This window comes from Danio rerio, chromosome 16 (genome assembly GCF_049306965.1).
Source record: "Danio rerio strain Tuebingen ecotype United States chromosome 16, GRCz12tu, whole genome shotgun sequence".
NCBI lineage: Eukaryota > Metazoa > Chordata > Actinopteri > Cypriniformes > Danionidae > Danio > Danio rerio.
This window is the reverse complement of record NC_133191.1, coordinates 16,831,973-16,976,151: the sequence shown is the minus strand read 5'-3', so window position 1 is coordinate 16,976,151 and position 144,179 is coordinate 16,831,973. Positions and strand designations below refer to the sequence as shown.

The window sequence follows — 144,179 nt, the reverse complement described above, 5'->3', positions numbered from 1 at the left end:
TTAAGTAATATTAAGCCTTTAGCAGATATATTACATGAAAGACTTGCTTTGCTTAACAAATAAGTGAATCTACTTGAGTTGCATTATAAACAATTAAATAAATAATGTAAAAATATATTTTTTATTTTATACATTAAGTTTTTATATATGATACTCCCCAAATCATCCTGCATAAACCTGCAGATTTTTACTAAATTCTGCGCAGAAAAAGCAAAAAATGTCAGCAGATTTTGTCTGGCCATACCTATAACCCTTACCAAGAATAGAACAAAAGATAGCTGTCAATGAGTTCAGTCTATAATGAAAATAATTTAATAATAAAAAAATTTAAGTCAGGTCAGTATCATCAGAAGTAAATAAATGGAGGACTTTTAGGCAAATGTTACTGTAAGTAAAGTAATAAATGCTATTTTAAAATAAAAGTTAAAAGTTTTATTGAAATTGGGATAATTGGTGATTGTATGGCTGTTAATGGCCATATTGGGTAGCTATAGACCTTTTCTTGGCTGCAGCATGGAGGGTGCCATAGAGACCAGCGTTTTCCAGTAGAATGATAAGAGCTTCCATTTACAGCGTTTACAATAGGTAATTTGCGCTCCGAAAATGGGTTTCAATAACGTTATGAGTAGATTATGGAGTGTTTTTATGACACACAACTTTGAAAGGTGTGTGTTAAAGCTGTTATAATCTGTCAGATGTGGTTCAAGCGCGAGAGAAAATCATTCTCCTAGTTCACGTGTCTGCCGTCAGAAATACAGTGTGTGTGTGTTTCCCCGGCCTGTCAGCTGTTAGCTCAGCAGCTCTTCAATACACACACACACAGGCAATACTTCACTGCATTATAGAGCAAACCAGATTACTGGCATGAAACTTAACAGGTATGTAAATGATGCAATTTATAAAAATGACCAATAAAAGTCTGTTACTGATACTCTGCTTGGTGGATTTGCATGTTGATTCTAATTGGGAACTGTTTATGTTTCATGTGGTTAGTTTGTGTGTAGTATTCACCAAGGTATGTTTTTTTCACTTATTTTCACTTTGTGACACTTATTAAATCTGTGTGTTAAGTGGGACAGCACTACATGTGTTTGTCAAACATTTTGGTGAATAACATTTGTTTGGGCTGGTTAAGTGTTTTAAAGAAAGAGAAAATGTTGACTTTAGCGATGAAAAGGGTTGATGCCATCTGAAACAAGGGGAAATTGCTTCACCGCAGCTGTTTTCCATTCTATCCTATTAGACGCAATTTTTAAATTATCAGTCCAGGAGGTGGTGCTGATCAACAGCAGTATTAGTTCAAAGATGTTAATAGCAGGTAAAATAGATTAAAACTATCATTTTGAGGCTGTCTAAATGTGACGTAATGTTTATACGCATCAGCTGCAGACCAGAAGTTCTTAGCATTTTCCCAGGGCATACGCGCAAAGCATAATGGGTAATTTTGCGTTCTAAGAAAAAGGCCTCTAGATGAACAAAGAAATTCAAAATTAATTATAATTAAAAAAGAGTTAAGACCTACAACACAATATTTTAGTAGATTTAAGACTTTAAGGCCTAAAATTTTGTTTTTGAGATGTAAAACATTTTAAGACATTTTAAGACCCTGCGGATACCCTATGTTTTCCATTTTACCTGGAGTTTACCAAGACGTTCCTCTCGCTCTTCTCTTTCTCTCTCTGCCTGCGAGAGGCGTGCGTTGAGTTCTTGCAACTGTCCTTCCGCTCTTTTTCTGCCCCTTTCGCTCTCCATCTTCCCTCCTTGTAATGTCTTCAGTTCAGCACTCAGATTCAAGCGCTCCTCCTCCAGAACAGCTTTTGCCTTCTCCAGTGACTGACGGGACTGCAGACATATACACACATCAAAGGTTGGCAACATACCAGTATAAACCTGGCTTCCCAGAGTAACAACCATTTGTAAACAAGATTCATTTGGTGTAAACCCTGAGACTCACTCTTTTGGCGTTGTCGAGTTGCTCCTGAAGTGAGTCTATAGCAGCGGTGTGTTTGATGCGGAGCTCTGACAGCTGGGCTTCATGACGACGAGTTTCTTCCTCTAAACATCTCTGAAGCTCTCCTAACTCAGCCTCACGACGAGACCTTAACGTTCACAAACACACTTAATCTGTGGTAACTCTACCCTTCTGAAAAGCAAGCATGCCAAATTGTATTGAAGGTGTTCTCCTAGTGTATTCTACATTTTTTAATCTATAAAAAGTACAGCTTAAATAATTATATTGTAATAATTCTTTGTCAGGCTTTAAAGAAATATTTTGATGTACTTAACTGGTTAATTGGGGCCTTTATTTTATTTTTATTTGTAAACAAATGACAGAATTTACTTAGCAAAATGTTTTTACAAAAGCTTTAATAGACAAAAATTATTATTATTTCAGTATTTCCATATTCTAAATACGATTAATTTAGGCTTTTATTTTATTTATTTTATGACAAAAGGGTAAATAAATTACAGAATTTACATGATTAGAATATTTAATTTATTCCATTTAAATAAAAAATTGACAGAAATTTAAATCATATTTCATGCACAGTTGAAATAACTGTGAAATAGCTTGTAACGTGCTTTATTCACAAAAGAATGGTAATGCATAGGGAACCACCTTAAATTAGATAAATTTGATTTATTGTCAGCTAATTATATTAAATAATATTATATTAATATTTAATAATTAGTAATATAAATTGTAATATTTAATAATTATTTACTAAATTGAGCTATAACACATGTTCATTTATTTATATTTAAAATTATATTCAGTTTACATTTAAATATATCAATTTTAATTACTGTATTTTTTTTTAGAATGTAGTTTTCTGTAATACTGTAAGTATCCTAAAATGTACCCTTTTCTGCAAGGGTGAGTAGGTGATCTGATATTTGATGTTTAATAATAGCGGAATGTAAACATTCTTGCTAAATACTGTTAAAGACCGTACACACCTGAGTTCTTGCTGAGCAGCAGTAGTGTCCAAAGTATCTTCCAGCTCAGTCCTCAAAGCTTCTAACTCCTCTCCAAGATCTCTTCTCTGTTTTTCAGCTCTTTCCCTCATCCCTCGTTCATTCTCCACCTCCTCTTTGAGCTCAGAGACCTGAGACATGGCCTCTCTCAGGGCTCTCTGAGCTTCTGTCCGACGTGCCCCCTCTTCTTCCAGCCTTAGGGAGAGAGTATTCAAGTGAATGCATGTGATGTTTAAGTTGTATTACTCAAGGTTCCTGCTCTCACTGTGTCCTAAAAATGTGAGGAATTGCCCTGCGATGTGATAAATGATATCTTTTCCATGTTAAAAAATCTGTGATGGCAGCGCACAACATTTTCTATTTTAGAAATGCTTTTTATTTCCATGATGTTGCGGCAGAACATCAGCATATACTACTATGACTCACCTCAGGTACAGATTAAGTACTTTATTCCATGTTAAATGCTACCAACGTGAGTTTACATCCAATTTTACGTGACATTTTTAGGGATACTACTGAAAGCAGCAGCATAGTTCACCTCAGATCTTAAAAATAAAATCACTAGCAGACGCCAGTTTGAAAATAAATGTCAGACCCATGATTTAGTGCAAACCAACAACTTTAGTAGTGCAGTAGTCTAATAATAGAGCTAAAGAGGTTTAATATGTATTAATTAGATCAAAAGCCTTTACCATTTAGTTGGGAGTGCAGTGGTTGGTATTTAGATGTTCTATTTCCTGACTTTCAGTGACTTAAGAGCAGATTTTCCATGACTTGAGCTGTCATATCTTAACCATTCTGCGACAGCTGAATTTAACGGTAAATTAAGCAGGGTGCAATATTTAGAGAAGTTATATTGACATTTACTAAGGAACATGTATCCTTTTCTATCAAGAACGCTGTTTAAATTCTTTTCCATCTGCATTGTTTTATATTAAATAACATATCTGCATATAGAAAGAGCTCGTCTGTTGTGCTATACCCAGCACAATTTATCATTTAAAATTAAACATGATTTCTTTAATGCTGTTATTAAAGAGATTTTAACAGTTGTTAATTTCATAATTTAAAGTCGCTTATCTGATATGATAGAGTCAGTTTTATTATGTTAAGAGGTAAGAAAATTCTCTTTTTGTCTTATTCTCTTTATATACATTACATGGACTAATTCTTCAGATCAAAAATGTAATGAACTAAGATATGTACATTTGTGTATTTTTCCTTTCAAAACAACACAAGAAATGCTACAAATACTGCCACAAATGTTATTTCTAATTTTTTATTTTGATAAAATTTGGCACCATTTTTTTAATTTTTGGTCGCAATAATTAGAAATGTTGGTAAATAGGAATTTTAAATCCCTGATATAAATGGGATGACTTTCTGGAATGCACCTTTTAAAGTTCCCTAGTATTCAAGAAAATCCATGACTTATGGAAACCATGATTAATTAACCCAGATTTATTATTGACTTTGTGAATACCTTGTCTGTAATGTGGTGATCTCTTTTTCTCTCTGGCTCAGGCTTCCTCTCAGCTCAGTGACGAGTAAGCTCATGTCAGATAGCTGCTCTTGAGCCTCCACTGCTTCTCCTTCCATTCGCCGCTTCCATTTCTCCTGTTCCAGACGACCCTGCTCTTCCCTTTTCAGACGCTCTAAAGAAGAAAATGTTATTTTATGTTATGTTTATAAGAGTCCACCTAACAATGAAAATGTTATTTGGTGTACTTATTACATCATGTGAAAAGCAAAAGATGGACTTCATTCTTTTCCATGCTGTGATGGTTCATACAGATCATGTCCGACAAAATACAAACCCTATTAGGGTGTACTCTCTCTACGCATGGCTACCTCCCCTTAGCACTCACGACCTGTTTATATATATACCTGTATTATAACAAAAATGAATTGCCTAATTAACCTTACTAGTTAACATTATTAACTTAATTGAGCCTTATTACACTTTAAGCTAAATAGTATATTGCAAATTAAGTAGTAAAATATGGGAAAAAATTGTTATCTTAAGATAATTCATTCATTCATTTTCTTTTCAGCTTAGTTACTTTATTAATCTGGGGTCGACACAACGGATGCCCTTCCAGCTGCAACCCATCACTGGGAAACACCCATACACACTCATTCACATACATACACTGCCAATTTAGCTCACCCAATTTACCTATAGCGCATGTAGCACCTGGAGGAAACCTACACGAACATGAGAGAACATGCAAACTCCATAAAGAAACGCCAACTGACCCAGCCGAGGCTCAAACCAGCGACCTTCTTCCTGTGAGGTGATCATGCTAACCACTGCACCACCGTGCTGCACCGTTTTAAAATTAAGTTCTAAAAATTATTATGTTTAAAATTGTAAATATTTGAAAAAAGAATTCAAATTCACAGGTGGACTAATATTATCTTCAATGTCTTTCTAATCAATTATGGTAAATTCAATGTGTCTGCTGAATAAAGTGACTGATAATGCCAAACAATAATACAAATACAGAATATCAGGATTCTGAATTGTGGTCAAACACAAAGCACACGTATAAAAATACAATGAATCACAAACACACTATTCATTTAATGAATACTTAAAGAGACAGCTGTTACCTTCTATATCAGCGATGACAGCTTCCTGCTTGTTTTTCAGCTTGTTGAGACTCTTCACCTTCTCCTCTTCCTCTGTGAGCTGATCTGTCACTTCATTCAGTCTTTCTTCCAGCTGTTTCTTCTCCTGAAAAAGGGAAAATCAAAGAGATTCATGACGAGCCACAGTAAAACTGCAGCTGCATACAGTTGAAGTAAGAATTATTAGCCCCCCATTTAAATTTGTTTTTCTTCATTAAATATTTACCAAATTGTGCTTAACAGAGCAAGGAAATTTTCACAGTATGTCAGATAATATTTTTTTCTTCTGGAAAAAGTCTTATTTGTTTTATTTCAACTAGAATGGAAGCAGTTTAAAAAATTTTAAACACCATTTTAAGGTCAACATCATTAGTCCCTTTAAGCTATATATTTTTTCGACAAACCATCATTATACAATAACTTGCCTAATTACCCTTACCTGCCTAGTTAACCTAATTAACCTAGTTAAGCATTTAAATGTCATTTTAAGCTGTAGAGAAGTGTTTTGAAAACTCAAAATATTATGTACTGTCATCATGGCAAAGCTAAAATAAATGAGTTATTAGTGATGAGTTATTAAAACTTTTATGTTTAGAAATGTGTTGAAAATAATCTTCTCTTGGTTAAACAGCAATTGGGAAAAAAAATAAACAGGGGTGCTAATAATTTAGGGGGGCTCATAATTCTGACTTGTTTATTTAGGCTAACACTCTTCTCTTGCTTACCTTGCTTAATCTGTCCCTCTGCTCAGCCAAAGTCAAGGTCTCTGCTTCCAGACTCTTCACTTTGCTTTCCAGGGTAACTTTCTCCAGCTGGAGGCGCTGACGTGTCCCTTCTTCCTCCTCTAGCTGTTCTTCAAGATCCTGAGAGAAAGAAACAGTGTTGTTGACAAAACTCTTGCTGGGTTCCATTCGGTAGGGTTCATCCCTATGCCCTAAACCATTTCGAGGGTCTCAAAGAGGAGTCCTCAAGTGTGTGACCTCAAACAACTTCCCTGCAAAAAGGATTATGGACCGAAGTGTCCATTAGTTCTATCCTCCAAAATACTTCAATCCAAATGGCCCTTCATAGTGGCCAGTTTTGAGCATTTTGGTTTGGAATGACTTGTTAATATGGCAGACCTGATTTATTTATTTTTTTGTCACTCAAAAGAGCCCTTCAGAGGGTGAAATATAGCATTTGGAATGTACCAACTTAGTGCATACCTGCATACTTGTTTGTTAGTTTTCTATCCTTATGTATTGCATGGCAGTTAAGTTTGTCCTACATGCAGCATACTTTCAAAATAAATAACTGTCATGATGACTTTATTTATTATTATATATATAAACACCTCTGTGTCAGCTTTGCTTTTAACTGATTTAATGTTATGATATTATAACATATACATTTGGTTTGCCATTAACCTATTTGTGTTTACAGTATTTAAATAGTCATAAATGTACAGTTCTATATACACAACCGATAAAGAGGTTGGGGTTAGTAAACTTCTTAAATGTTTTAAAATAAGCTTATTGTCACAATCATGAGCTATCTGTAAAGATTAAACTCACAGATCACATAGAACTACAAATCTGCTTGTATATGAATTACAAGTCCTGTCATGCAACACACACACACACCTGCACCAAGTCTCCACTGTTTACACTCACACAGCTGATGCTGCTCAAGTACTGATTACACATACATATATACGGCTCACTTTAAGACACTCATTGCTGAGTCTTGTTATACGGTTTGTGAACATTTCAACGCAGTTTCCTTTCCTTGACTTCTGTGTTTGAATCTTGCCTTGTTTGTTTACGTTGTCTGCTGCTTGCCTGTAATGACCACCGCCTGTTTTTTGACAATGACTTTGTTTCACTCCGCTTGCCTCTGTGTTGACCTTTGCCTGACAATCTGTTTAATTAACCTCCATTTCGATCTGTTCTCACCTATGTTCTCAGCATCCCACTTCACATTACACTTATCCTGCTCACCAAGTCTGCATTTATTTAATCAAAAACACGAAAATAATTGTAAAATTGTGAAATGTTATTGCACTATTTAAAATTAGTTTATAATTTAATTAAATCATTGATTTTAATGATGAATTTTCAGCTTCATAACTCCAGTCTTCAGTCACATGATCCTTCATAAATCACTGTAATATTAATTATTGTTGTTATTATTATTCATATTATTATTATTATTATTATTATTATTAATAATGGTAATAGTAATAAAAACAATAATGAGTGGACTAATACATTTATTTGAAAATACATACAATAAGTAATTAATACACATTTAATATATATTTAACAATGTAACATATTTTTTACATTTAATAAATGCTGTCTTTGGGAACAGAATAATTTTCTTTAAAAAAACATGGAAAAAAAAACCTTTGACCGGTAGTGTATGTACTGAATATTATTTTTAATATCTTTAACACTTCAGTTCGAGCAGCTTTTTTAAAATAATAGCAATAGTGCTATCACAATTAGAGTAATTTATTACTGAATACATATCTTTTTTAAAGGGATATTTTACTAAAGAGAAGATATTTAAAAAAATAAAAAATTAAAAACTGTAACCATTGAAAAAAGTTTTTACATAATATTCACAAATACTATTGAAATCAATGGTTACAGGTTTCCAACATTTTACAAAATAACTTATTTTTTGTTGAACAGAAAAACTTGACTAAATCGTGAGTAAATTTTTATTTTTGTGTGAACTATCCCTTTAAAGTAAACTATGCATACCATTCAACTATGGCTGCTAATTGCTTTTCTTAAATGAATGGGGAATGAAATGTAAAAAAAGCGGCTCTAAAGCTGTACCAGATGATGCAGTTACAAAACTAGCAGCCAATACTGGAGGCTGACACTGGAAGCACAAAAAATATGCACTTTTGTGATTTTATGTCCTTTCTGCTGTAAAAAACATATCAGGCACACATTAGTTGCCAAACGTCAAGGTGTGCCATAACAATCAAGTGAATCAACAAATCTTTAAGACATGCCAGAGTATAAAGATTGGCTGTTTCGACAAGGAGGGACTTCTTTCGTTGTGGTGGCCATAACAAGTTTCGCACTTTTGCCCATTTGTAGTAATGTGAGTAAACAGTCTTTGTGTATCTATAGTCTTGGTGTAAAATTAGACAAGAAATGCGTAACTCCATTGATATAGTAGTTATTTGTCATTTGAATATAATGCCATGGCAAAGTCTGACTAATTAAAGCAGTTAAAATGTGTTGTTTTAAAGTTTTTAAGCTGTTTTCAAATGACGTCATTGATGACGCGTGAAATTCAGATGGAGGGCAAGAAGCGATTCTTCTACATAGGAATCGTTATCAGAACGTCAAAATGTTTCTGTTTATGTTGTTTATAATCATTTAAATTGGGCATAATTAGAAATGCCGAACAGCTTTTTAAGACTTCCAAAGGTTTTTGCTCATAAAGGGGGGAAAGTTCAAGAAACTGGCTGAAAAACTGAAGAAAAGATGGCATGTAATAAACATTCATTTAATGCATCCATGTATACAAACTTTTTTTAAACGCGATAATTTGTTTGACAGCAATCAAAATAAAGACTATAGACCATTTCAATGTGAAGATGTCATTGGCTCATGAACACTTCCTGCTTGTTGTTAAACAATTTCATAACCTTAACAAGAGGCAATTCAATCATATCTTAACATTATTACAGCAATCATAACATTCTTTATCAATCTGTGAATCATTTTGGATTCTTGGAAGCTATGTAAACTGAAAAATGTAATCCAGAAAATACAATAGGACCATTGTTATTGTTTACGTCCCTCAAAATGGTCTTTATGCAGGCCTAACAATGTGTATAACAATGTGCTATATAATAATCAGATACAAACACTAACACACTTATGCAAAATCGAGGAGAATATAAATAACGTACCCTGCCATGTAACCACTGCAATGAAATCTCTGTCTTGTTTTGCAATAATTCAAGTTCAAATTAAACTGTAAACATCCATAGTAAACTGATAAACGGTAATAAATACTGTAACGTTGGTGTAAACTGTGGTGCATTGTGATGGTGTATAATTTTAGCTTAGAAAACTGAAGCCTGAATAATTTGTTTATTACTACAGTTGTGTCGTACCACAGCAACAATAAAAGTATGGTATAGTATGCTTCCAAACACTATAGTATTTACGACAGTACTTTTTCATGTAACATAATAGCTTATACAGTATCTACCTCCTCGATGACAGGCAAGTATAATTTATTTCAGTAGAAAACTCTGCGGTCTTCATGATATTAGGATCATGTCCAACATATGTAGTTATTTAATATTTATATCTCCTTTGAAATTTGGTATTCCCCTTTAGACCTACATGATTGAAAACAACCCCTAAAGAGAAACTATCAAAAAAAAAAAAAAAAAAAAACTGAAATCGAACATCTGTAGTTAGACAGCAACAGAACCATCCTGCAAACCTGCACATGTTGCTGGATCCTCTTCTTCTCATTGGTCAGCTGAACAGTCCTCTCTTCTTCCTCCTCCAATCGGCTCTCAAGCTCCCCCAACACATCTTCAAGCTCCTGTTTGCGATTGGCCAGCCGTGCTCTCATTTCCTCTGCTTCCGCGAATAACTCTGCCTCGGCCTGCAGCTGGTCGGTCAAGACTGACTTCTCCTCAATCAGCTGTCAAGAGGACATCAAGATCAGTGTGGAAATCAAGCAAATAAACCAACACGCAAGGAAACACGGAAAGAAAGTTACCTGTTGGTTTTTCTTGTCCAGTTCAGTAAAGTCAAGCTCTAGTTTACTCAGCTTGTCTTTGGCTTTCTGAAGCTGTGCTTCCCGAGCTTGAATCTCTTCATCCTGACGGGTCACCTGCAACAAGGGCTTCACCTGCAGGAGGGATCACAGTTGAATTCACTCCACATCACATTAATGTACTATTTCCACCTGACATTATACTGTATTATGCAATCATTTAATATGCCACTTAATTATTTTTAAATAATATTACAAATATATTTTTGAACACTTCTTTTAGGTGAAATATTTGTGACATATTAGAACAGCTTGATAAACTATGCTTAATTAAATTAGTTAAAACAATGGACCACATATTTTATATTTTTTATTCAGGAGGCATGCATTGAGACATTTAATTTCAAATCCTTCAAAATTTAAAGAAACATAAAAAAATCTATAATAGTTTGTACAAAAATAATAATGAGAAAAAGCTGTTCAACATGGATAATAACAGATAATTGTCCCTGGGCAATAAATAAGTTTAATAGAATGATTTTGGAAAGATTATGCAAGACCAATATTGTGTTCAATAGACACCTTATAGATGTCTAAATATAGATGTCTTGGCTAATACAAGGTTCAGTTTTGTGCTGTCAGTGAAAATCTAATAGATGTTTAAACAAAGTCCAAAAACAAAAAAAATCACCAAATTAGACAGATGTGTAGTCATTCATTCCGGTAATAATTTATTTTGATGGTTCTTTTGAGTATTAGTAGACTGTCTGCTTTATATCTGTTGATACTGCTCCTTAAACAGACATTTAACTGACTATAAGAAATTTGCAAGTACATGTCAACTTAAACTAACCCTAACAATAATTCCAACCTAACAGTCTACTTATAATCTAATGAGAATTAGCTGGAATGCAGATGCAATGTAACTTAAATTCAACAAACAGACCATCAAAATAAAGTGTGACCTTCTTTCCTGTCTAGTTGTTGACTAGTCTCTTTTTGGACTACAGTTAGACATCTAATAGATTTTCACAGACAACTCAAATTTAGCCTTGTTTTAGCCAAGACCTCTATTTTTATTATCAAACACAAAAATGCAAACCCCAAATGTTTTAAACATGTAGTTCTGAATATGCAATGAGACAATAAATACACTGCAAAAAATGCCTTTCTTAGTTTTTTTTTTAGCCCTAATATCTAAAAAAGTCTTAAATCAAGAAACATTTTATTGTCTTGTTTTCATAAACATAATGTCAAAGTTAAGTTTTTTTACATTTAAATTAGTTTTTACTTAAAACAAGAAAAATAATCTGCCAATGGGGTAAGCAATATTGTTGATCATCTAAAAAATGCTTCTTGATTGAAGAATTGTTAGATATTTGGACTAAAAAACAAGACAAAACCTTTAAATACGAAAAGCATTTTTGCAATGTAAAAAATTACTGTCATATACTCTAACTAATAAAGATACATTTCTTTACTAAGCCCATTACTAATTTTATGTTTATAACCTTGTGTAGTAATTTGTGTTACCTTGGTGAAGAGTCTCCACCACTGCCAGTTTCTGAGCTTCAGATATGCAGCACAATTTCTCTGCATCACCCGCAGAGCACTAAGCTGCTGCTGCTTCTTATGGAATGCCCTGAAAAACATAATCGTTAAAATACGGTTCTCAGCATATATAAGTACACCCCTCACAAACCTTTTAAATTCATATTTTAATAGGAAGCTATACAATATTATATTTATGCATATACATTAGATTAGGCAGTACTGAAGCCAAATCTGGATCTTATCTAACAATACGATAACGGTCAAAAAACTAGTACAACCAAATTAATGTTATAGAAAAATATCAAATACAAATTTAAAACGAGGAGATATCAAGAGAAGCATACAATGTAATAATTTAGTTAAAATAGTCTTTTTTTTTTTGCAAGATTTTGCTTGAATTTAATTTTAATTTCTCAATATGTTTGGTGACTAAAATATTAGGTTAATAAGTATATCTGTTCAATAAATGTGTTTTGTTTAAATGCATCAAAATGCATTGTGTACATTCACTGAAAAATGAATAAAAAAATTTCAAGATTGGCTGTACTCAATTATGCTGAGCACTGTACACATGTACACATAATACATCCCTCATATCTACCAAACATGCATAGGAATTTACTTTCTAGCAAGGTATCCACGAGCTGCGCTCTGGAAGCGGATAATGGTGTCAGTGATCTTCAAGTCTCGTTCTTCCTCCAGATGAGCTAAAACTCCAGCCCTGAAGAACACCTTACTCTGTCCCACCCGAAAAAGATTCTTGTCCAACTCTAAAGCACTGATCTGTAGGTACAGGAAAAAATAAATAAACAACCTGTATTGGCTAAACATCAAAATCAGAGATGTGTATAAAACATTACAACACTACTGACCTTCCAAGTTTAATTACTCAAACATAAGCATATGTAATTTTGTTATTTATTGATTTAAAACTCAAATATCCTGTATCAAATCAATACTAGGTTTCTGGAGTAATAATATCACTTACCATGAGCTCAGATGCATGTTTGCCATCCATAAAGGTTCGAGGAATAGCATTTGGAGTCAGGATCTCATACCTGGAAACATAGAGTAAAAAAAAGACAATTCTTAATTACACAAGCTAAACCTACAAAGTAAAAGTGATATTGAAAGCAGTGACTTTCCTCCACATCTATTCATGCCCACACATTTACTTTTATTATAAACCGCTTCTAAATGGGACATTCCATAGACTTGTATTGTTTTTAGTATGGATTTTAAATACAGCTGCTATTTAAAGAACTAAATAACTGAAAACCCACAACTGCTATTACACTCTAAAAAACTTACCTAATTTTTATAATATATTTAAAAATAGACATTGGGTCAGATTTATTTAACTCCGAATACAAAATTGTCTCAGTTTAAGTAAAATACACAGATATGTGCACAGACACTGTAAGAAAATAGAGTATTTTTTTTCATTTCTCATTAGAGTTATCCTTTATTCTTTATTAAAATATGTTTTGTATGCTCTGCCAAATAATATGTTAACCGAAAGTCTTCTTTGAGTGAGATGTGCTTTGCATACTAATAAAGACATTAGCAGAAGGAGCTATCTTGGACAAAAAAGATGCGTGTCTCTCTTTCTTATTTCCCATGTAACAAGAAATTTAGTTATGCTTGCTGAGAGTGGAATGCGTATATGAGTTACCCTTTTTGAAAAATATATTGGGGCCTATAGAAGCCTCAAAGCATGTGCATTTAACTGTTCTTCTGTGCAGAAAAGGGGAACTACAGATGATGCAGAAAAGCTGACAGAGAGATTATATATAATCTTCTCTGATTATAAAATAGGTCTTTAGTTCTGAGGAGCATATGCAGACCGCCTAATATGTTTTTTCGGATAGCATTGTATAACTGATAGAACATATCTGACCCAGGGCCCTCATCAAATTATCCATTTGTGCTTAATAAATTATTGATACTTTTGACATTCATCTCCGCCTCCTGAGTTTGTACTGAACACGCATGGAATAACAGAAAAATATTCCAACAACACACACACACCTTTGCCTAAACTCCTGGAAAGGGATGCGGTTCGGGAAGCCCTGCCTGCAGATCCTGATCCCCTCCAGCACCCCGTTACACCTTAGCTGATCCAGAACCAAATGAGGACTCAACTTTCCAGCCTGCGAGCATTTCAATAACAGAAAATCAGGAAATCACCAAAATGTCAACAAATAAATGACCAATATAAAATATGACACCATTTGCCTAAATAAATAAATTTTCAATTTTAAAATGAGCAAGCAGAATTAAATATTCATAATCCTGTAAAAACCCTTGGGCCTAATTTTGTGCGACAGTTAAAACCTTTAGCTTGTACAAATTTCTCGGTATTTGGATTGACGAGAGATAAGCCTTTGATATACACATTGACAAGTTATTAAAAAGCTTAGGCCAAAATTAGGTTTCTTATACCGATCAAATAATGTTTTCTTTATAAGACTCGTAAGTAATTAGTAGAGAGTACATTTTCGTCTATAATTGATTATGCTGATCTTTATACATGCATGCAGCCGCTACTTATAAAACTGTATTCTGTTTATCATGCAGAACGCTTTGTCACATGTGTAGACTCACAGACACTTCATTGTATTTTGTACGATTCCTTAGAATGATTATTTCTTTATCAAAGGAGAAAATTACATTTGTACTTATTTACATTAAAATGTCTCTTAGTTAAACTACCATCCTATCGTTCTAATTTGTTAACATTTCAAATATATAACCAACACACTAGATTTGGTTCCTGTATTTGTTTAACAGTTCCGAGGGTATTGTCAGAACTTTGCAAACGTACTTTTTCCTTTTATGCTCCCAGGGCTTGGAATGACCTGCAAAATCAGCTTTATCTTGACACACTTCCGACTCTGAGTACTTTTAAACACATTCTGTACAACGTCTTAAAAGATACTTGTAATTGTTTTTTATGATCTGACTTCTTTATGAATGGTGATTTTGAAATTTTGTGGTATTTTTTTTATGTGAAACTTTAAGTGCTATAAATATGTATTCAATATATCAATTGTTTTGTATTTCATGATACATTTTCAAATGAAAATTTATTTAATTTATTATTTAAAAATATGTATTTTGTATACATCTCCAAAACAGAAATGTGTCAGAATATCTGCCCCAAATTTTTGTTTTGTTGTGTTGACTTGACATAGTAGAATTGTTTGACACAAAATATGTTAAAAATCACTCCATAAATGAGAAAATACTGCCCACTGCAGTGAAAAAAAAATAAGTTTTGAGGAATTGAATGTTATATAAACCAGGCCAATGATATGTAAATGGTTATACTGACATAATTCAATATTTTTTAATATACATTTCGTATTTATTTTTATTTCTCCATTAGGGAGATATTTTAATATATATTATATTATATTATATTTATAATATATACATATTCTTTGTTTGCTTCTTCATTCATTCATTCATTTTCTTGCCAGCTTATTCCTTTTATTAATCTGAGGTCGCCACAGCGGATTAAACCCCCAACTTATCCAGCACGTTTTTAAGCTGCAGATGTCCTTCCAGCCGCAACCCTTCTCTGGGAAACATCCACACATACATATAAACACACACAAACACTACGGACAATTTAGCCTACCCAATTCACCTGTACCGCATGTCTTTGGACTGTGAGGGAAACCGGAGCACCCGGAGGAAACCCACGTGAATGCAGGGAGAACATGCAAACTCCTCACAGAAACGCCAACTGAGCCGAGGTTTGAACCAGCGACCTTCTTGCTGTGAGGCAGCAGCACTACCTATTGCGCCACTGCTTCGCCCTTGTTTGCTTCTTCTTATAATTAAATAGAATTTTATTTATTTAATATATACATTTTTATATTCTTTGAGGCATAGAAACATGAAAATGAAAATTGCCGGCAACTGGCTCTCTGCAACTCTCACATGGTTGCCCACTGAAGCTAAGCGGGGCTGTGCACGGTCAGTACCTGGATGGGAGACCACATGAGAAAGCTAGGTTGCTGCCGGAAGTGGTGTTAGTGAGGCCAGCAGGGGGCGCCCAACCTGTGGTTTATGTGGGTCCTAATGCCCCAGTTTAACGATGGGGACTCTATACTGCTAAGTGAGCGCTGTCTTTCAGGTAACGTCTCTCTGTTGTCGTTAAAAATCCCAGGATATCCTTTGAAAAAAATAAGGTTATAACCCCAGCATTCTGGCCAAATTTGCCCACTGGCCTCTGTCCATCATGGCCTCCTAACCATCCCCATATCATAATTAGCTTCATCACTTTGACTCCTCTCCACCAATCAGCTGGTGTGTGGTGTGCAGTCTGGTATAATATGGGTGCTGTCGCATCATCCAGGTGGATGCTGCACACTGGTGGTAGATGAGGAGATTCCCCCCTATGTGTAAAGAGCTTTGAATGCCTAGAAAAGTGCTATAAAAATGTAAGGAATTAATATTATAGTTATTATTGTTGTATTGTAGTCTTTTATGCTGACCCTAATCCATCCAGTTCTCCTTAATTTCAATTTTCCCATTTCTTTTAAGACTTTGATCCTTATCTGCCTCTATTTTCCTACCCTTTTCTCATGGTTGGGAATGATGCAGCGCAGGAAGTTGGGATTGGTGTTGCGGAGGGTGGCCATCAGTTTAGTGAGGGACTCCTTGTAGAGTTGGCCCACTGTGCGGAACATGCCCTTCTTCGTCTTGAGTCCAGCAGCCCCAAAACTCACCGGTCCACTGTTCTCACCTGAGGACACCTGATCCAGACCTACAATCCTCTCCACTGACAAGCACAAAACATGGATGTTATTTTCTACATAGACATGTTCATGTTTAGAAAAGATTATGGCTATGTAGAGTATTAGTGCTATTGAAAGCATACAAATTAAGATTTATTTCTGTTTGGGTTGAAGCCATTTAAAGCCTGGAACACAGCAAGCTGAATGTCAACTGTCAAGAATTCTTTGATCTTTAGCTGGCTTTTAGTTTTTGGTGTGTTTTGCAACTTTAGCCCAAATTCAGCTAAGTCTACATATGAGATCAGAATGAATTGTACAGATAAATATAGTTTTCCGTGTTCTAGTGCATCTTTAGTTTTTGCACCAACACAGCTTGCCTCAGCTCTAACTGCTTGCAACTAGGCATGAGATGGTATGATAAATATTGGATAAATATATCACAATATATCCTTGGATAAATATATCACGATTTCACAAATTTGTGATTACTTCTCTAAAATATATTCTTTTTAAATGTCTGGGTAAAAAAGAAAAAAAAAAAAAACTTTTTCCCTTTTGAACACAATATATTTTATTTTGAGAAACATTTAAAATATTTTGGAGCAGTCAACATGTCAGGCTAAAAGGATCATTGACTCCTGCTGTCTTCATTAGTGTCAAAAACAGAATTCTGTACAATGTAAATGGCATCTTTGGATATCTTTTCTGATAGAGATACTGTTGTCCTAAAAAACAAACAAACAAAAAATATTATATATACTGTAGGAACGTACAACAGAAAACTTTTGGTTTTAAAACCTTGATTTTTCCAAACTGCGGTATACCTTAGAAACGGTTATCATCCCATGCCTATTTGCAACCCAGGTTCATTCATAATGAGTGTTTCTGCTGACATTTCTGCAAAACCAGCAGAAGTTGCTCCTGGTAAAATTCTCTGCACTCACATAAGTTATTGTTTTCTGTATATCTCACCTACTGTATGTTTAATCATATTTACAAACCTAAAAAAGTGCTAACAAAAGCAAACCTGATACAAAACCACACCTCATGAAGCTAACTTGTGAAGCAGAGCACTTAAGTCCAATTGTGGTAAAACACGATTCAACAAAAGAGATCATAGCAATGCAAAAACAAAACAATGAGGTCATGGTGCATCTTTCTCCTACATTTGCTTTTAAAAGCACTATTGTTTAGGCATAGTTTTATGGCCCGTTTCCACTGAGTGGTACAATATGGTATGATACGGGTTGTCTTTATCAGCCTTGCGTTCCACTGCCAAAAAGGTACCAATGGTGGGCGTGGTGTACGACGTAAAATTTCAGTCAACATCATTCTTGCTCAAGGAAATGTCAAAGTAAAGCTGTACGGGTCGTTCACATATATGAGAAACACTTCTCACAAAACAGACGCTGTAACACATAAATACTCGTCTATAAATGTTCATTACTCACATTTCTATGAACATGTTTTGATTATAACTGCAGATCAATGATATCATAAATAGGCGAAATAGCCTACTGTAACGTCTGCAATTATATACAATAAATACATAAATGCAACATACATGAACACATACAGCCCCTTATAAGTCAGTAATTTGGACAACTGGAACTGGAATTGTTCTGTCTCTTTAGTATAAAATCCAGCAAAAAAATTCAACTGAAATGTGTATACAAGTACATTTTTGTCTAAATTGGTTGTTTGGCATTTGTTTGGTTTGTCTCAACCGTAAAAAAGGTTCACATGGTCCAAACAGAAAGAAATCTGTGCATTTCTACATTACTGACACCTTGATAATAAGCTACAGCCAGGTAGATCACAACCAACTACTCTTAAACCAAAGTGAGTTCTACAGCAAACCATGAAAAACAAACTACACATTCTACTAAACTACAGCACAGAACAGCAACACCCACACATCACATCACAACCTGATGCAAAGAAAAAGAGAAATGAAAGAAAGTGTGAAGAACAAATCAATGGTTAGATGAAGTGATGGAGAGGTTAAAAGAGGAAAAGCAGAAAAACCTACTGCTGTCACAGCCATTCGTTTGCAGTGTGGCATAAGAGTCAAAAAAGTACACGCGAGGAAGAGTTTGAATATCTGAGAGAAGAGAAGAGAAGAGAAGAGAAGAGAAGAGAAGAGAAGAGAAGAGAAGAGAAGAGAAGAGAAGAGGGTTAGTCAGTAGTAGATTACATGGGTTAAATATTAGCAATAGCAAAATAAATATTTTATGTTGCATTATTAAAAAATTATTAATTAATACAGTTATACAGTTTGTATTGTTGCATAAAGTTGTTTGTTTGTTTGTTTGTTTGTTTTGCTGATTTTGAACCGGACACTATTATAATTAATAGCTGTAGTATTAAAATTACTATAATTTATTTTTTCTGCTTCTAATTCTAATATTTTGGGAAATTATGCTAAATAATAATATGTAAATGTAAAAATATGATGCAAATGTTGCATTAATAAACATTTATTAACTAATAATTCATAACATCAATATTGTAAACAGGCTTTTTGTCATCTGTATTGTTTAAACAAGTAGGTAATTATATAAAACAATAAACTTATGTTCATTTTTTTTTCAATTATTAAAATATTATATTCATTTTTTTAATTAATAAATACCTAATTGTGAACCAAAATTATTGGGAATTATTACTATTATTATTTTATTTATTTTTATTATTATATATAGTCATTTATTATATTATATTTATTATATAGATATAGTCATGAAAATAAATATTATAAATAATATTTTATTTCATATATATATATATATATATATATATATATATATATATATATATATATATATATATATATATGAAATAAAATATTAATATTAATTATTTTCATTTATTTTAGGTTTATTTTGTCATCCTTTCACTGAACTTGAACTTTTGCTAAATATTTATAATCACAGCACACTGTAGTGTAAATTAAGCATCTATAAGTGTAAGATTCAGCAAACAGACATACACACACACAATTGCTCACCCTCCCTCCAGAGCTCAGAGATGAAGGGGTCAGATGACTGATGCAGGAGAGATGCAACATTATCATTCAAGGGATCCATGTTCTTCACCAGCCACTCGTTTGCTTTATAGTCCACCTGACAGAGTAATAAAAAATACACATTGTTTATTTTGACTGTACTTTGACTAAATAGCAGAAATAGAGAGTATAGGAGCATAAAACTGACCTTGCCAGCATAGTGTATAATAGAGAAGTCTGCCTCTTCTTTCAGCTGCCGGGGCCGCATGAACTTTGAATGTGAACCCTGCTCAGCTGACAGCTTGTCCACAAATGAGCGATCAGTTGCTCTTGGAAACCAACACTCCTCGTCCAACAATGCCAACACACCAGGAGGATGAGCCTACGGAGCAAACCAGTCACAAACACTGTCAAGCACCACATGTCAAATCTGGTGGTGTAATGTTTTTAATTGTTTGCTTAGAGGTGAAAAAAAAAACTTTTCTCTGCCTATAGAGAGTGTACATTAGCCATGCCCACACCAACAGGGAAAATAATCCAAGCAGCTTCATTGACTATCTATTGCAGAGGTGCTCAATCCTGTTCCTGAAGGTCTACTGTCGGGCAGAGTTCAGCTTCAACTCGTATATAATACAACTAAACCAACTATGTAGGACTGTTTCTTAATGGATCCTTTTCACAAGTCTGTTATGATGCATTTAACGGTCATCATAATCTTAAATCCTAGAAATATTTTAATATTTCGATAAAAAAAAAATCTGAAACATCACCTCCAGTAAGCTATGATGACACTCACAACTCAAATGTTTTAAAATCAATTTTTTTTTTTTGTAAATTGATCAAATGTGTGTTTTACCAAATGACAACCCTGTACAATAGTGGAACATGCAATATTGCAATGGCTTAGCTAGCTAGCAAGCTTAGCTGTGAAATTTGAAGTTGTAACAATAACAACATGAATGCTAGTAATATAATGTTGATTAGTCATATGGTAATGACATTTGCATTATGGATACAATCTAGTTTTAATGGCAATACAACTTTTGCATAGATATCAATAAAGGGAACAGTGTATTAGCGAGCACCACCATGTTATATGGTAATTTAAAGAAAGAACTGGCTCTTCCTGCAGATGAAAGTGAGGGTGAGATGGGTTTTAGTGACCATAAGAAGGATGCAGACTGGATATATAATAGAGATAGTTCAGGTAAGTTAGCTCAGATGCAGATAAGAAAGGCATAGTCTAGTATATATTTTAATATAAACATATTTAGCTAGTAGCAACATTATTCTGATGCATCTGGATATACTAGATTTGTTATTTATTTGTTATAATATTTACTGGAGAAAATATTTATATTTACTGTATGTTGTATATATGATAATACAATACTATTATTGTTTTTAATAATATTCAGCAAAAAAGAATAGAATAAATGAAAGCTGTTGGAATATGAGTTGTGGTAAAGTATGTATAAGGTGTCATTTATAAGTTCTGTGTTAAAGCTCATAATACTGCTACAACAATTAAAATATTTCAAACAAAAATAAAATTTAATTATAAGGAAAGTTTTAAATTTGAAATTTCTCAGGTAGATCCACTGTTGGACGTTGTTGCCATATGGCAACATTTCATAAAGTACCTTAAAAAAAAGATTTTTTTCCAAATTTTTTACAGCACTTAAGCCAAGTTAAGCCATTTTAAGAAAAGAAAAAACAGTCAAATATTTTTTTACAGGTTTATCATAATGCGTGCGGTGGAGGGATATGTGAAAAGGTCTATAAGCAGTCTTAAGCGATTCTGCGTCCTTGTGTTCTCATCTAAAATCCTCATCAACCACCAAAGTTCAGTTCCAAAACTCAAGACGACGTTCTTGATATTAAGGACACATCAAAAGCAAACTCATGAGCGCAGCAGTCTTTTCAAGTCCCAGAAGTCATTAACTATGTTTACATAGACAGTAACCAAATCAGTGAAAAACCACAGACACCTGCATCACAAAATGCAGAGGGTTTTTTCCAATAGAGCGTGCGGTATCAGATTCTACTAACACTCTTCCAGTAGTTCATACCCACATCCAATATCTCGTTTGTCATAGACGCCATGCATAAAATGAAAGTTAAAGTGTCACACCACAGTTAAAGTCGACAGATTAAGAATGAAACACCCAAAATTATATGAAACTCCAGAGGAAATGTGGATAGTGTGGTGATGCAATGACGTTAATCGAATTATGTGTTATAGCATGTAAAACGGGATCTTGAAAGGAACATTTAAAAAGCAACTCATGTAAACATCTTAATCATGTTATTGTCTTATTCAGATTAAAGCAAATAATTAGATTACTAATGTCGATGTAAACATAGTCATTGAGGCTAAATAAAAGATTTTTAAATCCATTTATTATTAAATATCAGAGATATAACTTATTTATCTCAGGAGTTTCCCTAAATGAGACAGCGAAAGTAAACATTCAAGCTTAATAAAGGCATAAACCCATTAAGGGTATTTATTTGCTGAAATGCATATTAAAATCTCTTTTATTTGTTTTGTGTAAAGTATCTTTGTAAGACTTCTGTGCATGTTATTAAAAAAAGCTGTAATCTTTTAATAATATTATGCTAAAATGAGTGAAGCACATTCTTGGAATTGAGAAACAGCCTAGGATCTGAAGGAACACAGCTAAACTCTGCAGGAAATTACATCTCTAGAAACAGGATTGAGCACCCCTGATCTATTGTTTACAACAAACATGTGCCCAAAAGCTGCTATGTAACATGGTGTAAAGCAAATAAGCTAAAAAGAAAACAGAAGCAAGCTTTTATAAGCTACAGAACTGTAAAAAAAACGTCCTTTAAGGCATAAGTGTCAAACTCAGTTCTTAGAGGGACACAGCACAGCTCTAAGCTGCAGTCACACTGGACTTTTCTCCCCATAAACTTCCATTTTTACGTCTGCGAATGCGTCAGACCCGAAACGCAAGATCATGCATCAAGTTTTGCAGGTCGCTGCGGTGCAAAGTTCAAGCTTGGTGAACTCTGACCTGCGAAATCGCATCACTAGACTGCGTGAGACCAATTGAGGATCAAAACATGACCTCTCTGGACAGAAATTTAAAATATAGACCAATCGCTCGCTTTTTAAATGTCTAGTCATCTTGTTTAATCCCGATCCATTCCACAGAGCCAAACGACAGAATTTCGCATTATCAAACTCTAGTGTGACCACAGCTTTAGTTTTAACCCTAATTAGACATATCTGAACGTACTAATTGATTTATTTGGGCTTGTTTGAAACCTCCAGGTAAGTGTGTTGAAGCAGGGTTGGAGCTAAACTGTTTAGGGCTGAGTAGAAGTTTGACACACCTGCTTTAAGGTAACAAATGTCAAGTTGGGTCAAGTCAATTTATATCTCTAGCACATTTTACAATGTAGATTGTGTCAAAGCAGCTTATCATAGCTAGCTGAGGAAAAGAGAATAAAAAGCCACATTATTTCAGATTGTGGAACAATCTAGCATTTCAGGCAGGCAGAAGAGTAGTTGTAAAATAGGGGTGCTCAACCCTTTTCCTGGAGATTTACTTTCCTGTAGAGTTCAGCTACCACCCTGACCAAACACACCTAAACCAATTAAAAAGGACCTACACAGTGCATGCTAATTACAGGCAGGTGTGTTTGATATGAGTTGCAACTGCGTGAATCTTTAAAAAAAAAAAATTTAAATGACTTGTGCCTCAGAAAACGATGCCAACATGCAATAAACGCATGGTGGCGTTTGAAGGCGTCAAACGTGGAGCACAGACACTCTTGACAGTTCTGGAGGTCATTAATAATGTAAAAACACTAATACTGAAACGGTTAAGGCGTTTTAGAATGATCAAAACAACATTTCAGATGTTTTACAGTGTGCTCAGCCTGCTGGTTTGTCCATCCACAAACATTTTCATCATCACATGATCTCTTAAAACAAAATCACATGACCTTTTTGTAATGCGCATACTGGAATTGGTTCGGTAAAAGTGTTTCCATCGCAGTTTATGCGCATCATAACTTATCGTACAAAAACGTTTATCCTACTCAGTTATGTGCATATGTATTTTATTTGCATTTTATAAATGTATGCGCATCTTGGCGTTTCCATCAACTGATTTTTGTTGCCCATATTGTGAGCGTGATCTTATTATTTATCAGTAAAAAACATTCTAACCATTTTGACAGAATGCAACATAGAATGTGAATAAAACAGAAAACTGTGCAGTAATGTTTTATGCGAGTGCCGTATCAAATATAGCAAACAGTTTATTCCACCATCAATTTAGTTAAAAAAAAAAAAAATGTTGTAATTATTAAGTGCCATTCAGTTGTATCACTTCTCCAACAAAAGGCCTAGCTGAGGAAATGTACAATTACATAGAATAATACAGTTTAGTTTCACTATATACCTCCTCCTCTCATGTTTACCCCTTTGGCTTGATTTTCTACAAAACTACATCGGCTGTGCAATTAATCAAAAGTCTGGTTTTGTTTTCGATTTTGGCTTCTAACGATTTTGAAAAAACATTAATCGATATAAACAATTATTCTATCATATACTGCCCCTTTCAAGTTGTGTCCATTTGTTGCTCTGCAAAGCTCAGTTCCATGTGAAAATGACACAGCATGTACTGTAATGTAACTTTGCAGCATGGGATGCGCATCATTCATGTTTTTAAATGCGCGAAAGAGCGCATACTGTTGTGTGTGTGCACGCTTAGCCTCAGAGACAAGCAGAGCACACACATCTAAAGCCATCTAAATGCCAGCGCTTTAATCTTCAAATACATCCACATCTGTGTCAGAGCGCGGTGTTTAGTGATTATTTATATTGACCCTCATTTGTGTAATTAACAAACAAGTTGAGAATCAAAAGACATGTGAAAGAGAAACCATATCTAAACTGCACTATTCTTAAAGTGATAGCGCGCAATATTCCTGTATTATCATTATAATATTATCATTATCAAACAACAAATGGAGAAAATCCCTCACTGCTCTTGACTGAAAGACTTTTGTAGCTAAAGCTTTTTCTTACACTGAAGATGCTTAAAGCGCAGTTTGTTTCGTATTTTTATTCCATTGTTTTTTTTTTTTACCTTTCCTTATTTACAGGGAGAAAAATAACTGTGCATATATACAGTTAAAGTCACAATTATTAGCCCTTCTAAATTATTAGCAACCCTTTCCCCCCAACTTCTGTTTCATGTAAAGACTTTTTTTCAACACATTTTTAAACATAATAGTTTTGATTACTCATTTTTAATAACTGATTTATTTTATCTTTGCTATGATGACATTACATTATTGTCACCGACTCAGTCCCAGTCATTCCCCTCGCTGGCCAGCAGAGGTCATCATCGCCGGACTTCTAACATTACATCATCCTCAAACACTGATAGCTACACACCTGCAGCACATCTCACTGATTACCCGCATGCACACATATAAGCAGCCCAAACACTCCAGTGCGAAGTCTTGTTCTGCCCTTGCTGACATTTTTTAGCGTTCATATCCTTGCCGGATCTCCCCGTTATTACCTGGACTGTCCCTTGACCATGCCTTGCCTGCCGCCTGCCTTGAACCCTGCCTAGCTTATCACCTTTGATCCACCCGCCTGCCACTGACCCATGCCTGCTATCACGATCCTTGACAGCCAGCCGCCAGCCTATCGACCCAGTATTACTACGTTTGATGTAAGTTTGCACAGAGTTTGTCAGGGTCCTCGTTACAATTATATTTGACTAGATATTTTTCAAAATACTAGTATTCAACTTAAAGTGACATTTAAGGGCTTAATTAGTGTAATTAGGCAAGTCATTGTATAACAGTTGTTTCTTCTGCAGACAATCAAAAATATATATTGCTTAAGGGGGCTAATAATGTTGAGCTATTAAAAATAATAGGTTTCAAAATATTTAAACCTGCTTTTATTCTAGCCAAAATAAAATAAATAAGCCTTTCTCCAGAAGAAAAAATATTATAGGAAATACTGTGAAAAATTCCTCTGTTGGGAAATATGTATATGTATATATAAAAAAAAAAAAAAATCACAGGATGGTAAATAATTTTGACTTCAACTAATAATCGTTTTGAATAATTGTGATTACAATTCTGACCAAAAAATAGTAATTATGATTTTTCCCATAATTGTGCAGCCCTTACTTCAACACTCTTTAACTAATCTTTAAAAGAATTGGGGCCTTTACGATCTACACAAATAAAAACATACACACACTTACCGGTCTTTCAATGAGGTCGATACAGGGTTGAAGATCCAGACCAAAGTCGATGAAGTTCCACTCAATGCCCTCTCGTTGATACTCTTCTTGCTCCAGCACAAACATGGTGTGATTAAAGAGTTGCTGCAGTTTCTCATTAGTGTAGTTGATGCACAACTGTTCGAATGAGTTCAGCTGTTGAGGGGAAACAAAGAGGACAATTAATGTTTATTGACAGGATAACGAAGACAATAATTAAGATCACTGCATTTCCCTCACCTGGAAGATCTCAAATCCAGCAATGTCCAGAATGCCGATGAACGAGGCTCCTTGACGTTGTCTGCGGTCTAGAGCTCTATTGATCCGATGCACAAGCCAGCGAAAAAGACGCTCATATGTGGCCTTTGCTAAAGCTTCCACGGCAAAATCAGCCTGAACACATATAGAAAATGAATTAAACAAGAAAAATTGTTATTTCTGTTAAGTCATAGGGCTCTATTTTAACAATCTAGGCGCAAAGTCTAAAGTGCATGGTGCAAAAGCATTAAGGACGTGTCCAAATCCACTTTTGCAATTTAAGGACAGAAAAATACAATTTGTGTATGTGGGGCAGGGTCTAACAGAGTTATGCTTATTATCTTGATGAGTTATGGGTGTGTTTTGAGCAGAACCTGCATTAAACCAAACAGAGTCTCATCTCCCATTCCCTTTAAAAGTCATGGCAGACTTTGTAAGTGAAAAAACTGAAGATAAAGAATGAGGCTACTCTATTCGGCCTTTTACTCTTTACTTTATTCTTTTACTTTTGTGGATAAGGAAACTGTGTTGTACGCACTCCACTGAAGACATCCATCAGCATACATATTTAATTTTGTTTGTTGAGTACAAATATTTGTTTCAAAACTATTTCTAAATTCAGTTCTAATTTCTAGCAAATGAATAAATGAACAATAATAACAAAGTGTGGTCAAAAAACTGAATTATATCCAAACACATGTCCTTTTCTTATGACACATATAGTCCAAAATCTGACAGGTGGACAAATCTAAGCTTGTTTTAATTAAAACAAATATGCATATGCATATAATAAATAACACTTATAATAATAGCATTACACAAAAGCAAATTGTCATGAATAAACTGAAAAAAAGCCCCAAGATGAAGAAGGCATGGAGGTAGTGTTTTTTATATTTATGTAGGAAATAATAATTTTTGTATTATTTTTGCTGTACATCCTGTGTGTATTAAGCATAACTAACACCCTCTGCACTGGACTTTAAAGCAGCGTTTAGCTGATCAATTGCGCAGACTATTTTAGTTCCTCAAAATAGCACCCCGCCAACATTGCGCCATAACACACCTCTTTTATAGACCAGAACACGCATGAGTCCACAAAGCAGCACAAATGAATTTGTTATTTAAACAACGTGGCGCACAACATAACAAATTAGGGTTGCGCTGAAAATAGCAACAAACTTTATGCAACTCATTCTTATTTTAATGTGACTTATTTCAGAATATAGCAGAAGATTTAATTAATTCAATAAAGACAAAATAGAAAGTGGTTTGACAAGTGGCGCAGGTACAAGAATGCTGCAAGTCATTAGTTTATTTGTAAAATGTCTCTCCGTTCATTATATACTTGTTCTTTTATTCGAAAAAGACAGTAATATTTTTCAATAATATTAAAAATAATCTAAAATAATATATACCAAATATTTTTTTTTTCTATTTTAATATAGTTTAAATGTACTTTATTGACATGAATGATTTATTTTAGTTAAAATTGTAATAAGCTAATTAAGTGGTCATTTAACATATCTATTATTATTATTAAAAATACATATAATTATTAAATAAATTACACAAAGAGATTAAAATTCATTAAAATCTTTTGGATAAATTTAGAGCTTTTTTGCAAAAAAAAAACAAAAAAAAACATACATAAACAAATATTACTTTATTAAGTAAAACATGTTAAATAATAGGTCAATGAATAAAAATACTGACCCCAAACTTTGGATTGTAGTGCAGTGAATAGAAAAATTCTTATTTCTACATTATGATCAGAATAGAACCAGAAATGTATATTAGAATGGAGTACATTTTTAAAAACATTCCTTCTAAAATACAGTCATGGAGAACAAATTTAGACTAATAAAATTCCATTGTATACTTAGCTGAAAATATAAAGTGGTTCAATTCAGGTGCAAATGAGTCTCTTTGTGAAGCATGCACTTTACATCTGTTCTGTCGCATTTTAAAGAGCCCCTATTATGGGCTTTTGAAAATGACCTTCCATGCAGTGTGTAAAACAGCTCTAAGTGAAGTAAAATATCCAGCTAAAGGCCTGTGAACACCAGGGCGATTTTTGCTCGCATTTTCCAATGACGTTTAACGATTTGTGACTAAATAAAGGCCGCCAATGTGATTGTGCACACCAACAAAAAGATGAGTATGCCTGCACAGGAACAACACTAGGAGAAGGCTATGCTGAAGAATGACTGATTGTGTAAAATAACTGAATATGTAAAGCACTGATTATATATTTTGAACATTCATGCGAAGCTATATGTGTCAGAAGCTAGAGTGAGTAACATATTATCAAGTTATTATGCTATCATGACAAAGTATGTAAACACTTAGTTCTTTTGCATCTATGCTCTAGTTTCAAAACAGTTGCTATAATAGACCTGTGACATCTCTGCTGACCGTAGCAAGCTGGCAGAGAGCCAAGAATAACAGGACAACCTAGAGTAAAAACTTATCCAAAATTTGTCAAGAGTTTAAACGAGACAACTAGGTGTGTTCAACAATCTGTAGAAAGATTGTGGAAAACACAGAGACCTTAGAAAGAGAAAAGAGGTAGGAAAGAAAGAAAGGAATTTACCAGGAGAGACTTTAGAATACTCTGAGGTCTGCTCTGCTCTTTTTCGGCTTTATTATGGAGAATAAAATCTATTTTCTGATATTCAAAACCTCTACGTCTGATAATTTCTAATTGATAAGAAGTCTGAATACAACAGCAGGTGTCAGAAGTTTAAAGTTTAGTAGCGCCATCTAACGTCAAGGAGTGATTTTGAATACTCTTCTGCTTGACGCCAGTGAAAAATCGCATGGGTTTGAATCCTGAAAATCGTCTCATAAAACGCTCACAATAAAAGCAAATGAAAAGCATCCCAATGTGTAGGAGCCTTAAGACTTAAATTTGAAAGTGTACTATGTTTAAAACTATTGATTTATCTATAAAAGAGTCGACTCAGTGGTTCGAATTAATTGCAGCAGTAGCGAGTCTTTAGTCATGCCGACGTGATGTTGATACAGAACTCAAGCCCCACCCATTTGTTGCGCGCACAGACCCTGGAAGATTGAAACCCCCCGGCCCCGCCAACAAACACTGTTGCAGATCCCGGTTGAATCATGTCGTGTAGACGCTGTGCTCTGAAGTGTGAGGGAGAGTTAATGTTATTTTCCCTACCCAAAGATGAGGCTGTGAAGAGTCAGTGGTTGAAGTTTATTTTTACAAAAATACCTCAGCATTATAGCCACAGCTTTGTGCTGTGTTCCCGTCATTTTTCCGAAGAGTGCTTCAGTAATCTACACGCTTACAACAGGGGATTCATCTGATGTTTGTTAAAGGAAGGATCAGAACAGACTATTGATGTATGAGACTTTGTCAAAGCTTGCCAGTACACAATTCATAGATCCTCCGTTTCACAAGAGTAAGTAACTTAAGTGTGATTAAAGTGGTTGCCTCCTTATTTTCTCTACCTTGCAAATTATATATTTAATTGTGTTTTGTTACTTGTAACTGCTTGTGCAATGTCTGGTTAACTCTTTCTATTCTCATATCACGTCTAAAGCCTCCTTGAAAACATGACGTTTGCTGCTTTGTTTACAGATTTAAAAGCGTTTGTGAGCTCGCGATCTATTGCCGTTTGTCATTGCTATGGCCACCATCAGCTGTTCCTACACACGTGCGGCAGTCAAGTTTTTAAAATGGTCCAGCTTTTGCCACTATTATTTGCTATTAATCGCTATTATTTAGCGTTTAATACCGAATGTGTGTCACTTTTTTTCTTATGTGCACTCCTGTATTGGGCTCACACATACACTGCACTCTGACAACTTGTTGATAAGCCATGCTGAGCATTTCTCTCTCTCATGCTGAACGTAGTCGACCAATCACAACAGACTGGGTCATCGGACCAATCAGCGTAGATTACCATCATGCTAAGAAAAGGTTTGGAAACAAATGAATCCCTGAACGAATCATATGGGAGTCAATGGGATAATAAGGTAAAGATAAATGCATATTATAAGACAATGAAAGAGTTTTTTGACCTTGCATGCATATCAGCCTGTTGTTGGAGACCCCCAAAACCAAAATATGACCTTTTTTTAATGCATAATAGGGGCTCTTTAAAACACACACCCTCACACACACACACACACACCTGCTGCTTGGTCTGGGCCTTCTGGACATATTCGCGGCCTACTTTGATGCGAGGAGTGAGAATGGCCCGGCTGAACTCCAGCACACTGATGCCCAGCAGGTGGCAGAGTTTCTGTGCTGCGGTGTCATCTGGCATTGAGGCCTGATCTGTGTTCTTCTCTTTGTGAAATGTGATGTTCCCAAACTGCAGCACTGAAGAGATCACCTTTAGCATGGCTAAAAAGAAAGACAGTATGAGGAAGAGACAGAGACACCACTGGTGTAAAACACTTGAATACTGTACCTAAGTATTACTTTACTGTACTTTACTCGATTATAATTCAAACTGACTACCTGTACTTGAATACAGCTCTGAACACTGTTGCCATCTATTTTCGATATAAAATAAAGAAAATCTGCCTAAAAAGGGCACTAGATGACGTCATCTGTAAATTTGCACATCACATTTGCATATCTGTTTGTATTTATTTTCATAAAAGTAAAAAAGGAATTTATACAGAGCTCAGTATATTCAGTTGAAGTCAGAATTATTAGCCACCCTAATAGTTTTTTCACAGTAGGTCTGATAATATTTTTTTCTTCTGGAGAAAGTCTTATTTTTTTATTTCGGCAAGAATAAAAGCAGTTTTAATTTTTTTTTTAATCCATTTTAAAGGTTCACGAAAACCTTGAGTACTTTTTTTGAGATTTTAGCAGATTTGTGTGTGTTGAGCATCAGTTAAGACAATGTTAGCACCTGTCAGCTTTAATTGTGGGAAAAACTGGATAATTTTGAGCTTTTGTCAGCTAATTTTAGCTATCGGGTTTAAAATGATTTTTGGGGCGGGATCAAAATTGGCGACGTGGCGCAAAACTGCAAGTGCAAAGATGACACGTTGGTTTCTTATTATTATTCATAGCTGAGTCTTTTTATTCTATGAGAAGAGGGTTCTGCAGTCATCTTTAAGGTGCGCGTGGCTCCTGTTTCAGGAGGCGTGGCTCTGGACGGCAGGGGAGGCACTGTGATTCAAAGATTTATGCTAAGCTGCTAGCATTGTGGAAGATCACCTACTGCACTTTTAAGCATTTACATATCACTTTAAACTGTATAAAGTATCTTGAAAAATATCAAGTCAAATATTATTTACTGTCATCATGGCAAAGATAAAAATTAAAACTATTATGTTTAGAAATGTGTTGGAAAAACATGAAAAATGATATTTTAATAGGAAGCTATACAATATTATATGTGTGCATATACATTAGATTAAACACTACTGAAGCCAAATCTGGAGTCTATCCAACAAAATAGCTGACAATAATAATCCAAAAACTACTAAACCCAAATTAACATGTTATAGAAAATATAAAATATAAAATTTTTTTTTTTTTTAAAAATAAGAAAAAATCAAGAGAAGCAAAAAAATCTAAAAAATGTGTTGCAATTTTGTAGGTTGTAGTACTTTTTGCAATATTTGCTTGAATTTAATTTTTTTGTCTTTCTATTTCTTAATATGTTTGGTCACTAAAATATTATTTTAATAAATTTATCTGTTTTTTTTTTCAAAAATATACCTAGTAAACCCAGAGCATCCAGAAAAAAAAGACAAATTAAAGTTTTATTTTTCTCTTTAGCTGCATATGCATTAGCTGTCTTTTTAGTATATTGGCAGAATAAACAATATTGTATGAGTGCAAATATCATCAAGTGATGAAAATGTGTGATGAGTTATCATTTTACTTTTAATAATAATTTACTATAATACTTTTCATTTAATGCATTAGTGGATGAGTCGATATGATGTATGAATAATTTTATATCTCATTTTTGTTCTTGCTACTGTACTTTTACTTTTACAAGTACAACTAAAAGCTGAACTTTTTAATTTAACTCAAATTTATTTTTGCCCAGATGCTTTTAATAGAGCAAAACTTTTATTTGGAATATGTACATTTACTTGAGGATAATTTCTGACCCCTTCTAGAGACCCTCTTCTCTCTTACATGTAGATTCTTCCTGGGTGAAGCCCATGATGGTCATCGAGTCCATTGTCTGAGTGAAGTTTTCTGAATCACTTTGACCCGGAACAGGAAGTGACCCTCCACAGAGGAAACGATATTGATCTGCACCTCCCAGCAAAAGCTCCTCTGTAGAAACAGAGCAGATATTGGATCACAACAGCAGTGTTGCATTAAAGATATTACAAACGTATTGTGAAGCATGCATGTTTTTTGTGTGGACTACTGACTTCTCATGGCCTCAGTTGCACCAGAGAGAAGCTGGTAGAAGATATGGAAGGTTCGCTCGTCTTTAGCCTGACGAATGGCTCGAGACTTCTCTAGCAGATCTAATACACTCACAGGTTAATGAAAAATGTGCCAATAAACACAGTAGGGATGATAAATAAATAAAATATAATATAATAGTAATAATATAGGCGGTTCATTCCGCTGTGGCAACCCTAGATTAATAAAGGGACTAAGCTGAGAAGAAAATTAATGAATAGATAATAATAATATAATATAATAATAAAACTATTCACATTATATAATTCATTAAATGAGGTATACACAGTTAAAGTCAAAATTATTATTTTTTATTCTTTTTCAACTATTCAAAGTGACTTTCAACAGATCATGGTCATTTTCACAGTATTTTTCCTTCTGAGGAAAACCTTTTTCTTTTAGTTTAGTTTGAATAACAAAATTATGAGGTGATAAAGAAAAACATTCTACAGCTTTTCTCTCACCTAGTAATATCTTTTCTGGTCACGCTTTACAAAAAGGCTTCATTAGTTAACGTTAGTTGATGTATTTACTAACAGGAACACACAAAATACAATACTGTGCATGTACTGCATTTATCAATCCTAGTTCAACATTTAATTATGCATTATTGAAATTGCAAACATTTTACAATTTTTACATTTCAATATTAAAAGCAGTGCTTATTTTGAACATGAATGTACAGGTATGAAATGACATAGGCGGGTATAAAAATTTAAGCGGTTTTGCAACAAACAGCTCACCCAATTCACCTGTCTTTGGACTGTGGGGGAAACTGGAGCACCCATAGGAAACCCACATGAACACAGGCAGTTTAGTTCGCTGTTTAAATTATTATACATTTGTCATTCATTCATTCATGTTCTTTTCGGCTTAGTCCCTTTGTTAATCAGGGGTATCTGGGGAAAACCTACCCAAACCTAGACAAACACGGGGAAAACATGCAAACTTCACACAGAAATGCCAACTGACCCAGCTGAGGCTCAAACCAGTGACCTTCTTGCTGAGGCGAACGTGCTACCCACTGCGCCACCAAAATGCCCAGCTTTTCTCATAACTAACAATATTTTTTTATTTAATTCTTCAATTATACAAAACAAACAGTGGTATCTACTGTAAAAAAAAAAAAGATGTTTTCTCTCAACTAAAATTGGCCTGAGCAGAAATTATAAATTAGCATCTGCAAATAAGCATGATGGAAACTAAAACTAAAGCTTTTCATAAAACTAATTTTTAGCAAAATACTAATAATTTACATTAAAAATACAGCAGAATGGCCTTAAATTCTTTCTTAGCATTTTGGTATTTTATCAAAAAATATAAAGTAACATCTGTAAACAAACATAGTACGGGCAAAATAATTATAGCAGTACCTGCAACTAAAATGCCAGTACTTTTCTCACAACTACATTATTTTGCAACATTTCTGCAATTATCAGCTATTTAAATGTATTTTAGGAGATATGAAGGATACAAGTCTCAATATTAGCACCAACAATATATCCAGCAACATCAAAATTGATTCTGATGAATTTGCCCTGTAACAAATAAAAAATACATGACAGGTCAGAGCAAATCACAAACTCAAGATCTAACTCTGTGTGTTAGCTGTGGCGATTCAGGGCTTACAAATCTGGAAGAGTTATCGTTTTTGACAGTCTTGGCATTGCCGAAGGCCTCAAGAATGGGGTTTGCTTGCAGTAACTGTCTTTCCAGCTCCCCCTAGGCACAACAAAAGAAGAATAGCCCTTCAGTGCAAGAATATAACTCACATTCAGCTAAAAGCCCAGCATCAGCCCAGCATCAGCATACTGTATGACTGCAGCCAAGCAGACCCTCACACTCTTTCACAAACACACACACACTCTAACTAGAGACTTATTACTTCTGTTAATATGAGATTACTCTACACTAATCATAACCCAAATATTAACTCAGTGCTTTTTAAAGTGTGGGATGAATCTCCTAAAAGAGTGCAGATGCATTGTGGGTGGATAAACTAGTTCTGAGATCTAGATGTTTTTTTAGAGGAATTTCCACCTCCAAAAAAAAAAATAATATATATATATATATATATATATATATATATATATATATATATATATATATATATATATATATATATATATATATATATATATATATATATAGATATAGATATATATATAGATATATATATATATATATATAGCCAAACATCAGCAATCAATTAAGTAGAAGAAAATCTCTTGTTTACCAGTTTCTTTCTGTGCCTGCGAGACCTACTCGTCTGGCCCGGTTTCTAAATCTCTTATAATGTCCTAAATTTCACTTCCTAAAGCTTGAATATGCATTTTTGCATTAATCTTTTATTAAAGAGTTTATTTAGAGAGAGAAAAAGCAAATAATAGATTCGTTGATCTAAACCAAAAATTTACTATATACTCAGAGAACATGAAATGAATCTAAACTGGCTGCAAAATATATGTAGACCATTAGTAATGGGAAATCAACGCATTTGCCTTATTTAAAAAAAACTCTACTCGTTTTAATCTTGCAATTATGATAATATAAGCAATAATGTCTGTTTTTCTGTCATTTATTTCTCATTTGCTTATTATTTTATTCATTTGATAATGTTAATATATTACATAGGCTATTTTATATACATATCTAAAATGCTTTGGCATTCAAGTTTACTTTGAACTTGAAAGAGAGATGGCGCCTGAATAACATAAAAGTATTTCTTTTATTTTTAAGTATATCTTTTTTTTTACTTTATTCCATTGAAAAGAAAAAGTGTCAAAATAAACACAATTATTATTAAACATGAAATTATTTTATGATTGTCGCATATATTTATTTTTTTGCTGATTTGAGTTCTTTTTAAAAACGCTTAATTATATTATATATATTAATTTTATATATATATATATATATATATATATATATATATATATATATATATATATATATATATATATATATATATATATATATAATTAATATAATATAAATATATAAATATATAATATATATTCATAAATAATATGAATTTCTCTGTACATTTATTTATCAACTTCTAATACTTTTTAAGATCCTGCAGACACCCTGTGATATTACGCTGGGAGATTTCTGAAGACTTTTTGAGAAGAAATCTATAAAAGTCAAAGTGTAAAAAGCTTTTTTAACTGATATAAAAAGGTTAACAAAATATTTGATTTAAAGATAAAAGTAAAAATTCTTTTTCATGCCAATTATTATTTTGCATCTTATAAACGTTTAACCACAAATTTAGTGATGAAAATATGGACCACATTCTAAATTAGCTGATGCCTGGAAAGATTTGTCCTTAAATTAAAGATCAGTCATAAACACACACACACACACACACACACACACACACACACACACACACACACACACACACACACACACACACACACACTTGAAAGTGCAAACTCATAAAATTGCAGCTCAGCAAAAGCCTTTACCTAAAAAAAAAAACCACTGATAAAAAGGCTAAACAATCTTGATCTAATCTTCGAGGCTTCGCTCTCACCCATATAGAGTTAAATGATCTATTTAGGTCATAAAAACAACATAGCAAGCTTTAATATGCATACAGCGCCCCCTATAGACCCACATAGGAAGCATTAGAGCTCAACCATACTCACATACTGCACGGTCTGTTAGAATCCACAAAAAAGAGAGATGGAGTGGTTGAACAGGACACACAGGGGACAAAAACAGAATACTGATGAACAAAATCATAAAAACATGGCTCAAAAAAAAACAACACAGTGAATATATCCACACACAATAATTAGACACATCACATTATGTGGTTAAAGTGGCAGGACATGAATTAGAACTGCTGTAGTCTGAGCTCCGGATGTTGACAGTCATGAAGAGAAAAGCGCCCACTCACCCTGTTCACAGCGCTACTGCCACGACCCAGAGAGCGAGTACCATCCATCTTCAACACACAGCAGAGGACAAAGAGGAAGACGAAAGAAGAGCGGAAAGAAACAGCAGGGCCCAGGAAAAACAGGAGACACGGAGAGAAGAACAACCCAGACGAGTGGAAATTAAAATAAAATATTAGAGACAGGAGGCAAATGAAAAGATTTTGTGAGGGTGGGGGGCAACATTTATGGTTTTGTAACTTAAGAAACAACGTCAGGCATGGCCCACGTCCAGAAATGTGGTGTATAGACAACACATAAAAGCAGTGTTTCTCAACCATGTTCCTGGAGGACCACCAGCTCCACTCATTTTCCATGTCTCCTTAATTAAACACACCTGATTAAGATCAACAGCCCGTTAGCTGAGAATGAAAGACTTGTAATGAGTGTGGCAGGCAAAGGAAAAATCGGCCCTTAAGTGTGGTGGTATGCTCTGATTCATATTCAGCACTAAACAGTTTGAATAGCGGGACCTCTGGATCACGACAGGATTTATTATATAAAATATTACAAAACATTTATGAAATAAATTACAGGGGAATAAAGCCAGAAATGTGATGGATTCCTTCCCATGTAGGAGTAGAAGGGAACGAAGTCGTAGATAAGATGGCTAAGACAGTATTGGAGAAAGATGAGTTGGAAATTGAGATCCCGCTTTGTAAAACAGAAATAAAACATATTATAAATAATTCAGTTATTAACCTTTGGCAAGAGGACTGGGAATCTGAATCAAAGGGAAGACATCTGTATAAAATACAAGCTAAAGAGGGGAAAGAAAGGAAAGTATATGGAAACGGGAAGAAAGACTCAGAATATGTCACTTCCATTTAAATAGCTCACTGTACAAGATAGGGAAAAGTGAAACAGAATGTTGTAGCCATTGCAGAAAAATTTAAACCATTGAACAAGTATTAATTAGGTGTACAAATATAGAAGAGACAGGAACCAGTTTACAAAAAAAATAAAGAGATCTTGACATGACAGACATCTCAATCACAGTAACTTTTCAAAAATGTATTGAACCAGCCAAAGGTATACAATTTTTTTTTAAATATATAATTTTTGAGAAGTACAGGTTTAATTAACAGGATTTAATTGGACTTTTATTTTACAATAGAGAATATGTAGAGTTATCCTTCCACTCATTGAGGTCTCACATACTCCAACACAGTAGCTGGCGGTAATGCACCTCAAGCTGGTTTGCTATCCACCATTAAACCAAAAAGAAGAAGAAGACAGGCAGAGGAGACATCTGAAACATGCCGTGCTGGTGGTCCATCAGGAATGTGTTTGAGAAACGCTGCATAAAAGGACCACTTGAGTTTTTAAGTAAAAATTTTTTATTTATTTTTTCTTTTTTATGACTTTTTTTTGTTGAGTTTTTTAACCTTTAACTGGAAAGGACAGTGGAGGTTACATACAGGAAATTATTGGGAGCAGAGAGAGGGGTAGGGCTGGCAAAAGACCTCAAGCCAGGAATCGAACTTAGGTTGCCGTGAGCCCCATGATGATATATGTCAGCGCACTTAACCACTAGGCTATTGGCGGTGACTTTTTGTTTAATTCTGTAAACTTTTAATTCTATTTCTTGCCTATTTTAAGTTAGAATTCCGTCTTTTATAGCATTAGCTTTTATTGTTGCTTCAAAAAAAAAACACACACACATTTAAATTAATTTGTTGATATCACAATACCAACGATTAACTAACTTGTTATTTCTTTCATTTTTAGCTTAATTTAAAAAATCTTATTAATATTTGGTGATAAAAACCTGATTTGTAACCAGGGGCGAATTTACCAAATTAGGAAGATAAGCGGTTGCGTTTGAGAACCACTAGGCTAACAAATACAATGTTAATGTAGTTATTACAACTACACATGTTTGTCCCCATCCTGAATCATAGAAGGAGCAGTCCAGCAGTCAAATAAGGTACAATTTTTATTTTAAAAACAAAATAGTTTATTTGTTATTTTTAGTTGTAAAATAATTTTAAGGAAATTTTAAGGAAAATAAATCATTTAAAATGTAGAGATTGCAAAACAATAAACATAGAAAAGGAGAGAATAAAAAAACATCAATGCAAATAAATAGAAAATAAATAAAAGTACAAAGGGTGCATAATAGACTGTTTGGTTCCTTAGTTGGGATTGCTTAGGGTCCCCAAATTAATAAATCTGCCTCTGTTTGTAACCAAAACAAAGAAAAGATTATGACCAGCTGTCATCTTTTTGAAGAAAAAAAAAAAAGAAAAAAAAAGAAATATATATATATATATATATATATATATATATATATATATATATATATATATATATATATATATATATATATATATTAAGAAATATATCAGACCTTAATAGGGAACTTAAAAAATAATAGCAAATATAGTACAGAATAAATATAGCAAATAAAGACACAACGAGTTTAAGTACACTGTAAAATCCAATAAGCCATGGTAACTCTATCCATTTGAGAAAACCCAATAAGTTAAGGCAACTCAAACCATTTGAGGAAACCGATTGCTACTAGTTAAAAATAAATCTGAATGAGTACTGTGAACTTACTCCATTTAAGTTGAAGTTATTAGGTATTTAATTAACTCATTACCTTCACCACTTGCTTTTATGCACCCAAAAGTTTAGTCCCAAGAGTTTTGCTCCCAAAAGACGGCAGTCCTCACCTGTACAACAGTGTCTTTGGGTCGCCCCAGAGTACCAGACTTGTGTGAAGATGCCACATGTGCCAAATACTGAATCACTTTTTTGGTGTTTTCTGTTTTTCCTGCACCGGATTCCCCTCTGCACACACATATACACAAACAGAACAAATAAATGACCTTCTGCTGTAAAACCTGATCGGACTATTTTCAGAGTTCTTAAAACAAATACTGGCAGGTGACTTAAAAGAAAAAATTTGGAACAAAATTAGACATGTGCTAATAAAAGTCAGTAAATGTATACAATGGGCACAGGCAGTGGAAACTCACGTGCAGAGGATAGACTGATCTTCTCGGTCTGAGTGAAAAAAAAAACAGAAAGAGGAAGGACATTAGCATGACCAATGAACAATTACAGTGATTGATCTGAACTATTGAATGAATAGAAGATTGAATGCGATTGATTTGCAATTTCTGAATATAAAACACTGGAGATAAAACAAACTAAACGCAATACACAAGCTCTGACAATAATCATTTCATTGCAGCATTTTATTGTATTTATTTATACTGGGTACAGCTGAATTCAGAATTATTAGACCCCCTGGTAATTTTTTCCCCCCAATTACTGTTTAAGGGAGAAAAGATTTTTTCAACACATTTCTAAACATAATAGTTTTAATAACTCATTTCTAATAACTGATTTATTTTATCTTTGCCATGATGACAGTAAATAATATTTGACTAGTTATTTTTCAAAACACTTCTATACAGCTTAAAGTGACATTTAAAGGCTTAACTAGGTTAATTAGGTTAACTAGGCAGGTTAGGGTAATTAGGCAAGTCATTGTATAACAATGGTTTGTTCAGTAGACTATTGAAAAAAAAGCTTAAAGGGGCTAATAATTTTGTCCTTAAAATGGTGTTTAAAAAAATGCTTTCATTCTAGCCCAAAATAAAACAAATAAGACTTTCTCCAGAAGAACAAATATTATCAGACATACTGTGAATTTTTTCTCTAAGTATAATTTAGCTTTGGTTTAAACTCTAAACCAAACTAAGTTTTAATCTAAATTAAAAATATTTATTGTGGTCAAGAAAGTGGTCACTAAAAGTTTACTATAAAGACACTATTTTGTTTTCTTTCTTTTTTGTCTTTACTTTGGAACAACATAGATTTTTGTTATAAAAAATAATATTTTATACCCTTAGTGCAAAGTTTAAATTTGCTTTGGACCAGGCAAATATATAAAAAAAATAATAATAATAAAAAATAAAATATATATATATATATAATATTTGTTACAGCTAAATTGATACATTTCCCTCAAATTAGAGTTTTGACTGAAAAATGAAATTTAATATTAATCAAAATATTTATTTTGCTCAGGGGAAAAAATTCAATTACTTAAAGGTAAAATATTGTTTTTATAGACCATGATCTTATTGAATTACTGCGGTTATATTAAAAGTTGTCAAGTTAAATCATACTTTGGACTACATAATAATACATGCATATCGTGTTAGGCTGTGCTATTGCTAGTTATTTTATTTTTAATAATGAGGTAAACTATCTACTGTTGTTTTCAGTAAATGTCATGCAAGAGAGTGATCGAACTCACATCATAAATACATAAAAACCAAATAGCACATAAACAGCAAATTTTTCATGTGGTCACATGATATGAAAACTGCAGGTTTAAAGTAAAAATACTACACAGAAAATAAGATTCATTGGATTAACTAGAGTTATTAAGGAAATTGTTTGTAAAGAATTTATATTGGCTGAATCAAAGATAAACACTTTAAGTTAAACTTTACTACATTTTATCTGTTTGTTTCAATCTAGTCCATATAAATTGTTTGCCACCACTTACCTTAAAAAAGGTAGTAAATCCAATCAATTATTTCTTTTTCTGTTTGCTTTTTCCTAGGGGGTTTGTTTAAATTTGTTCTCTTTAGGGCAAGTTGAATGAAATAGGTTAAAATCAAAAACCATTTTTTAAAATAAAAATGTCATTTGAATGAAAGACACAGTAGTTTCACTTTTTTCAGTGAAGTGCTGACAAATCACCATTCTGTTATATGTTATATGTTACAAACATGCAAGTTACATAACATAAGTCAACTTAAATGGTTAAAATTCTAAATCAGGCATCAACAAACTTGGTTCTGGAGGGCCGACATAATGCAGAGTTTAGCTCCAACTTGCCTCAACACACCTGTATGGAGGCTACAAATATACTTAGTTTAATTAGGGTTGGAGCTAAAATCTACAGGAACTGGCCCTCCAGGTCCAGGTTTGTTGACGCCTGCTCTAAATAATATAATAATGTGGTAAAGTAAATAACACTGACTGACTGCAGTTTCAAATAAGTTAAAGGAATAGATTACCCATAAATTTTAATTACTCCATTATTTAATCTTCCTTTTGTGGTTTGACCTTTATGATTTTCTTTCTTCTGTTGAACACAAAAAAAAAAAGATATTTTGAAGAATGCTGGTTGTTGTGACCCACAAACTTCCATTTTAGAAAAAACATTATTGTGGAAGTTAATGGATCTTAGCAATCAGCAATTCACAAAAATTTTTCTTTTGTCTTCAGCAGATGAAAGAAACTTAAATAATGTAAATGATGAGAGATTTCTTTTGGGGGGGGGTGTATTTTTTCCCATTAATTGACAGAAAATACTCGGGCAAATTTTATTAAAGAGATAAATCACCCATAAATGATAATGTGCTGTTAATTTACTTACCCTTTTTTTATTTAGCTAATACTAGTGGTGACTTAAAAATACAAGTCAATAGTGATCATCTCTCATGGCCAAAAAAGAAACACAAATAAAAAGCATATACAAGTAAAACATTGAAGTTGTATAATGTGAAACGATTGGTCTGTGAAACGATTGGTCCAGAAACCGACCACCATATTGCAAGCAGTACAAATTACACTCTGGAGCATCAGCAAACTAGAGGGAGGATATGTGTTATACTGCACATTAAAATGATCTTTTATTTTAATTAATTTCATCAAAATGAATCCTGAACCCTATTTAAAATAATCTGATCACAATCATGTGCACAATATTACTCAGAAAGATAAATGCTACATCTGAAATAATAATTGGGTTCTTGAGTAGTATTGTTTCACTTCTTATGATCTCAATGTATCACCAAGGAGCAAGAGTATTGCCTTTGATTTGCTTGTATGTTAAACTTTTTTTATTTAATCTTAAAGGGATACTCACAGTTGACTTGCATTATAAATATTGTATAAATTACAAAAGGGTTCCGGCTAGAAGTTGTATTTAATGTTCTACAGAAGAAAAAAGTCACAGACTTGCACCTTGAATGGCCTGAGAGTATTTAAATTAACAGAAAATGTAAATTGGTGGGTGAACTACCCCTTGTGACACATGATATGTAGCAAATAGGGATGCTCTGATTGTTATCGTCTGATAATCACATTTAATGACTCAATTGGTACTCGCTGATGTGGCCGGTCTTATAAACCAATCCTAAGTGTTTGTGTTTGTTGGAAATGAATAAAAATATATATATATTTGAATGATCTTGAATGTATTTTGGCCTATTTACAAAAAAAAAACTTTACTTCTTGCAATAAACAGCAGTTTGTAGACCTATTAACTTTTAGTAAAGAAGTAATGGATTTATAGGTTTTCATTTTAACTTCCTACCCATCAAATATGCGCTCCTAACTTTTTCTTGATTGAGATTTGTTGAATTTTGCATCATTTGCAATTTTTCTAAATTGCAGTGTTAGTAATTTTTTTATACCAATTTTATTTTTATCTCTGCTATCTATTATTTTCTTTAAAGCTACTTCTGACCATGACATGTTCACACCTAAATGGTTATAAGACGTGTTTAAGGGATTATATACAACATCCTTCATTTATTCTCTTAGGTAAGGTAAGCTCTTCACTTAAGACTGCATGATTTTAGCCCTGATTTTGACTCGCCGACAGGTTTTGAGAAATCACCGACAAATGCCTGAAATAACAGGCAAATCGGTGCTCGTGTATGTGAGTGACAGTCACACAGTATGAACTATCAAAGATGCAATCTGAGAGAATCGCTGATGAGTCGCCGATACGATTCAAATCATGTCGTGTGAAACGAGTTTTGACTGAAAACAACATCCGCGATCGACTACAGCCAATGACAGAGCAGCATTCACTTTTGTGAGTGTACCTGCAGGCCAGCGGGAGGCTGGGGGAGAAGTTAAAAGCACTCTTTTTCAGTTTATCTAGACCCAAGAAATGGAGGAAAAACTAGTGGAGGATTGACAGGAGCACCCGTGTCTATTTGACGTTTCACACAGAAAGTTAAAAAAGAAAATTGAGGAGAAATTGCTAATTCCCTTCATGAGCAAATATGTACATTTTCTACCCCATTAAAAGGCTTCTTTCTTATTGTGTAGTTAATAACAAAAGATATACTACATGTTTTTGGCTGTGAGATGTAGTTTGGAAGAAGTTGTCAGCGATTCTTATTATTGTAATGTCATGCAATGTAAAAGCACCTGTCGTCGATCCATCTTGCAGTGTAAACAGAACAGCGACAAAACGCTAGCCCAGATAGTCATGCTGTGTGAAAACATCTGTGACAAGACTACTTTGAAAATCATGCAGTCTGAACTCGTCTTTAGAGGAAAATATGCTTTATGCATTATAAAGCTTAAAGCATCAGAATCGGTAATCAATACTCTGAATACCCTAGCAGCAAATCACAGTATTATGATACTAGCCATACAGTCACTATTGTCAACAACAAAAGGTATGTGTGCTTTGTCCTCCATAATAGACAGTAAGCCTTTTAATTTAGCTATTTTAAGTATGCTTGTTTATATGATTGGCTGCACTTCAGTTATTTACATTAAGTTTACTGCTCACAACCAAACAAAGACACACCTACAGTACACCATTTCTACAGTCGTCATCAAACCCACTTGTCTAAATCATCAAATTAATTAAAGTGTTGAAATATTTACATGTCTATCTGCTATTGTGTAGCATTTGCTGCTGTTTACTTTTGATAAATGACTGAGTGGAACAGGTATAGCTGGTAAAAATGGGATCTAACTAACTAACTAGCATATTTATGGTTCATGTACATGTAATGAAATAAGGTGTGAAGAGTTACATTTAAGCAGTGTAAGGACACAAAACATATTTGTGTTAAAAAATGTCATGCTTCAATGAATGACTTTAATGGGGGACTTTAAATGAATATTAAATTTACCATATTTGATATAAACTGTCAACCATCTGTGTGTGCTGTATACTTGTGTTGAAAAATAAAAATATAAAATATAAATAAAATAAAATAAAATAAAATAAAATAAAATGAAATAAAATAAAAGCCTAGTGGTAGAGTGTGCTGACATATAACACTGACGTGCGACCCAAGTTCGATTCCCGGCTCCATGTCCTTTGCCAATCCTTCCTCCCTCTTTCTGCTCCCCATATATTCCTGTCTCATCTCTACTGTACTATAAAATGAAGGTGAAAAAACCCTAAAAAATAAATAAAAATTAATAAAACTTTAACTGAACAAAATGAAAAACACTTACTTATTCAAATGATTAATACAACAAAAACAAAACTAAATTAAATACCAGAACTTAAAAAAATATATTTATATATACATGATGTCATTTTCTGTAAATGACTAAAGGCCTATGACAAATCTACATGGCTCTTTTTACCTGAAAAAAACATACACCGGTTGGGCCAGTTTATTAACCACAGACACACCCTGAAGAGCGCAATCCAGGGTTAAAATGCCAAATCTCAGTGTCTCAGTCATGCCTGGGGTTTCAGACTGAAACTAAGCGTGTGAAACACCTCAGTCGTCATGCAGCAACATGAAACTGGCTCCTTCTTTTTTAAATATGTTAATAGTGTATGTGTAAATTCACACAAACTGAATCAGCCTACAGCAAGTTGTTTGGTTGCCATGGTACCTTGCAGCATGCTCCTGTACGCCGCCTCCGATATGGCATAGATATGAGGAGGCATCTCATGTCGTTTCTTGCCACGGTACATCTCTATAATGGATTCTGTGTAGATGGGCAGGTTCTTATAGGGGTTGATCACCACGCAAAACAGGCCAGAGTATGTCTGTGGGACAACGAACACAAACACAACAGTTCAGACAAATAGAAATGATGATGTTGTTTATGTAAAAACTATTCTTGGAGGAGTTTCCCAGACAGACAGACCACCCACAGACTGCCCACAGTCTGTTCAATGACTGCCTGATGGATAATGCACATGAAACTAACTAATTGCCTGCACTGACATGGCTTGCATTGCTAGCAAACTGGTAAATAAAACAAGAAATTTTATGAGAAAATCAAGACTGCAAGATTCTTGCAAGGCTGCAGAGTTTATAAATGATTAATAATAATAATAATAATAATAATAATAATAATAATTCAATGTTCATTATTTTTATAGTAATAACAACAATAACAATAATTATTACTATTTTTATTATTACTATTATTATTATTAGTCATCTAAAATAATAATAATTATTTTTATTAATATTATAAAAATAATGATTATTGAATTATTATTATAAATAATGATCATTATTATTATTAATAATATTAATAAGAAAAAGTTTAATTGTTTTTATAATTATAAGTATAATAATAAAAGTACCAATAAGGGCAAAGCAGTGCAAAGCAGGTTCGAGCCTCAGCTCAGTTGGTATTTTTGTGTGGAGTTTGCATGTTCTCCCTGCGTTAGCATGGGTTTTCTCCGGGTGCTCCGGTTTCCCTCACAGTCCAAAGACATGTGGTACAGGTAAATTTGGTAGGTTAAATCGTCCGTAGTGTTTGAGTGTGTGTGTGAATGAGTGTGTGTGGATGTTTCCCAGGGATGGGTTGCAGCTGGAAGGGCATCTGCTGCGTAAAAACGTGCTGGATAAGTTGGCGGTTCATTCTGCTGTGGTGACCTCAGATTAATAAAGGGACTAAGCCGACAAAAAAATTAATGAATGAATACTACTACTACTACTACTGCTACAACTACTACTACTACTACTACTAATAATAATAATAATAATAATTATTATTATTATTTCTGAATATTATCACATGATTTATTATTATTATTATTATTATTAATATTATTATTATTATTATTATAAAATAGACAGAATATCAAATATCAAATAAATATATATCTGCACTGAGGGTTGTTGGAAAACACCCACCCACTTTCTCATTCACACACTACCACCAATTTAGTTTATCCAATTCACCTATAGCGCATGTCTTTGGACTGTGGGGGAAACCGAAGCACCTAGACAAAACCCAAACAAACATGGGGAATAAAAAATAACCTATAATACTATAATAAAAGGTAGGTGAACCCAATAGGTTAATTGGGTAAGCTAAATCGGCTGTTATGTTTGTGTGTGAATGCAAGAGTGTATGGGTGTTTTATTAGTGTTGGGTTGCGGCTGCGTAAAACATACGCTGGATAGGTTGGCGGTTCATTCTGCTGTGGCAACCCCTGATTAATTAAGAGACTAAGCTGAAAATGAATGAATAAACAATAATAAAAGCAAACAAATTTAGAATTTACAATTGCAATATATATATATATATATATATATATATATATATATATATATATATATATATATATATATATATATATATATATATATATACATATATATATATATATATATTTATATATATATATATATATATATATATATATATATATATATATATATATATGTATATATATATATATATATATATATATGTATATATATATATATATATATATATATATATATATATATATATATATATATATATATATATATATTTAATCTACTGAGCTCTTATTTTGGTGTGAAACCACAGGATATTATCCATTCCTTTAAATTTGATCTCTGAATCAAGTAGGATAAAATAAACTAGGCTCAGGTGGCACTACTGACAGATGTGTCATGAATAAAGTACCTTCATCTTGTGTGTATGTGTTTGTATGTGCATGTGTGCTTAGACTTTCTTGGCTACGTTCTGCATGTAACCTGAGCAGAAATTTGAACCGTGAGCCTGTGATGAACAAACACACGTGTGTGCATCTGTGTGTGTGTAACACTATCCTTCTCGCTTACTCAGAGAAAACCCATGCACACATGCTCACTCACACTCAAGTGATGGCAGTGCATATTCTCAGGCACATGTCAGGACTTAATGATCACTGAAAACACCGCTTTGACTTGAGGGAAACACTCACATATATAAGTCCTGAATAGTATCTCTCTCGTAGGTTGTGTAAGACGGAGGCTTCATTGAGGCATGTGAGATCGGCCATGTCTTCAACTTTACTGAATCGGGGAGGGTTCATCCGCTGAAGCTCCTCCCTCAGAAGTGTTAGTTTCCGCCCACTGTCTGTAAGCTCCACCTCCACCTCATCGCCCCGCTCCTCGCGAATGCTGGCAGACTGACCAAAAGAAACACAGGCAGAAGAATAAAGCATCATGACAGGACAAATGAATGTGCTCTTTGTAAAATGTTGTTGTTTGAACATGACGTCAACCCCACATTTGTAGCAGATGTGTCACTGTCTTTGGTTAAAGTAATTATTGTAAGGAGAAAAGTTCAGTTTTGGCTGTAAATGAATTACCAATTTAAATAAAACTAAAATAAAGTACAAAAACTACATGCATTTATTTGCATTTGTGTGTATGTGTGTGTGTGTGTATGTGTATGTGTGTGTGTGTGTGTGTGTGTGTGTGTGTGTGTGTGTGTGTGTGTGTGTGTGTGTGTGTGTATATATATGGGCTGTCAAATGATTAAAAAAAATTACGTAATTAATCACACTATTAGGTAATTAATCATGATTAATCATGATTAATCACGAAACGGCATATTTATTACAGAAATAAAAACACAGGAATTTAAGTGCCATTTGAATTTCAAAACAATCAATGCCAATAGCAAACAAAAATTATTTCCATGTTGGATTCTAAGGTGACCACGCACACACACACACAGACAACATGCGCAGTACAGCGGACTCGGTGAGCGGGGGAGGGATCCCTTCAGATTTATCAACATGCACGATCGCATTCATCAAATTTGCTTAAACTAAGCGTTCTAAAGTATGGCTGTATTTTACAAGCAAGCTGTCTGACACAGCAACGTGAAACTTATGAAATGTGAGGGCTCATGGAAGCAGAGAATAGGGCTCTCTTTGACAGCTTGCAAGTTCATCTGCCACTTTCACAACAGTACATTTACATGGACACCAATACTCCGCTTTTATGATTAAGATAATACTGATTAAGAGTCTACCATGTCAGCAGTGATTTTTGATTATCTTAAAGGATCACGCAAGTCCCGAAATGCGGAGGTTTTCTTTCCATTCGCCATTATATTTCAAATCTAAAAAATAACCCAATGCATTGGGTTAAAATAACCCATAGTTGGGAAGGTGCTATAATAACCTATAGTTGGGTTATACTGTATGTTTGGGTATTTTTAACCCAACTACTTAACTGAGTGATAATAGAATAAGGTTTTGCAAATGCAAAATAACCAAGGCACTCAAACAAAAATGCTTTCATATGAAGCATTACAAATACATTTTTAGAAGGTTACAGAAGTCAAATATTAGTAGGAAGTGTAGAGCCCTTGCTTTGAACAACACATTTACAGTGTATGACCATATATATGTAGTCTCTTACAGACATCACTAGCTTGTCACAGACATCACATGCCTCTCACAGGACACCACTAGTCTCTCCCATGCTTTGCTTGGATCTTGAATCCATTCCAGATCTTTTTCCAGTCTCTTCCACAGTTCTATGATTTTAGTGAGTTTCTTAACTTTAACTTTGTCAGCATGGATTTCAAAAAGGTTTAGATCAGGACTCAGGGCTGCCATTGTATTATTTTACTGTTTTCAGCTTAAATAGATGGTAGAGGTTTAGCAATACATCATATCATAATAATAAAAATTGCTAAATAAAAATGTGTGCATCTTTTAAATGAGCATATTGCATTTAGAAATATGATTACTACAAGCATTTTAGATATTTATTCTTTCATAGCAAACACAGAGACTTGTGCGTGCTGCTGTTTTGTAGATCCAATGAATGCCTGTATTCATAGTGTAAGTGTTCTGCATGAGAATAAATATTTAGAGTGTCAGCAGCATTATAACTAACTCTGAATATAATGCAACATGAAATCTGACAATGGCAAATATTTGATTTTATCAGTGAAATTGTCTATTTTGGGGTATGTCTAGCATAATAATTTTGTCATCACTGTTCTGTGCATTGAAGAGCAATTTAAAGTGTATTCAAGTCCAAAACCCCAAGTCTACACAAAATGTAGCATTTTAACCAATAGTATAAATAGTACAAATAGTATAATTGTTTTCAACGATATGTTTGAGAAATAATAATATTTTAATAATAATATTATTAAACTCTCTATTATCATTTGAGATAAGCGACGTAAATGGCGAGCTAACTGAACAAACTAGTAACAGCGAGAAAGCCGTCCATAGGGAGGTTAAGTGGTAAGCTGGTAAGGGTGAAAAGGAATGGCGTCATACAACCCTGTAGCGTTCGTTTTACAGACGAAATGCAGTCACTCGTACTTCTGGCTACATAATACTTCTAATCTCCAGAAAAGTATATAGGGCGACATTTTCAGAATGAACCTATGTTAGAAGATGAACTAAACTAATGTTTTCTATAGGACCTAAATAAATTAAACTTGCTTTCATCATTAAAGTGAACTTATAACCATTTCTCTGTCCACACAACATGCTCCTCTGCAAAAGTTAGTATTGACCTTTGGTTCTTTCTACTGATAAGAGGTTTGATCATGGCAAAGTGGGATTTCAGTCCAAATACGTTTAAACATAGATAGTTTATGCTGAGACACATCCTTACATTGTTGAGTGGTGATCAATTACAGCTACAATGTTGAAGCAAATGCCCACTGGATCCTTCTAAATATGATCCTCTGTCCTCTCCTGTACAACAAGTCTTCTAGTGGGACTTGAATGAGTTAATGACATTCAGTAGTAAAGATGCATCCAGATTCTCCCGCTATGTCTAAATCCCAGCAAGAATACTTTGGTGTTTAAAAACGTTGTTTTCAAACAACACTGTGAGATAAACGCACAGTTTCTGCATTTCAGAGATTTAAAATGATGGGTAATGTTCTTCTACAGAGCACTGACTCTCACACACACGCATACTCACTTTGTAGGAAACAGAGAATACATTCATGTTTGATGGAGACGGACAGTCTGAGGGGGAGTGTGTCAGTAGTTGAGAAACAGAAATAGATATACTGAGACACAGAGAGAGAGAGAGAGAGAGAGAGAGAGAGAGAATATAAAGTGCCGCCTTCATGACCTCCAACAGGAAGTGCTGAGATCTCCGTCTCTGTTCTTTCTGGCAGTTGGTCACATTCTCTATGTGGGACACTATGACGAGGCCTCATTTTGCAGAGCAGTGATGTCTAGCATTGAGCAACCACTGGTTCAACAAGTGTGTTATGCTATTCATAGAGCATCATATCAAAGCACTAAAGCCCTCAAACACGTGCTTGTTTGAGGGCCAGGCTGCACCAAAGTTTCCGAAGTAGCTGTTTAGATCTAACACTTTAACTAGAAGAACAACAACATAAGCAAGGTCAAAAGTTGAGCAGCAGATTACAGTCTGATGTCAAGGGTTTTTATATAGCTGTTTTTTAAGAATCTTGGCTAATGGCTAATGGCTAATGGCTAACAACTAACGCCTAACTGTGTTAAGTTACTTTTCTGTTATTTTTTTCATTGCTTTTTCTAAACTGGCTAAGGTTTGATCTCTTTTAATACTTGCTATGTTTTTTTCTTCTTTTTTTAATAGAGGAGCTCTGCAATTAGCAATACAATGTATTACCTTAACCTTACTTTATTTTAAAAAAAGTAATGCATTAATTTACTGACAAAAGTAATATTATTATGTGACTCGCGTTACTTGTAATGTGATAGATTCAACTCTGTCTTTACAGTATTTCACATAGCTGAAAGAATAGCTAATTCCATGGTCAAAAAAGAAGCAAGAAGCAAATTTGATTTTAAAAGACTTTTTGCTTAATATTAATAACATTACTTTGGGTCTGGATCTCATAAAAATTAATCCAGTTGCTTATTGAATAATGATCACAAGAGATATCAAGGCTCAAAATGAACCTTTTTTCTTGGTAACACCGGTGTTCAAAATTTAGTCGTACCCACCAAAAATGATGAGCATCGTTACTACACTTTTTATATTAACAGATTATATTATATATTACACTCTAATCACAACTAACAAATAAACAAAAATCTGCATGAACTCACCGGCCCTGCATGCACTGCTTGACATGAATGAAATAAACTGAATTAACAATAATAACTGTGCTGTTCTCATAAGTTCTGTCTGATATTGCACAGTTGATATTGACATATAACTTGTTATTTGCATACGACATCTTAATAGCAGTAACGTTCTTTTCATGAGCTGCAATATTAGTTTCATCTCAGTGAATGCATGCTCTTTGAACGCGGTGTCAGTCACACGACTGACAGCATCATGATAATTTAATAAAGGATTAAATAACGTTAGAACATCTCGTGCTTAAAATGTGTAGATTCAGTGGCAAACACTGTTACCTGAAAACTATGTCCCACCAGCTTTACGGTGAATGCTTTAGTCCTTTTCATAGCGAACTTTAAACACTGGAAGTCTTTTATCCACTCTTCGAAAAGTGTAAATGCTGGATTGATATTTAGCACATGACCACTAATCAGATGTACCATTATTTGTAACTTTAGGTTTCTAAACTTAAATCTGTCAGTGTTGTTTTCATTCTCTCGCATCCAGACTAATGACTGCGACTGTAGCACCCAGTCATCGGAACTGAGTGATTGACAGCTGATATTAACCAATCCATTCACGTTCTGTTCTAGTGCAGTGGGCCAATATGAAGGCTTAAGGGCGGGGCAAGCATTGCGGGCTTTGTTTACTGCAGCATTCCTGAGTGCTGCGTTTGGTGTTTGAATGCGTGAATGCCTCCTAATTCTGCGCATGTGGTGAACATTTTGCTGTGAAAACTGGTCGCACGACATCAATTTTATGCACTCGCACAAATGCTCCCAAATATATTTTGAGGTCGCATAAATAAAATTTCGGGCACATATGAGACCAAAACGATCGCAATTTCGAACCCTGTTAATGAATGCAGCTCATAAGTCACATGGAAAATATTTTTGGAACTTTCACAGTAAGTTTTTGTCCTCTTTGATTCCTCTTTGTTATCCCTTGAAAAAGAAAAACAATATCCTAAAATATTTCTTTTAAATTGTTTTGCACAGAGATTAAAAGTCATACAGGTCTGAATGAAAGCAGAGCTGTTATCCTACATTTAAAATTTAAAAGACTATTGGATGTCATGTAAATAGCAGAGCAGAAACCCATTTTTAGGTCTTTGTGGCCAACCGATAAACTGTCAAGGCTGACATACTGGCCGATGTTTAGCCATTGTTAATAATTATAATCAATTCAATTTTAGTCAATTTCAAAATAGTTCAACTTTAGCCAGTGTGTCTATAATACTGAATGTACTGCAGTGTTTCCTCTAGGATTTTTTCCAGCTGTGGCGGCAGGCCTGGTTTACTCAGATCTACCAACTACCTGTGGCGTTATTTCAATGACAAATGTCGTGAGCGCAGTATTACAATTCAAGATCGCATTTATGAAATAGCCTACGAGCATGCAAATCTCTTTGTTTGCTTGCCCCCTCAAATATACGTTGCTCTCAAGCGCAGATCTTCTTGTGCGCTCTAAGATATACTCTGCTGAAGTGTGATTTAATGCGTTTATGTAACAAGTATGTCTCCAACATTTATTAGATTTGCGAGGAATGAATGTCTTTAATAGTCCTGAAGTAAAGTGAAACGTCATGTTTGCTGGCCTCACACATCACGCACCTGTCAGTCAGTCAGCACGTAACCTTAAAGAGTTAAACAAATAGCGCACAGCACTCCTTACAGAAACATTTGTGCTGTTATAATTTATTTACCTTTTAATACGTTTTGGTGCGCTATTATCACCCGCTTAAAAAAAAAAAGCACAACAACGTTTTGAATGAGAAGCTGTAATGTAGCCGTGGCGGGATCAATTTTGGTGTGGCACCCCGCCATGGAAGAATGAATGTAGCGGAAACCATGGTCTGTATGTTATTCTTACTACTTGGGGTTTTGGTTAAGAATAGAGCTATAAACTGGTGTTTAACTGCATTGCTTTAATGATTACTGCATTGGGCTCACACATATACTCTGCACCATGATTGGGTGCTTGTTGGTTGTTTCTTTCTGTTTCGCACTGAATGCAACCAATTGGGTCATCGGACCATTCATAACAAACGAGCATCATGTAAAGGAGGGGTTCGGAAAATAAAATCTTATATCAGTAATTAAATGATATGAGAGTCATTGGGATTATCAGGTAAAAATAAATGCATGTTATAAGACAATAAATGTGTTCACCTTGCATGCATATTAGCCTGTTGTTAAAACCAACACCCAACACCCAAAACCAAAATATGAACTTTTATAATGCATGATAGAGGCTCTTCAAATGAAAATTGTGCCACATAACTATTGGTAACTTATTGGAGAATGTCTGACACATTACATTTTAATAAACAGCATTGTATCATATGCATTTATAAACATGTCTAAAAGCCATACATTAGCCATCAAAAAAATCTTGATCAGCTACAATCTTACCTCAAACCCATGTTTCTCTGAAGGCACCCATACAAGTCTCTTAGCCGCCCAATCAGCTTGGCTGGAGGCGGAGAACACTGAGGTTGGTGACCCAGGCCCCGCCCCCGTAGACAGGAAGCAGGCGACATCATTAATACTGCCCCCCGCTGGCCTGGACATGGTTGTAGCGCTGTGTAGGCAAAAGAGAGAAAGATGTTTTTTTTTTTTTCTTTTGTTGCATGTTCCAGCATTACAAACATAGTTCGTGGCTTGGCGTTTTCCAAATCCGTCATTCCAACAAACATTCGCAAACAGCATCCCAAACTTGTACACTTGCAACTACACCTCTAGAGCTATAGTTAGAAGCATAGTTCCTGGTTGTGTTCTACTCCCCGTTATCCCCCTAACATTTAAACTTGAAATGATTAAAATAAATAAGCATTAAAGTCTCTCTTAGGTGTAATTTGCTTACAAAGTATTTTTACAGTTCACTTTTAGCGATTTTCAAATTGACAATTGCGTTCCCTACAACTTTTCACAGTTTTTATGATTTATATAGGCTATGAGATTAGAATACGTGTTAGCTAAATTATTTTTTTTATGTAATATTCACAAAAATATTTGTAAAGGAAACATATATAGGTAATATATGTGTCGTTTACATGGCCTATATATATATATATATATATATATATATGTATATATATATGTATGTATATATATTTATTTATTTATATGCGAGTGTGTCATTTGCTCAAACAATTATGTGTTTTTTCTCTAAAAAGTTGTTAATCCACCACGTTTACAGCATCAGTATAGATGTTTTATGTTATAACTAACGTGGTTCAAACTATGGACCTGCAACAGAGAAACTATGGTTTTGGGAAACACTCCTCACTACATTGTTCTTATTCCAATGATAGTTAATCTGCGAGTTATGTTGTTTTTTGGGAAACTCACCCCTAATCATCAAACAAATTTAAATATTAGATAAATAAAACAAGAGTAAACACATCATGCAGTTTTGAAATGAAGATTGTTAATATTAAGGGCAAACAAAACAAAACTACATAGCCCTGTGTTTCCCACCACTCTTAACTGTTCATGAAAGGCACAGCAGACAGACTGGTCATTACCCTTAATAGAATTATAAACATTATCATTATGATGCCACAGAGGCAATCTTTCAGTCCATCAATCATAACGTACAGATAGGGCAACACAAAGGGACGGAGAGACAAACCAACAGACAGAGAGCATTGCAGAGAGAAAATGGGAGCGGATTACAGTTTTGTGACATTTTAAACTGCAGTTATAATGAAGGATGGCTTTGACTGAGGGCCTCAGCAACAATATGCAAATGAGAAAATATGTGTGACCCTGTATAGGCTGTACAAACCTGAATGCAAAAACATACACTGACATATACAGTACTTTTTTTGAGCTTATAGCTGAATTTCTGCACCACAGTATCAACAAAAACAGGTTAATATTTCCCATCTTCCCATCTAAAAAGCTCAATACTTTTGAGCCAAAACTGCTTGTCAGGCAGATCAAGAATTGATAGCCAATCATCTCACAAGTTAGGTTTTTATAAATATAGTTCAACATTTGGTGTTTCCTGAATCCTAGTTTTAACAGGCATTCACAAACAGAAATGTAAACTTCCAGAAGTATCATCGTTTAAATCACAGATGTCAGTTAGATCATGAAGGAGAGCAAAATAAGCAAGCTTCCATTTGTTCCATGGAAAAAGAATCTATTGTCCATCTGTTTTGTGATTGTATATACACAAGGATTTTTAGGGGGATATGGACAATTTTCCTAGAAGGAAAACCAATAACATATTAAAGTTACAAAATTACAAAATTTTGATATTTGCATTTATTATGTTCATATATGTAACAAATTTACATTCCTTGTACAACTTTTTATTGTTTTGGAAAAACTTCAAATGCATAAAAAAATGGACCGGATCAATGCCAAATTTTGTTCACTTGTTCTTCTACTGCACAAGTTTGAAGAACATTGTTTATAAAAAAAAGATTTTTAATTATTGAATGTTTTGTATGTACACTCTGACATATATATTTTTGTATATTACTGTATAATTCTGTAATTTTTGTTAATAATATAAAAAAGTTCAAGCTTGTTGAACTCTGACCTGCAAAATCACTTCACTTGACTGCGTGAGGGCAATCGAATATCAAAACATGACCTCTTTGGACTGAAATTTAAAATATGGACCAATTGCTCATTTTTCGCAGCAGAATGTCGGAAACTAAATATTAAATGGGCAGTGGGTGTGGCTTGTTAATTTTCTACTGCAAGATGACTGGATGTAGTAAAGTATGCATTTCATTCAGAAAGATCGGGAAAAGGGATTGGGGAGAGTTATTATAACCTAACAGACTCCTCCTGCTCACCATTTCTGTTAGTTGTCATAGCTGACAGTTGAACCAGCGTAGATAAGCCACGCCCATTATCTCAAAATCATGTAATCTTATCATTTAATCTAAAACAAACAGAATGTGCATTTTCAGATTTCAATTAATAAATAGAAGGATAAACATTTTTTTTTTCTTAATGACATGCACAGATAAAACTACAAAAAACTATTAATGTGAGCTAACAAAGTCATATGGTTAGTTTTGATTTCTTGGGGACTTTAAGGCTTTAGATACCAGAAAAAAACAGAATTGCACTTAGAAAATGACAAAGGTGTCTGGTCTCCTACAAATGGGAATCAGACTAAAAGGCGTCAGACAAACAAACAACGAAATGGAATCAGATGGAGTGCTGTGGTGCCTGGCCGCATGTGACATCAGATGCGCATGGTTGTAGTTCAGAACAAGTGATATGGAACACTGATGGCAAAAGCAGGTTCACCACACCGGATATAGTTTATTTCAACTGTTTGAATTAAAAAGTTAAATTAAGTAAGTTTCAGAGTAGACCATTTTAAAGAACATAAGCGAGGCTGCGGTGGAAAGAAACCTGGAAGTATAGGATCAGCACTGTAAACATTGCAATGTTACAACATGCTGTGTAATACAAACCTCCAGCTGTTGCCACAATTTCAATATGCAGAAATGGTGTAAACATCACTTTAATATCATTCAGTTAAGTTTAATTCAAACAATTAAAAGCATAATAGGAATAAAATTTCTAACCCAGGCTCATTCTGGAAACGTAGCCCTGCAAACATTTCCGAAGACCGCAAAAAATGTCCCGGGAGATTTGTATTTGTGCATTTTTTTTTTCACAAATGCGCGAGAGGCTGCTAGACGTGCTTTTTCGCATATCGAACGCGATTTAAAAAATTAAATGCAGCCATACGTACTTCCGGCCACATAAATCGTGGTCTCCAGAAACGTCCGCGGGGCTTTCAGAATGAGCTTGGGTTGAAAGTTTAAGAGTAATATATCCTCCTAGGCTTCAGTTCATGGCACCAGGTAAACACTGTGAGAACGCTTCCCTGCTTAACTATTGCTATTGAAAAAATTATTGCACGATTCATCAATATAAGTCAACACTGATAATTTGTACAAATATTTGTAAAAATTAATTGTACATATATTAATCTATTGTAAATCTCTGTTCATAGCTTATAAAACCTGTATATAATGCTCATAGTACATCCATCTGTAAATATTACAAATAGTTTTTTCTTTATAACTTAAACCTATATCCTGCACTTGCTGCTATTACACTCCTGGTTAGACCTAAACTGCAATTTGTTGCCCTGTTCTTGTACTTGTGTAATGACAATAAAGTTGAATCTAATCTATCTAATCTAATCTAATGTCTTGACATCAATATTTTGAATTGACTTATCATTCACTAGAATCACCTCTAAGGATATAGATTTATGATATCACAGAAGCAATCAAACATGATGCATAAACACCTGAAGAGGAAACATCCAATATATGGGCTAAAATGGATGAACACCATAAGTGTTTCTATTAAATTAGCTCAGTATTTGTACAGTAGGCAGAATTCTTAAAATCTTTTCAAGTGAACGAGTGTTTAAGGAAACAAATTTTGCACATTTGGAATGCTTCTCTTCTAACATTTGTTCAATTTTGATCACAAGTGCCCTGAGAAATGGACAGTAAAATATTTCAATTTAATTCAAATTTATTTACAGGAGTGTTTTAATTCAAACTTCTTTAAAGAGTTTTGTCTGTATATGAAGATGTTGTGATCTGTAGTGTAGTGCAAATCCCTGAATGGACATGCTGAGGTGAAGTAAAGGTTTTCCATGCTGAGGGAGCAACAAACGGGACCCTGTTAATCTGAACATAGTTCATGTATGAAGCTCTAATATGATGAGCTGGTTATCTCAATCGGCTGGATTAAACACTGACTTTCTATGATTCTATGAATTCTTTGGCAGACATTTTACATGAATGAAAAACGATTTTCTTCCTTACTGTGTGTATGAGCTTGAGTTCATGTGTGTAGGATGTGGATAGAGGGACAATGTGCATGTTGTGAATTTGATGGATGCTTGAAGTGACAACCAGGCCAGAAAGCAAAGAGTGGAAATGAGGTCTACACATATAACCTAACAGGGAAAACAGGCCATTCAGACTGAATATTTCAATCCATGATGCACATGCTGTCAAACAGGCCATTCTACATCACTTCACTTGTACCCTTGTGCCTTGAGTAACACTTTAACATGCAGATCTAACACATAAAGTTCCCTACTTACTCAACACCATGACATTTTTATTGAAAGTGAACTGGGATGAAAAGCATTATCAAAGTGATCTATCTGAAGGCACTATTGTTTAAGTCTAAATCCATATCCTACCTAAAGTATACAGTATATGAGAAAAAAACAGACCAGCATTTAATCTAGTTCTCAAATGTCATTCAAACAATGCTTTTATTGACAAATATGTTATAAAGACTAAAGCTGTTAATTGATTATTTTGGAAAAAGTATTTAGCAAATTAATTAAGGAAGCCTTATATAGTAACCCGTAAAACACCCAAGTGAACAAAGGTGTCCTTGTTACCGTGTAATTATGCAATTAAATACTGACTAATGTTAATTGACCTATACTTGCTATATGATTAGGATGAGAGTTTGGTTTAGGGTTAGCCTGTAATTTGGCTGCTGGTAATTATGCATCATTTACTTGTACTTTCATTTAATAAGTACCTGCAAAATGTAAAAAGGAATCTGTAAAACAAATTTGTACTAAAAGCTTTTAAGACAGCATCAATACATAAAATAATAACAATAATGCAATAATAGTTGAATCAACAAAGTATTACTAGTAATCTTATAATACATATTGTCATTTAATAAGCAATTTAATTGTCATTTAAATTTTATTTAATCTTATAAAGCCAGATATGCATAAAGTCATTGTTTTAATGGTACAATATTGTGTCACCACTTTATAATAAGAATTAGTTTACATGACCTAACACATGTCTATTGCATTGAATAATCTAAAGATTAGTTCAACCAAAGATGGTGAACTATTACTGATCAACCAAAGATACTTACTATTTACTCACCATTCACACTCCTGAGTGGCTCTAAACTTTTAATTTCTCTTTGTTTCCTATTTATCAACAGTAGGAAAATTATATAAGTCTATAATATAAACAATTCTGCCAAATATCTTTAATTAAGAAGAATAAAGTTCATGATGACCAAATTTTATTTTCAGGGAAACTATCCCTTTAATGTCAACATATTTTAAAATGTATTTATTAAAAATCAAAAGGTGTATATGTTAACGTTAGTTGTTGCACTGTGAACTACCATAAACAAACAAATAACAAAAAAAAAAAAACTAATTATAACTAGGGATGCTCTGATCGATCGGCTTGAGATCGGTATTGGTCGATAATTACATTTTATGACTCAATACTTGCCAATCTGGCCGATCTCATAAACCAATCAAAGATGTTTGAATTGGATGAAATGCCCTAAAAATCATGGAGATGAGAGTGAATTAACAAGAGAATAGATTGTGAGAGGCACAGTGATGTGCTAAGCTTCACATTTGTTAGATTAGATTAATACCACAGTAAATATATCTCAAGTGCACATCCCTGTCTCTCTCCACGGGCGATTGAGTTGCTGTGAGACTGTTAGGAGCATAGGAGCTGTGGTCACAGATGTGCTAGTTGAAAAGCAAAATATTGGAATGGCCTAGTATGTATTTAGGCATTTTACATACAGATGAAGTCAGAATTATTAGCCCCCCTATGTTTTTTTTTTCTTTTTTAAATATTTCCCAAATGATGTTTAACAGAGCAAGGGAATTTTCACAGTATGTCTGATAGTATTTTTTCTTCTGAGAGGCAAATAACTCTGAATTCAACTGTAAGTGTTAAAATTTGCTTTATGCATTCGAAAAATTAAAGAATCAGAATCAGTACTCGGTATCGGCTGATCGCTATTACTATAAATCGGTACTTAGTATCAGCTGCGAAAATCCTGATCGAAGTATCCCTAATTATTACTTATAACTAACTAGTTAGCATTAACCTAGGATATTTTATAAAGTGTTATAAACAATGATCCTACAGTGTAAAGTTAAATCAGTATACAACAGTAAGACACTCTTATTTCAGTGGCACTCTTAAGATTTACTGTAATTTTAATGCATGAAAAAAGCAGATAAATATTCTGCAAAATATACTTTTCTGTGCTCGTACAGAGAAAAAAAAGAGTTGTAGAGGTTTCTTAAAACATTATGTCGAGCAAATAACACATCCCAGCAAACAATTTTGTGCTTAATTGATGTCTACTAGACATCTAAATGTAGACAGCTTGCCTAAAACAAGGCTAAACTTATGGGCTGTCAGTGAAAATCTAATAGACATCTAAGAATAACCCAAAACTGTCAAAACAGTCAAATAGACGAATTTATATGTATAGTCATTCATTTCTGTTGATTTGATGTCAATATCAATATCATGTTTTGGCCTATTCTTAGATGTCTATTAGATTTTTACTGACAGCCCAAATTTAGCCTTGTTTTAGCCAAGACGACTATGTTTAAACGTCTATTAGACATCTTTTAGAAATAAAAATAGCTTGCTGGGTTACCTGTAGGTTTCAAAAAGCCTAAAGGACCTAATTAATTTGATCAGGTGTGTTTAATTAGAGTTGGAACTAAACTAAAGCCCAGGTTTAGCTAAGACAAGGTTAAACTTGAGCTGTCAGTAAAAATGTAATAGACATCTAAGAATAACCCAAAACTAGACTAGTCATCAAATAGACAGATTAGACAGACTTTATATATGTAGTCATTCATTTCTGTCTATTTGACAGTTTTGGCCTGTTCTTAAGACGTCTATTAGATTTTCACAGACAGCCCAAATTTTGCCGTGTTTTAGCCAAGGCAACTATTTCCCCAATTTCTATTAGACATCTATTAGACATATTTTTAAAACAAAAAAGCTTGCTAGGATTTTTGATTTTGTGGTAAAGGCCCAGACACACCCATCTTCATGTGTTCCTCCACCTTTCCACTTTGTGTGAGTAAAGCAAGGAAGAAATGATTCCCATAAGCCATACTCAAATTCTGTATCGTTTAGATAAACAAGGCTCCTTGATTAAAAGAGCACTGTGTAGTATACTGTAAATCTATATTCAGATCAATTACCTCTATAATAAAGTACTCTGTTGTCACATCCAGGCTGGAAGCCTGTGGGAGCCTGCTTGACCAGAAGCAACAGTGACCTGACACATCGGTGTTTCAAGACTTTTCATTTCATTTCGAAAGCAGGAACTTGTTAAACCAATTAAAGTCATCCAAGTTTCCTGATTGTGCAACTCTAAGGGAATGTGTTTGAACTAGCCAAACTCTTGTTTTTTTGTCATCAGCCCTTTGTCCCAGTCCTCAAAATTCCCCAGAGGGCTTCGCAGCTCTTTTCCACAGAACACTGAGTGATCGATTTAAAACTCTATTCACCTGGGTGTGTTTCCCTTAAAGTGTGTTGGCACTGGCAGAAGGTAACAGTTAAACCAATCTGACAATTTGGCCTCTTTGATGATTTATAAATGACTTACAATTAGTAATCACACTGCATGATGTTTAAGAAGCTAAGCCACATCCAGCGCATGCACTTCCATATTCAGACTGGTCCATGATTTTTTAAATGTTGTCCATAAAAATGTGATGCTTGTGAGTTTGTTTCACTATAATGAAAAGTCAAAAGACCCGAGTTGCACACTCATCAATACAATCCTTCTCAAATGAGATCACTTAAATGTACAAGAGGTGAACCTGTCTAAATGCATGTGCTTGCGCATGACAAATATGGGAGGAATGAGGGTGTATCTCTTTCGTTCTGTCTGTCTCACTCTCTTTCTCAATCTATTCCATTTCACATGTACATTCATTTATTCATTTTCTTGTTGGCTTAGTCCCTCTATTAATCCGGGGTCGCCACAGCGGAATGAACCACCAACTTATCCAGCACATTTTTACGCAGCGGATGTCCTTCCAGCCGCAACTCATCTCTGGGAAATCCATTTCTCATATATTTTATTATAATGATGGTTTGCTTTAAATATCACTAGCACATTCTACCAGAAACATACATTATCTGTCTATGAAATAAAAACATAACTATAGTGAATAAAAAGTATTTCATGCCAAAAATTTCTAAAATGGACTGATGGTTGATTTTCTGTGACTTGTTCTGTAAAGGAATATGTCATTAATTTGGTTCTCAGATTTTTTTTCTTTATTAAAAACAGTTTCATGTTAAAAACTGTCGTTAAGAAAAAAAAAAACTTAAAAAATAAAAGTGTAAGTAGTTATCATTCACATCAATTGATTAAAAACATGAAATTATAAATAATTTCTACAAATAAATGCTACAAATATATAATACAAATAAATGTATGATTGTCCCCATGTTTCTGTCAGTCCTGTTACATTTGCATTCAATTTAACATACAATGATTGCAATACACATTTAAGGCTACTTAGAAGTGACATCATTTGACGGAGAAGAAACTGACAGTGAACAAGGATGCGCTCTATTATTGAATTATAACATTTTATGCTTGTTTTTGTTTGATTTTTTTGAGGACAAGAAGCTTATACCAGGCCATGTCATGTTTTTATAAGTAAAAATTACATTTCTGCTAGAATGTCCCCATACATCTCCCATGCAGCAGGCACACAACATCATGAGACGTTAATATTAGGTTAGATTTAGGTCATGACGTCAGGTGACCAAAATGCAATGTCTAGCCAGTGTTTAAGGACAAAGTTATTTTGATGTCCAATAACGATGTCAAGTTACGTTGATATTTGATTGATTTTAGGTTTTGTTGGAAAGTTACCAAAATCCAACATCTGATAGATGTCATAGTGGTAACGTCCACAAAACGTCAAGGTGTAACATGATTAGACGTTGATATTTGGTTGATTTTAGGTTCATTTAAGGTTGGATGTAGCTATCGGCTTGACGTTGTGTTCTGACGTCAACCCAATTTTTATTTCCAAACCAAATCCAACGTCCCCACAACCTTGGAGTATGTTGACATCCTGTGTCTACAGGGTTATTTCAGACATTTCCTGGAATTGGTGTTATTCCCACAATTTTCACGACAAAAATGCATTTTATGGAACATTTATGATATTAGAATTGGAAATAAATCTATATTTCTATCCACATAGTTGAACAGAAAAATAATTGGAATTCTCTCAATTTTTGATATGTCTGGCAACTTCTTGTCCTATGAACAATTTATGTCTAATTATAATTTTCCATTCCATTTTGAAGAATTTAATGCTGTGCAAAAAGCTATTCCTTTAGGTCTAACTTATAAAAGCTCATTTAATTTTTAATAAAAATGTTATTAAAGAACTAGAGCTGAACTTGGAATTAGTGCATTTGCTAGAAAAATGTAACAATAAATATATTCAACAAATTTTCCCAACTAAAAAATATAATGTTCCTAAAGGCACGTTTTACTGGGCATCCTTCATTGAACTAATAAACTGGAAAAAAGTCTGGCCTTTACCTCATAAGTACTGCATTTCCACAAAAACAAAAGAGGTTAATTTTAAAATTCTTCATAAAATATATCCAGTGAATAGTACTTTGGCAAAGTATATGGAGGTTGATAGTTCAAGCTCATTTTGTAAAACTGAAGATGAAACCCTGATTCGCATATTTTTTCAGTGTGAAAACACAAAAAGCTTTTCGAAAAACTTATTTCTTCATATAGGTAATTACTTAGCTTCTTCCAGCCTCTTTCCACTACAGATACAGTATTAATTGTAACTATAAAGGTAAAACTGATACACCAGAGAACTACATTATTAACATTTTATTTTTCTATGGAAAATATTTTATTCACAAACAAAACTTCGTTTTCACATTTTTTATTGAAATTTATGTTTTTATTAAATGTATTTGACTGGCTTAAAACAAAAAAAAGTGATAGACTCTTAGATTATTATGATAATTGTTTTGAAAATATCACAGATACACAAGCCCTTTTCTCTTGCTGTATTTGTGTTATGTATCTCTGCTTAATTTATTTTGTGTGTGTGTGTGTGTGTGTGTGTGTGTGTGTGTGTGTGTGTGTGTGTGTGTGTGTGTGTGTGTGTGTTTATAATACTATTTAACCTGATCTATTAAGTTATTATCATTGTTACTTTTATTGTCGTTTTTGTATAAGATTGGATTTTGTATGTTTGTTATTTAAGTCATTCAAAAAAGGTTGTTTCAGAAAAAGAAAATAAGGTCATAGTACACTGCAAAATAGAATAAATATTAAAATAAATAAAAACTAATTCACACAAATAGATAAAATAAAGATTACTCTGTGCTACAGAGATGGAATTAAGTCACTGTAAATTTTAGAGCCTGCTGTCTGCAGTTCATATATAAATGTGGCTGTGACAGATGTGTGACTCTTTCTTGCTTAAATACTGTACAAAGTTTATTATCATTCACTTCTAACTAGTGAGATATATATAAGCAGATGACAGTGGTTCTGATTCTCAATGACGTATCCTCCTCGACACCTGACGCGGCAAAAAAGCAACATCACACGCTATCTTCTGTTTTAGTAGATATTGCAATATCGCTAGTAACTTACGGTTACCATGGTAACATAATTACGATACGGCATTTTTGGGGTATATAACCGGCGCGTTCCAGTCAGAATGCGCCTCTATGCTGCCTGTCAGTGCACAGCATCAAGCCGGTAGTCGGGCTGGGTCCGTGTCTGTTCTGTCTATGACTAGCAAAGCTCATTTATTCCCATAATAGAAGACCAACAATGAGGAGAAACCACACCTCGGGCATTAGGCTATAAATACGTGACAAATAAATAGAGCACCTCTTATGGTTTAATGCAGCATGGAGAAACGGCATGAACAAACCCTTCATACTTTCTTAAGATGGCTATGGGAAACACCCTTTAACGGTGATTATTGTATCTAGACATGAAGATGATATAAAGATAGGTCTCTGAATTATTTAACACAAATGTATTTGTCTGCATCACAAAGAGCCTGTTATTAGAAATCACTCAATGCATATTTTATGAAGCGTTTTGATACATTAATACATTAATTTGTTAATGTGTCCGCGGTGTGGCTGTTTTTTATATAATGTATTTAACGTTAAATGCCGGGGTCTTGCTGGATCTCTATAGGGGACTCTCCCTCTACGGTGTCATTATTTCGAGGCCCTATAACCCACTGAAACATGATCACGCGCACGCCACAGAATAAGGAGATACAGACATAATACAAGACAACGCGTGTCTTACCTTAAATGTGTTAATCCACTCTCGGGATAAGACTAGAGCTGTGAGGAGAATTTAAACGGCCCTCGTGTTTTTCCTTCCAGTGTTGGGATACTAATAGTGCAAATGCGGCTTTTCACATTACAGCGCTCCCGTGAAGCCGCAAACTCATTCACACTGAGAATAAAATAGACGGTAAAGCAAACTGATGGCAAACCGACTTCACCAAGACGCAGAAGCTTCCTCACTACTAACCAATAGCGTTTAGGGTTTCGACTCATAGTCCCGCCTTCCTGAGAAAAGAAGCTAATTAAAGCCCTTAGCATCCCTTTAAACCCGCCTTGTGAATAGGACAGAGCGGTCACGCCTCTGTACTGGCAGCTTCTCGCTGGACAGCCAATTGTATTCGTCATGAGACGATTGATAGAACAAAGGAACCAATGAGTAGAGCGTAATGAGTGAGGTTTGTCCAGATTGATGTGGCTGGTGACCAATAGCAGAAGAGCAGCAGGTGCCGCTGCAGGACTGTCGCGCGGTGGGGTAGAGATTTGCGCGCTCTTTGTTGACAGCAGCGCAGTGTCTGTGTCTGACGCGAGAATGATCCCTTGAAGCCGGACGCCCCAGATTCCGCATTAATGCCGAGGAATCTAAACATCGAGGTCTGGATGACCGCGCCTAACAATTACACAAGTCAGAAATAAAACAAAATTCAAGATGCTGATAGCTATTTAAACTGTGCATAGACTAATGCATGTGTATTAGCGAATAATAATGTATTATTATTATTATTATTATTATTATTATTATTATTATTATTATTATTATTATTAATTATATAGTTTTTGTACATAGAAATTTGACAATTAACAAATTTAACCATTATGCTTAATGATGCTGAAGAATGATGATGCTTGTGTGATGGTGGCTATTACTGAAACTATTACCACTGGGTCATTACTACTATTCGGAGCCATTTCAGGGTAGTAATTGTCCTTGAAAAAAAATTCCAGGATTTTATCATTTCAGTTGAATGAGTACTTATAAAACTATACTATAAGAAAAATATACTGGTCCAGGATATTACGGTTTAGCTATTTTTTATTTATTTATTTTTTTTGTATAGAGTTCTCACATGTAACAAACTAAGTGCCCCCCCTGTTACCAAACATTCTTGTATCTTTTAAAAGGTGATTAAAATAAATAGTTACCGTAATATTTACATTTTCTAAGTGTTCCTCACTTTACCCTGCATACAATAGTATTTTATAAAAGGTATTACCAAACAAGTATATATTACCAAAAAATATATTTTTTATGATTTATGGCATGTTTTAAATTGAATGTATTAAAAAGAGACTGCACTCTTAGAAATAAAGGTATGCGAGTTGTCACTGGGGTGGTACCTTTTCAAACACATCCATTTTGGTACCTCAAAATATACCTAAAAATTTTAAGAGGAATATTTTTGTTCTTTTAAGGTACTAATTTGTACCCTTGAGGTATTAATATGGACATTTTGGGTACAAATGTGTACCTTTTGAAAAGGTACCACCCCAGAGACAAGTGTGCAATGCAATTGAACCCTGTTTTTAAGTGACTTAATTTTGTCAGTTTTTAGGGTGCAAATAACCAGAAAAACATGTGTAATATATGTTGATTTTATTTGATTAATAAGAAAAATTACACCGTTAACAGGGTGGAGAGAGGAGTAAAAGGGTGGACACTGTGTGAAAGGGGCTAAAGTAACAGGGTGGACATTACAATAAGAACTAATGCAACTTGTTTGCCACACCCTCTCTCAATTTTCGATGACAAAATGATGGTTACTGACCTATCAAAAGAAAAAAACAGCATCATTGTTCAATGTCACTTCAAGACATCACATCAATTGTCAAAAAAGACAAATGAAAGACAAGGAACATGTTAAATTTTATAGATAGTACAGTAAAAATTGTGAAATACTGAAAATTGCAAATAAAACTATTATTTTAAATGTAAATCTTTATTTTGGTTTGCACCATGACATGCCCTATATCATCTGTTTTTCTGCAGCAGACAAGGGTGCTATTCCCTGACAAAATCATGCACCTGGTTTGAACTGATCTTCTTTGATTATATAAAATAAGTTAATAATAATGAATAGCAATACCATGGACAGTGCAATATTTAAGCAAAACAGTAACAGGGTGGGCAGTAACAGGAGTAACATTTTTTTGCAAAACCCAGGCATTACTACTTTAAATGTGAACATGAGGCTAGCACGTGATGACATGAGGAGTTTTGTTTATTAACTCCATTTCTCAAAATTATATATATATAAAAATAAATAGTTTCCTCTATAAAAATGTGTAACAGGGTGGATGTTTTTTTTTTTTTACCACAACAGAAAACTATTCTGAAAAGTTAAAAAATAAAAGAAGATAAAAGAGTGAGACTAACTCTGCTTCTTGAAGACAATTTCTCTCCATAATTGTGAGAATTCCTGAGAATCATGTGACTTGACGTGAAATTAGTGGGCATTTTTATTGGGCTTACAATTAAATTAACAGGGGGACATTCCTTAGCAGGCACACAACATCATAAGACATTAATATTAGGTTAGATTTAGGTTATGAGGTCAGGTGACCAAAATTTTATGTCTAGTCAGCGTCTAAGGACAACTTTATTTTTACATCAAATAACGACATCAAATTACGCTGATATTTGGTTAATTTTAGGTTGTGTTGGTAAGTGACGAAAATCCAACATCTGATAGATGTCACAGTGGTAACGTCCACACAACGTCAAGGTGTACCATGATTAGATGTTGATATTTGGTTGATTTTAGGATGGACATTGACATCGGCCTGACATTTGGGTTCTGACGTCAACCCAATGTTCACTTCCAAACAAAATCCAATGTCCCCACAACGTTGGGGTACAACATCAATATGACGTCATGTTGACTTCCTGTGCCTGCAGGGTCGTTTCAGGGCCACACATTTATTTAAATATTTTATTAATATATTTACATTATTAAAAAAAATATTATATTTGGTGAAATGTATATATTATGTGTGTGTGTGTGTATATATATATATATATATATATATATATATATATATATATATATATATATATATATATATATATATATATATATATATACATATATATATATATATACACATATATATATATATATATATACATATATATATATATATATATATATATATATATATATATATATATATATATATATATATATATATATATATATATATATATATATATGACAATACAAAGTCAATAAAAAGTAAGTATAGCATTTATTAGATTTTTCTAACTTGTATTTGTAACTGAATATGGGCATACAGTACATTACCTGGACATGGTAATTCAGCTACTTGCACTGAAACCAGAGTAAATATTTAAAATTTTATCTAATTTTGAGCACTTATCATCATGTCCTATTGTGTAAATGGAATACAAGCTTTAAGGATTTTTTTTTATTGCATTTTTAAATATTCTGTACCATATAATGCCTTGGGGACACACATGGCACAGAATAACCCCACTAATAAGAATGATAATTGATAATAATAATAATCAACAAAAAATAATAGCAATAATTAGTACTAAACTGACATATTTAGAAGCTCTACCTTTTTATAGCACAGCTAAGAAAATGATTTTTATCAAAAAATTTGTAATGCAAATAAAAATAAAAATGTAAGAGACAGGTCGAGTCAAGAAAACAGGTTTGTTTATTCTACACATGTCTGTGAAGCATTCTTTCTTATAAAGAAATGTGAACAGTATCAAAGAAACAGCACAGAGACCTGGAAACTGACTGACTAATAACTGAACCGGATTTAGAAAATCAAATAAAAATAGTACATGAGCCTCTGGATGCTGTGGTGGACTGAATTGTGGAGTGACGATGGAAGCATCAGATCATTAGTTAGGGTAATGGCTTTATTTAGTATGTAGAACACAAAGCTGAGGTCAAAGTGCAAGTGATAGGTCCAGTTATGGCCAAGATGTCAAACTAGGATAACACTCACAGACACACACACAGGCCTATAAATAGAAGTATGTGGTCATGAAGAGTAATGATAAACAAGCAAGCTTCCACACAGAGAAATAGGACAAGGGAAAGTATACAGTAGATGGCAGTTGTAAATATGCATAAGTGGATCACTTTAAGCAACAGTTGTCTATTAAAATAGAAGGGCTACATATCTAAGATTGTCCTAATATAGTAACTGTACATAGCCCTAAGTTTAGCCTGCTATATCTGAATTGGGTTCAGTACAGTGCAAGTACCAATGACCAAGCAATAAAAAAGGTCTTTGATGATAATATGGTATGCAACATATGTAATTTACATTAAAATAAGTTCATATTAATGATGCATTAAACCGATCAAAAGTATCATCAAATAAAGTTACAGTTTTACAAAATGTCTTTCAAATTAATAAAATTTACTTGACTTTTTTGGTTTCAATTCATCAAAAATTTAAGTTTTGACTGTTATAATAAAGAAATACAAGCAGTTTCTTGTAATAACTTTAAATATTTTAAAATTCGTATTAATATTACTGTTTTTACTGTGTTTTGATCAAATAAATACAACTATGGTGAGCATAAGAGACTTTTTTCAAATTGTTTCTTGGAATAACTTTAAATATTGTAATATTTGTATTAGTACTGTTTTAACTGTGTTTTTAATCAAATAAATACAACTTTGGTGAGCTTCAGAGACATTTTTCAAAAACATTGCTGGCACACATAACCCCTTTTTCCTATTTATGGAACACAAAAAGAACATATTTTGAATGTCAATTGGCTTCAATTAACGTTTACAGTATAAACAAAAATACATTTTCAAAATATTTTCTTTTTTTTTTTTACATTTAGAAAAACATACTGTGCTCAGCATAATTGAGTACACTCCATTTTGAAAATGAACATGTTTATCCATTTCTTAGTAAATATAGGCAATGTATTTTGTTGCATTTAAACAAAACAGATTCATTAAACAGAAATATTTATTCAAATTATATTTTAGTCACCAAACATATTTAGAAATTGAAAGATAATGCAAATAAATTCAAGCAAAACATAGCTAAATTTTCTTTAAATTTTTCAAAATTGTTTGCTTCTCTTGATTTTTCCTCTTTATTAAATTTGTATTTAATATTTTTTGTAACATAAATTTGGGTGCACTGTACTAGTTTTTTTGACCGTTAATCGTGAGTTATTTTGTTAGTTAAGCTTCAGATTTGGCTTCAGTTCTGACAAATCTAACGTATATGTACAAATGTAATATTGTATTGCTTCTGATTAAAACATGAATTTAAAAGATGGATTTGCATGGGGTGTACTTATATATGCTGAGCATGTTAGGTTTAGAACAGCAAGTACATGATGACAGAACTCTCATTTCTATGGTAAAATATTGCTTTAAGTGACATAAGCTGTAACTAGGCCAGATTTCGCCTCCACATAACTAAAAACAGCATGCATAAATATTCAAATATTTTTATGGAACTGAAAAATCCACAATTCACAAAGTTCCACATATCTACTGTGCTTTATATCATTTAATACATATCTTGCAGAATGACAGTACACTGGAAAAAAAAGAAAGATTTCTGCAAAATTGCAGGAAACAATTTATATGGCTTGAATTTAAACATTGTAAAACCCAACAGTCAACTTTATCAAATGACATGAATGTAGTTAACTCAAAATTGATTGAAAGTTAATTCTACTCATTTGAAAAGAGTTTTGGACTCAGTGTTGAAGGTACTGAGTTATTTAAATACCTCATAACTTCAACCTAAATGGAGTAAGTTCATAGTACTCATATACAGCAGATTAATTTTTTTTTATCTCAAACGGTTTGAGTTGCCTTAACTTATTAGGTTTTACAGTACTCATTTGGTTTGAGTTCTCTTCATTTATTGGCTTTTACTGTGCTAAAATTGCTTCATTTACTCAAATGAATTAAGTTCACAGTACTCATTAGAATTAGATTTTGAACTCATATAGTTTGTTGCAATCGGTTTTCTCAAATGGTTTGAGTTACCTTAACTTTTGGGGTTTTACAGTGAACAAATTAAACTTATGTTCAACCTAAATGTGTTTGTTTAAATTCAGCCCAAATAAATTGTTTACAACCACTTAAGAAAATTAAGTAAATCCAAGGACTACATAAGGGTGTATAAATGTATCAACCAATTACACTGGCCAATTTTCCATCCACTTTTCAATGAAAATGTGCAAATTGCTTTATCTTATTGTCCTTTTTCTGATAGAATTGTACATAAATATGGCATCTTTAAAACAAAGCATCTTGAAATTTTAAAAATATCACTTTTATTAGCATTTCAAAAGCCTTCTAGTATTTCTAATGTAGTTTTTCTCAACATATGAAAAGTTGACAGAAAATATGAGATTAATAACTTTTATTAGATTTTTATTTAATGATTTTTTTTTGCACTTTTTAACATTTACTGCCCTAAATTAGTTTGCAAAAATCTAAATGAATGGATGAAAAATGGCAAGTGTTTCAACTCAATTAAAATATTCAATTTAGAATTTAAAAAAAAATCACAGAATTCTATAGAAAATGTGTTGGAAAATATTTTCACATTCCATCTGTGCCTGTAAAATAACACCAGCATAGATTTCTTCATTACTCCCCAAAACCCACAAAACAAGCAAACTCGCTTTCAAAGGCACACCACAGGCAAACTAATGACATAAAAAACCTGTCCAGCAACATGCTTTAGGTTAGAATGTGTGGTCGTTTGAAAATGAATAAAAGACAAAAAGACAGATGCCTCAGTCATGACAACAACACTACAGAGTATACATAAACCCTTTTACCTTAGTTACTACTACATGATTCTAAAAGAGTGATGAAACACACGGACAAAAACAGTCCAAAATGTGGCTGATGTCAAATTCATGTGCAATTCAATAAGCCAAACCAGCTGAATACAGAGTTTCACCATGCTGTACAGTATATACAACTTTCTGCTTCAGTCAAAAAATAAATTAATTCTTTAAAATCTTAATATGTTATTCCACAATCATACAACTAGCTAATTTTTGGTCTGTGCATTTGTGACAAATGTGGTTTGTTACATTAACATGAATAACTCTGAAAGTGCTTCGCGTAATCTTCTGTGAACCATGATAAAAAAGAAAACAGTGCTTTAACTTGAATAAATATAACATAAAAAATACAGTACATAAAAGAAACAACTTGAAAATGCTGCAGATTTTCAGTAGTTTCAGTAGATTTGCAGTGGCTCTAGCAGGCTTTCTGACATTAAATTCAAGACCCAAAAGTTTTTGCAACAACTTGAACAAAAAACTACTTTTTAAAAATAATTTGTAAGATTTTGCATTGTGCAATTGCTATTTCTTTCCCATTTTTAAATTTAAAACTGGTTGCAGCCACTAGGAGCCACTGTTGTGTCTCTATCAGGTACATGCTGGAGCCACTGCAGCCTGCGTTTGATTTCAAAAGATCGCCAGGTTCAATCAGCCCACTGGGTCGGTGCTACAGCTCTCCTCATGTCAAAAGGACCTCCTCTCTCAGTCCCTCTATATTCCCTCTCACTCTTTAATTTCCCACCAGTTCGATCTGTTTTTGGTCATTCAGTCTTTGACCTCATTTCAATGTGAATGACCTGAATCTCCTGTGTTACTACATTCCCCTACATTCTGGCTAAACCTTTTAACTTCCCCCTCTGTCTAACCATCTCTACAATGCTCCGACGTATGGAGGATTTCACTAAGATTGAGTTGCAAGTAGCAGCCATGATGAGTTTATTTTATATGTGATACAGTGTAAACTAGCTACTGTATTATGGAGCTAATACTATGCCAAAACAATTTGAATTGCGTTCATTTAAATTATTAACTATTTTAATTTAATAAAACATAATATTGTGTTTCGCTAAAATTTTTATATTTTTAATTTCTTAAATTGATTTTAACTAAACTTACCTCATTTCTGCATGATCTGAATTTCACAATCTGAATTTCTGGATCTGAGTTTTAGAATATTGAATTTGATGTTCCGAATTTCTTCATCTGTAAAACTTGAAACTGTATTTTTACAAACCCTGTATCTGCAATATATGAATTTTAAAGTTAAAAAAAAAAAAGTAAAAAAAATCTGACTTTAAAAATCAGTTGTCTTAAATTTCAGATGTTCACTATTCCAGTTATGAAGTTCAAATTCAAGTTAAGAAATTCCAATTCAAAACATTTTTAATGGCATATAGTTTTATTAAATTCCAACAGTTAATAATTCAAATGAACACAATTTAAATTCAGATTGTTTTGGCATGTTAATAGCTCCATACTGTTTCAGTAAATACTTTGATTAAGAAAGCGTAAAATGTCCAAGATCTTGGCTGTAGTAAAGGACATCTCGCTTAGCCAACTTGGCCAACTTTTATGCATCTGAAATCACATAAGTAGACCTAGGTAATGCATTTTAAATTATTTTGAACGTACTTTACAAATGCTAAAAAAAGCCCTTTAGAACATTGCAATGTGGTCATGTCATTTCCTACCAAATACCTCCAATTTAGGTATATTAAAATAAACTACAAAGTACAGCAGCCACAAATGTATCAAAATAAAATACTGTATTTTTGTATTTAAAAATTCTACAAAATACTTTTACAAGTTCAGCATCAACCTTCTTTGCAAACCTTGCATAGGCCTATTCGATCAATTCCTTCTCTGTTAAAAGTGAAGTAAAATATATTTGATAGCAACAGCTTTTCTCTGAGCGTTTTAACAGATTCTCTGTTCACCTCTTCTGTACCTGAATAGCTAAATATCTATACATTTTTTACAGTTGAAGTTAGAATTATTCGCATTATTAGCATTTCTTAACATAATAGTTTTTAAAAATGTATTTCTAATAACTGATTTATTTTATCTTTGCCATGATAACAGTATAATATTTGACTAATTATTTTTCAAGACATTTCTATACAGCTTAAAGTGACATTTAAAGGCTTAACTAGGTTAATTAGGTTAATTAGGCAAGTAAGGGTAGTTAGATAAGTTATTGTATAATGATGGTTTGTTCTGTAGACAATTAAAAAATATTGCTTAAAGGGGCTGATAATTCTGACCTTAAAATGTTTTTTTATTATTAAAAACTGCTTTTATTCTAGCCGAAATAAAACAATTAAGACTTTCTCCAGAAGAAAAAATATTATCAGACATACTGTTAAAATTTAATTTCCTTGCTCTGTTAACATTATCTTAAAAAATATTTTAAAAAGAAAAACGGGGGGCTAATAATTCTGACTTCAACTGTATGTCCTGCTGATACTGTATAACATTTGTCGGGTGTTTTTGACTAGTCTGTATACACTTAATTGCTTTATTATTAAATATTTGTGTTTCATAAATTGTCCCACTTAGACATCTTTAGGCAGACATATTTCCTCTTCATTAACTATACTAATGGCTATTTAAACAGCCAGTGAATTATTGTAGATATCACCACTCTGTGATGAATAATTTCCTTCCATGTTCCAAGCTATCCACCTTCTTAATTCATTCATTTTCTTTTCAGCTTAGTCCCTTTATTAATCAGGGGTTGCCACAGTGGAATGAACCGCCAACTTATCCAGCATATGTTTTTATGCAGCGGATGCCTTTCCATCTGCAACCCATTTCTGGGAAACATCCACACACACACTAATACACTACAGACAATTTAGCTTACCCAATTCACCTGTACCGCATATCTTTGGACTGTGGGGGAAATCGGAGCACCCGGAGGAAACCCACACGAACGCAGGGAGAACATGCAAACTCCACACAGAAACGCCAACTGACCCAGCCAAGGCTCGAACCAGCATCCTTCTTGCTGTGAGGCGACAGCACTACCTACTGTGCAACTGGTTTGCCCCCAGCTTATACAGTAAATCAATTTTCTGTTCTGATCTCAAGCCTAGGCAAATAACTGAGAAAGCGCCAATCAGAGGCCTCATTTTCATGATGTCATCATGTAGACTCCTTACAATGTATTTTACCGTATTTTCAAATACAAAAATACAAGACATTGAAGTATTTTGATACAAATTATTAACTCATTTTCATAAACCCTATCAAATACAAATTACAAAATTTTATTTTGTATTTGAAATACATATAAATAATTGCATAATAAATACTGCCCATTCCTGACATAGCTAAATTATTTTGAGAAGTTGTGAAGTTGCTATAAATTTTGTTGTTTTTGATGAGATTTTTAAAAATGCTACTGTGTGTTTAATTTTGGTAACGCAATGTTGAATTTTTTACAAACTTGCAAATTTGTACTATGACTCTCGGCAGTTTGAGAAATTTGACATCATAATTGTATTGCAAGTTTTAAGTACTTTTTACTTCAAACATTACTAATTAACACTTTTAAAGCATTTATGTCACTATAAAAGAGCAGTTTCAATTTAAACTTTTCAACATTTTTAGAAGCTTATTATGACGATATTTTAGCTACTTTAATTTTTAAGTAGTTTCAGAGTAACTTCCCTTACACTGACAATTCGTTTAAATGGGTGTGAAGAAGTTGTTTACACAAAAAATTAGTAAAGTTTAAATCATCCACTCAGATTTTTATCTTAGATTTAGTAATTTCCTTGCTCAGTTAGACTAGCAAAGTAAGTCTCGAGGGACAGACTAGCATCTAGCTAAGCATGAGTAAAAAATACTGCCCTGTCGCAACCATTTAGTGAATTCACCCCACTGTCTAACTATCTTGCTCTTCCATTCTCTTCTTCCGGGTGGACCCCTTACCCTTTTCTATTCTCCATCTTTTGTACATTCTGTTTTTTCTCACCCCATCTTAAGCATGACCCATTGTCATTAATCAGTCCTACAATGTCCCATTATGGTCCCTCTTTCACTTAGTCCCGTCCAAGTCAGTCTTTCCAGCCCTTTGTCCACTCGCTGGTTCTCTCACTCTATCTCTCCCTTCCCCCAGCTGCACCTTCTGCCTCCATCCTGACCCCTTTCCTTTCTTTCTCTATCTATTTCCATTTCTTTCTTTTCCCTCTGCCCTTTTATCCTAGCCACATGGCTCAGTGTTTGTGTGGGTGTTCACTGCAGGAGTCTTGTCGAGGTGGTGGTGTGGGTGACTGAGGGGGGGACGAACAGGGGGATGGAGAGAACTGGTCAGCGCAGGGTGGGACAGAGGAGGAGAGCTGCAGAGCCACCTCATTCTCGTAGCAGAAGGAGGAACGGGAGCCTGCAATGTACTTTTTCTCTGCTAACTCCTTAGCGCTGCAGGTGGGAGTGTCCGTGACCTCATAAGTCCTGTTGAAGTATGAGTAGTCCACCTAGAGTTGAGGAGGACACATGTCATGACTAGTACAAAGCACAAAGCATGGCTAGATGTGAGTTTCTAGATTTGAACAGAGCAGGAAACAAATACTGTTGATTTTTAGGTAACACTAGTTTTAGTTTTGGACTGTATGAAAAAGGAAACACATTACTGCATTTGTAAATGTATAATGTAATGTAATGTGTCATGGGATTTTAAATGACCACAGGGAGCCAGGGCTTCGGTTTACGTTTCATCTATGGAGTAGGATAGTATATGGAGAGTCAATCTAGGGCAGGGCTCAACAATAAGGACTGCCCGATGGCCCGGGGCCAGTGTGCGAGGCTCTCAAGACAGTAGACAGGATTGTTACTGGCCTGATCTGTGCTGCCTTGTCGCAATAGTTCAATTTGCCCGCGACTTTTTGTCAAATGCATATGAATACAGTCTTAGAGTCGAGAAACAGTTTGTGCTTTTAAGACTTTAAATGCTACCTTCTCTATGATGTCGTAAACACCATTTTGCTTTTCGGTTCCTCTTATCTGATTTCATGTTGAGAGCATGTCGTTTTTTTGTAATACCAGTACAGCGAAGTGACAGCAACATCAAATTATGAGGCTAAAAGAATGTCTTGGAAGCAGACATTTACATTGGTACAGCGCGTCAATTTGCTCATTATATTTTTTATAAACTTTTTAAAAATATTTAAATTCTAGAACATATTTTGACACAATATTTAAAACATGTGACTAAGAAATAGCTATTGACTTTTCCTTTTTTTTTTGTTTTTTTTTATTTTTCTTTTGTGGGGCAAGCAAAAATATTGGCAGGGCAAGTAGAAATCTGAAACCCTGGCCCATTTGGGCCAGTAGAAAAAAATCCTTAGCGTTGAAGGGCCATATATACTTGCAAAAAAAAAGAGAAAGTTTTGCAAACAAAAAATAAAGTATTGAGCTAAAAAAAAAAAATAATAATAATATATTTTTTTTTTTGAGAAATAAACAAAAACATTGCTAATAAAAGTAAAGAACGGAAAAGGAAACTTAATTTTTAAAAATAAAAATGACATTTGCAAACAACAAAAAGAACTAAATATGTTTGCAATACATTTTTATAGCATTGCCTCCTGCTGGCCTCACTAACACTTCTTTCAACAGTAACACAGTTTTCCCATGTAGTCCCCCATCCAGTGAGTAAACCAGTCTTGTTGTTCATGTGTCTAGAAAAGTGTTCATGTGTCCAAAAATGTGAAGACAAAATATTTTTAGTTAATATTTAGATACGTTTTAGCAGCTGTGAAAGGGGTCTGTGGAAGTATTGGTGGGAACACAAAACAAATAATCTTTAAAGCATAAATGTGAACATAGTTAATGTAATTCTAGTATATGCATCTATTTGTTCAGAAAAAAAAAAAAACTGACAATCATAATTAAACTGATGTATTTAAATTAATAAATAGATGGCAAAGTCAGCTTACGGAATTAAAAATTCTATATATTTTTCCACAGGGCAACAGATTTTTCGCAATAACTTTTATTCATTTATAGCTTTATCTTATAGCTGTATTTTAAAAAACAATCATATAGAAAAAATGAAAATTTATACTGTAACAACTTTATGGTGGCCTATCATGCTTAAAAATAAGTGCCAACAGAGATATTTGGCTCCTGCCACTCTCATGAAGCACAGTGAAACAGCTATATCTTCCTACACTACTGATCTACAGAAGTATTTGTATTTATGCATATCTTGTAATAAACTTGAAATACGATTTTTTTACACAAATATTCAAAATATTTAAATATTTATATAGTAAAAATGAATAGGAAGAATACTTCCTAAACAAGCACTGCTGAAAAAATGGGCACAGACATAAACGGGAACTGATTTAAAGGTAGTTCATCTAAAATTAAAAATTCTGTGACTATTTGCTCACCCTTAACTTGTTCCAAACCTGTTTAAGTTGTTTAATTTTTTGAACTTTGATATGGTGAGCATATTTTTATTTTAGGGTGAATTTTTCCTATTAGGGAAATTAGATTTTTTTAATTAGAATGTTTTACAGGCCTTACAGGTCAACATATTATTACATTATTATTATTATTATTATTATTATTAAACATATCTGTTAAAAACAATGTAGACTTATGCTTTTTATTGGGTACTTCTGGATTTACAACCACTACAGTTTCCCCTCAATAATCTCCTTATTTCTTCCACCTTCATCACTTTCCACCTTATTTTCTCAGTCTCTCACCTGGTAGCAGTTCTTCCTTTCAAAGAGCACAGGCTCAAATCGGTGACCCCAGAGAATCTCAGAAGCCAGGAAAGAGGACCGACATTGAGTGGTCATGGCAGTGGCCTCCACCATACCTTCCAGAATTACCACCACTTCCAAATCTTTGTCTCCCTCTAGTGCACCTTTGTCCATTTCAAAGAAGGGGCTCTCCTCATTAATTTCATGTACAATGGTCACAGGTGACACCAAAAAGATGCGATCTGTTCCCGTGTCAAAGCCGACATTGAGGTCTGAGTTGTCCAAAGGCAGGAACTCGCCCTCAGGGGTCACCCGTGGCTGCAGCAAAGGTTAAAACAATGGTTACTAAAGTCCTCACAAAATCAACACCAACACCATGTCCTCTTCTAAAACATTGTTTATTTATACCTTAAAGCAGTGGTTCCCAAAGTGGGGGTAGCTAGACAATGATGGGCAATTGCTTGCGTATTACAAAAATTTTATGTATTTTACTAAATTTTTAATAGTTACATAAATAGTTTTTTTAATAGTTACATAAAAAAAACATGCAATTAAAAAGTCATCAGCTTTTCAATTATTTTTTTTCCACATAGATTGCTTTCCCTATAGCGTTAGCTGCAGCAGATTGATTTTACGGCACAATGTTAAGCTTTGACAACTTTACAGCATTTACGTACATTAAAAATAAAGGCCACAACTAAACATGGAGGATGATCTCCAAGACATAGAGTATAAATTAAACTAAGAAATGTCTTGTGCTGTAAACATTGTGCCGACCAGTAAGGTTTATATTAAAAAAAAAAAAAAGAATAATGACTGAAAAATTATATGGTTTGATTGTTGCATTTGTTGTAAATATCCTTGTGTTTTTTTTAGTATCCTATTGGTGTGTGTGAGCTGTTGTCTGCAATGTTTGTATTACCACCTCCGAGAATAGTATGGTTTACGAGTCACTCCAATTATTATTTTGGGGGTCACAGTCTGAAAAGTTTGGGAACCCCTGCCTTAAAGTATCACTTTTTTATGCTAACAATTCCAAATGAATTGGTTTTAATTTTTGCTATAGATTACATCTGTTGTCAAAATGACAAAACCATTCAGGGGTGCGTTTCTCAAACAACGACGTAACTCAAGGCTGAACTATCATAGTATGATGCATCATTTGTGAAAAGAACGATGTAGTGACGAGTGTTTCCCAGAGCCCTATAGTTTCTCTGTCGCAGATCCATCGCTTGAACCACATTAGTTATAGCATAAAACGTCCATTATGATGCTCTAAATAAGGTAGAGTAACTACTTCTTTACGGAAGAACCACATCATTTCTTTGTGCAAATTATATGGTTTTACACAAACACGGATTTAAAATAAAATCCAATATTAGTTTAGAAAAAAAAACATGCACTCTCTTTTATATTTCAACAGAAATGCTATTAGTGGATTTGAACTATATAAATCCACGAATGGGAGGTTTCGGTTCAGAAAGCTAATTGTCTGAAAGAGTATGGAACGGGCCAATGAAATGCCAATGAATTGGCAGCATAAGCTTGCGCACGTGTGCTTCATTGCCAATTATCTCCGCATATAAGCACAGGTGGAGCAAGCACACACCATCCTTTTAAGCTGAAGAGACTTGAACTTACAGCTAAGGGACAGTCATTATGGCGATGGTAAGTAGCATTTCCATTCCCCTCCTCGGGGAACGAGGGTTACTTTAGTAACCAGAGCGTTCCCCTTCGGATGGGGAACTTCAATGCTATTAGTGTATTTGAACTATATAAATCCACGAATGGGAGAAGCTATGGAAAACGCCATAATGACTGCACCTTACTAACGCCTCCAATGAGAGGATAGTCAAGCAAGCGTGAACGCTCCTACATCATGAGAGGCGCGGTCCTCTAACGTGGTCAACTGAAGTTTTACAGATTTAGATATATTTTTTGGGAAGTCGTAAGCATCTAGATAATTCTAGGAATAATATGACAGTACGTTGGGAAGCGTGCAGTCCCGATAGGGAGGACGCTGCGGGGGCCAACAGCACCCAATAGGGGAGATATGTTGGCAAAAAATACATATGGACAAACCCTGAAAGGGGGAGTACGCATATAATAGGATGGTTAGCGGGGAGGGAAGACACGGGTCCGCCCGTGAGGGGGGACTGCACCTGTGGCTGAAAAAGCATATGGGATCGCCAAACGGGGATCACGCATAGAGGGCACCTATACCCAAAACGCGAGCTGACCAGCGGGCAGACCTACAACGTAGTGGGCCATCAAGTGACTCCTCCGCTGAGTCAGTGCTGGGGGCCTTGGAGGAATCTGCAGGGCTCACCTGACGGGGAACTTTACTGGCAGATAAAAAGGCGCACGTATCTCCATATTAGGGAGAAAGGCGCAGCAAGCGTGTTTCAACACCAAACCGAATTGTTTCCTCAATCACCAAGGGTTACCTAATACCCTTGAGGAAACCGGCTCCACTAGCAGATTGTAAAACCTTGCAAATGTACTAGGTGTCGCCCAGCCCGCAGCTCTACAGATGTCTGTTAGAAAGCGGCTGCGTGCACGCGCCCAAGAGGATGCGAAGCTCCAAGTGGAGTGCGCACGCACTCTCGGGAGACATGGCTCACTTTGGCTTGATAAGCCAGAGAGATGGTAAGCACTAACCAGTGGGCCAACTTTGTTTCGATACGGCACTTCCCTGCTGCCGACCGCATAACAGACGAAGAGCTGCTCAGATGATCTAAAGCTCTGAGTACGGTCCAGATAAATATGCAAAGCGCAAACTGGATAAGTAAGGCTGGGTCTGCCTCCTCCTTTGGAGGCAGCGCTTGCAGGCTCACTACCTGGTATTAAAACGGAGTGGTAGGAACCTTGGCACATATCCCGTGCGGGGTCTCAGGAACGTGAGAGTAAGCCAGCCTGAATTACAGGCACGAGTCACTGACCGAAAATGTCTCCAGGTCCCAGACCCTCTAATCGATAACAACTCGACCAGCAGAGCTATCTTCAGGAACAGAAATCTTAAAGATACTGAGTCGAGGATCGAAGGCATCTGACGCAGGCTCATGTGAATGAGGGCGAGATCCTAAGAGGGCATGAGAGGGGGGCATAGATTAATTCGCCTAGCGCCTCTGAGGGACCGGATGATGAGGTTATGCGTTCCCAAGGTGCTGCCAGCCACCGCGTCATGAGAGCGGAGATGGCAGCCACGTAACCTTGAGTGTGGAGGGTGACAGCCAGCTCTCCAGCTTCTCTTGGCGTAAGAAAGCACAACGCTGATCTGGCAAATTTCGGGGGTCTTCTCAGCGAGAGACGCAACATTCAGTGAATATACTCCACTCCAGGGCATAGGCGCGCTCGAGGAGAGGGCTCTAGCCCGAGTGACGGTATTAACCACCGCAATTAGTAGGTTACCTAAGTCTTCCTCGCGTCTAAGGACCACCCGTGGAGGTTCCAAAGATTGGGGCGAGGGTGCCAGATGGTGCCTGTCCCTGAGAGAGTAGGTGCTCTCTCAAAGGGATTTGCCAGGGGAGGGCCATCGCGAGGAGGGATAGCTCAGACATCCAGGTCTGGTTTGGCCAGGGAGCGCAACCAGCGACCTGTTCCTCGTCCACCCTGACCTTGCACAGTAACTGCGCGAGCAGGCTCACTGGGGAAAAGCGTATTGCGCATGCCCCGAGGCCAGCTGAGAGCCAGTGCATCCGTGCTGAGAGAGCCCTCGGTCAGGGAAAAGTACAACTGGCAATGAGCCTTCTCGGGGGAAACAACTGAACGATCTGGGCTTCCCCGAATCGCGCCCATATCAGCTGAACAGACTCTAGAAGTAAGGCTGCCGTGAGAGCGCATCGGCTGCACGGTTGAGCTTGCCTGAAATGTGAATGGCGTGCAGCGATTTCAGCCGCGGATGACTCCAGAGGAGCAGACGGCGGGCAAGCTGAGACATGCGGCGAGAGCGAAAACCTCCATACGGTTGATATATGCCACCGCCGCAATGCTGTCCGTCCTGACCAGCACGTGTTACTGCTCCAGCACCGGAAAAAAAACAGTGGAGAGCGAGGAACACTGCCAACAGCTCCAGGCGATATGCCAATGCAACTGGGTTCCTTTCCACAGGCCCGCAGCTGCATGCCCGCAACGCACAGCCCCCCAACCCGTGCTGGAAGCATTTGTTGAAACGACAACAAGACTGGACGCCTGTCCTAGAGGCACTCCGGCCTGTAGGAATGAGGGGTCGTTCCAAGGGCTGAGGGCGTGGCGACACAGCGCAGTAACAGTGACTCGGTGTGCACGCGCGTGCCATGCGCGTCTGGGGACTCGATTGTAAAGCCAGTGCTGGAGTGGTCTCATATAGAGTAATCCGAGCGGCGTGAAGCGGCTGCGGATGCCATATGCCCCAGGAGCCTCTGAAATAATTTCAGTGGGACCACTATTTTGTTTGCTCTTTTCTCGGTTGACCTGAAACCCCAACAGGTGGAAGTGCCAGAGCACTTTGTCTCTGTGCATAATCAATTGCTCCGAGAGTGGGCTAAAAATCAGCCAGTCATCGAGATAATTGAGTATGCGGATGCCCGCGAGCCAAAGGGGCGCTAAGGCACCCTCCGCGGGCTTGGTGAGGACCCGCGGAGACAGAAAGAGCTCGAAGGGGAGGACTTTGTATTGCCAAGCTCGACCTTCAAACGCAAACCGCAGAAACTGACGGTGCTCAGGGATGAGATACATGTATTGTATTTTCAAATAAAATACTAAATATTTCAAATTGACATGTATCAAAATAAACTACAAAATACAGCACCCACAACATGTATCAAAATAAAATACTGTATTTTGTATTTTGAAAATTCTAAAAAGTACTTTTACAAGGGAGCATGATTTTTCCCCCGCAAACCTTCTATTAATGGGCCTATTGGATCAATCCCTTCATCATTAAACTGATTTAGTGAAGTAAACAATGATTGATAACAACAGCGTTTCTCTGAGCATGTTTAAGTCTGCTTCTCTGCACCTCATTCACCTCTACTGTACACGAGGAGCTATTCATTAAAAAATGTAACTTAAGTTTTATTCATTAAACTTGTTATTGCTCTTGGATTTTAGTTTAGATTTTGTACAAATTTCATCTCGAAGATGATCTTTTTAATCACTGTAAAAAAACATTTAATGCGGATAATGAACTGGAATATAATAAGATATATCTTAATTGGGAAAATTACTAAATCTTAAAAGTTTTATTTTTCAATATTTTTGCAACTGAAATCTTCAATACTAATTTCTAGTTTTAGTCATTTCCATGATTTTTCTTTTTTTTTTTTTGCAATTGTACTCTTCAAAAACAATATAAAACACGATATGTCAAAAAAAGGGAGTTTTTGATCAGTAGATTGTAAAATTATTTAATATTTTTCCTTTACTGATTAACTGTGTCAAAGTTTGTAATTACCTATAAAGAGCATCTGCAGATCAGCTATTGACATTTGAAACAGCCAATTTATTTTTTGCAGGTATTGCCACTGTAGGACTTCATGTTGTTTGTCTTATTTTCCTGTCTGATTTTGACCTGCTCGCGAAATTACCCCTCCTATTTGTCTGTTACTTTCTTTATATGTGAAGCATAATTTCCATCCATACTTGAAGCTTTGATTAACTTCTTCAATATGAATCAATTTTCTATTCGGATCTCAAGCCTTACCAAATAACTCAGAAAGCACCAATCCGAGGCTACATTTTTTTGATGTCATCATGTGAATTTCTTATAAAGTATACAAAATACAAGACACTAAAGTATTTTGATACAACATAATTATCCATTTTCATAAACCCTATCAAATACAAATTACAAAATATTATTTTGTATTTGAAATACGTATTTGAATTACAGGTATCATGTCCATCCCTGAGTGGGTGTTCCCTTCAGTTATTTTAAAATCAAGTAATGGACCCTTCATTCAAAAATCTTTCACTTGTAATATGTGAGCATATTTACTGCACAAAACTTGTCAGTGAACTACGAGGGCAAAAAAATAAAAAATAAATAAAAAAATGTGCCTATTAACCTAAATCCAGTTGAACTGTTTAATTAATCGAGATTTTGATTTTAGGTCAGTTTCCTAAGCCCTATTAAAAGGTCTAAAATGGCACCTCAAAAGTACATTTTATGTACATAATTTGGGTATTAATATATACATCTGAGGAATCAATTGGGCATTTGGTTACAAATGTCCCAGTGACAGCTCCTGTACCTTTGTTTCTGACAGTGTACTGTGCTCAGTATTTTATGCTAGTCTATTTTCATTCAGATTAGTCAGCAACAGAAATATATATATATATATATTGTTGGGTTTTACTGTCTTATCCCCGGGTTCATAAATCTGACCTTCTAAACTCAAAATATCATGTCTTGTTAGAAACATCACAGTTTTTACACGTAGACATGAACTCAATAAAAGACAAACATAAATGTCATTAGATGTGCTCATATCTTCATCTTTAAGACATCAAGATTTCATATATTAAACAAAAGCATACTGAAACAAATCATTTTAATCAGGCCATTAAATTATGTCACAAACACACAGACACACACACACAGACACACACACACACACACACGCACACACACACACACACACACACACACACACACACACACACACACACTGTAGGCAGATAAATGAGACAATGGTTTGCTCTGGTTAAGTTAATCCCCTCTGCAAATCTTATAAACCTCCGGTATGAGGTTGATAAAACAAGCCATCATTAACCACACCAACTGTCCAGATGTCATTCTGTCTATTTCTTTTCTCTTTCATTCGCTCAATCTCTTATCTTGCCATGTATCATACCATGCTTTTTTGCATGCTATTTCTTTCTTGTGTACAGTAGTCTTACAATTTTTGGCATTGGTAGCATTTTCAAAAGAACTATAATGTGAAATATTTTTTGGAATTCATTTTTTTTTTCAAACAGACAAGGCAATTTTTTTGTATTTATTCTTATCATGCAGAAAGCTGGAACAGTAATGCTGCTAAATACTATATGTGTACATATAAAAGGATACACTACCTGACAAGTCTTGTTGCCTATCCAAGTTTTAGGAACAACAAATAACAACTTGGCTTAGTTGATCATTTGGTATCAGAAGTGGCTAATATGAAATGCAAAGACATCTAAATTATGCTTATTTTACCAAAATAAAATTTGATCATGCCTTGATTTTTAAGGATTTAATTAGGACAGTAAGGTCTGACTTTGTTGAGACAAAAGTCTTGTCGCTTTAGTATGAAGTATAAAGTAAAAATGAACTTTAATAGTTACATTTTATATAGTTATATTTTATTTATGAAATTATAGTTATATTTTATATATACAGTATATAGTATAAAGCCATAGTATAGTGGAAAAAGAATTGATATTGTGTATGACTCCCAGGAGCTTGGAGGACTGCATTCATACATCTCTGCAATGACTCAAATAACTTGATTCAAATATGATTTTTTTTTTTAATTTTGCCACAAATTTCAGAACCTTGGTGTCAGTTTTCAAAACTCTAAACATTCGCTTGTAACGGGGAGACTGACACGGAGGGATCCATTTTGCAGTATTTATTAAGTCACACTTAAACATCAACACCTCGCACGGCTGTGCGAACATACAACATACAACTCAACGATGATTAGCAGATAACAGAGGCAGAGTGATTACCAGGCTTGAGTCAAGGGCAGGCAGCGTGGTTCAGAGTCCGTGATACAGGCTTTAGTCAGGGGCAGGCAGCGAGAATCAGAGTCCGTGTAATCAGGCTTTAGGTCAAGGGCAGGCAGAAGACAGAACAGAGTCGAGGAACGGGCTGAAGTGGTAAACGGGAGATCAGGCAGGATAGAACGCTCAGAAATGCTGGCCGGGGCTAAACAAGACTTCGCAATGGAGTGTGTGTGTGAGCTGCTTATATGTGGTACGTGGGTCATTAGTGAGATGGAGAACAGGTGTGCTGGGATCTGAGCGAGAAGGATGACGTAATGGTTAGAAGTCCGGAGATGGTGACCTCTGCTGGTCAGCGAGGGGAATGACTGGGACCGAGTCGGTGACAGAGCCCCCCCCCAACGAACGGCTCCTGAAGTGAGGCAATTCTCGACGCCGGGTCTTCCACGGGGGCGAGGGGCCGGCATCTCCGGATGTTGTGAGTGGAACTCTTCCAGTAGTGTGGTGTCGAGGATGTCCTTGCGGTTAATCCAAGATCTCTCTTCCGGACCGTACCCCTCCCAATCAACGAGATATTGGAGTTGTCCGCCCCGGCGTCTGGATCTCAGGATCTCGTGGATCTGGTAAGCCTCTTCGCCATCGATCATGAGAGGCGGGGGACCCTGTTCACCGGCTGCCACCTCCCTATCCGTCTCGGCTGGACCAGCAGCAGGCTTGAGCAGAGAGACATGGAAAGTTGGGGAAATACGAAAATGATTAGGGAGTGTCAGTCTGAACGAAACAGGAGATATTTGTCTTTCTATCTGGAAAGGACCCACGTACCTGGGGCTGAGTTTCTTGCAGGGCAGCTTGAGGCGTAAGTCGCGGGTGGAAAGCCATACCCATTGTCCTGGGGAATACATGGGACCAGGACGTCGGTGCCGATCGGCTTGTTCCTTGAAACGCCTTACGGCGTGAGAGAGGTGAGTATGAGCTGCGTTCCAGACCTCTTCGCAGGTTTTAAACCAGGTATCCACCGCAGGGAGTTCAGTGGTCTCGCCGGACCAGGGAAAGAGCGGAGGTTGGAAGCCCAGCACGCATTGAAATGGGGTTAGTCCTGTAGATGCCTTTCTGAGGGAGTTCTGAGCATATTCTGCCCACATCAAAAATTTGGCCCATTCGTTCTGGGTCGAGTGACAATACGTGCGGAATCGACCGATCTCTTGGTTCAAGCGCTCTGTCTGCCCGTTGGATTGGGGATGATAGCCGGATGTTAGGCTGACGTTGATCTGGAGATTTTTGAAGAATGCTGACCAGAGTCGGGATGTAAACTGGGGACCTCTATCCGATACGATGTCTTCGGGGAGACCATAGTACCGAAACACACACTCGCAGAGTAACTCAGCCGTTTCCATGGCTGTGGGCAGTTTGGAAATGGGAATAAGGCGGCAGGATTTCGAGAATCGGTCCACTACTGTGAGGATGGTGGTTTTGCCCTGAGATATGGGTAAATCGGTGATGAAATCTATAGCGATGTGTGACCAAGGACGATGTGGCACCTCCAGGGGTTGGAGTAATCCAGATGGACGGTGACGGGAGTGTTTGGACATCTGACAGGGTGAGCATTTGTTAATGAAGTTGATTACATCCTTGTGTATGGATGACCACCAGTAGCGGGATTGAATCATTTGCACAGTGGCTGTGCTGCCTGGGTGACCGGAACTGGGGTGGTCATGTACCTCGGAGATGAGCCTTTCTCGAAGCGACGGGGGAACAAAGATTTTATTCTCCGGACAGGGCTGCTGAGAAGGATTATTTTCGGCGGCTTGGAGGATCTCCTGATCTATATCCCACTGGATGGGGGCGACAATTAGAGGACTTTTAATTATGGGCTCGTCAGTGATTTCAGAGGTCTCATCGTCTGAGAGGCGGGACAGAGCATCTGCTTTGATGTTTTTCGAACCAGGGATATAGGTGACTTGGAAGTCAAATCGGGTGAAAAACAGCGCCCATCTTGCCTGTCTAGGATTCAGACGTTTACAAGACCGGATGTATTCTAGGTTCTTGTGATCAGTGATGACGATGAAAGGGTGTTTTGCGCCCTCAAGCCAGTGTCTCCATTCCTCTAGCGCAGCTTTCATGGCGAGGAGTTCTCGGTTTCCCACATCGTAGTTCCGTTCAGCGGAGTTAAGCTTGCGAGAATAGAAGGCACAGGGATGGAGCTTCTTATTCACTAGGGATCGTTGGGACAGGATGGCTCCAATTCCAGTGTTTGACGCGTCAATTTCGACGACAAAGGGTTGTTCGGGATCAGGATGACGCAGAATAGGTGCACTGGAGAAGCGAGTCTTTAACTGGGTAAATGCTCGGACAGCGTCGGGGTTCCATTTAAGGCGAGCATTATTAGCTTTGACCATGGCGGTCAGTGGGGCAGCGACTGAACTGAAGTTCCTTATGAAGCGTCTGTAGAAGTTAGCAAAGCCCAGGAATCGTTGTAGTTGCCTGATGGTTTCGGGTTGTGGCCATTGTGTCACAGAGTCAACCTTTTGTTGGTCCATGGCCACGCCTTCTGGACTGATAATATAGCCAAGAAATGAGATGCAGGTCTGGTGGAATTCGCACTTGGAGCTCTTCGCATACAACTGGTTTTCAATGAGACGTTTGAGCACTGCCCGAACGTGCTGGATATGCTCAGATAGCGAATTGGAATAGATCAAGATGTCGTCAATATATACTATTACCCATTTGTTGAGCATGTCTCTAAATATCTCATTTACGAATGCCTGGAACACGGAAGGACTGTTTGCTAGGCCGAAGGGCATAACGAGATATTCGTAGTGGCCGTCAATTGTAGAGAACCCGGTTTTCCACTCGTCTCCCTGTCGTATGCGGATGAGGTTATATGCACTACGGAGGTCCAACTTAGTGAAATACTGGGCGGATCGGAGTTGTTCCAGGGCGGCAGGAACCAATGGCAATGGGTAGCGGTATTTGACCGTGATCTCATTCAAGCCTCGGTAATCGATGCAAGGGCGTAAGCTGCCATCCTTCTTCTTGACGAAGAAAAACCCCGCTGAAGCGGGAGAAGTAGATGGTCGAATAAATCCTTTTTTTAGCTCCTCAGAGATGTACTTCTTCATAGCCTCAGTTTCAGGTTGTGAAAGAGGGAATATGCGACCACGAGGGGGCGTGGTGCCGGGTAGCAGCTCAATGGCACAGTCATTATCACGATGAGGAGGGAGCTTAGTAGCCTTCTGCTTATTGAATGCTTCAATTAGATCGTGATAAGCATCAGGAACATGATGGAGTTCAGAGTCTTCGGTTTTGTTGATTGTGTTGATCTGGATAGGGGAAACAGGATGCAGACATTGGGTAAAGCATTGATCGCTCCATTTTATGATCTCACCAGTTCTCCAAGAGACTTGAGGGTCATGCTGTTGTAGCCATGGTAACCCAAGAATCACAGAGTGTTTAGGGGAGTTGATGGCAAGAAGGGAAATTTCTTCTTCATGAAGAGAGCCTGTTTGAAGCAAGACTGGCGAGGTCTGGAATTTTATACGTCCTTCTCCCAAAGGGCGCCCATCTACAGCAGTGATGGCTATGGAGGAATCACAGGGGGTTAGAGGAATGGAGTGAGTGGTGGCAAACGTGTAATCAATAAAGTTACCAGCGGCTCCTGAATCGATCATGGCCATAGTCTCAATCTCGTTTCCATCATTTCTCAAAGTGACAGGCAGATTCACAACATTATTAGTGGTAGTGAACATAGTGGTTGCACTCACCGAGAGGGTTTTAGGGAGAGGCTTGTTGGGACATAAAACCTTCGTATGACCTGGAAGTCCGCAGTAAATGCACAGGTGATTTCTTCTCCGTCGTTCTCGCTCTTCTGGGTTCAGACGGGTTCTACCCAATTGCATGGGTTCAGCGGAGGTTTCAGGGGATACAGGACTGGAAGCAATTGAGCAGAGCGGATTGCGAGTGCGGAGGAGAGTGTCTAACCTTATGGAAAGCTCGATTAGTTGATCCAATGTTTTCCCATCGTCACGACATGCCATCTCTCGCTGCAATTCTGGCTTTAGAGCTCTTATGTAGAGCGTGACAAGCGGATCATCAGCCCAGCCAGTTTGCGCTGCCAAGGTGCGGAACTGCAGGGCGAACTCAGCTGCGGAGCGATCTCCCTGTTGGATACACAATAGCTCCTCGCCAGCGTTACGACCACCCTCCGGATGATCGAACACAGTGCAGAAACATTTGAGAAAGTCATTAAACGAGGGAAATATCGGGGTACTGTCTGGCCAAACTGCAGTAGCCCAGTCTAGCGCTTTCCCAGTGAGCAGTGAGCACACAAAAGCAATTTTCCCGTTTGTCCTTAAACAGATGGGGTTGTTGGGCGATAAACAGTTTGCATTGCAATAGAAAGCCTTTACATTTTGCTGGGTTACCTGAGAACTTGTCAGGAAAAGCCAATCGAACTCCGGAAGTCATCGGGGGTTGTGCAACAACAAGTGGACTTGGAGAGTAGTTGGCGGTGGGTTGCGCAGTGGCAGCAGCTTGCAGGTTTTGGAGGGATTTCACCAGTTCATCTGTTAACTGAGTTAGGTGTGTTAGTTGTTGTTGGTGTGTTGACAATACCTGAGCTTGTATTGTGACTTCGTGAGACAAAACCTGGATGGCTGCGGGATCCGTGTTGGGCGAAGTCTTCTGTAACGGGGAGACTGACACGGAGGGATCCATTTTGCAGTATTTATTAAGTCACACTTAAACATCAACACCTCGCACGGCTGTGCGAACATACAACATACAACTCAACGATGATTAGCAGATAACAGAGGCAGAGTGATTACCAGGCTTGAGTCAAGGGCAGGCAGCGTGGTTCAGAGTCCGTGATACAGGCTTTAGTCAGGGGCAGGCAGCGAGAATCAGAGTCCGTGTAATCAGGCTTTAGGTCAAGGGCAGGCAGAAGACAGAACAGAGTCGAGGAACGGGCTGAAGTGGTAAACGGGAGATCAGGCAGGATAGAACGCTCAGAAATGCTGGCCGGGGCTAAACAAGACTTCGCAATGGAGTGTGTGTGTGAGCTGCTTATATGTGGTACGTGGGTCATTAGTGAGATGGAGAACAGGTGTGCTGGGATCTGAGCGAGAAGGATGACGTAATGGTTAGAAGTCCGGAGATGGTGACCTCTGCTGGTCAGCGAGGGGAATGACTGGGACCGAGTCGGTGACATCGCTACTTTTAACTCAGGCTCTCCAATGTTCAAACCTCTGCATGCTGCATTCATTTCCTTAAAAGTCTTGCATTTGCAGGATCATTGGTTCACATAATTCTTTTATCATACAAATACTACAGGAACAAAACTTTAGATCACCAGCACACAAGATGCACATGGATTCAATAATCAATCTTTAACAATCATAAAATATTATTGTTTAAAATATATGATACAGGTTTCATTATGGTTTAAGTGTAGAGGGAACAGTACAGCCCGTGGATACACTAAACTAGTTTTATTCATTCCATCATAATGTAGGTTTACTGTAATTGTTTTTCTCACTTTACGTCCCCATATAGAAAGCTGATATATGGCATATGATATGTGGCAACATAAGCAAATTACAATTGGATTACACATACTGTATATAAAACGTCATAATGGTCAATAATTTATCAAAATAATGCAAAAATCACTGTTTATATTTATTTTCAACCATATATATATATATATATATATATATATATATATATATATATATATATATATATATATATATATATATATATATGTGTGTGTGTGTGTGTGTGTGTGTGTGTGTGTTCATATACAGCCATATGGACACATATACAAATTATAGGTAATATATTTGTAAGGGTAACAAATATAGCATTTATTTACGTAATATATGTGTACATATTTGTAATTCTAAAAGTTGTCAAAAAATGACAATATTTGACTTGTACAGTATGTATATTTTATACATGTAAAATTCTTATGAACTATTATGTCACATGTAATTTGTATTTATTTCTATATATAAGATTTCTATTTTGAGATCTGTTTCCATCAGTCTGGTCTTGTGGATTTGGTTCTCCTCTACATCATAGTAATGTTTTCATTACTCAAAAATCTTGGAAAGACCCTTCTGTCAATGTGAATCCAGGCCTGACTTTGGTCTGCTGTGAAACAATTTTACTCAATATTAGACATGAGTGGATGGTTGTTTAAAGGAGTCTTATATGGATATATGTTTGTTTTAGAGTATATGAAAGTTTATTACTTGGTAATTGAGTTTCAGTGAATGATGTAAAACTTTCTTTGAAAGATAACGTAGCCAATTACATTATATCAGGCAGCAGCTAAATAACAAACCACATGTCAACAGTTTCATATATGAATTCATCATATATGAATTTTATATGGATATTTATAAAGTGAGAGTTGTTAATACTGTTTCTTGCAGATGACTGAATATATGACAAAACTATGGTCCTCATGGAAGACATTAAATACTATTAAAAACCCTTTTCATGATTCCTTAATAGACATAACAATAAAAGTAATAAATTGAAAAAGACTCACTAACCTTGAGTAGCTGTGCTCGAACATGAGCCTCCACCAGGTGGCTCTTACGCAAGTTTCCCACTCGCCACATCATGCAGAGTTTCCCGTCCCTCACGGCCACCACAGCCACATCCGAGAACACCAGTGTCTCATTGCGCTTCTTGGGCTTGGCGATCTTAGCCATTACCGCCCCAATGATGAAAGCGTCGATGATGCAGCCCACAATGCACTGCAAAACGACAGCCAACACCGCCAGGGGGCAGGCCTCGGTAACACTCCGGAAGCCATAACCTATAGATGTCTGTGTCTCTAGAGAGAAGAGGAACGCCGCCATGAAGCTGTTCACCTGCTGAAAGCAGGGTTCCTCTGTCTCTGCTACCATTTCCACTCGACTGGAACCTTCGGTGGCATCCAGTGGAGCCAGAGAGGATGAAAGAGATGAGGGAGAAGAGGAAGATGATGCTAAGGGATTCAAATCCCCATGAGCTGCAGCAATGAGCCAGAACGTGAAACCAAAGAGAAGCCAGGTGAGCAAGAAGGAGAGGGTGAACACCACGAGCATCCAGCGCCAGCGGATGTCAACGCAGGTGGTGAAGAGGTCAGTTAGGTAGCGCTGGCCCCTTTCGCTCATGTTGACGAAGGTGACGTTGCAGCGCCCGTCCTTGCCTACAAAGCGCCTTCGGGGCCGGCGGGACTGGCGGCGGCGATCACGGAGCGGTGTGGGGGAAAGGGAAGGTAAGGATGCTCTTTTGTTCCTTTCCCACCTCCCTTCAACCCCAGACTCCCCACTGAGTGCCGACCCACGTCCTCCCCCTCCCCTCCTTCCTCCCCCTTCCTCCTCATCATCATCATCCTTGTCCGCATCATCATCATCATCCTCATCCTCATCTCTCTCTCCGCTCCTTCCTCCATTGCTGTGGAGAATGCTGAGCACTTTGCCATTGCAGTTGGGAGATGGAAGTGTGCCCGAATGGGAGGAAGTGCCATCATCACTTTGTGCCAGCCTCATGACTTCTTCCTCATCCAGAGGGGTGTCCACAACCGCACTGAAGCGCCGCTTCACTCGAGCGGCCCCCATTACAGACCCCCACAGAGTGACTGAAAAAATATCTGAAAAATGAAGTGTTCACGATAAATCCAGTGTAGATGGAAATCCTTGATTTTGTTTGATACTGATATAGATAGATTAATCCAAAATATGAAAAGTAGATTGTATTCCACAATGAGGCTTACGGCCTGGATGAGTCCTTATTGTCATTCAAATCCCGGCAGCCAATCACTGCCCAGAGACGGAACACAATTGCATTTGAGATCATCTCTGACATCATCAGTGTCCCTCTTGTGAAGATTCAAGTAGAGTCTTTGCTTAAAGGACACACCAATAAACTGGATTTCCAATTGAATTTCACTGAACTCAAAAAGTTCCAAAGTGTCTAGATCAAGTAAATAAAAGAATCCAGTTTCGCAGCATTAGCAACAGTTCTGACAAGGTCAGATGGCAGGCAGAGACCAGACAGAGGAAAACAATGGAGCATTAGATCTAACATACAGCTACTAAATAAGAAAGCGAGGAACTAAAAGGCACAAACAAACAAGGAAGAGTACAAGGATGCACAAGGAAATTCAAACTTACATAACATGAAAGGAAAAATATAAATAAGCCTCAGTCTCAATCTTTAGAACATATAGGGTAGGTTGAAAAGAACTAATATTTTTCGTGCATTAAAAAGTCTAGAACATATTTAAGCAATTAATAATAAAAGACACCAAAGTAACAGCATGCATATACAGACCAGTCTTTCCTTTTAGGACCTCTCCACATTTCCTTATTTAAATGGACAGATGTTTAAAGAGACAGAGAGACATGGAATTAATATGAAAAATTCCAAACATTTCTGAAAACTCTTTAGTTGTGACCACTTTTTCTTCAAGATTGAGTATTTTTAACTATTTTACAAAGAATAGGTCCCATTCCCAATCAAGTTAGACATTAAAACTATTCAAATAGTCATTCTCTCAAAGTCAAGGTCCCATCTCCAGTCTGGTCCCAACTGATTTTACAGTCTCACAGCAACAGCCCAGTTCTCCAAAAGAAACTGACATTTTGAGCTAGTAAAAACCTCTTCATTGAAGCTCAGTAAGTAAATTACAGGGGAACATCTGATAATGCGCACAAAAATAATGAAAAGAGATTTGGAGAGAGATGAATTATGACCTGTTGATGAACTTTGTCCTTTCCAAAAGCTTAAAAAAGCTAGGTTATGCTTTTAGATCTTCCTCAGAGACCAAGTCCAGTTTGTTCGACAAAACAAACAAAAAAACACTGTGCAGTTGTTGAAATATCCCCTAAAAGTAAACAGCAGGCCACACAAGTGTAAGCTTAAGCATAAAGTATTAAAAATAAAGTGACAGAGAAAAAAAATCAGACCTGATAAGTGATGTTGTCTTTTTTCAAATTCCTCCTTTGAGAAACATGTAGATCAAGGCTTAATGAACGTAATAGAAAAGAGAATCCTTTAAAAGGTGTCTAGTCATGACAAGTCCACTTGAACTAAAACATGTCACAATAGAGTTGAGAAAAATGTAACACTCAAAACAGAATCAATAAGTGACAGTATAGAAAAAGAACATTTCCAGAGTAAGAGGTGACAGAATCTGCTGCTCTCACACTGATATTGATGCTAGAAAAAAGTTTTTCAGGTCGCGTAATGTTCCTTAATCTTTCTGTAGGTGGTTTTGCGTTGCGGACATCACTGTCTCCTGGGTAGAAAACAGGATATGAAAGTTATGCAATTTAAAAGGCAAGATCAAAATACTCAAATATGACAACAAAACATATTTAATTTATGTAGAGTATGTCAGATTGTTTTCAAGACATTGTCACAATTCACTATTCTTTAAGACTCAACTACAAAATATGGATATTTACCGCTTCTGGAATTTACCAAAGGTCATAGATCCTGTATATTCTTTGATGCCCTTTCAGTCAGCAGGATTTAGCTTCAAAATATAAAATTGAGAAAAAATTAGTACCTTTTAATGATTTATATATTTATAAAAAACAGGTCAGTCATTATATAGCTCCCAGTTATTGGAGCTAATCTTGCACATGGTGACTATTTTTCATAATTATCTGACAAACCCATTAACTGGCAGCCTAACTTTCCAGATTAACTGACTTTGAAAAACGGTGAGCCGTTCTAAAATGACTCAAACCCTCTGACAGCGTTAAAGTGAGAATGTTTGAGCCACAGGGGAATGAACCACCTACTTATCCAGCATATGTTATTATGCAGTGGATGCCCTTCCGTGTCGCCATATGTCAGCTGTTTTTTTCCTGTAATTTTTTAACAATGTTGCTAACTCTTGGAAGTCCCCCAAATATCTGGTTGTAGAGGAACAAATGAATCAAAGAACAAGATATTGTGGAGAATCTTATTGGATATTCAAGATTGTTCATAGGGTTAAACACTGAAGAGACTATAAGAGTGGAGGAAGATCACAATAAAAAGACGTCTGATGTCTTTTAGAGACTAGTGACACTTCCTTCTCACTTTGATTATGTAACCTTGGATATTTATTAGGTGTATTACTTCTTCAGGCTATAATAACAGCTATGAATAATTTTTAATCACTTTGTCACATATTTGCCTTGATTATTTACTAGAATCATGGCATAGCCAACTAAAATACATACAAATATTCAAAATTAAGTGCTCACAAATTTCTGTTTTACATTACTAGGGCAAACAATTTTAATTGTCAAAACAAAAAGGTAGCACGTTCGCCTTACAGCAAGAAGGTCGCTGGTTCGAGCCTCAGCTCAGTTGGCGTTTCTGTGTGGAAATGTTCTCCCTGCGTTCGCGTGGGTTTCCTCTGGGTGCTCTGGTTTCCCCCACAGTCCAAAGACATGCAGTACAGGTGAATTGGGTAGGATAAATTGTCCGTAGTGTGTGTGTGTGTGTGTGAATGACAATGTGTGGATGTTTCCCAGAGATGGGTTGTGGCTGGAAGGGCATCCACTGCGTAAAAACTTGCTGGATAAGTTGGTGGTTCATTCCGCTGTGGTGACCCCAGATTAATAAAAGGACTAAGCTGACAAGAAAATGAATGAATGTTTTTATAATAAAATTAACATACTGTAAGTGTTATTTTAAGAAGTGTGTTTAATAGTAAAGTGCAAATACTGAACAATCAAAGCAAACTTTAAGGTGTGAATAATAATGATACAGTAAACCTCAAACTCTGTAAACAAAACAAATTATGATGATCAAATCTGAGCTTTCAAGTAAAGGAACCAGTCATCATTATTCCAGTACATATTGCAACATTACAAATTGTAAAGTTAAATGACTACATTACCCCCTATGCAATAAAAAAAATAAATAAAAAAAAATATTTTAGATGTGGTGCTAGTGGCTGGGATGAAGACTTTAAAGAAAAGTAAAAAGCACTGCAGTTTTTGAATGTGCTGTGTTTGTCTGAGGTCATTAGTCTGCCGTTATTACTGAAATGTGTATATTCAATACAAAGTGTGAAGCAGGGGTGCGTTTCCCAAAAAACAACATAACTCGTGGCTGAACTATTATAGTTTGATGCATCGTTTGGGAAAAGAACGTAGGAACGAGTGTTCCCCAAAACCAGTAGTTTCTTTGTCGCAGATCTATCGCTTGAACCACATTAGTTATGACGTAAAACGCCCATAATGATGCGCTAAACGGAGTGGAGTAACTTCTTCTTTATAGAGCAACCCCCGTCATTTCTTTGTGCAAATTATATTGTTTTACAGAAACACGCATTTAAATAAAATCCAATATTAGTTTTGGTAAAAACATGCACTCGCTTTCCATATTAATTAAAATATATGTAAATGGCACATATAGGGCCGATGTTTGCTTTAATAATATTATTGAGAAGTTGAAAATTACATATTCTGTTCTAAAACATAAAATTACTTACAAAAGCTAACACTATTCTAATATCATATTTAAATAATATAAATAAATAAATAATGAGGCTATTAATTATAAAATTAAATTTAATATTTATGAGTAAATTTTAATAATCCTACAATAATAATAATAATATAAATAATATTAATGATGATGATGATGATTATTATTATTATTATTATTACTATTATTATTATTATTATTATTAGTCTTCAAGTGCACAAGTTTGCGACACAGTTTGCGAATGTTTGTTGGAGCAATAGACTTGGCAAATGGTAAATCCACAAACTATGTTTTGGTTAGTTGTACTTGTTCTACTTGCTCACAGCATTGAAAAGTTGTTTTCAATTAGGTCTGAAAATATAACACACTGCTGCTGCAAAAATAATATAAATGTAACCCTTGAAGCAAATCTAAACACAGGTGGAGCTGGGGTGGAGGGGGGTCTCCGAAAGATGATCTTTTATATCTAAATTAGTGGAAAGTACTTCTGCTGCCCAACTCCAGTCTTTTCTAGTTTCTAGTTGATAATAATCTCTCTGACCCTTTTCAATCTGATATTCGCCCCCTCCATAGTACCGAAACGGCACTTGTAAAGGTAGTGAATGATCTATTGCTTTCTGGTGATTCTGGCTCAGTGGTTAGCACTGTCATTACACAGCAAGAAGGTCGCTAGTTTGAGTCCCAGCTGGGCCAGTTGACCTTATGGAGTGTGCATGTGGGAGTTTGCATATTCTCTCTGTGTTTGTTTGAGTTTCCTCTGGGTGCTACAGTTTCCGCCACAGTCCAAATACATGCGCTATAGGAGAATAGGATTAACTAAATTGCAAGCATGTCTGGGTGTTTCCCAAGTACTGGGTTGTGACTTGAAGCGCATCTGCTGCCTGAGACATATGTCAGAATAGTTGGTGGTTCATTCCACTGTGCTGACCCCTGATAAATCAGAGACTAAGCCGAAGTAAAATCAATTAATGAATAAACTATTAGGTCTATTCATTCAATGCCATTCTGTGACAAAGTACACACTTTACTCCAACAGAGCATTATCAAGCCATATTTTCCAAAAGCTGAAAGTATTTTTTATTAATACATTTTAAGAACATTTGTATTACATTTGGTAAATTGCTTTGGTCTTGACTTTAAATATAAATCTAAAAGCTAGAACATCAAGAAAACATTCAGGTCTCACAGGGCTTTTTATGTTTTGCTCAGTGCAATCGCCTTGCTTTCTGTAAAATTAATGACATTCACAACAGAAACTGAAGAGTGCTTATGCATGTCACACCTTATTTCATCACAAGTCAGTGACCTCTGACTGAAACCTCTATATGTTATATTTTAACCCAGGGCTGTTTATCTATGAATATTCTGTTTCAGATCTCATTAGAGTGCTACATCTATTGATTAACTCTGCTAAAAAAACACCACTGCCGGAGAGCTATTCTGCTCATTAGTATCTAATAAGACCAACTTCAACAATTAGTTACACATTTTAGGTTTTGAATATGTTTAACTTTTCTATGCTTTGCATTTAGCATGAAACTGTCATAATTATACATGCATGCTATTTTTAGTTTAGTTTCATGCATGTTGTAGTTATCTCCAAAAACAAAGAACTATAGTAAATGAATAACAAGAAAAAAGGTAACTTTTGGAAAAATATATATTTTAATTGATATGATTTTTTTTACAAAGCAAAGATGTTTTCATTTGCAGCAATAATGACAGTTTTGCTGGAGACAATAATGATTTGTTTATACCGAGAGGATTAACATTTTTTAAAAGTATGATAAATATAAAAAAATGACAACAAAAAGAACAAAATCTAACAATAACAATAGCAAATATAGCTACAAACAGCAATTATTAGGGTCAAGCGACCCAGCGGCCACATCATAAACAAGCACAGCAACAAGCTACAGAGCAAAGGGAAAATTCTATACCTTTTGGCAGCATGGTCTGAGCCAAATTTGGTGGAAATTGGGCTAACAATCTATGGAGAGTTCAAAACAACAGATTATCAAACTAATTCAAGAAGGTGGACAGGAAGTCGTGTCATTTAGGGATTAAATAATATCAATGAGCTCTGTATGATACAGGGAATCTAACAAGACCAGTCTCATGCCATTAGAAAAAACTATTCAAAATCATTCAATAAATTTTGCATGATTGCTATTGATAGAATTTTAATGTTTGTCAGTTTTACACAGAAGGTGGTGAAGGCTGACGTAGTTTGGTCAATGTCAGGTCTAGATCACACACATTAAGTTTGGTTTGAATACTTCAAGCCATTGCAGTGATTCAGCCTGTAATGTCATCTGACAGCATTACATCAAGTTTGCACATTTGCTAAATTACAACAGTTTTGTCTATCAATATGAATTTCATAACTTTTGGTCTAGATAGTCTGAAGATGATTACATTTGGTGAAGATTGGACCAACAGTCTAAGAGGAGTTAAAAAAGAATGGTTTCAACAAAATCAAAAAGGCAGGGAGAAAGTTTGGCAGATTATGGCATAATTAGTATCTGTGTTCAAAATAAGCATATGTAGACAAAAGTTTAGATAGATCTAAAATTTGGTGTCATTATCTTTAACTATGACAGAGATACAGAGCCTCAGATGTAGTTTGATGTAGTTTGGCATCATGCCATTACATTTATCGGTGCAGTAAACCAAAACCGTTACACTTATCGAAACAAATTCAATAACCTTTCGTCAGCATGGTCTGAAGATGATCTGAGTCAATTTTGGAGCAAATCAGCCAAACAATGTAGGTGGACTTTGAAAAAGAAGGTTTTTGACTTAAGACTAGATGGCTGACAGGAAGATCAGTTAATTAAGGCATAATTGGTATTTCTCTGGACAACCCAATGAATGGATCAAGTTTCATACCAATAGGCAAAATTAGTCAAAAGCATTTTAGAAATATTATTATAACGTTTGACCAAAAGGTCCCGAATACACAAACCGAGTTTCATAACAATTGGCTGTAAATTATAGAAATTTTTGACAATTCAAACTTGGCGAAGACCAAAATGACTGACCTGGGAAAATCAGAAATCATACTCTGGTTATCATGAATTTGCACACATATTAAAAGTCAGGATCTCTCTCACATTCTCTCTCCTTATCTTTCTCTTCCTCTTGTTGGAGGTGTCTAGTGAAATCTCCAATGCTGCTTATGAGAGTGGAGTGCTACTCAGACAGACCTGATCCATTCCAGCATGTGCAGCATTCAGAGGTGTGAGATACGGGACCAAGGTCAGCGTGATATGCAGACATTTTAGAATAATTACAGGCGGAGAGCCAGGGCAGCAGTGCCACGCTTGTATCAGGGGGCACAGCAATTAACAGGAAATCTTCCAAATCTATGCAAAATCAAATCAGCTCAAAGGTTACACAACTATCAACTTCTGACTACATAACAATGTTAACAGCTTTTTTTTTTTTTAATGGATGGGAACGATGTCATACTGAATAAGCACTGGAAGCATATGCTAGCTTCTATAATCGGAGGTACATTGTGCATTTAAAAAAAGTTAAGGAAAAAAACTTACTTCACAGGAGAGAATTCTTTCCATTTTCTTGTTGGAAATATTTAACATATTTATTCATTAATGATAAACATACAAAAATCAGTTCTTTTTAAAGCGTATTTTTTTAATGTAACAAAAAATCCCACTTGCACTAATGCAAGCATGATTAATTAAAAAGCCCACCACGTAACAGGGATTCTGATGTTTTACAAACTTAATTCGTGGTTTAGGAACTTTTCAGATCTAAATATTTTTAAATATTAATGTTACGTCCCGACCAGTCTAGGGTTGGTGGGAACAATAACAAGTGTAAAAAATAAATAAATAAAGAGAAACTCAAATACTCAATTTAGGGTTTTCCCCTTCTCCTGTCCCAACTCACAATAATCACAACGCTGATCAAGTAGTAACAATATTTATTTACTTAGAAAACAAAGATAGAAGCATCTCTTCGGAAGGGAATCCAGGCCAAAATAATAAACAAAAAGACAGCTAACTTGCGGGGAAATAATTCTAACTTACCTGCTCAAATAAAAGTACCCCAAATAAAATTACAGCAAGCTTCCCTTTCTCCCTTGCTACCACAAACCAGGAGAAAACGTTTTAAAGTAAATGGCGATTCCCAACCTACCGCTTCTGTTTCTCCAAAACTAATATATATAAATAGGTATCTAATCAGAAAAGCCAATAGATTCACATTTAACAGAGAGTCGTTTAAGAAAATAATTAGTAACAGAAATCAATCTATTCACACCAAGTCAACCAACAATTTGGGGCAGGAGATAGGAGACGCTCGGAACAACAGCAGCGACGACGACGGAGATTTGCGACCTGCACCGAGCAGAAAGATCTCCCCATTGTTCCTCTCCTCCAGCTTATATACGCTCCCACACGCAACACGGCTGGACCGCAATCAAGCGCAGCTCTAGAGGGAGGGGGAGAGAGAGAGAGAAAGCTGCGCATGCTCCACAGCGCACAACACAACATCAGCTCCAAATGCATAACAAAACACAAATCTGTATATATATAATATTTATATATATAAAATTAGCAAACAAATAATTAATACGTTCTATAACGTAACAATTAAAAGTAAACCTTTTAGTACTTTAAACTTGATCAGTAAGGTCAAGTGACATCATTCCTGAATCTTTCATAAATGTGGGACATAATTCCATCTGTTCAATGGTAAAGAATGATGACCTTTGGATTTTTGGACACATTTTATATAGCAAAAGTTATTTTACACAATTTAATGTTGTAGTATCAGAAAAATGACTAGGATTTTATAAAATGAATGAAATATTGCCATACTAAAAGTAAAAAAAAAACTACAAAGACAACAAATAAGAACAGAAAATACAGAAAAACAATTATATTGTTATGATGTGTAACATATGATCCATGACAATATTTGATCAACCAATAAAGTAATTTTTACCAATTTTTTTGTGGTTTACATGTTAAGTCAATGCAAACGCACGAATAGAGATCCTGCGGTGCGATACGCGCAAATGGCGTGGCGCGAATGACACAAATTGCGCGAATGGGGCAGGGCGAATTGAGCGTTTTAACGAGCGTTTCGCGCGAATCTCTCGAATTCGAAAATCTGAACTTAAGCGTACATTTGCCATGTACCAATCAGAAGCTTGCTCTTGTGGGGGCGTGATTGTGACGTAGAACGTGTTGTCGGTGTTCCGAGGGAAATCCTCCAGCCTTCACCGACAGTGAATCAAACTCGGCTTGGCTCAGTCAGAAGCACGGCTGAAAGCCTCCGTCATCAAGGTTAAGTTTCTGGAGGAGTTTATGAGCTCACAAAGCTGGATGCACCTCTGAAAGGATGTAGTGGACTCAGACACGACCCTAAATGTATCGACGCTGTTTTTCAATCTTCATAAAGCACATAAACACGATTATTTTCTTCATAAAATCCAGTTAGCCATTTAGCTATGAAGCTAGAGTCACCGGGCAGACAAAAGCCCTGCCCATCACGCGAATCTGTTCAGACTTCAGAAGTCTGTTCTGAAGTGAATTTGACACGCGAATGAAGTGGGGTTTGACGCGCGAATGAAACGAGTAAACTCAAATGTTCACGCGGCTATTTACGCGCAAATAGCGCGATTTATCCGCCTGATCCACGTGTGGTGTGAACACAGCATAACAGTTAAGGGACAGTCATTACGGCGATGGAGTATAGCACTTCCGTTCCCCTCCACGGGGAACGAAGGTTTACTTCTGTAACCTCAAACGTTCCCCTTCGGTTGGGGAACTTCAGTGCTATAAGTGGATTTGATCTTGGAAAATCCACGTATGGGAGAACTATGGAAAACGTCATAATGACTGCACCTTACCAACGCCCCCGATGAGGGGATAGTCAAGCAAGCGTGACGCACCCCCATCATGGGAGGCGAGGTCCTCCAACGTGTCCCTGGCCCTAACTTATCCCACTTCAACAGACTTTCTATTTTGCAGAGACAGAAAATAAACAACTTAAAAACAAATGTTTTGTTGGAATAATGCTTCTCGGATGTTTTCACTATAGAGATGTCTAGCAGAGTAATTAAACCGCGAACATATTTCCTGCCTTTTTGATGATCTACATACACGTTTCGCTCTCCGACAGCCAGTCGACTCGCCTCTGACCTGTCACTCCTCTAAAAACATTCTAAATGGCGGCGCGGGAATGGAAGTATTGCGCAATAACTCATTTCTGCAAATGTGGCGAGGGCTTTATTTTAACACGAGAGCTCATTCATGTACGGAAATCGCTAAAACATATATGCTAGCTCTTAAATAGGCTTTTTTTCCAAATGAACTGCAAGTCCTCTCATGATCGCCTGTGTGCTCAGATTGAATACAATCGCGATCTCTCAACTATTAAAGTAGACATTATTTATTTTTGCTCCTTTACTAAATTTAGTCAAAAGTATTCAAAGTTATCAAGTATTTAGAAATAGATTGATGCATTATCGATGAAAATGCTAATGGTCTTCTTATTTGGCTGTATTGTGAAGTGAAACTTACTTTTAGCAAAGGTGGAACATTTTTTATTTCTTTACGGCAAAAGAATTATGCTGGAAATGTTTCTGGATGAGGTATTTGTGTGATTTATACATTTAGCTTTATTCTGATCTGTCTTAAAGCATTACAGTCTTAAAACAATCCATTGTTACTTATTGTTTATTTATCAAAATTAACAATAAGGGTCTTAAAGCACTGCTTTGATAAATGTTTTGTTGTCATATTTCAAATACCTGAAGTAAAATGAAGTCATTTGTTTTATTTTTTTTACTGAAAGTGTACTTGTGTTATTTAAGTTTCTATTTTAGATTAAGATCAAGTGTAAAATAAAATCTACATGTAATGTACAGCTTTTTAAGAAACAAATTTGTCATATTGTAAAGAAAAATATTGTAAAATATGTAAATAAAAGGCTACATTTAAAACTTTTTTTCCATATACTTTAATTAAACCTTTCAAAGCTTGAAAAAATAGTTTTAAAAAATGGGCAAAAAGTGTCTCTATGGCCTTAAAGTTTATGTGGTAGTTTTACCAGTGCTATTGAAAAAAGATTAATTGTCATGAACGGAAAAATCGGTCACACTTCCTTTGTTAGTGCAGATTCCTATACATGCAGCTTTGGGATTTAAGCAATTAAACCATTCAATCAGGTTTACACTTAAAAAAGTGATTTCATAATGAAAATCAGATTTTTTTTTTTCAAAAGTAACCAACTAGTACTCTTTAAAAGAGTACTTTGTACTTTTACCTAATATTAGTATTATTTACTAAAATTTGTGTTATTTTTGCAGTGTAATAATATTTTTACTTGAGTACAAAAAACATTTCACAAGCATTTCGTGCAGGTTTATTATATTATTAATATATGTTAAATAAATTTTATTATTAATGGTTTTTATTTGTATCTATTCCTATGCAATGTTTTATGGGTTGCTGAGAATACATTTCAGGTCTTCAATACAAACGTTTTTTTTTTTTTTTTTTACCTGCAAGCACAGTTAATGTTCAGACTATTTAACATGTTTAAAGTTACTGACAATAATACATATTCTTAATAATACGAATTAATCTGCATCGTTTTTAAACTGTGCACACCTGTAGCTGCTTAATTAGGCCTACAACGCTATTTTTTAATACTGGTTAAAAAATAGCGTCGTAAGGTGGTACTTGGAGAGACAATTTTTTTCTAAGGTGGTACTTGGTGAAAAAAGTTTGAGAACCACTGGTCTAGATAATACGACAGTACGTTGGGAAGCTTGCAATCCCGATAGGGAGGACGCTGCAGAGGCCATCCGCTACCCAAGGGGGGAATGGATGGCAGAATTTACATATGGACTAGCCCTAAGAAGGGGGAGTACGCATAGAAAAAAGTGGTAAGCGGAGAGGGAAGACACGGGTCCACCCAGGGAGGGGACTTAACCGTGGCGGAATAAGCATATGGGATCACCTAGTGGGGATCACGCATAGCAGGCACCTATACCCAAGACGCGGGCTGACCATCGGGCAGACCTACAACGTAGTGGGCCAGCAAGTGACTCCTCCGCTGAGTCAGTGCTGGGGGCCACGGAGGAATCTGCAGGGCTCACCTGATGGGGAACTTTACTGACAGATAAAAAGACACACGTATCTCTGTGCTAGGGAGAATGGTGCAGCAAGCGTGTTTCAACACCCTACCGAATTGTTTCCTCAATCACCAAGGTGTTACCTAATACCCTTGAGGAAACCGGCTCCACTCGCAGATTGTAAAACCTTGCAACTGAGTTGGGTCTCGCCCAGCCCGCAGCTCAACAGATGTCTGTTAGATGTCTCTTGCGCCCAAGAGGATGCGATGCTCCGAGTGGAGTGCGCAAGCACTCTCGGGGGATGCGGCTCACCTCGGCTCTGATAAGCGAGAGAATGGCATCCACAATCCAGTGGGAAAACTTAATTTCAATACGGCACTTCCCTGCTGCCGACCGTCATAACAGACAAAGAGCTGCTAAACTCTGAGTGCGGTCCGGATAATACGCAAGGCGCGAACTGGACAATAAAGAAAGAGCTGGGTCTGCCTCCTCCAGGGGAAGCGCTTGCAGGCTCACTACCTGGAATTAAAAAGGAGTGGTAGGAACCTTGGGCACATATTGCGGGCGGGGTCTCAAGACGTGAGAGAAAGCCAGCCCAATTACAGGCACGAGTCACTGACCGAAAAAATGCCTCCGGGTCTCCGACCCTCTAATCGATATCAACGCGACCAGCAGAGCTGTCTTCAGGGACAGAAAGATACTGAGAATACTAAAGAGTCGAGAATCGAAGGGATCTGACGTGGCTCGTGTAACGAGGGCGAGATCCTAAGAGGGCATGAGAGGGGGCGGGGTGGATTAATTCGCCTAGCACCTCTGAGGAACCGGATGATGAGGTTATGCGTTCCCACGGTGCTGCCAGCCACCACATCATGAGAGCGAAGATGGCAGCCACGTAACCTTGAGTGTGGAGGGCGACAGCCTGCTCTCCAGCTTCTCTCTGCGTAAAGAAAGCACAACACTGATCTGGCATATTACGGGGGTCATCTCTGCGAGAGACGCACCATTCAGTGAATAGACTCTACTTCAGGGCATAGGCGCGCTCGGGGAGGAGGCTCTAGCCTGAGTGTCAGTATTAGCCACCGCAATCGGAGGTTACCTAAGTCTTCCTCGCATTTAAGGACCTCCAAAGATTGGCAAAGGTGCCAGATGGTGCCCTGTCCCTGAGAGAGTAGGTGCTCTCTCGAAGGGAACTGCCAGGGGAGGGCTATCGCGAGGAGGGAGAGCTCTGACATCCAGGTCCGGTTGAGCCAGAGGGGCGCAACCAGCAGCCTGTTCCTCGTTCTCCCTGACCTTGCACAATAACTGCGCGAGCAGGCTCACTGGGGAAACGCGTATTCGCGCATGCCCCGAGGCCAGCTGTAAGCCAGTGCATCCGTGCAGAGAGCACTCGGTCAGGGAAAAGAACAACTGGCAATGAGCGATCTCGGGGGAAGCAACAGATTGATCTGGGCTTCCCCGAATCGCACCCATATCAGCTGAACAAACTCGGGGTGGAGTCTCCATTCTCCAGGACGTAAGGCTGCCGTGAGAGTGCATCGGCTGCACGGTTGAGCTTGCCTGAATATAAATAGCGTGCAGCGATTTCAGCCGCGGATGACTCCAGAGGAGCAGACGGCGGGCGAGCTGAGACATGCGGCGAGAGTGCATACCCCCTATTTGGTTGATATAAGCCGCCGCCGCCGTACTTTCCATCCTGACCAGCATGTGTTGCCGCTCTAGCACCGGAAAAAAAACGGTGGAGAGCGAGGAACACTGCCAACAGCTCCAGGCGATATGCCAATGCATGCAACTGGGTACCTTTTCACAGGTATGCAGGCGCATGCCCGCAACGCACAGCCCCCGAGCACGTGTTGGAAGCGTCTGTTGAAATGACAACAAGACTGGACGCCTGTCCTAGAGGCGCTCAGGCCTGTAGGAACGAGGGGTCACTCCAAGGGCTTAGGGCGTGGCAACACAGCGCAGTAACAGAGACTCTGTGTGCGCGCGCGTGCCATGGGCGTCTGGGGACTCGATCGTGAAGCCAGTGCTGAAGTGGTCTCATATAGAGTAATCCGAGCAGCGTGAAGCGGCTGCGGATGCCATATGCCCCAGAAGCCTCTAAAATAGTTTCAGTGGGACCACTATTTTACTGTCGAGCTCTCTCAGACAGTACAGCATCAGCTGAGCGCGCTCTCTAGAGAGGCGCGCTGCCATGGTGACTGAGTCCAGCTCCAGCCCTAGAGAAGAGATCCTCTGCACGGGGGCGAGTTTGCTCTTTTCTCGGTTGACCTGAAACCCCAACAGGTGGAAGTGCCGGAGCACTTTGTCTCTGTGCATAATCAATTGCTCTGAGAGTGGGTAAAAATCAGCCAGTCGTCAAGAAAATTGAGTATGCGGATACCCGCGAGCCGAAGAGGCGCTAAGGCACCCTCCGCGGGCTTGGTGAGGACCCGCGGAGACAGAGAGAGCCCGAAGGGGAGGACTTTGTATTGCCAAGCTCGACCTTCAAACGCAAACCGCAGAAACTGACGGTGGCGAGGAAGAGTGCAGACATGGAAATACGCATCCTTCAGGTCTAATGCTGCAGACCAACCTAGATGACGAACGCACCAAAAGATGTGCTTCTGCGTGAGCATTCTGAACAGCAGCTTGTCCAGACAGCGGTTCAAAACGCGCAGATCTAGTATTGGCCGTGACCCACCGCTCTTTTGGGCACGATGAAGTGTGGGCTGTAAAACCTGCTCTCCATCTCGGCTGGAGAGAGCGGCTCGGTTGCATCCTTCGCCAGGAGGACAGCAATCTCCTCTCGCAAGACAGGGGTGGACAGGGGGCTGACCCTGGTGAATACACACCCGTGACCTGGGGGGCCGTTTCGCGAACTAAATCGCATAGCCGAGTCTGATTGTGCGAAGAGCTGGCCCACGCTAACCAGGCAGGCAGAGCTCTTGCTAATGGACTCATCGCTACAATCGCTGACGTACCAGCAGTGGGGCAGCGCGGAGTGGGTGTGCCGATCCGGGAAGTGCGCGGGTCCCACGGAAGAGCTGGAGGTAAGAGATTTACTCTCACTCCGCACCCGAGCTCCGGAGGGGAGGCTCGAGGGGTGGGAGAAAGGATACCGTCCTCCCAGCGCTCGTGAGCTACTGGCGAAAAGCACCGAACCTGCAAGCTAGAAAGCATAGCATCCCAGACTGGCAGATTTCGGGCTGTCACATCTGGGGAAGTGGAAAAGTGCTCTTTCATGATGTTTTCATGGCAGTAAAAAGTGCCGTTGTAAATGGGGCCCCGCCCTCCGCCCTCCTGCTGGGAAAGAGCAAGTTCCCTCTTCTCCAGATGGCCTGTCCCAGGGATGCTTTGCGGTCCGTTGCTGGACTTAGCAGCGTTCTGGGCAGGGCAGGGGGGCTGCCTGCTTCCGAGGTGCTCGACGCGCTCGCTTCGTCAGAGGCGTGTGCGGGTGCGGTGCAGCTCTCGTAGGCTGGCACCTTCGGCGAGGAGCAGGTATGGATGACACGGCTGGCCAAGCGGGCTTACGGACCCGCTGATAAGACATCACCCATCAGACTGCTCTCTCACCGCCTCGAATTCCTGGGTGAATTCACAGACAGTGTCGCCGAACATGCCAGCTTGGGATATGGGGAAGTCATGAAAGCGGACTTTGTCGACTTTGCGCATATCAGCCAGGAGTGGCGCTCCTGGATCACTAGTGTGGACATCGTCTTCCCCAACGCACACGCAGCGGACTTAGTAGTCTGAAGAGCATAGTCGGCTGCAGTGCAAGGCTCATAAGCCTGGGTTGGACCCACCCTCGTGCAGCTCGGCCAGCACCTGGGCTTGGTAGCGCTGGTAGGTGGCTACCGCATGCAAGGCGGAAGCAGCCTGGCCCGCAGCCTTGTAAGCTCTAGCTCCGAGGGAGACCGATAACTTACAGGCTTTGGATGGGAGACGAGGCAGACCCTGCCAAGAAGAGGCACCACGCGGATTGACCGCCATCGTGCACTCAACTTGAGGAATCGCCGCATACCTCCTGGCCGTTTCACTGTCAAGAGTGGTGAGGGTGGAGGGATACGCAGCACGAGCAGAAATACGTGCCCTTCAAGACCGCGTGAGCCTACTGTGCACCTCCGGGAAGAAGGGGACGCCCCTCTAGTTGGTCCGGCCGCGGAGCTGGGGGATAAACCATCTCCAACCCACGACCGAAGCAGCCCGGGAAAGCACGGCTAACATGCCCGTTTCAGGATCCGTTTTGACAGCGCTCACCTGCCAGGAGGGGGCGAGCGGGTCTGGATTATCTCTCACTAAACCCTCAGATCTGCCCGAGTGCCCACTGCAGAGCAGGGGACAACTGGGTTGGTTTGCCCTTTTGCAAAGGCTAGCCACGATCTTTACTGCACAACAGTCATGGCGTCGCAATGATGACATGAACTGCCCGCGAGCAGCGCATTAACATGCTGGACCCCCAGGCATGCAAAGCAGTGCCCGTGCTCATCATCCGAGGACAGGAAACCACCGCATCCAGAAACGCACAGTCGGAGCGCCGTCCTGAAAAGGACGTGCTGCACGACTGTGTTGCTATCTTTGTGAAGTTGCAACTTTATACGCACCGCTCAGGAGGACCGGACCCAAAGAACGCCAGGCAAGGCAGAAACCCAGCTCGACCATCTGCCGCTGCATGTACATACTCTGGACCGGGAGAATGCTCTCGTTCGCTCGGAATCGCTGGATCACAGCAGGAGGAACCCTCATCGGCTCGATCAGAAAGTCTCTGAAGCGAAAAGGATGGCGTTTGCTCGCTCCAGGTGTGCTTATATGCTGGGATAATTGGCAATGAGGCATACCTGCGCAAACTTACGCTGCCAATTCATTGCTTCATTGGCCCGTTCAATATTCTTTCAGACAAGCGGCTTCTGAACCGAATCCTCCCATACGTGGATTTTCCAAGACCAAATCCACTTATAGCACTGACGTTCCCCAACCGAAGGGGAACCATTGTTAGCCAACTAACATCGCAAGCACCTTTAGAGCTGTAGTTCGAAGCATAGTTCCTGGTTGTGTTCTTTTCCCAGTTACCCCCCTACACCCTATTGATTTAAAATGCTCCAACATTTAAACTTGGAATTAAAAAAAAAAAACAAAAACATAATCTCTTTAAGGTGTAATTTTCTTTCAAAGTATTTTTACAGTTGCGTTCCCTTCATAGTGCACTTTTAAAAAATGGCATTTTGAACACAGCCTTAACTCTTGACAAAAGCTATAGGTGACCTATTATTTATAAGCAGAATTTACGCTGTCTTGAAAGCAATAATAATAATAATGATAAAAATAATAATAATTCTTATTATTATTAAGTAGGATTTTTTTTCATTTCTTAATAAATAGCCTACTGTAAATTAGGCCTACAACCATTAACTGTTGTTAGGATTTATATATGAGATTAGAATATGTAGCTTAGTGATTTTATATGGACTATTCTTAATAATATTTGTAAAGGAAACATATATGGGTGCTATATGTGCCGTTCACTTTTATTTAAATTAATATGAAAAATAAGTGCTTGAGTTTACTAAAACTAATATTGGATTTTTTTTTAATGCGTGTGCATGTAAAACAATATAATTTGCACCAAAAAATATGGGCTTTTTCTCAAAAGAATTTGTTACTCCACCCTGTTTAGAGCGTCATTACTTTTAGACGTTTTATGTTTAACTAGGGCCAGATGGAATCTAAGTACGTTTTTTGCTATTTCTGCTGAGAATTTTTTTTTAAATCTGTGGATTTCTGCTGATTTATTTTGGGAGAATCAGAACTAAAACCTTAATATATGTAATAAAAAGTAATACATTTGTAACTTTTATTTAATGTTTAAAATGCAAATCCAATTAGATTCACTTTATTTGGTAAACAAAGCAAGTCTCTCATATAATATCTTTACTAAAAGACAGAAAATATTACGGCACAAACTGCATAGTACATAAATCAGATGAACATTTTTTTGTTAGTCAATAATATTACTGTAATTAATTTAAAAAACAAATAAATATAGATTTACAGAATTAATGATGGGCTAAAAATCTGCAGAAATCTGCGGAATACTGTGTGCGCAGATTCCGTGTGGACCTGGTTATAATTAACGTGGTTCAAACGATGGATCTGCAACAGAGAAACTATTGTTTTCTCTCTTGTCTCTACATCGCACTTTTCCCAAACGATCCATCGTACTATGATAGTTCAGCTGCAAGTTATGTCCTTGCTTGAGAAACGCACCCTTGGACAGCAAATGCCCCTGCAATTACAGCACAAGCATTTTTCACCACTGTTTCTAAATATAAAAACATCCCACAAGTCAATAAATATCACAGTTTTTAACAGCACAATATTATTTTCACTCATATATCTCTGACCCTCCTGTTCTTAGATTGCATTCGTGACTCTATATCCTGCCTGTATTCTCTTTCTTTGTCTTTCTATCTCTCTTTCAGATTACATGTCCATGTTCAAGTGTTATGAAGGAGATTAAGGTCTCTGTGAAAATCATTTCAATAACATTACGTACAGTGAATAACCTTTCGAACTCTTCTCCCTCACATAGTCTCTGTTTCAGTTTTTCAGAAGTCAGATATAATCTTATCGAGAAACAAAAGATGAACGCTATCATTACATCACATGGCATTACCGTATGTGAAAATAAAAATGTACTTAGCCAGGGACTGAAAACAGACTCACATTTTGTAAACTGCAATTTAGATAACTATTACTGATGAGTTACTGTTGTACAATTTAATGGAAATCATTTGTTAGTAATTATATATATATATATATATATATATATATATATATATATATATATATATATATATATATATATATATATATATATATTAGGGGTGTTGTGGTTCACAAAAAACACAGTTCGATTAGATACAGTGGTGTCACGGTTTGGTATGTTTTCTATACAGCAAAAAAAGAAAAAAGCCATAGGATTTCTCTGATTTTATTATTTTTAATGTATTAATACTAACATAATAAAACTATGATCTTGTTTTTTTTCCCTTTACTTTAAACAGTAATAGAGCTATACTTCCGGGGTTTCTGCTTAGCAGCAAATAAAACAAATCCTTCCTTATACTCAAAACTAAAAAGCTTCCTATAAAAAAAATCTATGTAATATTGTAGTAGTTAAAAAAAAATGAGTTTTTATATGGAATTTCAATCTATTTTTAGGTATTTTTTTTATTTTCAGAAAATTAAGTGTCCACCTTTTTTAGTGTGTAGGCCAGATCTGCTTGATTTGACTGTCACCTGCCATTTTAGTGGATCTGAGAGCAGGAATTATATGACTGAAATGGGTTTATGAAGGAATAATTAACGGGGCTCTATTAACTATTATCTATTTAACATTTAAAAAATTTAGTCTAATCACAATTAACAAATAAACTAATGAACAAAACTCTGTCTGCGCTCCCGGCCCAGCACGCACTGCTTGACGTGAATGAGATGAACTGTATTAACAATAATAACTGTGCTGTGAAGAAAGTAGTTCCTAATACAAAGGGGCATACAATACCTAACCATTCAAAGCAGAAATGCAATGTTTATTTCTCTGAGCAGCTTAGAGAACTTAAGGCGTCATAAAAATATCAGAGAAGTAATCTGAAAAGAAAATTTCAGGAAGTTAGTTTTAGTTTATATATATTTTAAACAGTGTGCGCATTAAAGTATTTGTTTAAATCTGATAATGCTTCTGTAACCAACTCATTGATCGGACACATTTAGTATTGGTATATGCTGTAAATGCATGCTATGCCACCTGCTGCAGAACACATGTGGTATTACAACAGCCCACATACTGCACAACTAATCCATAGCATCATCGATTCCCCTCTGCAGCAAAATGGGGTCACAAAATGTCCATGCATTCACATGGCTGATCTGTTTCTCTCTTTGCATTTCCCTCTCTGGCTCAATGTTCTGCTCTCTCGCTCACTTTCAATCTCTGATCTGCTGTTTTTTCTGTCTCTCTCAGTCTAGGTTTGCCAGAGGCATGCAATGAGATTACAGTGATCCAACCTGACTGCTGAAGCATGGCTGGAAACTAACTTATGTTAATCTGAGTGCAGTAATGAGAAAGTATTAACTACAGATAACTTCAGCACTCATCTCATCTCTATACAATAGACTTCAAAACAATTTCTGTATCATTGAACCCTGATGTGTGTGGAATGGCTGGGTTGGTTATGGTGAGGTTATCTTATGATGTAGATGGGGTGGTAATTCTGGCGAAGACATAACTGAAGAGCAGGGAGGGTGGATAAGTGTCCCAAAATTGCAACCCAGACTTAGGCCCAATCCCAATTCTACCCCTCGTTTTGCACATGCACGCCAAGGGGTAGGGGTGTCCCAATTCTTTTTAGCTTGAAGGCATAGGGCTAAGGGCAAGGGGTGAATAGCCCTTCGAATGAAGACTTTTCAGGCCCACACTTAAAACCAAGGGGTAAGAAAATTTCCCAGAATGCACCTGCCACAACAGCAGTATTGCCGAACCCGGAATTATGGAAATCCACAAATTAGTATTTTTTGTCATTATTATGAATTTTTACGAGAAACAAACACATGTTTTAATATATTCATAACCACGTTCGCAAAAAAAAAAAAAAAAAAAACGCAAAAAAAAAATGAAAAAGCTAAATTTCACGATCTATAATTCCTAATAATATCTCCTGTACAGCAGTCCCACAACATTCTGACACTGGAATACCCTGTCAGTAATGCGTAGTAGCTGGGAATGAGCTTTTTACAGTGTCTGCTATAACGTTAAAGTTGTTTTTGGTGTTTTTACATTGATGAATATGGCCACTGTGTGTCACGGTTTATGGATCTGTGTGATCCTCCTGTATGTTATGTATCATGCCTTGTGTGTTGTCATGTGTGAGGGTGTGTGTTTGTTTAACTTTTGTGTTGACAGCGTGCTAGGATCAGCTGATGTCATCAGCTGACTCATTATCCTCCAGCTGAACCTCATTTGGCTGGCTATATATTTCTTCCTTTGGTATGTCCTGGTTATCAGTCCGTTGTTTGTCCTTGTTCCTGACTGTTGTCTCCCAGTATCCGCCGCTGTCCGTTGTTATCTTCGTCGTGGCACGTGGCTCTCTTTTGTTTTGAACTTTCATGTGTCCTTGTTCATTAAATACTTGGGTCCCACTTTATATTAAGTGGCCTTAACTAATAAGTACTTACACGGGAATTAATAGTTTGTTGCAATGTACTTGTTGTGTAAATACATGTATTTACTGTGTATTTATGCTTGATTAAATACCCGTATGTAATTACATCTATTATTAACTATTGTAATTACATTTGTAAATACACTGTTGACCATCCCTTACACCTTAACCCACCCTTAAACCTACCCATGCCACCAAACCTGTTCATAACCCAACCTCTATCCCAACTCAAAAGCACCACAAGTGTTCTCAAAGACATTATGAACACAGTAAGTACACGGTATTTATTTTTTGATGCAAGTACATAGTAGTTAAGGACACTTAATATAAAGTGGGACCAATACTTGCAATTGGATCCTCCTTGTCTAAGTTTCTTGACAGAACGGACTGATCGAACATGGATCCAAGTATCTCCGGCCTGGCTGAAATCGTTGCACATGCTACCACATGCATGAACAGACATGATGATCAGATGATCGCCATCAGTCATGCTGTCCAGGCGCTTGTCACTCAGATCTCAGATCTCACAAGATGCTTGCAACATCTTCATGCTGTCGATCTTCAGCTCCCTGTTGCAACTAACATTAGTCCAGCTGTTATGCTATTATCGCCTTCCACCTCCAGCATTCTACTCCGGGGAGCTCGAGTTGTGTCGAGCCTTTTTAGCGAAGTGCTCGTTGTACTTTTCCTTGCAGCCTTCCTCGTTTTCCACGGATGAATTGAAAGTGGCATTTGTCATCATGCTTCTCACCGGGAGAGCAGCGCAGTGGGGAATTGCTGTGTGGGAGAGAAAACTCCCATGTTGCTCTTCGTTTGATACCTTTTCGACAGAGCTAAAAAGGTATTCGATCGAGGCTTGGCGGGCAGAGAGGTGGCATTGGTGCTTACGGAGTTGCAGCAGGGGCAACAAAGTGTCACTGATTTCTCCATTGAGTTCCGCACCCTGGCGGCCGAGAGCGAATGGAACACGCAGGCGTAGTAAGACGTCTTTCTTCACGGGCTAGCAGACCACATAAAGGATAAGATTTTCACCCTGGTTCTTCCTAAGACCCTGGACGAACTCATTGATTTGGCCATTCGGGTGGACTCTCGTCTTCAGCTCAGGGAGAGAAACGCGCAACGCACGCACACTCTGGTGAGATCACCTTTTCCGGCTGTCACTGTAGTTCCGTGGCAGGAGGACACGCCCCTCACAGACCCGAAGGCATGCAGATGGGCCGCTCTAGGCTGTCGGAGGAAAATCGCAGACGCCGCAGCGAGGACCTGGTGTTGCACAGCGGTGATGCTGATCACATCGCGATTCAGGGTTAAAGCCAGAGCCCGCCAGTAGAAAAGAGTTTACTGACGGGTAGAGTATCTTTGAAAAAATCTTCTCTTGCAGCTACTTTTTGAATGTTAAGTTGGAGTGGTCATCTGGCAATTTTAGTACTCAAGCGATTATTGACTCTGGAGCGGAGGGAAATTTTATTGACTCTGCTTCAGCTAAAAGACTCAGACTTCCTGTGATTTCTCTCTCCCAACCTATATCTGTTCATGCTCTCAATGGTTCTTCTCTTCCTTTCATTACTCGTTCCACTGGTCCTATAAGACTGATCACCTCTGGTAACCACTCTGAAATTATTATTATTTTTTTTAACAGAAGCCACTGTCACTCCAGTAGTCCTTGGACATCCTTGGCTGGTAATACACAATCCACATATTAACTGGAGACAGGAATCTATAATTTCTTGGAGAGCTGTCATGCTGCGTGTTTGTTGTCTGCCTGTTCTTCTGTGTCTCGTTCTGTTTTTTTAGGAAGAACACATGGATCTGTCAAACGTGCCCAATGAGTACCTCGACCTGAAGAGAGTGTTCAGTAAGTCTCAAGCTGCTTCTCTGCCTCCACATCGTCCCTATGACTGTGTTATAGAGTTATTGCCAGGTAAGTCTCCACCTAAAGGCAAACTTTATTCGCTCTCTGTTCCAGAAATATATTTCTGATTCTCTAGCAGCTAAGATCATCCGCCCTTCTTCATCACCAGCTGGGGCTGGGTTTTTTTCATGAAAAAGAAAGATGGCTCCCTCCGTCATTGTCTTGACTACCGAGGGCTGAATGCTATCATGGTAAAGAATACTTATCCTTTGCCGCTGATGTCTTCTGCCTTCGAACGTCTGCAGGGGACATCCTTTTTCACGAAATTAGACCTCCGCAACGCTTACCATTTGGTCCGCATTCTAGAAGGTGATGAATGGAAGACCGAATTTAATACCCCCAGGGGGCACTTCGAATATTGTGTTCTTCCTTTCGGTCTGTCCAACGCCCCTGCAGTCTTCCAAGCACTCGTGAATGATGTGTTGAGAGTTATACTAGATCAGTTCATTTATGTTTACCTGGATGACATACTGATATTTTCTCATTCTCTCCAGGCACATATTCAACACGTCAGGCGAGTGCTTCAGAGGCTGCTAGAGAATGGGCTTTATGTCAAGGCAGAGAAATGCGTTTTTCATGCACAGTCTGTTCCTTTTCTGGGACATATTGTGTCAGTCGAGGGGATGCGCATGGATCCAGAGAAAGTTCAGGCTGTGGTAGATTGGCCAACCCCAGATTCTCGCAAGGCCCTGCAGAGGTTTCTTGGTTTTGCCAATTTTTACCGCCGTTTCATTCGCAACTTAAGCCAGCTCGCCGCACCTCTGACTGCCTTATCCTCCATCAAGACTGCGTTCAGGTGGTCCAATGCAGCGCAAGTTGCGTTTGATCGTCTGAAGAACTGCTTTGTTTCAGCACCTATCCTTATTGTCCCTGATCCATCACGGCAATTTGTGGTGGAGGTTGACGCATCAGAGTTGGGGGTTGGTGCTATCCTGTCCCAGCGCTCTTCCTCGGATGGCAAGATGCATCCTTGCGCATATTTTTCTCATTGTCTCAACAATGCGGAAGGAAATTATGATATTGGTAATCGAGAGCTGTTGGCTGTCAAGCTTGCATTGGAAGAGTGGCATCATTGGCTAGAGGATTCAGGGGTTCCCTTTATCGTTTGGACCGATCATAAAAATCTGGAGTACATTCAGTCTGCCAGAAGATTGAACTCTAGGCAGGTGCGGTGGGCCTTATTTTTTGGTCGTTTCGATTTTTCCATCTCGTACCGACCAGGTTCCAAGAGTGTTAAACCTGATGCACTTTCTCAAATTTTTGATCACTTCGAGCGTGCATCATCTCCTGAAGCCATCGTGCCATGCAGAGTTTTTATCTCTGCTGTCACCTGGGAGATCGATTCGAGGGTCCGCCTGGCCTTAGAAGGGGTAACGCCTCCGCCTGGATGCCCACCGGGTCATTTATTTGTTTCAGAGAAATTACGGTCTGACGTCATCCGTTGGGATCAGCCAGAGAGACAGCGGGTGCTGTCATTGACCATGTCTTTCGTATTCATGGCCTCCCGATGGATGTGGTTTCATTCATCCCGTTTTTCATGTCTCTAAATTGAAGCTCGTTTTTCATACGGCCATTACGTCATTACATCTCGTAGAGGGGGAGACGGTTTATTCGGTTAAGCGCATTCTGGACTCGAGACGGAGGGAACGAGGATTCCAGTACTTGGTGGACTGGGAGGGTTACGGTCCAGAGGAGAGGAGTTGGGCTCCTGCAAAGGACATATTGGATCATTCTCTCATTGATGATTACAATCGCCAGGTAAACTCTTCTGGGAGCGCCAAGAGGCGCTCTTAGAAGAGAGGGTACTGTCACGGTTTATGGATCTGTGTGTTCCTCCTGTATGTTATGTACCATGCCTTGTGTGTTGTCATGTGTGAGGGTGTTTGTTTGTTTACCTTTTGTTTTGACAGCGTGCTAGGATCAGCTGATGTCATCAGCTGACTCATTATCCTCCAGCTGAACCTCATTTGGCTGGCTATATATTTTCTCCTGTGGTATGTCCTGGTTATCAGTCCGTTGTTTGTCCTTGTTCCTGACTGTTGTCTCCCAGTATCCATCGCTGTCCGCTGTTGTCTTCATCGTGGCTTGTAGCTCTCTTTTGTTTTGAACTTTCATGTGTCCTTGTTCATTAAATACTTGCAATTGGATCCTCCTTGTCTAAGTTTCATGACACTGTGTAAATACACAGTACAGTTACGATCTTATTGCCACGTTATATCGTTATGATAACATAATATATGCCTTCAGTAATTTCCTGAAGATAAATACCAATAAATACCACAACTGGGATAACTAAAGCAGTTGCAATCGTCTGATCTCATAAGAAGCAGGAGATCGTGAGGACATATGTGTGCAGGTGCTGTAGTGCTGTCCCAATTCTTAGGGGTAAGTTTTGAAACCCTTCCCCTTAACCCTCAGTTAAAAGGGCCAAGGGGAAGGGGAAGTGGTAGGGGTACAAAAATAGAACTGGGATTGGGCCCTATTCTGATTACATATCCCTATATGCATTTCTGTTTAGAGCAAAATATGTCTTTTTTTGCAGTTTTTGTTTTAGCGAATCCACCAGATGACGATGTACGCTTTTTCAGATCTCAAATTTCTCTCTTGAGTACCATCCTCACATGCTGTTATCATGTAAATCCACCAGAGGCTGCTGTTGACTGACTGATTTACTGACAGACCAAACAACCAATCCCCCACCCTCTCCCTTTCCTAAACCCAACTAGTGTTTTAAAAAGCACAGATTGACCTGCCCATCCCCTTCCTTACACCCAACCTCAGTGTTTTAAAAAGCAATCGAGAAAAAGAAAAGCCCCCTGGTTTTTTCCACATTCTCACCCTGTTATTTACTTGTTTATTTTATTTATTAGCTTTTATTTTTGTCTTACCTGCTTTCTGGAATCATTCTTTACCCGGCTAAAATTCCATTGCTATGCGTCTCAAATCTGCCGACGTACAAGTCAAGCTAGCTGACAAACTGTTAACAGCAGAAAAGTCCTCCATGAAGAGGTATGAGGTATATGGTCAACTAGTATGTAAGAAAAGAAATGGCATCATACCGCCCTGTATCATTTGTTTTAAAAATTAAATCCAGCCATATGTAGATCTGGTTGCATGATTTGTGTTCTCCAGAAATGTATATAGGGCTACATTTTCAGAATGAGCCTATGTTGCTAAATTGCCAGGGCCCTATGCAATTGGTCACTCTTCCGGAATGGAAGAGACTTGGTAAAACTTCCGGAATGTGTACTTGGTATCGAAGATGCATCGATGCAGACTTGAGCACCGATCTCACTCTAGAAGTCCCAGAAGTCATTGCGACTGAAGGTGGGAAATGAAGCATTTTATTTAGATTCATTATTAAAGTTCAGAGATATCACTGATATTCCTTAGGAGTTTCCCTAAATGAAAGAGTGAATATAAACATTACCACTGACATCTTAATGAAGGAATAAACACGTTAAGGGTGTTTGATTGCTGAAATTCGTATTAAAATCTGTTTTATTTATATTGTGAAATGTATATTTATAATGTTTTATGCATAATATATATTTTTAAAAAAGGGGAAAAAGAATAAATCGTTATATGAATGCTGTAATGTTTAAATGTAGCTTGCAATGAATGACATGACATTTGGAGGCACCGACACAGATGTTCACCCACCATCCTTCCCACCACCACCAGGTTGGCCCTGTCCAGGGGACTCCTGTCGGGGCGGACACTGGTGCAGCATAATTTAGTATAGATTCAGCTCCTATTGGAGCGGACACTGCTGCAGCAGTGGTGATTTATATGTGGGCTCTAGTGAGTAGTTTAATTGACCCTTTGCTAAGCCACACCCAAAAACCGTCACCCACTAATCGGGGCTTAGCAACTGTTTTGATTGTGCAAATCTGATACCCGGTATCCTTAAAGTTTGGACGGGATGGTGAATTTTTTTTCCCTTTTCAAAACCAAAAACCCAAGAGCAGAAATGCCAGCGTGGATCAAGCTCTTTTACGGGTGCCAAAGGAGCAAAGCTAAGTTGGTTTTGTTTTTGATATTCCTGACACATTCAGCAATTGACCAACAGCAATAACTCACACACCTCTTACCCTAAACAGATCTAAATTGTGTTTCCTACAAAAATACAATGCTGGTTATGTTTCACAGCTGTCTTATTCCTTTTTTTTTCGCTCGATATTGTAAGTAATGCTCCATTTAAGACTTCGACATAGTAAATTTAGTCATACTTATTGAAAATAGGTCATAAAGACATAAGTCATTGATCTGGAAAATACGAATCTGCGAATCTGTTGCTAACTTAACTGAACTTCAAATTTCCATCTATTTCAAGCTACGAATATTTGAAATTACAAGTCAACAGAACAAAACCGAGATATAATCACAAACTGAGCACTTACAATCAATATACTTTACCCCCAGCAGTTTTTCAGTAATTTGTAAAGAGCACACAAACATACTGACAGTAATAGGTAAATAACTGTACATTGTTATGGGTCAATGATGCTAATATTCAGCACAAATCCATCAGTTTCCCCTTTCTGGCTGTTCTTTCTATGAATGAATTATGTAGAGGCACTGTCCATGCCTGTTTCCTCATCGATTAGTAATGCAATATTTCATTGCACAACAATTAATCTATCAGGCTTTTTAATTAAAAACAGAGAACTCATGGTTTCATTTGTTATTATTCGATTATTTTTAAATTTTTCCTCTCCTGCTGAGCATGAGCTAAGCTGTTGAATGGTCAGCGTATGAGGCAGCTAGGCTAAGCTAGCTTCAATTTTGGATCAATTATTCTCTAATAGGTTGCCTATTAGGTCTCGAATATGCCCCTGTATTGCATACAGCAGTCCTTTTTTGTCTGGCTTTCTCGGAAATCTCAGATATGTTTGGCATTTTTAGGTGCAAAGATGCAGTCTGCATAAATGTCTCCTAAACCCGCACATGGATTGAGGATTTTGCAGTAAAAAACAGTGAAAATGTATGCACTCGCCCAAATGCTTGCAAATTTATTTTACGGTCACCTAGATAAAATTTCGGGCGCATATGTGCCCAAAACTCCAAACGAAGTCTCCTCCAACAGCTGTGGGAAAAGCTATTAGAACAACACAGATCACTGTGCCTATTCATGCCAGAGTCCTGGGGAATGTGACAGGTGGTAATTTGTGTGTAACTTTTATGGTTTAGTTATGGGTAAAGCAAAGACTATGTGGGTCAGGTAGTAAAAACGGTACGCTACAATCATTATGAATTAATTAATAATTAACAATGACCCCCACCTCCCGCCTACGACGATAATGCCATCGTCTATCGCGATGTTTCACATTAGACATCGTACGATGCCAAATTGGTCAACATCGCTCAACCATATAAGGGAGTTCACGCAAGTGTGCAATTTAAACAAAAGAGCCGTCAGAGCCGGCCCAAGGCATAAGCGAACTAAGCGGCTGCTTAGGGCCCCGTGGCCACCAGGGGGCCCCCAAGAGTGCTTGAAATTATTGTGTGACTTTTGTTTTAGTTTGTTGAGTTGTGGATTAGTAATGGGACAAAATATATGCCCATTTATAGTGTTATTTCTGACCGCAATACATACTCAGGCGTATTAATCAGTTTTCCACACTGACTGCTGCAGATAACCGCTTTAGCTACAGTACACCCAGCCGCCACCAGGTGGCGCTTCCCGTAATGGTGGTCGGCGGATCATGGGACATACATCAGATCATCAATCATTTCTTTCTAACAGACGCGCTTTCACTTTGCTAAATCGCTCGCGCGTGCCTGCGGCCAGTGCAACTTGTGTTCAAACTTTTTAACTCCGCCAAAATATATAAAGATATCAATAGGACATGAACATTTAATTAGAAGGGCCTTGCATTTATCTGACTCTTACAGACCTTGTCAAAGTCTTGTAGAAGGTATTTTGGCAAAAAAATATTAGGGAAATTAAAAAACTTAAATAGATGAGTAAATAACTGAAGTTCCCCAACCAAAGGGGAACATTCGAGGTTACAGAAGTAACCCTTCGTTCCCCGAGGAGGGGAACGGAAGTGCTATAGAGTGGATTTGATTTGAAATCCACGAAATGGAAGGATTCGGATCAGAAGCCGCTTGTCTGGAAAGTATTGAACGGGCAAATGAATGAAATAAATTGGCAGCGTAAGCTTACTCAGGTGTGCTGCATCGCTAATTATCCCAGCATATAAGCACACCTGGAGCGAGCAAACGCCATCCTTTTAAGCTGAAGAGACTTTCTGATCGAGCCGATGAGGGTTCCTCCTGGACAGGGACAGTCATTATGGCGATGGAGTATAGCACTTCCGTTCCCCTCCTCTGGGAACGAAGGGTTACTTCTGTAACCTCGAACGTTCCCCTTCGGTTGGGGAACTTCAGTGCTATAGAGTGGATTTGATTTGAAATCCACGAAATGGAAGAACTATGGAAAGCGCTATAATGACTGCACCTTACCAACACCCCCGATGAGGGGATAGTCAAGCAAGCGTGACGCACCCACATCATGGGAGGCGCGGTCCTCCAACGTGTCCCTGGCCCTAATTTATCCTACTTCAACAGAAGTCTTACGGATTTAGATATATTTTTGGGAAGTCGTGAGCATCTAGATAATTCTAGGAAAATACGACAGTACGTTGGGAAGCGTGCAATCCCGATAGGGAGGACACTGCGGAGGCCATCCGTTACCGTAGGGGGGATAGATTTACATATAGACTAGCCCTAAAAAGGGGGAGTACGCATAGCAAAAGAGTGGTTAGCGGAGAGGAAAGACACGGGTCCGCCCAGTGGGGGACTTAACCGTGGCGGAATAAGCATATGGGATCGCCTAGTGGGGATCACGCATAGCGGGCAGCGGGCAGACCTACAACGTAGTGGGCCAGCAAGTGACCCCTCCGCTGAGTCAGTGCTGGGGGCCACGGAGGAATCTGCAGGGCTCACCTGCAAGGCAACTTTACTGACAGATAAAAAGGCGCACGTATCTCCGTGTGGAAAATGGCGCAGCAAGCGTGTCTCAACACCCTACCGAGTTGTTTCCTCAATCACCAAAGGGTTACCTAATACCCTTGAGGAAATCGGCTCCACTCGCAGATTGTGAAACCTTGCAAATGTGTTGGGTGTTGCCCAGCCCGCAGCTCTACAGATGTCTGTTAGAGAGGCGCCGCGTGCACGCGCCCAAGAGGATGCAATGCTCCGAGTGGAGTGTGCATGCACTTCCGGGGGACACGGCTGACCTCGACTCGAATAAGCGAGTGAAATGGCATCCACAAGCCAGTGGGATAATCTTTGTTTCGATACGGCACTTCCCTGCTGCCGACCGCCATAACAGACAAAGAGCTGCTCAGATGATCTAAAATTCTGAGTACGGTCCACATAAATGCGCAGAGCGCGAACTGGACAAAGTAAAGAAAGGGCTGGGTCTGCCTCCTCCGGGGGCAGCGCTTGCAGGTTCACGACCTGATCTCTAAAGGGGGTGGTAGGAACCTTGGGCACATAACCCGGGCGGGGTCTCGGGATGACGTGAGAGTAATCCGGCCCGAATTCCAGGCACGAGTCACTGACCGAAAATGCCTCCAGGTCCCCGACCCTCTTGATGGAGGCTAACGCAACCAGCAGAGCTGTCTTCAGGGACAGAAATCTTAGAGATACTGATTCGAGTGGCTCAAAGGGATCGGCTCACAAACTCGTGAGAACGAGGGCGAGATCCCTAGAGGGCATGAGAGGGGGGCGAGATGGATTAATTCGCCTAGCACCCCTAAGGAACCGGATGATGAGGTTAGGCTTTCCCACGGTGCCGCCAGCTACCGTGTTATGATAAGCGAAAATGGCGGCCACGTAAACCTTGAGAGAGGAGGGCGACAGCCTGCTGTCCAACTTCTCTTGAAGGAAAGAGAGCACAACACTAATCTGGCAGTTTCAGGGGTCTTCACTGCGAGAGACACACCATTCAGTAATTATACTCCACTTCAGGGTGTAGGTGCGCCTCGTGGAGGGGGCTCTAGCCTGAGCGATGGTATTAACCACCGCTGTCGGTAGGTTACCTAAGTCTTCCTCGCGTCTAAGGACCACACGTGGAGGTTCCAAAGATCGGGGCGAGGGTGCCAGATGGTGCCCTGTCGCTGAGAGAGTAGGTCCTCGCTCAAAGGGATCCGCCAGGGGAGGGCCGTCGCGAGGAGTGAGAGCTCTGATATCCAGGTCCGGTTGGGCCAAAGGGGAGCAACTAGCAGAACCTGTTCCTGGTCCTCCCTGACCTTGCACAGTAACTGTGCGAGCAGGCTCACTGGGGGAAACGCATACTTGCGCATGCCCCGAGGCCAGCTGTGGGCCAGTGCATCCGTGCCGAGAGAGCCCTCGGTCAGGGAAAAAAACAACTGGCAATGAGCGTTCTCGGGGGAAGCAAACAGATCGATCTGGGCCTCCCCGAATCGTGCCCATATCAGCTGAACAGACTCGGAGTGGAGTCTCCATTCTCCAGGGTGTAACAGCTGTCGTGAGAGCGCATCGGCTGCATGATTGAGCGTGCCTGGAACGTGAATGGCGCGCAGCGATTTCAGCCGCGGGTGACTCCAGAGGAGCAGACGGCGGGCGAGCTGAGACATGCGGCGAGAGCGCATACCCCCCATGCGGTTGATATACGCCGCCGCCGCCGCCGTACTGTCTGTCCTGACCAGCACGTGTTGCCGCTCCAGCACCGGTAAAAAGCACTGCCAACAGCTGGAACACTGCCAACAGCTCTAGGCGATTGATATGCCAATGCAACTGGGCACCCTTCCACAGGCCCGCAGCCGCATGCCCGTGACACACGGCTCCCCAACCCGTGTTGGAAGCATCTGTTGAAACAACAATATGGCTGGAGGAACGAGGGGTCGTTCCAAGGACTGAGGGCGCGGCGACACAGCGCAGTAACAGAGACCCAGTGTGTGCCGGCGTGCCATGCGCATCTTGGGACCCATCGTGAAGCCAGTGCTGAAGTGGTCTCATATGGAGCAATCCGAGCGGCGTGACGGCTGTGTTTTAAGTTTACAGAAAATTAGAAAGCAATAAAATACTATTTTGGCAGTTTTTTTCTTATATGCACATTGCACTAAATTGAGATTCTGCTGCTGTGATAGAGATGTGCTCTCTTTAGTCATAAACTCCTCTCTGCACATCAGCATTTTTAAGCTGGTTTGACAGATGTGCACTTGTTTTACATTGTTGCAATTCTATAAATGCGTGTTTATAAAAGAAATTTATCATAAATTTTTGATGCATTTTCCCCCTTCATTTACCAAAATTGTGATTTATTGTGGCTGGTTTTCTTGTGATCTATCAATATATTGCAGAATCATTGATTTCTTGATTGAAGCAGCAGTGCCTGGAACAGCAGCAAAATGCTTTTTCTATGAACTTGGAGATAAAAAATAAGCTTCTGATTTATACAATTAACGGTAAATACACTGCAAAAATGATTTTCTTTCCTATAGATTTTGTGTGATTTTTAGTCCAAATATCTAAAAATTCTTAAACCAATAAGCATTTTCTAGAAGGATATTTAGTCAAAATAATGTGAATTTTTCATTAAAAAAATCTCAATAATCTGCCAATAATAAAAATATTGTTTTAGGTTTTAAATAAGATTATTTTACTTATCTCATTGGCAGATTAATTTGTTTTACAAAAAAAATTCACTTAATTTAGAATTATTTCTGAAGACTGAACAATTTTTGTACATATTTACTAATTTGATTTATATGCGAGTATGTCTAGAAAATGCTTCCTGATTTAGTTTGATTTTAATTTAAATAGATGTTTTAAGTTATTTGAACTACAAAATACAATATGAATTTTTTTCAGTATTAACATTTATATCCATTTAAAAAAATGTATCTTTATTGTCACTATGTTTGACTGTTTGGCAGCGTCTTGTGCCTGAATAATAATAAAAATAAGTATGATATTGGCTACTTCCAGCTACTTTTGTTTCTGCCAGCCCATATTAATGTTTTGTGTCTAATTATTTAGATTTGTGGCAAGTAGTCATATAAAAAGTTGGATCAATAGGAAGCTGTTTCTGCAGAATAATATTTAGAATTGTCTTAAAACATATATTTTATGACGTAAGCAACACAGCTACAGCGAACGTGTGTTTTAAATTTATTCTGTGCGAATTATCAAGGATTGACGATAATTTGTCATATTGTTTGCACCAAGGGGGCCCCAAATAAAATCCTGCTTAGGGCCCCCTTAAGGCTTGGGCCGGCCCTGAGCTCTGTACAGCAAGAGCATTACAAAAGCTCAAAGCATTTTTCAGGTTCACCAAAATAGGTAATAGGTGGAGAGAGAAACAGAGAAACAGATTGTGGACTGCACACGGGGGAGTAAAAAGAAAAGCAAAAGTTTTGAATTTGGGTTTATTTTTATCATGGACAGCCCATTTGTCAAAAAAAATTGCTCAGCTGTATTACTGCATGTAAGATGGACCTACTGCAGCAAGTGAATGAAATTACAGACCAAGATGATGTTTATGGAGACATTTGCTTGCTTAATTGTGAACCATTGAACTTCTATTGATAAAAGTTGAAACGAAGCTCGAATGTATGCAGTCCTTAGGGACCATTTCTGAAGTTACAGAATCAACTGAATTATTGTCACGGTTGATGATGCACTCTCTCTGTCATGTTGTCACGTGGGCTTGGTTTGCATTCTTCCACATGCTTCTGTAGTGTTTTGTGTTGTGATCACATGATTCATTAACCAGGATGAGGTGTTGGTACTCAGCTCCACCTATTTAAGAAGCGATAGTTATGCGCTTCATTTGTCAGTTTGTTACTTTTGTTTATGATTTCTCTGTGTCTGATCAGGATCCTCGTTGGTCTGGTGCACTTTAGGACTCTGTCTCAAAACAATCATGCTAGAATCTGTTGCTCACGGAGCATTCTTGACTATATATATTTAATATCACTTGCATTTGAATTAATCTGACTAGTGTGTTATTTCCTGAATGTTACAATTATGTGCCCCAATAGTGCCCGTAGTGTAAAAGAATAGTTCAGTCAGGATTTGTGTAGACCTGAAACAGCTGAACCAGGATGTAAAATATAAGCATTATATTCTTCTAAGATTGGAGGACCTTGCTTTCTGTTAAATTCAGTGTTCCTCTTGCAGGCTGCTGGACAAGACACATTTAACTGTACTACAAATGCCATCATGCACTTCCCTCTCACACCTGGCCTTGATACCGCATGATTGCAAACAGACACAGTTGCAGCTGTTTGGGACTAAATTACACAGACTATTTATATATCTATCTAACACACACATTACTGAGTCTTGTTAATCTGCATGTCCGTGAAGGCTTTCCTTGTTTTTTACATTTTACCTGGAACCTGGGCGTTCCAGGTTTGACGCAGTTGAACCAGAGCCTGAAGACTTACAGGTTCAAAATGCTCACTCTACTATCATTTCTCAAATTCAGGAATTAGAAAAATTAGGAATTTACTAAGATTTGCTTTCAGGAGTAAAGCACACGTTTACAAAGTTTTTCTATTTCGCCCAGTAAAGTCACCCCACACGTGCCCCCCTTGTCACAATGTCACACCACACAACCCACAACCAGTGGGTTCTTCCTGAGGGGAAATCATTTTTTCATGATAAAGGTGTCTGTGGGCCCTATACAGGAAGAATACCTGGCTTTTGTCTCAAGGCTCACTGCTGTGAACTAGATACTCCTTGTCAGTTAAAAATCTTGGAAATTAATGCTTCATGCATTGGTTAAGGAGTAGTTCTCAATGGACACTCTGCTTTGGACACAAATCATTCCCTCTCAATGAACTTGGGTATGTAACCTGAGATGTTATTAGTCTGCATTTTATATTATTGTACGTATTCTTTTAATATACTGTATGTTTGTTTGTTTTGAAGTTTCCAAATATGTGTGTCTTTTCAATTTCTGTTTTGATCATTAATGATTCTAGACATAATGTGAACATCAAAGACCCATTACAGTTTTTGAGGAGGGTCAAAGTAGACATTGTTTACAGCATCCAATGAAAAGTATAGGCTGGATTTTTTTAACCGGTTATGAAAAAGAAACTGTTTATTTCAGTTCACATAAATTGTGAATGTAAAACTTTAAATCTTACATTCATGAAGAGAAAAACTCTGCATGGAAGGTAATATTTGTGTTTGTATATATGTATGTGTGTAAAGCAATATTACAGTATGTCAACATACTGTTAACTGACCCTGAAAACCTGAAGTACTCTTAGATTATAATAAAGGTATTTAAACATCATTTTAAGTTCTGTGTTTTTTTTATTTTGTGATATAGCACATCCTTCATCCTCCCAAACTCTCTTTGGCACAATATCATGCTCCTCGTTCACTTCGCTTCTCCATGATTTCCACACTGTAGTCGGTTGCTGCTGAGGCAGCAACACTTGAATCCCAAGAGCTTCTAAAGTGTTGTATTACCTTAGATATACGTGGGAGTGCTGAATTTGTTTGAAACTGCCCGTTGTTGCTGTAGATTGGCCAGCACTAGCACTTACATCAACTGATTTATTAGTACAAGATTTTTTCTAAGTAAACCAATTTCTATCCTATTCACCTTTTCCTTTGCATAGCTATTGCATTTCAATGTATAGGTTGCAAATTGTAGATTAATATATGCCTGGGGAATTTACATAAAAAAAAAAAACTGAAACAAATCATATCATATCAAACAATAGAGTGGAGGAACTATGACGTCACTTTGTAGGCTAAACGGCTGCTAGCATAAAACGGGTTCCCTTGATAAAATTCCTATAGGATTTTCCCATAGACTTTTTGAAGATTGCAATTAATAAGGTTCTGTGTTCAAACACAGTTCATTACACTTACACGTTTTGTCCAGCCGGATAATCCTCACACGAAAATAAAACTTTGAGCACTTTTGGATCTTAAATGCACACGCAAGAATTGAAAAGCTAACATTAGGCTAAAAACGGACTACAGTGCCTTCATGGCGCTCGCCTGTGACGTCAGCACCACCCTGCTACAGACAACTTTTTTAGCTTAGTTTTCGAAAAATAGTCCATGACAAAAAGTTAATCTCTCTATTTATTACATTATAATCCACGCTATAAAATATAAACAAATAAATACGCAAATACACATAGACCTACGTGCATTTTGGATCATTTTTACGTGGGAAATACATCTGTTTTGCTTTACGGTTGTTCTAAAAGTTTTAAAACTGTATGTACAGTTTAAATGTGCCTACATAGTATTATCATAAGACATATTTAAATAAGTGTATCGCTCGAGTGCACACAGTGAGTGCTTACCTTAACAGACAACAGAAATGAGGCATGAGGGACAAGTCTTTTAAATGCCTGCAAGTTCCATCATGGACACAGAGCAACATTCAGTATTCTTTTTATGTTATGAAATCACATAAATGTCACTTATGCTAAACATTTTATGTACTGTAGGAGTGTAAATATTGCAGTTATGACAGTTAAAGATGTTCAGATGAAGAAGAAAAAACTACGAAAAATCACTTGATAACGTTAAAATGACAGTTAACATGCATGTATTTTTACACATTTATTAACACGTTTGCATTACTGAGAGCAGGAAAGAGACAGGCAACACTGGTATCTTCATAATATTGTTTAATTAAAATAAATGATCAACAAATTTATCTGTCTCGATTGCCTTTACAATTGAAGGCATTATCTACACACAATATGAATTGCCAATTAGAAAAACACTAAAAACTATAAAATACTATTGATGAAAACACTTAAATAACAGACGAATCCAAATGCCCAACGCAAGCGAGCTGCTCTCTAGACCAGATCAGTTCAATGACATTTATTGTCTCCGTCACTGACTGTAGTGCCATTTAGCAACTTGACAGCAACCGTCTTTTAAAGAAGCTTAACCAATTTAAAAAATCAAGAGCGTGATTTAACTGATGTGTTTTATGTTGTAGAACAAAACGCGAAAATGTTTTGAGTTTGTGTTCACCAAATTTTACTGAAACCCCATTAAAAAACCCATTGACTTTGGGACGAGGGAACCGGAACTGCTAAAATGCTAACTTGCTTCCAGGTTTTTGCATACAAATTGACGTCATAGTTCCTCCACTCTATAAGGCTGAGAAAAAAAGAATCCACATACATTGTAAAATCTAAGTGAAAGATGTGTTTGACTTTATTTTTATCCATCATGAAAATAACATTACTCTTGTTTACAGTTTTTCTCATTCGCTTTAATGCATTTCTCACAAAACTTTTTACATTTGCCCCACAGTTAATACATTTATCAAAACAATTAGTCAATTGTGCACATCATAGTGGCAGTTTATCATTCCTTCCAACAAACTGCAAATGCTTTTGGACTTGCATCAATTGCTTTCATACAACTCTCTGCTGTTTTATAATATTATCATTTGCTTACAGCATGTCATGTCAGTCAAAATAAACTAAACTTGTGAATTCTGAATAGTTATTTCATATAAAACTAATAGTCATCATTTCATTACTTGTGTCATTACATAAAATTTTTTTTTTCCTGAAAATGTCTTCTAAATTGAACAATTTCATGAATGATTTACAGACCTATTTATGAGTTAGATTCAGTTCCAATATGTACTGCAATATTGTTTATAATTGTACACAGCTCTACCCAAAGGGAGTTTATGTTTGTTGTACATAAATGTGTATTTATTTATTTGCACAAAGCTGTGAATAAATTAAAATTGCAAAGAGTAAATGCAGTAAAAATGTTAAACATACATATTCAGTGTCTTGTACTCAGATACCTCACTAAATGCAGTGATGTCTAACTTTACTGTAGTTTTTAAATGGCTGTGCAAATAGTTTATAGTTTATAGTCTTGAGCATTTTCAGGAAGTGTCACCAAATCTGACTTTTTTTGCATTGGAAAAAATGAACAGAGTAAACTGTCATAATGAAAACACGACAAAGCCATTTGACTATCTTGTTCATAAATAATGGTGGCAGGATTTTTTACAGTTTCCCCCACAGTCTAAAGACATGCGGTATAGGTGAATTGGGTAGGCTAAATTGTCCCTAGTGTATGTGTGTGAATGAATCTGTATGGATGTTTAAAAAGATGGGTTGCAGCTAGAAGGCCATCCGCTGCGTAAAAGATATGCTGAATAAGTTGGGGGTTCATTCTGCTGTGGTGATCCCAGATTAACATATGAAAAAATAAATGGCACATGTGTGTTGAATTGTGTCTTTTTCTGACTGCCTTGTGATTTAATAAACAGCCCAATATTCTCACTATTGTGCAGCGCACAATTAAAATAAAAGAAATATAAATTTTCTATTTAAATATAATCTATATACAGTATGTGTAGTCATTATACAACCCCAAATCAGAAAAGGTTGGGACAGTATGGAAAACACAAATTAATAAAAGAAACTTTGTAAGTATGTCAACTAAGTACATGTCAACTTACACTAACCCTATCCCCAACAGTCTACTTGTAATCTAATGAGAATTAGTTGAGATGTAGATGCAATGTAACTTATATACAACAAACGATCCATCAAAATAAGGTTTAACCACTACATTAAGGAGGAGGGTGTTTTTTATTTTGTTTTTGTTTTTTTAACAGTATACCACATTCATATTCTAGTCTTTTACAGTTTTCTAATCAAAACATTTCAAATCATGATTACAACTAGATTTCTATTAATTGGACTGCACAGATCTATTGCCAACTATGTTTAAAGTTATCTTTCCACAAAGAATGAGATAACTATAAAGGCTCTATTTTAACAATCTATGCATAAAGTCTAAAGCGCATGGTCCAAAGCATTAAGGGTGTGTCCGAATCCACTTCTGCTATTTTAAGGATGGAAAGATACAGTTTGCACCTCGGCACATGGTCTAACAGAGTTGTGCTTATTAATGAGTTATGAGTGTGTTTTGAGCTTAACATGCTTTAAACCAAGAGTCTCATCTCATATTGCATTTAAGAGTCAGTTGCGTCGCGCCATGGCACATTTGCTATTTACATGGTGCACTTGAGTGGAAAAAACTGAATGTTTCACTAGCAAGAAAACAGTTGAACAGACAATCAGTGTGAGGATAAAGAATGAGCCTTCTTCATTCAGCCTCTTTACTTTACTTTTACTTTTTACTTTACTCTTTTAAAGTAATAAGGGAATGGTCTCCACCGAAAACATGCATTAGCCTACATATTTAATTTTGTTTGTTAAGCACAAAGATTTGTTTCAAAAATATTTCTAAATTCAGTTCTAATTCCCAGCAAACAAATAAATGAACAATAATAACAAAGTGTGGTCAAAAAGTTATATCCAAACACACGTCCTATTCCTATGCCCTATATAGGGACACATACGTCTCTTAAACCCAACAGGTGGATAAACCTAAACTTATTTTTATTAAAATAAATGTAAATATGCATATAATAAATAATGCTACTAATAATTAAATAACAATAAAAATAAATGTTACACGAATAAACTCAAAAAAGCCCCCCAAACATGAAGAAGACATGGAGATTTTTTTTTTTTAATCTATGTAGTAAATAATAATAATAGTAAATAATTTTTTTTCACATGTAAAGATATTTGTGCATTGCTGTATATTGCTTATTAGCATGCATATTATTGAGATATTGGCTGCTAATTAGTCCTTAAAAAGCACATTCTGTGATCTTATTCTACATCCATAATCCAACTTAATACCTAAACTACCTTAATAACTATTAGGAGTTTATTGAAGCAAAAGTCAAAATGGTTTGCTAAGAGCGAGAACTGAACCTTAAAATAAAATGTAACCAAAAAGTCTTTCCAAGTATAACATTGTATATCACAATATACACACTAGTATATTTACTAGTACCGGGTTTGACCCCCTTTTGCCTTCAGAACTGCCTTAATCCTTTGTGGCATAGATTCAACAAGGTACTGGAAATATTCCTCAGAGATTTTGGTCCATAATGACATGATAGCATAACGCAGTTGCTACAATTTTGTCGGCTGCACATCCAAGATGTAAATTTCCCTTTCCACCCCATCCCAAAGGTGCTCTATTGGACTGAGATCTGATGACTGTGGAGGCCATTTGAGTACAGTGAACTCATTGTCAAAAAAACTAGTCTGAGATCATTCGCTCTTCATGACATGGCGCGTTATCCTGCTGGAAGTAGCCATCAGAAGATGCGTACACTGTGGACCTAAAACAGATGGACATGGTCAGCAAAAATTCTTAGGTCGGTTGTGGTGTTGACAAGATGCTCAGTTGGTACTAATGGACCCAGAGTATGCCAAGAAAATATTTCCCACACCATTACACAACCACCATTAGCCTGAACTGTTGATACAAGGCAAAATGTATCCATGCTTTCATGTTGTTGATGCCAAATTCTGATCCTACCATCTGAATGTCGAAAAAGAAATCGAGACTCATCAGACCAAGCAACATTGTTCAGTCTTCTATTGTCCAATTTTGGTAAGCCTGTGCGATTTGTAGCCTCAGCTGGTGTGGTCTTCTGCTACTGTAGCCTATCCGGCTCAAGGTTTAACATGTTGCGCTTTCAGAGATGCTTTTCGGCACACCTTGGTTGTAATGAGTGGTTATTTGAGTGACTGTTGCCTCTCTATCAGCTCAAACCAGTCTGGTTATTCTCCTCTGACCTCTGGCATCAACAAGGCATTTGCGCCCACAGAATTGCTGCTCACTGGATATTTTTCACTTTTTGTATCATTTTCTGTAAAACCTAGAGATGGTTCAGCAGAAAAATCCCAGTGGATTAGCAGTTTCTGAAATACCTTTTTTAAAAAACAGCCCATCTGGCACCAAGAAACATGCCACGTTCAAAGTCACCTAAATCACCTTTCTTCCCCATTCTGATGCTCAGTTTGAACTGCAGCATATTGTCCTGACCATGTCTACATGCCTAAATGCATTGAGTTGCTGCCACGTGATTGGCTGATTAGAAATTTGCTTTAACGATCAGTTGAGCAGGTGTACTTAATAAAGTGGCCGGTAAGTGTATATCGCAGAAAAGCAAAATATCGCAGTGTCAGATTTTTCCAATATCATGCAGCACTACTCTCTAGACTGGTCAAACACAGACAAGCAGAGTGAATGTCAAGGACCGTATCAAACTGTTGTAGCATATAATCATTGCTTGCTTATAAATCTGATTGCAGGTAATTTATTTTTTATTTTTCTAATGAATAAAATCATGCCCTATCAACACATCTATCTTATGTTCTTTCCTCAAGCAAGTTTTGATGGAAATACTTTTTCTCAATGTTCTTCATCTCAAAAATATCTGCTTTAATTTTCTCTGTTACCTCCTACAGCTCTGCCTCTTGCATTCTTAGAGATTAATCGTTAGTCTGAAATAACGCATAAATCTTTTCATCTAATTTTTATTTCCTTTATCTATTTCTATCAGGATTTCTCTTGCTTTCACCAATAATAATAATAAAATAGTTCATAGACACTATATCAAAAACGTGATCAAAGATCAAGCATCAAAAGCTAAATTAATGCAGTAATAACTATCCACTAAAAAATAATCATTTTGAATAGATTACACGGGAAAAAGCAGATCACTCTCTCACGCTATCAGTTTCAGATTCTGTCTCCATCCTATCATACTAAGGAGGAGGATGGGAGATGAAGAGCTAATCCTTAAGTCTGAAAGCGTTTAGCTTTAAGTGTTCATTTTCACATATCGCAACATATCCTCAACATCAATTCTCCCGAAGAAATTGTGATGTTGCTATATCATCATTTTTAAAAGGAAAAACTACTCTTCACTCTCCTGAGAGAAGTCCAAAAAAGAAAGAAAGCACTGATTCGTAATACTAATGACCTTGAAGATAATCTCACTCAGTTACAAACTGATAATATTGTAAACAGTAGCAGATGAAGCAAAGAGAAATGAAATGAAAATCCTCTTTGCAGCAGCACTGAGGAAGGACAATTATATTGATCTTAAATTAAAAAAAAGGTTGAAATAGCATGATTTTGGGCGATTTACTAATATGTTCATGCAGGGATTTATATTTAAATATTTGATATTTTTTAAAGTTTGTTCTTTGTAAAATTCATTAAGAAAAACACAACAAAAACATGATAAAGAGTACGGTATCATCCACAATTTAAATGTGATTTTTCAATTATGTATTTAACAAAAAACATAGTTTAATTATGTGTTTCTACTGTTCATGTTCAATCCTGTGGTATACCCAAATAGTGTTCGAATAATTAGTAAAAAAAAATGTACTTGTATATATATATTTTTTTTGCAACCTTGCAACTTAAAGGGACTAAGCTGAAAAGAAAATGAATGAATGAATGAACATTGCAACTTAGCCTTTCTATTTTTTTAGAACCAAAACTGTTTCAGTGTACAGATCTAGATTTTACATTCATCAGATATAGTTATATTTGCTTTACTTCACAATTCAGTTTCATTTGTTGACTAATAATAACAATTACCAATATAAAGAGAGCATTTATTATATTTATCTTTCTTTGTGGTAGATAATGCTCAATTGTTAGTTTGTGTTAACTAATATTGTAAAAAAGTACAGCTTTAGCTTTTTAATGCATTAATAGATAAGTATCAGAATTTATTATTGCATTATTGAATATATCATATTTGCATGCATGCCAGTCTCCAATATCCATTGTTTTTCTTTTTATTTAGTCAGTTGTTGATGTTCATGGATTAAAACTCATTTTACAGCAAGCAACCAAACATCACAAATATTTTCTACAATATGTTTAAATAATTTATAAAGTTATTACACGCTATCTAAACTCTTTTTTTATTTCTGTCCAGAGAGGTCATTTTTTTATTCTTTTTTATTTTATTTTATTTATTTATTTATATATTTTATTAAATGCAAATATACAACCACTATCAGGAGATCGATATAAGAGAGATCCAAAGGAAAAAATACAAACTACATTAGCTGCACTATCTAAACTTGTTTTGCTGCTGCTATTAGATATGACGTGAATGAGGCCTAATGAGAATGCCCTTCACCTTGACCTGGTTCAGGTCAACTCGGAAACGACTTTTAACCAGTTATAACACTGCAATATTTCGTGCACAAACAAACACCCTAAAAGCATATCAAAAATACATTGTGAAATGCTTTTTTTTTATTCACCTGTTACCAAACATCGACTTTACTTTATTGATTTAAAGAACTAAATGTCGACCCAACACTATATTATATGATCAAATAAAATTTAAATAATTAAGAAAGGCACTAAAAGTCGAATCTTAAGTTTGAACAACAAAAATAACACTTACCGCTCGTGCACAAATGCCATCAAAATATACTCCACATAAGCGTGATGTCTATTCCATGTCCGTGCTCTTCCTAAAAAATGTTTTCGTTTCAACTAATATTAAAGAGGAAGTAAAAAAATCGTCTCTTGTCTGAGGATGCGTCACATTAAAAAGCTTTGCAGTGCGTTAAAGTGTTGCGTGGGCGCGTGCTCTGCTCCACGCGCGCTCACCAGCAGGCAGGGAAAACTTCAGTGATAACTGCATCCTCTCCCCCTCTGCATCCTTTCATTGTAACTCTTCCTTTTTACTTTATCGTTTCATGCCAAACGTACAGTGATAAAAATCTGAATGGTTTGGTGTAGCAATGTTACATTACGTCAAATCGTCATGTTTCGTTCACAACAACGTCATTACAAAAGCAGTGCAATGGGCTTATAAAAAGTCGATATGACAGACATCAGTAGAACGCAATACAAATATATCTATGTATATAAAAATATGTGGAACCTAAAATTAATATAATTATGAAGTGTTGTGCTCGCTAATCTAGCTTGGATGAAGCAAAAAGGGAAAATAAAAATAAATAAAAAAAGATTGACATTGATCGATGGAAAATGCTCTCCAGGCACGGAAAGAGATAGAGAGAAAGGCTGATAGAGACATGCAAGCTGATTGAGAAGAGAAGTGATTGGCCATAGAAAATCCTGTAATAGACTATATGTATGACTGACAAAATACGTAGTTATGGTCAACTGTATTGCTTATAGTAGAATTTTGGATTATGTTTTACAGCCATAAATTACCATTATTATGTGGAGGTTTTGGATCAGTTGAAAAAAAAATATTCAACCACATTTAACTAAATTGATGAAAATAAACCCAAAAGCGCAATTTATATTCACAGTTACTGATAATGTTGTATGAACCACTAGAGGGCAGAATCTTTCTATTTTCCTTGAGTAAAGGCTGAACATACTATTTTCCTTCAAAGAGGGTGGCTACTTGCTGAACCAGTATAAATTTTGACAGCTAACACGGTTCACTGTGAAAAAGTGTCTTGTTATATAAATAAAAAAAGCAAACTCACCTGGACATGGTTATGCCGTGACTGCCTTAAAGGGGAATGAATGTTCCTCTAAAAGTAAAGGAATGTGTGGTTTCACAATAAAATTGAACTGTTTTAAGTTTTATTAGATGAAATGACCTTAATAACACTGTTTATTCACAGCTTTGATGTCCCATGTATCATATGACCATGCACTGTTATTTATTCATTAATATATTTTTGTAAACCCTAATACATTTTAGGATATTTTGGCTTGTTTTTTTGCAAACGGTAGCTTTACCAGAGTCTCCCTGCGCATTTCAAAATTTGTCACTATAATTTTGTTCTATAATTATGCACTCAGTTCAGCTATTACTGTATGTACAGTTAAAGTCAGAATTATTAACCCCCAGGCAAGTAATTGTATAACGATAGCTTGTTCTGTAGACTATCAAAAAACTTAAAGGGGCTAATTTTGTCCTTAAAATGGTGTTTAAAAAATTAATAACTGTTTTTATTCTAGCCGAAATAAAACAAATAAGACTTTCTCCAGAAGAAAAAATATTATCAGACATACTGTGAAAATTTCCTTGCCCTGGTAAACACAATTTGAGAAATAAAAAAGAAAGAAATTCAAAGGGGGGCTAATAATTCTCACTTCAACTGTATGCATGAGAGATATGATTAGATAATAATATTGAACTTAAACACATAGTAACGTGCATATTTTCAGTGTTAGCTCTTAGAAAGCATGATTGGTTAATGTCATGGAAATTTACCTTTCAATACATGTTCGTGTGCTTGTGGTATAAAACAAACATCCAACTGAACAAAAGCCAATCTCCACTGGATCCACTGGATGTGCACTGGGTTGCCAAATCTATAAAACGCTGAACTGACAGTCAGATTCACTGAGTTTACTTTTTGTTCTTGCTGTAGGAATCACTCCAAATTAACACAATTTGAAGTCTAAAGTTGAAATTGAATAAAAAAAAATCAACAGCTACCAATATCAAAATAAACTGCATATTACTTTTCTGCAGGTTATGCGTATTTTTCCAATAAAACATATTTAGGAAAGATGTGAATGTTATTTCTATTTCTCTCTCTCTGCCCACTCCCATTTCTATTTTATACACTTTCACCTCTGCGGCTGCCAACCCCTACCCCTTCCCCCTTGAAACAGAGTGTTTATGTGTAGGATTGGAAATATGCCCCTAAGAATTGGGCCTCTTTCTCTCTGTCATCTATCTATCTATCTATCTATCTATCTATCTATCTATCTATCTATCTATCTATCTATCTATCTATCTATCTATCTATCTATCTATCTATCTATCTATCTATCTATCTATCTATCTATCTATCTATCTATAGGGGTGTACTATATATATATATATATATATATATATATATATATATATATATATATATATATATTGTACACCCCTCACAAATCTATCTTTTAAATTCATATTTTTATTAGGAAGCTATATTATTATATTTGTGCGTATACATTAGATTAGTCAGTACTGAAGCCAAATCTGGAGCTTGTCTAACAATATAAAATAATTGTAATAACCAACGATAACAGTCCAAAAACTAGTAAAACCAAATTTATATGTCATAGAAAAAAAAAATGATAAACAATTTTTTTTTAAAAGGGGAAAAATCAGGAGAAGCAAAAAAAAAAAAAAGTAATTTTTTTTTGTAGGTTGTAATTTAATATAAACAAAATCTCTTTTGTTGAAATACTCTAAATACATTGCCTATATTCGTTGATAAAAATATTTGTTTTCTAAACATGTACTCAATTATCCTGAGCACTGTTGTCTCTCACATTTTGAAATGTTTGTTTTTGTGCAATCTACAAAACAATGATGTCATGCACATTCATATTGCATGCTAACTTTAGGCATGGGAGAACTTGACAACCAAAATATCTATGAGAGCACAGGACTGTAATGTGATATTGTCATCTTCTGGCCTAGTATGCATAATATATTTTTAAAATATTGTCATGTTGATGTATCCATAAAAGTATCCATTTTCTTTGTCAGCCTCTTCTCTTTACTAAATCTGCATGTGTATAGGAATAATATAACGGAAATATGTCATATAATATGCCACTATAGCTAGCTATATAGAACACTAAAAAATAATAAATAAATTTAAGGAAACAATTTATATGGACTGAATTTAAACAAATAGTTTTTTAAACAAATTTGTTTGTTTAAATTCAGCCCATATAAATTGTTTGTAAACAGTTATCTTAAAAAACAATAGGCTATAAAAGTCCAATGAATATATTTTTTTCAGTGAAGTGAAGTTATTCAGTTCAGTAATTGATTAATTCAATATGCTAATTCGTTATGAAATTAGTTGAGCATGTAATTCCAATGCATTCAAATGCTCTGACCATTTTAGAAACTTAACACTCCTTTTGAGTGTGGGACTGAATCATTTTGTCAATCAAATTGTGCAAAACACGAACGAATTTACCGTTACCAGACAAGTTAAACGAGTCATTAGCAGTCTGATACTAAATTTTTTTTTTTCAGTAGCCTACTTTTTAAAATAATAGTTAATAAAATATGAAATTGAAAATATGAATTCATTTTAATGTTGTGAATATGTGTGAATGTATGCAGGGTCTACTGCAGTACATTCGTCATACTGTCATGTGACTGTACAGCATCAGTTGCATAATATATGCGTTTAACTTGAACCACGGCTCCAAACGGTCAACGAGATTAGCCGAGTGCAGTTGGAGGTGGAGTTAAAAGCGGAGCCATAAGACGGAAACTTAGTGGCTCTCCTCATGGCAGATCAAATTGCGTTGCCAGATTTAATGTTGAAGTCAATACAAATGTATTCGTAGTATTACAATAACAACAGAAAAATATGTCTGTTTAATTCAAAAAGAGAATAAAAACCGTACATGTGAGGAAAGAGATTAAGGTGGAAACGAGAAAACACTTGAAATATAAATAAATAAATAAATAAATAAATAAATAAATAAATAAATAAATAAATAAATAAATAAATAAAAATTTAAACATCAATAATGGCTATTAAACAAAGTACAATTCCAAAAGTTGTCACATCTTTCTTGTTAGACGTTGGAATTTTATGTAAATTCAGTTCAAGTTCAATGAAGATGCCTAAAAGGGTTTACTTTAGTTTATTTCTATGGACAGTTATAAAACCTTACAATAAATAACATTTGGTTTAATGATAATAATAATAATAATAATAATAATAATAATAATAATAATAATAATAAAAGTTCTTCAGTGTAAAACACAAAAGCAATGTCTATATTCATTCATTCATTCTTTTATTTCAGTTTAGTCCTTTTTATTAATCTGGGGTCGCCACAGCGAAATGAAACTCCAACTTATCCACCATATGTTTTACGCAGCAGATGCCCTTCCAGCTGCAACCCATCACTGGGAAACATCCATACACACTCATTTACACACATACAATACAGATAATTTAGCTTACCCAATTCACCTGTACCGCAAGTCTTTGGACTTGTGGGGGAAACTGGAGCACCTGGAGAAAACCTACACCAACATGGGGCGAATATGCAAACTTCACACAGAAATGTCAACTGACCTAGCCGAGGCTCGAATCAGCTACCTTTTTGATGTGAGGCGATCGTGCTACCCACTGCACCACCACGTCACCCTGTGTCTATATTATTAAGAGAAATTGTATGTGGATTATTTATTTATTTATTTATTATTATTATTATTATTATTATTATTATCAATTTAAGGCTTAATTTTTGATTCATTGTATATTAGACATTTCTCAATCAGTCTGTGAAAGATTATTGGATATGAGTTTGGCCTTAATAAAACTGGAGTAATGAAGCTGAAAATTCATCTTTAAATTCACTGGAATAAAATAATTAAATTAAATTAAATTATAAACTACTATTGAACATTTATTTTATGGTGCAATAACATTTCACAATTTGTACTGCATTTTTGATTCAATAAATGCAGCCTTGGTGAGCAAGATCAGCTTATTTAAAAACATTAAAATATCATATTGACGTAATGAACGTAATGTATTTAATAAAGAGGAATAATAAAAGATAGATATACTGCAAACATATCAATCCAAAATTATTAAAACAAAAGGACATTTCTAAACTAAGTGAGCAACATTTTATGTAAAGCACCTGAATACAGAAAATGCCAATGGGAATGGACAGGTTAAAAATAAACCTATACACACAATCTAACCTAGATAGGAAAAACAAATTAGCTAACAAAAAAATGACTGCAGTAAAGTATTTGCAAACTCATAAATGGGAAAATGCATATTCTGTTATCATTTACTCACCCTGTTTAAACTATTTCTTTCTTCTGTTAAACACAAAACAAGATATTTTGAAAAATGTTGGAAACCTGTAGCCATTGCTATCCAAAGAATTAGTTTTTTCCACTATCAAAGTCAGTGGTTACAGCTTTAAAATATCTTCTTTTGTAATCATCAGAAGAAAGAAACTCAAACAGGTTTGAAACCAGGAGGGTGAGAAAATAGGGAGAACATTTGAATTTTTGAATATCTTTTTTATAATCATGATGTATAAGATGTAAATTGTATAAAAAAAGTGGACTGATTGTTTTGAAATACTGTATTTGAGCATTAGTGTGACTAAAGTTGTTTAATAATAAATCCATAATATATGGTGATTCTGGACAATTGTGAAATAGCAGTGTGGCCATCAAAGCTCCTGCGTAATGTCGAAACTACACTGACTGAGTCAACCAGCTTTTCTTGGAGCCCTCAACAATACTTTAATGCAACCTGTGACAGTGATGGCATCAGCGACATCTCAAATCAGACACAATTTTTAACCACTTCACCAGGTTTTAATCGGCCTGGGGTGTGTTTTCGAAAACCATCATTAGCCAACTAAGGTCGCAAGTTCCG

At 36.7% G+C, this 144,179-nt stretch overlaps 2 protein-coding genes across 13 annotated transcripts in view; both read right to left on the bottom strand.

The window, feature by feature from the left end:
- Nucleotides 1–66,020, bottom strand: part of myh14 (myosin, heavy chain 14, non-muscle) — a 93,127-nt gene extending 27,107 nt beyond the window's left edge. For 2 of the 11 annotated variants that reach the window (XM_005157931.6, XM_068214106.2), the window contains exons 1-31: nucleotides 65,866–66,020; nucleotides 54,097–54,265; nucleotides 47,551–47,757; nucleotides 45,243–45,399; nucleotides 39,584–39,611; nucleotides 39,278–39,395; nucleotides 36,560–36,607; nucleotides 36,306–36,317; nucleotides 34,279–34,371; nucleotides 34,124–34,187; nucleotides 32,613–32,711; nucleotides 32,368–32,511; nucleotides 30,386–30,600; nucleotides 26,208–26,360; nucleotides 25,950–26,123; nucleotides 19,883–20,056; nucleotides 19,678–19,792; nucleotides 18,700–18,771; nucleotides 16,506–16,711; nucleotides 13,948–14,069; nucleotides 12,905–12,974; nucleotides 12,539–12,699; nucleotides 11,896–12,004; nucleotides 10,366–10,497; nucleotides 10,081–10,287; nucleotides 6,339–6,476; nucleotides 5,596–5,719; nucleotides 4,463–4,634; nucleotides 2,962–3,174; nucleotides 1,955–2,099; nucleotides 1,636–1,842 (exon numbers count right to left, since the gene is read on the bottom strand). In XM_005157931.6, coding sequence (XP_005157988.2) covers nucleotides 1,636–1,842; nucleotides 1,955–2,099; nucleotides 2,962–3,174; nucleotides 4,463–4,634; nucleotides 5,596–5,719; nucleotides 6,339–6,476; nucleotides 10,081–10,287; nucleotides 10,366–10,497; nucleotides 11,896–12,004; nucleotides 12,539–12,699; nucleotides 12,905–12,974; nucleotides 13,948–14,069; nucleotides 16,506–16,711; nucleotides 18,700–18,771; nucleotides 19,678–19,792; nucleotides 19,883–20,056; nucleotides 25,950–26,123; nucleotides 26,208–26,360; nucleotides 30,386–30,600; nucleotides 32,368–32,511; nucleotides 32,613–32,711; nucleotides 34,124–34,187; nucleotides 34,279–34,371; nucleotides 36,306–36,317; nucleotides 36,560–36,607; nucleotides 39,278–39,395; nucleotides 39,584–39,611; nucleotides 45,243–45,399; nucleotides 47,551–47,757; nucleotides 54,097–54,255 — 4,038 coding nt within the window. In that variant the 5' untranslated portion in view covers nucleotides 54,256–54,265; nucleotides 65,866–66,020. Of the gene's footprint in view, nucleotides 1–1,635; nucleotides 1,843–1,954; nucleotides 2,100–2,961; nucleotides 3,175–4,462; nucleotides 4,635–5,595; nucleotides 5,720–6,338; nucleotides 6,477–10,080; nucleotides 10,288–10,365; nucleotides 10,498–11,895; nucleotides 12,005–12,538; nucleotides 12,700–12,904; nucleotides 12,975–13,947; nucleotides 14,070–16,505; nucleotides 16,712–18,699; nucleotides 18,772–19,677; nucleotides 19,793–19,882; nucleotides 20,057–25,949; nucleotides 26,124–26,207; nucleotides 26,361–30,385; nucleotides 30,601–32,367; nucleotides 32,512–32,612; nucleotides 32,712–34,123; nucleotides 34,188–34,278; nucleotides 34,372–36,305; nucleotides 36,318–36,559; nucleotides 36,608–39,268; nucleotides 39,396–39,583; nucleotides 39,612–45,242; nucleotides 45,400–47,550; nucleotides 47,758–54,096; nucleotides 54,266–65,865 lie in introns of all 11 variants that reach the window. The other 9 variants (XM_005157934.6, XM_073925973.1, XM_068214105.2 and 6 more) reach the window with 6 other exon arrangements.
- Nucleotides 66,021–75,871: 9,851 nt separating this feature from the next.
- Nucleotides 75,872–138,409, bottom strand: kcnj14 (potassium inwardly rectifying channel subfamily J member 14). Of its 2 annotated transcripts, XM_073924505.1 has the most exons (8): nucleotides 138,200–138,409; nucleotides 96,617–96,687; nucleotides 96,356–96,447; nucleotides 96,116–96,173; nucleotides 95,903–96,033; nucleotides 93,710–95,512; nucleotides 79,461–79,778; nucleotides 76,250–77,219 (listed from the first exon to the last, which is right to left on the bottom strand). In XM_073924505.1, exons 6-8 carry the CDS (start codon nucleotides 94,763–94,765, stop codon nucleotides 76,962–76,964), a joined length of 1,632 nt encoding a protein of 543 aa, XP_073780606.1. In that variant the 5' UTR covers nucleotides 94,766–95,512; nucleotides 95,903–96,033; nucleotides 96,116–96,173; nucleotides 96,356–96,447; nucleotides 96,617–96,687; nucleotides 138,200–138,409; the 3' UTR covers nucleotides 76,250–76,961.
- Nucleotides 138,410–144,179: the final 5,770 nt, after the last annotated feature.

What these genes read in the sequence shown, in the direction of transcription:
- kcnj14 (XM_073924505.1), bottom strand. Translation starts at nt 94,765, where the DNA reads ATGGGGGCCGCTCGAGTGAAGCGGCGCTTCAGTGCGGTTGTGGACACC. An exon ending in TTCGAGCACAGCTACTCAAG is followed by an intron (nt 79,779 to 93,709) that starts GTTAGTGAGTCT and finishes CCTTTGCTGCAG; the next exon opens with CCACGGGTGACCCCTGAGGG. An exon ending in AAAGGAAGAACTGCTACCAG is followed by an intron (nt 77,220 to 79,460) that starts GTGAGAGACTGA and finishes CCTCAACTCTAG; the next exon opens with GTGGACTACTCATACTTCAA.